Genomic DNA, 144,179 nt, shown 5'->3' with positions numbered 1-144,179 from the left:
AGGTGTAAAAACAGTGGTGAAAGATAAGCATGCATATTGCAATTGAAGGATGTTGTCATGGAAGTCTTGACAAAATATATGAAACATTACAACACATTGAAGCCAAAGAAAATGTAAAAATTGATCTTCTCATTTGCTGTGGAGATTTTGAAGCTATACGAAATGAAGTTGACTTGCAATGCATGGCGGTCCCAGATAAATACAAAACCATGAATGATTTTTGGAAATATTATGCCGGGACTAAAACTGCACCATATCTGACTATCTTCATTGGAGGAAACCATGAGGCCTCTAATCACCTACAGGTAGCAAACATGCGATTTTATTCAAAACTTTGAACTCGTAATATTCATGTTCTTTATTTCCAATTTTTCGAATTCGTCATTTCAAACTTTTTAACTTAGAGTTCTGTATATGCATCTTTGATTTAACTTTAGATTTTTTAACCAAATTTGAAGTTGAAGAAAGATGACAGATATAATATTAAAAAGCTTGCATAACCTCCAACTGCCTTATCTGTTTTCACCAACAATACATTATTGCCACCCACAATGTTTCTGCTGTTGTAGATTTTTGTTTTTTTGCATAATAAAATCTCAAACCAAGTTTTAACAATTTTTGTCTAGTTCATAATTTTTTTTGCAATGTCTCATATCATTTAATATGAAAAAATATTTACTATGTTAATAATTGTGTATGTAGGCTACTCTTCTAGACAACAAATCCTTGTAATTCATAGGCAATATGCATATTCATGACTATCATAACTAATGGCATGTTTTGTGCAGGAATTGCCCTACGGCGGCTGGGTGGCCCCTAAAATTTACTATCTCGGATATGCTGGAGTTGTCAATTATAAAGGCTTACGTATTGGAGGTCTTTCCGGAATTTTTAAGCAACATGATTACTCAAAGGGTCATTATGAGATACCTCCTTACACCCAGCAAACAATGCGCAGTGTTTATCATGTTCGACACATGGAAGTATTTAGGTACAAAGTTGTCAGTAGTTTACTGCTTTAATCCTTTTGTCTGCATGTTATTCTAGTTTTCACATATTTTGTTAATGCAAAGTTTGCATTGGGAATGAAGATGATTATATTTACAAGTATCTTTTGCTTCCGCAATATTGACCTAGCTTGTATCTATCATGTTTTTTTTTTTGTATCTGTCACATCATGTATGGCTTGTGCAGCGGTATTGGTAACAATTTTACTTTGGTCATGTTTCAGAATAAATTTTGTTAATAAGTTTATCATTTTATGCTGATATTGCATAGATGTTAATATTTAAGCAGGATTTTGTTTAGGTAAAAAACTAAAACCTTTTATTGAAATCCTATTAGATGATGATCAGGCCTTATCAGCAGTTGTGATATTTTATTTGAAATTTTTAACTTTTTCATTGACTACCGTAACTCTCTTTATTAATGTTGAAAGTATTTTTATGATCAGGTTAAAGCAGTTGAAAAAACCCATTGATATCATGTTGTCGCATGACTGGCCGAATGGAATCGTAAATCACGGTGATAAGGACGACTTGTTGCAGAAAAAGAAACATTTTGCAAGTAAGAGTTTTACACTATATCACAATTCTAACGCCTACTCTGTTTACATGGTTTAAAATTGAAGAAATTTTACAAAAAAATCATTATATTGCCACATTCTATTAGGCTTGACGTCTTCTCATTTATTGTTTGTGTCAAAATAATTAAATCTAAATGATTTATGTTTTCAGATGATGTGAGAAATAACCAGCTTGGAAGCTTACCGGCATGGGATTTGCTCAATACTCTTCGACCCATTTATTGGTTCTCTGGTCATATGCATATTAAGTTTGTGGCCAAAGTTCAACATCAAATTCACGAAATTGATCTGGCATCCCTGGTCAATAAGGTATGATGAGGCTTTAGTTAAAACGCTTTTGGTTGGGCTACTTGATCAAAATTTCTACAAAGATTAATAGAAGGGAAAGTAAATGGTAAAAGAAACAAATGCAGACCAAGAATGATGCGGACAACAGCATCTCTAAATCGACGAAACTAACTTATGAAACTACGGTACCACACTACCACAAGCTCATGATCGTAAACAATGGCACATTGCCCGTAACCCTCAATACGAGGAACGATAATGATGAATCAAGGTTTTAAGTTTATATACAATATGATTTTTTTTTCAGAACACTGTCACTCGTTTTCTTGCTTTAGACAAGTGCCTGCCAAGAAGAGATTTCTTACAAGTGTTAGACGTAGATTGTGATGAGAATGATTCAGGTTAGTAGCAAACATGCCACTGGTCACAATATTTATGCTTCAATGAGACATTTTAAACTTTAAAGATCACTAGTTGCATTTCTAACGGAGCTGCACACATAACAACGTTTTCATCAACGTTTGATAATATGAACACGCAGCAATAAGCTTTCAAAGTTTTTCTCAAACATGCTTTCAGAACTCTGGCAGCCACAGCCAAATATGCAGTAGTTGTCTGATCAAAAATGAGACATGTCTTTGTTTGTTACCGAATTTTATATGTTGCTTCAGCTGAATTGTCGTACGATGCGGAATGGCTTGCAGTGCTCAAGACTACGAATGAACTGATGTCAACTTCTCCACGACCTTTCAACTTACTCATGGGAAAATCAAGCGACAGTTACGGCGTCGATGATGACAAAATGGAAGAGGTAAGGCTTTTCACAAAATTTTCCTTTCTATAATCTTAGTGTAATAAATTAAGTGGGCATAATTGCTGAAGGAAAAGCGGCCGGGAGAAAGGAATCGGCCACCCTTTTCTCGTTAGTGCCGACGGCTTAGTGTGACTGTGATAAGAACCTTATCTTTCCATTCCTTGAAGCTCAGTACCTAAGAATGAGACCACCTTAATAACTTGTTTTTTCTTATACGATAGAAACTAGTGCTATTTCGACAGCGCTGATCAATGTTAGACAATAGTTTTTTGTTTCCTTATATGCTGCAGATAATGAAAATAATGGACAACGACCTGACCATCCCATGCAATTTCCGTAAAGTCGACTCATGTGTACACGATCCCGAAAAACCAATGAGGCATGTCCCTGTGCAATGTCAAATCAACCAACAAACGACGGAACTGTGCGGAAGACTTGAAATTAACGACCCAGTGATGATGTTGATCCAAGTAAGTCACTCAATTTTTTTCCGCATTATATAATTTCTAAGAGGCTGGTTGTACTTGTAGATTAGAATTTAACATTTTTTTTTAGTTTTGAGCCTAAAAATATCTCGCTTGAAACCCCGAGAACTTGTAAACGAAAAAGAGGCAATGTAACCTTCTAAAACAAAATTGTAGACCGAACAAAATAGAAGGAGTTTATTAGGGAGATCACGGCTAATCAATCTGTTCAACCGGCTTGGTGGTTAGTGCGTCTGCCTTTGAATCGGTAGGCATGGGTTCGATACCCTGTCGGGTCATACCAAAGACTTTTTAAAAATGGTACTAAATCTAATTCCTGCTTGGCACTGGGAAATGGAATGGGTTCGGGTAATAATGTACTTGGTTGCGCCTTTATACAGCTACATTGACACTGTCTGCCTTGTAAAGTATTGAGAAGCAACGCATTCTGCAATGGATACAGCGCTGTATAAAAATAAGCATTATTGTTATAAAAGAAGTCTGAAAATGGTCAACTCTAGCATCAGTTGAGGACGAACGTGTTTTCTTGGCCCTTGGCTGTTTTGGAAATAACACCAGAAGCTGTCAAGCTGTCTTATCGATAACATTGAGATGCAATTGTGCTTTCGAGTCGGTAAGCGCATTGGGATCAGTAATTCGGTATAGCTGTTCGGAGCGACTTTTTGCTCAAACGAAATTTACTTTATTCTGCTTCCCAATCAAACGGAGTTCTTCACGATGAATGCTATGCGAATCAAAAACCAAATCAACGTGAAGAAATTTTAGGTCGAAACTGTGTCAAATTCTTATTCCCTTGCAGGCAGATGGTGGAGGAGATGTGAGTTTTAACGCGTCATCAAGGTTCAGTGACGATGGAGAGGAGATGCCTAGTACGATAATCAGCAATGCATCCATCAATCCTGATGAAATAGATCTTGATGATGAGGATGATGATGGTGAGACATATGACGTGATGTTTCTTAAGTGACCATTTTTTTAGTTTGAATCGTCGATAGATATTGAACGTCAAACTTGTGAAGTTACTTACGGACTCATGCGGCAGATTCCTTTCAAATGAGAACTTGAGGAAGTTTTCGTATTGCTCAAGTATATGAAGTTGAAGCGTTGGGCTTAATCTCAAGCCAAACATCAGCAAACTTGGCACCTTGTTGGATATCTTTTAACAAATCAGTCCAGTTTACACCGATTCAACGTCGGCAGACATCAAAGTTGATTTGATCGTAAATCGGTTAATTGATCCCTAATTTTTTTTACTTTGATTTTGAATTAGAAAATCTCTAAATTACAGACGATGCTGTTCCACTGCAAGATAGACAAGCAGCTCGCGAAGAAATTGAATGCGAAGCCATGGAATTAGATGATTCAACTTCTGCTGCCGCTCAGAATGAGAGGTTTGTTTGGCATGGCGTGTATCTCACGGCATTGTGTTGCTATTTAAATTTAGTATAAGTAATCATATTTGCATCGATCCCCACAGAATTCCTATAGTTTTAACCTGTTTGCATAATTTGTCACTTTCTTTTAATCCCTTTGAGATGACGAATTCCACAATAGTATTTTGATTATACCCAGACCGTGACGTCAATTTGCAAACATCAACAGAAAAGTAGTAAAATCCCAGCTATTTTAAAATATAAAGCTTTGGTAGAGAGTTCGTTTTGTTGAATCATAGACAAACAAAACAAAGTAACTGCAACGGGTTTAACATATTCTATTACACGAAGAAGTATAAACCCGCTGAAGTTACTTTCTTTTGTCTGTTTAAAATATAACATGGGGAACTTTACTCCCTACTTTTTGCTCTTTATTGTGCCACTGTTCATGGAATAATATTTGGAAAGCATTTCATTTTTACTGCTTTTATATATTGACAAACTTTATTCCGTGCTTGCAGAGGACCGGATACGCTTTCCTCTAAAACTCCGGTACGACTTGCTGCAAACTTCATGAATCTTCCTAAACCTATGGCTAGTACGCCGAAAATGACTGCACTTGCTCCTGATGGAGATCCTAAAGCACCTCTTGTGATGTCTTCACTGGACTTGGAAAGCTCTGAAAGTGACTTATCGGAGTTGTCTAAAAAGAGAAAAAGCAACGGCAGCCCCATGACTGAACTCCCTAAAGATGGCATTACAACGAGCACTCCACAAGTGAGGAAGTTTAAACGAAGAAACGCTTCCATGTATAATTGTCCTGATGATGAGACCAACTCGTAGCAAATGATATCCATTCGTGGATGAGAGCACACGGGGGATGCCATTCCCGCTTGAGGGAGAGATGGTCAATTCTTAATTAAGGAATAAATTCTTGAGGCCATCAAGAGAAATAGTATTTTTGGGTTAAGAAGAGCGAGCAGAAGTTACCATTTTTACTCGCTAAAAATTGCTGCATTTGCTTGCCAGATATTGGATCAAACCTGCTTTGGTAGCGATTGCCACCTTTCATGCTAACAGATGCGACATGCACTTCAAGCATAATTATTTTTTACTTTGAGTAATCTCAAGTTTTCAATGCGAGAACAAAGACATGTGTGAGCGAAAGCTTTTTGTTTTTCTGTCTAAAACAGATTCTTAATTTTTTACTCGTTTGAAAATGTTTTGTAATTTTTCATTTTTAATCGGGACAGTTTATACCTTTGTCAATACAACCCTCACTTTTATTTATGGAGAACTTGTCGTTCACATTATATATTCAGGAGCCGCAAGCAAAATGTTGATGTTTGTCTAAAAACTGTTTCCAGTTTTGTACTCTGCTAGATTGCTAGCTACGCCTGCCTTCGGTAGCGGGGGCCATGTCATGCGTGTACTTCACTAAGGTCATCCCGTTAAAGTTTCGCCACCGTTGTTGGTGGCATCTTCCAAACTGTAACAATTTTTTCGTTTTGTGATCAGACCAACTGACGGACGCCACTTCGACACTCGTCCAAGGCATGTTGTCTCTGGTAAAAAAACTATTCTTTCAATGCGTGCAGATGTTGAATTACGCTACTGCTAAATAGACTAATTTTTTTAGCTGAAAACCGGGGCTGAAAAGTTATTCCATTTGCATGACGTTAGCTGTAGAAACTAGAGACCCTCTTTTCCTTCAGTTTGTCACATTTTTGTCAGTCACGGCTGAATTTTTATCTTTTGTAAACATCCCAGTTCGCTCAATCCGTCATCTCGCTCTAACATGTAAAAACGGTTATTCGGCTAATTTGTCATTAAAACAGGTTACACTTAATTCTCGCTGCAGCACTACAAAGGACGATATGGGAGATATGCTTTCATCCTGTTCTCAGAGACGACATAAACCGTTCACTGTGTGTCAGTGTTTATAAACTGCTGCCTTTAAAACAATTTTTAGGCTTTTTTAGTGTAAAAAGCTTAACTAATCAAACAGAAGTTATACTTTGTGCGTTTAAATTCACGATTTTAGTAAAACCAAAGGCACATATAAATGTGAAGAGAGGGGCGTTGAGACGAGCCCAGCCTCATGGGCGAAACACGGTGTCTATCGCTGTCAATTCTTGCTACAAATCGGCTGCCGAGAAACGCACATATAAATTGTTGAAAACACCGCTCACCCCTATCTAAGGTGTAATAAATTGGATTGGCATAATTGCTGCAAGAAAGGCGGCCGAGAGAAAGGAACTGACCACCCTAATCTCGTTAGTACCGAAGGCTTGGTACAATGAGAACCTTATATTCTTATACCCGACGCTGGAATCAAGCATGGGAGGACTACCTTTGCTTTGTTACCAAGGCCAAACACAAAATTTCGCGAAAAAAAAACAGGAAATTATAAAATTTGATTAAGACTACTTTAAAAACATTTTAGGGCACGTCTCCTAATGAGGACACGAGTTGATTGCAGGGTATGCTGTATTTCGTATCAGGATGAACTACAAGCAACAGACACAAATATTTCTCATCAAAATAAACTGAAAAGTCCTGAGCACCTCGGAATTGGCAAAGAAGGCCATAGTAGAACGGTTGTAGGCGGTAAAGTAGGTGTCAGTGTGCAACAGCAAATTTCGTTTTATAAAATTTAGAAACGCTGACATTGTCTCAAAATTTCACTCAATTTTTAATGACCCTTTCTGTGACAACAACAACATAAAAAATAAACAACGCTTTCATCTGGTTCAGACACTGGTGTGATAAGCTTATGATTGAATTGGTCAGAAGTGATTCTAGTTCATAAAAGTCTAGGGAAGTATGATTTTTCAGGCTGACAAAAAATAGGTCTACCAGTACCACTCCTTTTTATCCGGACGGCGTTACTGCATGATAATCTAAAAGAGTGTCGCCGTATATCTCTAATCTCTTTGCTAACATGCATATCACTTTGTCACAGTTCTATGTGTGATGTCATTTTCGGTCCCGTTCTTTTTTCCTTTTTCTTTTTTAACTTCTGTTTGCTTTTGGCCACGTTATACAGTTTTTTTCTTTCCTCGCTGGTCAGTTCATCCTGTTTAGAAAATAAAAAAGAATTATTGAAGATAAAAAATAATTGTAAGTGTTTCTAAATAGACAGAACACGAAATAATACAAACAACTTTGGTGGATAAACTTACCGACGGATTAGTCGTTTTCAAAAATGGATTTTTGTAATTTTCATCTTTCGGTCCAATTCCTAGCTCTTGCTTCAGCTGCAATTGCAAAATTGTCCACTTAAAGAAGTTGAAAAACAAAACGTTTTGCTTGTATCACATTTAATTTATTGTTGCTGATTTTAAAAAGAAACGCTTTCACACTTTCCTTAAGGAAGTCTATTGTAATCAGAGAGGACAATTTGCTGAAAAAGTTGAAGGCTGTGTTGATGCTGCACTGAAATATTTTATTTATTATCATCACAGGTGACTGCTATACAATTATACATAATTTGAAATGGGAAAGCCAAGCCACAATGATTGGACTCCCAGAACGGTCTACGTCATTTCGGCGCGACATACTCGAGAGACAACCTTTCGGAGACCCCGTTTCGGTGCGGACAACTGAGCTTTTTTTTGAGTCTTTCATGGTAATTTGTTTTTGCAACGTCTTTTCGTCATACCAAAATCTATACGACCAAAATCTATAAGAAAATCATCTTGCGACAGTCGTTAAAGCCTGAACAGTGATTCAAGCGCTGAAATGCCAGAATCAAGCTTTCAAATGGGCTTTCTTAGTCCAAGGGCAAAGATATCTTCAGTTTATCACATCATCCCAAATAAACTGTATGTATAATATAAAAAAAGAATAAACTTACACTGTGAAGAAGCACATCATAATCACCACTAAACACCCCAGAATGACTAGAAATGTCTATGGCTTCGTGCATCACTTTTTTCCATGCCTTCTTTTGCTTTTCATAGAAAATGTGACCAGCTTGGGGAAACCTTACAATAAGGTCAGTAAATAGCGCAGTATTTTCCAAAACCTTGGATAAATCTACAAAAAAAGTATAATATATTGTCAAATAAATACCTACAATATCTGATTAAACCATAGGCATACGAAGCCGAGCAACGTGATCAAGTTTAACATCTTCAAGTTTATTACATTTACATAAACATAAAACTACGCAACAAATTAAGTATCGAACGTTTTCGACATCACAAAATGTCCTCTTCAGGGATAATATACATACAACTTAACTACATCTGAAAAATACAATGGTTAACTAAATCTATAAACAGAAAAAGACAAAAACTGCACAGTACTTCTGACTAGCTCAAACTCAACGATATAGGCTCCACGAGAATCAAAGGTAACCGCGTCTTTCTTGCTCTCTGTATTTTAAAATTAGTTTTTTCGCACCTTGCCTTTCTACCATATCATGTGCAGTTTTTGTCTTTTTCTGTTTATAGATTTAGTTAACCATTGTATTTTTTGAGAGGGTCTGCTACTATTCGGTGAGTCCGATTCGGTGAGTTCCTAACCTCTAACCCTAACCCCAAACCCTAAAACGGCAATGATAATTAGGCTACGGTACACGATAATTTAAAAAAAAAATTGATAAAATCCCCCGTTAAGGGATCGGACTCACCGAAACGGGCCATTCCGTTTTTCAGATGTAGTTAATTTGTATGTATATTATTCCTGAAGAGAACATCTTGTGATGTCGAAAACGTTCAATACTCAATTTGTTGCGTAGTTTTATGTTCATGTAATAAACTTGAAGATGTTAAACTTGATCACGTTGCTCGGCTTCGTATGCCTATGGTTCAACAAGACAAACTCTCTACCGAAGCTATATCTGATTAACTTAGGTAGATTACAATTTATGTACCGTACACCGCACAAACTTCCTATCTCATAGGAAACCAATGCAACTTTACATGCAGTGTTTTCAACAGTAAAAAATTAAGGAAGCTGTGACAACAGTAGACAGAAGAAAGTCCTGTATAATACTTTTTGCTTATTGTACCAATCATTAAATTAAGAGTAAACAAAATAACAGCATAGCTTCTAAAACACAAAATATTAAAGACCAGTTTAAGGATAAATATGCGATTAGGAAATGCATTCTGTTCTTGAAAATGCAATTGCACTGATTGAAAGTTCTAAAAAACTGCAGTTTTAAACTTTTCATATATATAACTGATTCATGTATAATTGTATATCTACAAGCATAGTTCAAACAAGATGAATGACATAGCTTCAATAATAATTTGCAACTTGTATAAGAAATTAAAAATCAGTGGTAGAAACTGTAAGAAATGTGCATTTGGTATAATTCTGATTTATATATTGCAGACCCAGTACACAATAATATTGTGCTGCACAAAAGCTTCATTTCTCACCATCTTTAATATTTGCATCTTCAGGGAAGCCTTGATCAACAGCATAGTCATTAACTTGCAAGTTCAACATCGCCTTTGACAAAGTCTGAAATGATAGTAAGAGCACAGGTTATTAGAAAAGCATGTAAAACAGCATTTTCAGTTAAAATTATGCTTTTTATTCGACTACAAATTTTGCAAAGTATGTATACACACTACACAGCATACATGGAAATCCAAATATTGACTTTGTGTTTCACTGAAATAAAAAAAAATAAATATAAATGAGATAAGAAACATTTTGACACAACTATTATAAGACTAACTATTATATATATCTTTCAAATAAGCACTGAACAAAAATTATACCATATAGGTCTAATATTATTAACTATTATCTGACACAACTATTATAAGACTAAACCAATTATACCTTTCAAATAAGCACTGAACAAAAATTATACCATATAGGTCTAATATTATAAAAATTGTGCTGGTATGATTTAAATGTAGAAAACTATCCAAAAAATGGATTTGAAACCAGAGAAAACAGCTGCTTAAATTAAGTCAAGCAGGTGGTTCAATTAACTGTAGGGTGATCAAACAAGATCCACTGTAGTACAAGCAGTGTTGGGCGCGATAACTCATTTTTCAGTAAAGCGATAACGATAATCGATAAACGAAAAATGCCTAAAGCGATAACAATAAATCAAAAAAAAGTTAAGCGATAACGATAAACGATAAAAGTATCGCCGATAATGTCCGATAACGATATTTTTTTTCTTGATTAGCACTGCCCCATCCCATGCAGCACGAACTGTTTTCATCAACATGACAAAAAATCGATCATACTATATTGTAAAGAGACAAAACTCTTTGTAAGTTATGCATGAATAGAATCGCAACAGCGGCAGTGGGTATCGAATCTTAAACCTCTTGATCCAGAATCAAACCACTGAGGTAACCGCCGTGCTTATAATTATACCTTCAGATACCAGTTGGATGCTTTTATCAATTGAGTTATAGCCTACTGCCGCTTACGTGCAGTAGGCAAAATAATTAATTCAAATGAAAATACCATAAAAAATTCCAAATTTTGTATTTTGCTTTCTGCTTAAAGGGCTGTTTACAGCAAAGTCAGCAATAATTGAAAAAATTCCAAAAAAACGCAAAATGCTTGAAAATTTATCAGTAATCTTAAGCGTTATTGGTAGTAAAAATGTGCATACTGTGAATAGGCTACTGTATTTAGCATAATTTTACCATGCAACTTGATGCGCCTATTGTCATGCAAAAACTACTAACTTACAAGATGCAAAAAATGTGATGTCGGTCTGCATGTCAAATGCTTCAAGCAATATCATATTCTGCAATGACTTGTTTCAGTGATGTTGTGTTACTTTGAATTGTTGCATGCATTTCATTGCATTGCAATTTGCAACTCTAAAAATTATTGTGTTGTCAGGGCCGTCGCTGCAGGGGGGCATGCCCCCTCTCCTGACAACAACCTGACACACACACTTCAGGCACTGAAGAAAAACTGGTTTCCATTTTAGTTTCATTAACTAGGTGGCTAGTAAAAATATTACTTTTCATGGTCTTTCCACTTGTGTGTTGATCCGAAATAAAATTTATGAGCGATAATCAGATAGGCCTATTGCCTTTGGCGATAACGATAAACGATAACTGAAAAAAATAATTGAGCGATAACGATAAGCAATAAAAATTTATTGCCGATAATTATCGCCGGTAAATTATCACCGATAATGCCCATCACTGAGTACAAGTATGCATTGTATACCAAAAAATGACTGATATAAATGCTAGCAGTTTCAGCAAAGACAAAGCAAAGCAGTTTTTTCTAGAAAAAAGTTTAAGGTCTCAATAATTTCAAGCAAAAATGTATTTCCAACAAAGCCTTTTTCCAATACTGGAAAGCTTAAAATCTACTTCTACGAGACCTAAAGTTTACAGCCAATTAGTTTACAGCCAGTGCAAACATAGCCTAATAAAAACAATGAATTATAGGATATACGTAAATTAGCAATATGTTATATCAAATTTGGGAGCTGGTTTACAAGGTTCCCCTTTGGTTAAAAAGGCGATGACGTCACGGAGGAGGTATCCACCAAAAAAATAGTAGAAAAGTGGGGTGAAATCAGTCAACCATGATGATAAACAGCATTTATCTGCTGGAAACCGACTTTAACCATTTATCCCACAAATATTTTTAAAGATACCAGCATTTAATAAACGCTCATCTAAAGAACATATCTCTGTCTATTTACAAGCAAAAGTTGAGGTTGAATCGAAGCAAGTATACAAGTCTCCCCTGGTCTGCGATCATTATAATTATGTCTTTATTAAATTATTTGTAAGTTGCTTGTTTCTGCTTCGATTTTAACAATTGAACCATTGCTGGAAAGCAGAAGCTATTGTCTATCCAAATAAAGGTGAGCCAGACTCTAAAAGTTAAAAATATTTCTTAGGTAAAGAATTGAACTTGACCGACTTTAACCATTTATCCCACAAATATTTCTAAAGATACCAGCATTTAATAAACGCTCATCTAAAGAACATATCTCTGTCTATTTACAAGCAATAGTTGAGGTTGATAGCTTTTTCACAAAGCGAGCAACCGGGCTTCAAACACAAGCAAATAGCGGCCGATGACTCGTTGCATTTACGAATCGAAGCAAGTATACAAGTCTCCCCGGGTCTGCGATCATTATAATTATGTCTTTATTAAATTATTTGTAAGTTGCTTGTTTCTGCTTCGATTTTAACAATTGAACCATTGCTGGAAAGCAGAAGCTATTGTCTATCCAAATAAAGGTGAGCCAGACTCTAAACTTTAAAAATATTTCTTAGGTAAAGAATTGAACTTGACCGACTTTAACCATTTATCCCACAAATATTTTTAAAGATACCAGCATTTAATAAACGCTCATCTAAAGAACATATCTCTGTCTATTTACAAGCAATAGTTGAGGTTGATAGCTTTTTCACAAAGCGAGCAACCGGGCTTCAAACACAAGCAAATAGCGCACGATGACTCGTTGCATTTACGAATCGAAGCAAGTATAGGCCTACAAGTCTCCCCGGGTCTGCGATCATTATATGTCATTATTACATTAGTTGTAAGTTGCTTGTTTCTGCTTCAATTTTTACAATTGAACCAGCCCTACCAAGCAGAAGATCTCACCTATGCAAAGTAATGTAACACAGGCCCGAAAAACACCACATAACTCCTTAGAAATGAGTTAAACTTGACCAAGTTTCATTATTTATCCGAAGAATACTTCTAAAGATACCAGCATTTATCTGTCGTTTCTGATTCGATTTTTACAATTGAACCATAGCTGGAAAGCACAAGCTATCGTCTACCCAAATAAAGGTGGGCCAGACTTTAAAAGTTAAAAATATTTCTTAGGTAAAGAATTGAACTTGACCGACTTTAACCATTTATCCCACAAATATTTTTAAAGATACCAGCATTTAATAAACGCTCATCTAAAGAACATATCTCTGTCTATTTACAAGCAAAAGTTGAGGTTGATAGCTTTTTCACAAAGCGAGCAACCGGGCTTCAAACACAAGCAAATAGCGCCCGATGACTCGTTGCATTTCCGAATTGAAGCAAGTATACAAGTTTCCCCCGGTCTGCGATCATTATATGTCTTTATTAAATTAGTTGTAAGTTGCTTGTTTCTGCTTCGATTTTAACAATCGAACCATTGCTGGAAAGCAGAAGCTATTGTCTATTCAAATCAAGGTGAGCCAGACTCTAAAAAGTAAAAATATTTCCTAGGTAAGGAGTTGAACTTGACCGAGTTTAACCATTTATACGAAAAATACCTTCAAAAATACCAGCATTTAATCAACGCTAATTTAAAGAACATATCTCTGTCTATTAACAAGCAAAAGTTGAGGTTGATAGCTTTTTTACAAAGCGAGCAACCAGGCTTTAAACACAAGCAAATAGCGCCCGATGACTCGTTGCATTTCCGAATTGAAGCAAGTATACAAGTCTCCCCGGGTCTGCAATCATTATATGTCTTTATTAAATTAGTTGTAAGTTGCTTGTTTCTGCTTCGATTTTAACAATTGAACCATTGCTGGAAAGCACAAGCTAACGTCTACCCAACTAAAGCAAAGCCAGACTCTAAACTTTAAAAATATTTCTTAGGTAAAAAGTTGAACTTGACCGACTTCAACCATCTATCCCACAAATATTTTTTAAGATACCAGCATTTAATAAACGTTAATCTAAAGAACATATCTCTGTCTATTTACAAGCAATAGTTGAGGTTGATAGCTTTTTCACAAAGCGAGCAACCGGGCTTCAAACACAAGCAAATAGCGCCCGATGACTCGTTGCATTTCCGAATTGAAGCAAGTATAATATACAAGTTTCCCCCGGTCTGCGATCATTATATGTCTTCATTAAATTAGTTGTAAGTTGCTTGTTTCTGCTTCGATTAGCTTTATTTAGGTAGACAATAGCTTGTGCTTTCCAGCAATGGTTCAATTGTTAAAATCGAAGCAGAAACAAGCAAATTACAACTAATTTAATAAAGACATATAATGATCGCAGACCGGGGGAAACTTGTATACTTGCTTCAATTCGGAAATGCAACGAGTCATCGGCCGCTATTTGCTTGTGTTTGAAGCCCGGTTGCTCGCTTTGTGAAAAAGCTATCAACCTCAACTTTTGCTTGTAAATAGACAGAGATATGTTCTTTAGATTAACGTTTGATTAAATGCTAGTATTTAAAAAAATATTTGTGGGATAGATGGTTGAAGTCGGTCAAGTTCAACTCTTTACCTAAGAAATACTTTTAAATTTTAGAGTCTGGATCACCTTTATTTGGATAGACGATAGCTTCTGCTTTCCAGCAATGGTTCGATCGTTAAAATCGAAGCAGAAACAAGCAACTTACAACTAATTTTATAAAGGCATAAAATCATCGCAGACCAGGGGAGACTTGTATACTTGCTTCGATTCAGAATTGCAACGAGTCATCGGGCGCTATTTGCTTGTGTTTAAAGCCCGGTTGCTCGCTTTGTAAAAAAGCTATCAACCTCAACTTTTGCTTGTAAATAGACAGAGATATGTTCTTTAGATTAGCGTTTATTAAATGCTGGTATCTTTAAAAATATTTGTGGGATTATTGGTTACAGTCGGTCAAGTTCAACTCCTTACCTAAGAAATATTTTTAACTTTTAGAATCTGGCTCACATTTATTTCGAAAGACGATAGCTTCTGCTTTCCAGCAATGGTTCAATTGTTAAAATCGAAGCAGAAACAAGCAACTTACAACTAATTTAATAAAGACATATAATGATCGCAGACCAGGGGAGACTTGTAGCCTATACTTGCTTCGATTCGTAATGCAACGAGTCATCGGCCGCTATTTGCTTGTGTTTGAAGTCCGGTTGCTCGCTTTGTGAAAAAGCTATCAACCTCAACTATTGCTTGTAAATAGACAGAGATATGTTGTTTAGATGAGCGTTTATTAAATGCTGGTATCTTTAAAAATATTTGTGGGATAAATGGTTAAAGTCGGTCAAGTTCAACTCTTTACCTAAGAAATATTTTTAACTTTTAGAGTCTGGCTCACCTTTATTTGGATAGACAATAGCTTGTGCTTTCCAGCAATGGTTCAATTGTTAAAATCGAAGCAGAAACAAGCAACTTACAAATAATTTAATAAAGACATAATTATAATGATCGCAGACCAGGGGAGACTTGTATACTTGCTTCGATTCGTAAATGCAACGAGTCATCGGCCGCTATTTGCTTGTGTTTGAAGCCCGGTTGCTCGCTTTGTGAAAAAGCTATCAACCTCAACTATTGCTTGTAAATAGACAGAGATATGTTGTTTAGATGAGCGTTTATTAAATGCTGGTATCTTTAAAAATATTTGTGGGATAAATGGTTAAAGTCGGTCAAGTTCAATTCTTTACCTAAGAAATATTTTTAACTTTTAGAGTCTGGCTCACCTTTATTTGGATAGACAATAGCTTCTGCTTTCCAGCAATGGTTCAATTGTTAAAATCGAAGCAGAAACAAGCAACTTACAAATAATTTAATAAAGACATAATTATAATGATCGCAGACCCGGGGAGACTTGTATACTTGCTTCGATTCAACCTCAACTTTTGCTTGTAAATAGACAGATTATGTTCTTTAGATGAGCGTTTATTAAATGCTGGTATCTTTAAAAATATTTGTGGGATAAATGGTTAAAGTCGGTTTCCAGCAGATAAATGCTGTTTATCGTCATGGTTGACTGATTTCACCCCACTTTTCTACTATTTTTTTGGTGGATACCTCCTCCGTGACGTCATCGCTTTTTTAACCAAAGGGGAACCTTGTAAACCAGCTCCCAAATTTGAGATAAAATGAATTAAAATAATACCGTACTTACTTTTATAATAGTTTCCATCATGACTTTAATGAATGCAGCCTGTTTTGAAACATTGTCAACCAGGATTATTTTCTGAATGGCAGCTAAATGTTCTTTTCTTTTCACTTTGAACAAGTTTAGATACAAATCTATAGGCTTCAAGCTATCCTTTGTTTTTTCAGTGCTTACTGTTACATTACTTTCCGATGCACTCAAAACAAATCCAATAGAAATAACAAACAGCAAAAAACTTGCAGTTGTTTTAGCAATGGAACACTTTAACCACAAAGAAATCATTTAGCCTAAAATAAAACAGTGTTGTAACACATGGCATCCAATGCAATAAGCATAAACTTGATGGTTATTCGATCGAATGTAAGGTTTTTGCCATTTGCCAATCTTTATTTCAAAACTTTAGGTTATCGTACATAGATATTAAAGTGCATTCACTCAGTTCAAAGCATTTATACAAAAACCATTCATTTCATAAATAATGTACCATACATTGCTGTCATATCAAATCCTCACTGTCAAAACACCTCTTTGTGATGATTATCTTTTTGGTTCATTTTTGATTGAGTAGGTTTAATGGATTGAGTTTCACCTTTAGTGGCATATTTGTAACTCATCAATGTTGCTAATGACTGGGAAATTGAGTTCCAAAAGCGTGTGAAAAACTACTGCTACTGTACCGCATAACCACAGTAAACATGCATTTTATCGAAACTTGTGAGTTGTGATCTAGGAATAAGAAAAGATGGTGGTTTTCTGCAGTTAGAAGTAATCTCTAAAAAAAGTCCCTAACCCAACTGCTTGTCTTTTTGTGTATCAACTGTTGCTGCAAGGCAATTTCTATAAATGAAAAAAAATGCAGAACCTCACCATCAGAGTGGGTTTCTGTTGAGTTCAGTTTATTTGTTTCAAAAACACAATGTCAACAAACATAATTCACAGAAAGATGGCAGCAAAAGACAAAAAGGTCACCAAAATCTGCTGCCACCTTTCTTTCTCTACACTTTATCTGCCGTTTTATTCCCAGTACCAGTACACCGCAAATTTACCTAAACATTGAGAAATATGCTCCTCTGCACTGCAGCAACATTTCTTAAGACTTAAGAGGTAGTTTCTATGCAATAATTATCTTGAAGTAAAAAGGAAAATATTGACTACTCTTACAGCAAAGCACTCTCAATCTAGCCTCATAAACAAAATCATAATCTAAAAAAGCTGCAATTAAAAAAAAAAAACAAGCAACCTGCAATCCAAAACAAATGCCTTACTCAAAGTCAAAAAACACAAGACTAAATTTTCGGAAAAACATCACTGTTGGCAACACTAAGCAATGACGTAAAGGTGTTGCCAGACTCGAACAAATAGGTTTCACCAATTACAATTGAAATAAAAGACGAAAAACTGCTTGTGGCGTCTGACAGTGATGTCTAAACGTTTGTTTAGAAGACCCAGATTTGATGACTTGGAAGTTCTTGAGCCACGGCCACATTTTTTTGGACAGTTGTCGCTTGAGGCTACGCCGTAAAGTTTTTGCGGTTTTTTAGCGTAGGGTTTGTTTGTTTGTTTGTTTATCTTTATCCTGCATTGCGGAAAGCGGACTTGAGCGCTATGCATCGGTGTACGCCTTCCGACATACACCTGACCCACGCTGCAGCCGACGGCAATATCTGTTTCCGGTTGTCTACTCTACTAAATTTGTCTACTAAAGTTGTCTACTAAATTTGGTACTACCCATTACTCGAAATCGATCACTAGGTAGAGGCAATTATCGTTAAGTTTCTTGCCCAGAGAAACAACAGCAAGTGCGGGTGGCTGGAGTCGAACATGCAGGCTCTCGACTGCGAGCCCAACGCGCTAACCACTGGGCCACGGCTCGTATACTTTTGAATGTCTTTTTTTCGCTACAAGACGCCAATACTTTCCAACGCTGCAGTTGAAAGAATGTTTTCAATGGGCAAAGACATATTGAAACCAAAACGCAGCAAAAGATCAAATGAACACTTTCAGATGCTTGTGTTTCTTCGTGGAAATTCAAAATAAAACTTGTTTGTTTCGAATGGTTTATAGCCTACGCAAGCCCGCAACCAGGGGGGGGCATTGGGGGCATTTGCCCCCCCCGGAATTTTTTGAAAAAAATTTAAAGCGTTCTATGCAGTATGAAATGTAGCCTACTATGAATAGACGTACGTCGTACAGCCATACTGTAGCCTACTACTGTAGAGTGTAGACTATCGCCTTCTAGGCCTTCTACAAAAATTGCAAGGAAGATTTCATGAGCATTTTAAAACAGCTGCTCAAATTCAACTCATTGTGCCTAGAAATGTCGCTTCAACGAGGTATAGTGACATTGACAATACAGTACAATTTTACAAAGGAGAAATTGACTGCGAAGCCATGATAGATGAACTTGCCAGGTGGAAAATTAAGTGGGAACGAATTCTTGAAAGCGAAAGGCCAGCAAGTGCGATTGATGCGGTGTCAGCAATAGAATTCCAAAAATAGTTTTATCCAAACATTTACAAACTCTTGATAATTTGGCTACACTTCCAGTCACAACTGCTTCTGCAGAAAGAACATTTAGCTGCCTACGACGCTTGAAAAGTTACCTTAGAAGCACTATGGGGCAGGACAGGCTTTCTGGACTAGCTCTCATGCAAATCCATTGTACTCAAATTCCAAGCGCGGAATTGGCGTTAAACGAACTTGCCAAATCAAGTAGAAAGTTAGACATTATGCTCTAAATTAAAATGTCATTTTGCATTTGCAAAGTCAACTTCTTTTGGCCTACAAATATAAAAACTTGTTGAGCCAACAAAATGTTTCAGGATTGTAATTTGTAATTACCGTGTTGAGTTTATTCATATGTATCTGTTTGTTTATGTTGATGCAAATATATGTTATTGATTAATTTATGACTCCAGTCGTGCCAATGCAGTTCGTAGCCTACAGATGTTGTAGGCTATTTTATTTGTAATCGATTGAACACATTACTGTATTATTTATCGTAATTTTCTTCCTTGGGTAGTCATAGCTAAATAAGAAAAGGTTACAAAGGCTAGTTTCCTTTAATGCTGTTCTAAACAAAAACGTGATTGACATAAGTTATGACCACTGAACCGTAACATGGTAGTGCCATACACTCCAATGGACGTGGACATTAACATAAAAATGTCACAATGCATCATTTTAATGTTTGTTCTTTGATAAAAAATTAAATGCCCCCCCCCCCGAAAATACTTGCTGGTTGCGGGCCTGCCCTACCGTGTGAATACGGTAGCCTATAAATACCGGTTTATACCGCTTACTAGGTGTTTGACACCTAGCAAACAAAATAAGTTTACGCTAGGGTGTGCGCTGACGTCGTCAAATTTTTTTACAAGTTACGTTGACGCATAGCCTACGGCGTATGGTTTTTCGAACGTTTGCGTTTACGCTGACGGCGTCAATATTTTTTGTATACGCGTACCATCACTGGTCACTTGGTCAGCAAGTCGCCATCTACCGGCTTAAACTTGGGCACACCAGGTTTAGTACATACCAGGAGTGGACCTAGCAAGTATTCTGGGGGAAGGGGGGGCAATTTCAACAAAGCACAATGATGTCTAGGTCTACATTAATCCAACCTTGCAAATACACCGTGAATAATGTTACTCTTCTCTTTCTGTGTTTCAGTGGAGTAGCGATCACCGCAATCTCACTCTTCCCGGATCCGCTACTGGTTCCGGTAGGCTACGTTTCTAACCCGACTGCTTGTTTCTCAAATAATCCTGTTATAAAAAAAAAACAAGGTAGCAGTGGCCGAGTGGTTAGCGCGTTGGGCTCGCAGTCGAGAGCCTGCATGTTCGACTCCAGCCACCCGCACTTGCTGTTGTTTCTCTGGGCAAGAAACTTTACGATAATTGCCTCTACCCAGTGGTCGATTTCGAGTAATGGGTAGTACCAAATTTAAGTCATAAGTAGAGTAGACAACCGGAAACAGGCATTGCTGTCGGCTGCAGCGTGGGTCAGGTGTACGTCGGAAGGCGTACACCAATGCATAGCCCTCAAGTCCGCTTTCCGCAATGCAGGATAAATATATGAAAAACAAACAAACAACATTTGTTAGATGGAAATATGAAACGAATTGCTTCATTACGCAACTTAATTTAATAGAAAACGCAATAAGTCAAAATAATGTTGTGACAAGATTTTATTTTGCTGAACGTTTGGTTCAGAAACTTTCGCTCTTCTATGTTCTAATATAAGCCACATCTTCGAATGAGGATTTGGTGATTAAGTAGGTCTAATGTACGATAAGGAATTACTTTTATTTTATCTAAGTCTAAATCATTTTTAACATTGATTTAACATTCACAGATGTTGGCTCAACACAGCAATGCTGCAATCTGTGTTGTTTTCTTTTGTTTCAGGAATATCAAAATGGTAATTTGTTGAATAAGCAGTAAGCACATCTAAGTTTAACCATGGTTCAACTCACCAAGTAGGCCTACTCGCCTTCGAAGAACATAGCCTACCGCAATACCACGCCAGTTAGGCTAATGATAGGTTTTGTATTTTGAAAATTCTCATGAGCTTATTGTCACTTCAAAATTCAAGCACATGAAAAAATTGCTTAGATTTCAAAAAAAAAATTAGCGATGTAACGGATTTTTGTTAAACTAACATTAGGTTATATTTAAAAATAAAACCAAACATCGATATCTTCAGAACAGCAACAAAGTTCTTTAAATTTTGAAAAGAAACTAAAATGGTCACTGTATAAGTGTATATTTTTATAATTTTATTTCCAAACTATTTTACCTAGTTTGTGACGGCAGAAACAGGATACGTGACTACACAGACACAGTGACGTTTGCAACGTAAACCGACCTTCAAAGATTGTAGTCTACGTACAGTGCACGTACAAAAGCAGGCGATTTGTTGAAGACGCTAAATAAACTTTTGAAGGAAAGAATTAACAGGGTTAAAGTTTGATTCGACTAGCATCAGTTTGACACTGAAAGACATCACAACAATGTTAAAATACTTGACTGTGAGAATAATACAACAAAATGATTTGTAGTCTTTGAAGGTAGGATCATTAATTCAGTGGAGTGTGTCAGAAGACGATTTGCTTCAAATATCTCTCATAAACAACGACTCTAGCGAGTAGTAAAGGAGGACTTCAGGCATAAAGAAGGACTTTTCAGAGATTGTAGAAAACCACTCAGACGTTTGCAGATGTTGAATCAATGCAAAAATGACGGATTTTGCTATATTGACAGTTACTGTACTATTTTCTGTACCAGTTTCGTAACACCGCTCAGTATTTCTAAAGTAGAAATAGTCTTGAGGTGAACTTACCTAGCTAAGTATAGCTTTGGTAGAGAGGTACTTTTTAAAAACCATAGACAGACAATCGATAACAACTTAATAACATTGAATTGCATAATTCAAAATTAATACAGAAATGAAACAGATACATAATTTCAAACGTTTTCGGCAAAACTTTCTGCCCTCTTCAGGAAAATATCTTAATTCATCTAAACAAAACAAAATTATTCGTGAAATGTTAATAATAAATGACTGAAATTCAATAAAACTGCACTGACCTGCGTACAAGCAACAACTGACGAACAAACACAAAAGGTGGTAGCAATCTGTCATAATTATGCGGGAGTGTGGTCATGAGACAAGATAGTGAGCGGACAACATAACATAAAATAAACGTAAGCTAATACAAATTCAACAAAAAAAAAAAAAAGATGCCCCTTTAGCGAATAATTGTTTGTTGAGCCTGGGGTTGTGCTGCTTTATTTGGAGTGCCTCATGAATTTTAGTTTCAAACTCTGATTGACAGTTGCGAATTATCTTGAATGAATCTAATGTAAATTTGATGTTGGAACAAATACTGCAGTCATAAATGTGGTCTTTGATTGCACTGAGTTTATTGATGTCTGTTAAATTTAGGTGTTCCGTTGCTCTTGTTACCAAGTGTCTTGTGGACATACCTATGTATGTCATGTTCGTGTCACACGAACAAGTGAATTTGTAGACAATGTTGGAACGAAGAGACTGCGGAACGGGAGATTTCAGCGAAAAATATCTACTGATTTTAAAGGTTTTGTACAGAGGAACAATGTCGATATCAAATTTACACTTAAAGAGTTTAGATAGTTTTTTAGCGTATACGAGAGATTCCTTTCCTAGGAAAGGTATGGATATAGAGTTCTGGAAATTTATGACGTCAGTATTCGGTGAAGATACTGAATTGAAACGTTGTAAAACCTTATCAAAAAACTGCCCGGGATATCCATTCGCACATAACATAGATTTAATTTTGGCGATTTCATTCATGTAGTGATAATTGTCTGAGCAGATAGAACGAGCACGATTAAGCAAACCTAACACCAACCCAAATTACCATTTCATAGGACACACTGCGTTGAAATTTAATAATAATCCAGTGTTACTAGGTTTTCGCCAGACCCATGTGTCAAAAGTACTTTCGTTAATCTTTAGTTCAACATCCAAGAATGGTATAGTTTCTCTAGCTTTTTCACTGTGAATTTTATGTTTTTATGTTGGGAATTTAGCACATTTAGAAAAGTTGAGCACGAATCTTCATCATCAAAAACAGCAAAAATATCATCTACAATTCTACATACCTAAGATAAAGTTTCGGATGGAAATCTTTAGACTCTTCAAGAATTTTTGTTTCAATATGTGCTAGGAAAAAATTAGCAATGGTAGGGCCTAATGGAGACCCCATTGCTACGCCATCGATTTGTTTGTATAAATTATTTTTGTACAAAAACATGCCTTGTGTGGCTAACGTGAGGAGTTTAATGAAAATTTCTTTCTTGATAGGAGGGTGATTAGGTTGGGAATCCGAAAAAATGTAATCAGCAATGATATTTATGGTTTCAACCAACGGTACATTTGTAAACAAAGAAGACACATCAAAACTCACCATCAATTGATTTTTGTGGCACGGAAAGTTATTTACATTTTCTAAGAATTTGTTGGTAGAGTCGAGCATATATTTATTAGGAATATAAGGTTTAATTATCGAGTCCAAAAATTTTGCCAATCGGTATTCAGGTGTACCAATCATTGACACTACTGGCCTAACTGGGTTTCCATCTTTATGGACTTTTATAAGACCATACAGTTTTCCTGGGTTGCTACCGGATGGGATAAGTTTTTTACATAAGTCTTTATCAAATTGTTTCAAATACGTGCGGATATAATACGCGATAGACTTTTCTTTTTTGATGATAGGATGCGTCCTAACGTCACTGAAATCATATTGAATTGATATTAATAACAATACCGTCTATTAATTTTCAGTGCTTATCTAAGTACTGTAAATTAGTATACTTCGGTAGATGTTCATTGTGATGGCTTTTTTGCTTTGAACATTCTTTTGCATTGCAAATTTATTCTTTTGCATTGATTCCAGATCTGCAGACGTTGATTTAATGCAACAAACGCCAATTTTTTTAGCTGAGCATGGTGGGCATATAGTAAAATGCTGCAGTCTTTTCAAAAACTATTTCTAGTTGGAATGATGGCAACCGCCAAACATTTATTCCCAATCAGTTATAATTGTCAAAGAATCAAAATAATAATGGACGAATTTTGAATGGGGATGTTGGGCAACAAAACTAACAAAAATCCTCATAAATAACATTTACCAGATACAAAAAAAACAGCGGTAGCCTAAATCATTTTTGAACTTGGTGCTAACTCGGATTGATAAAAGTGTGTCAACTTCATTTTGTTAAAAGACAATGTGTGAAGTCGCCAGTTCATCCACTTTGTAACATGTTGCACTTACAGTATTTCAGTGGTTGCCATCGTAAGATCTATGGACTTCAAAATATTTTGAAAACGGTTGGGTTGCAGTTGCATTCATTTTAAGGAAAGAAAAAGTACTTAAACCAGCAAAAAAAATTAAGCTGTAATTTTAAGGAAAGAAAAAGGAAAAGTAGCCTACTTAAACCAGCAAAAAAAGTTAAGCTGTAAAAGAACTTCCGGTATAATTTACAGTTTATCAAATTTTCTTTTCAATGTCACACTTCGTGATCTAGGGATTTGCATGCTTGGTAAGTCTTCAGTGGATTCCGTGACTTACAAAGTTATAAAAAAAAAAAACACAAAAAAAATGCTTTGCCGGCATAACTCCTTCAAGGCAACACAGGCGTACCACAGTGTAACAAAACTGGGGGAAATATTGTAGCTTGTAGCAGATAGGAAGATTAAACGATCTGTGTTTATCTATATTCCACAATGTGAAATACACTAGAATCTAGAAATAATGATTTCCCAACAAATTGTGGACAATCAAAAATGTGACGCGTTTCGCGCACTAAAGCCTATTCTTCATGGAGCACACTGCACAGTATCAGCATCTGCAGCAGATGTAAAGGCTTGCAATAACATATGTAGCAGAGGTTTTTTGACCCCTGCACAAAAATGGAACACTCAGAAAAGAATATTTGATTTCAATAGCACTGGAGATATTTTTACATTCACTGCTTTAAGTCATTGATTCCTGGGCAAAAGCAAAGAGGGTAGCTATTGTAGGTTGATTTTTTTTTTGAACCTCATTGACATGCCCTTCAAAATCACGTCATTTGAAAAGGAAGTAGCTACGCAAGTTGTTTGCAATTTCTACCTCACGTCGGTACATAGGTCTGATGCTATTTAAACTCGCGCTGACGTCATATTACGAGCAGTTGCTCTTTGTTTACATCCTAAACCGAAAATCCTTGTCTATAAAAGATTGCAGTAAAAATGGTGACTATGTTTGAAGCAGATTGTTTACTTGGGGGTTATATGATAGATTTTCAGTACAGCATGTAACGAAATAAGTTTCCGATTCGAAGATTATTCAGATGGATATTCTCAGCTTATCTACAATAGTTGTGTTACCTAACGATGCATATCAACCTAGCTTACAGGTTCGAGTTTAGAGAGCTTTTTCACCTGAAGATGATAAACATGCCTAATGTTTATAACACTTTAAATCTAACAAACACCATCAGCAGCACAAAAGGTTTTAGCTTTTTTACCATAGCTTACTGTATATATTTTAGATACTTAATAGCTGACAGTATGAATAAGGGCAAGCAGTTTAACGATGTGTTGTATTTGAAACGGGTAGGCTGGATTACAGGACCTCGCTCAAGATCCATTAAATCATCTAAGAAGCAGCCAGGACGTTTTCACGCTGTCATTCCAAGAAAATATGCAGCGGAATCGTCAAGTAAAGAAGGTTTCTTTGCTGGATCCTCAGTGCCAAAGGGATCAATCGCAGGTTGGTTGTTTTTTTTTTTCAAATAGTAGCCTACGCCTACAGCACGGACAGTAGGCTACAGGCCTAAACCAGTAGTGTTCTACTATGTGGCATAACTGGAATTAGTTTGAGAGAGTCCCTGTTTTACTGGCCACTGACCATAGCTAAATGTTAATGTGGGTTACAATGTGAAAGGACGTGGGTTGCATCAGGGATGAGCTATACCTAAATACTGTTCGAAACAAAATATATTGTGTTCTTTTCTTGTGTGACGAAATTCCTTGTGTGATTTTCATTTTCTTTTGAAGTAGGCTAATTGTTTTAATGAAGAATTTCGTTTCGAAGTTTAATCATATGAAACCAAGCAAAGACATTTAACGTAATATAGAGAAACAAACTAAAGATTGCTAATATTTTCGGCTATACAACATGATACACATTGATATAACATTGATAGACATAAAATGAAATCAGAAATGCAAAAGAACAAACTAAATATGGCGAAAGAAATAAGGAAAATTGCATGACAGTTTGATTACATGAAGAAGGTAAAGGTGAGAGTCCCATATTTGACTCCAATAGCATCGGGGATCAGAAGATAGGTTCTCATTATACTAAGCCATCGGCTCTAACGAGAGTAGGGTGGCCAGTTTCTTTCTCTCGGCCGCCTTTACTTCAGCAACTACGCCCACCCAATTTATTACACCTTGGGTAAAGGTAAGCGGTGTTTGTCAACAGTCAGCATAAGCCGGGAGTTGAACCAGGATTGCATGATTGGAAAGCGAGTGTCTTACCCGCTGCGCCATCCCACATGAGGAAGATGTTCTCTATTCTTACTAACTTTTGTGCATCACTAGATGTCGTTGATGTGCTTTTCTGAATATTTTTTTCTTTTCAAACTGACACAATTTGCATAAAGCTTAATGTCTGATTGCGACAGTTCAATCAAATGTCGTTAAGAAGAATTTCGAACTTTGAATTTTTTCACCTCTTCTGCTTTTCTTGAATTCGACTTTTCTGGACAGGCCTACCTTCCAAAAACAAAGGCGCCGGTCATGGTAAAAAAAATATTGAACGTTTACACGGATCATGCAATCAGTGAGTGCATCCTGTAAAAAATAACTTCAATATTTTCAACTTTCTTTTTCTCTTTTCTCCTATTCCTGACCCGAATCGATAGTAGGCTACCTCACTGAGCTTGGAACCACAAGCGAGACGCATGCGGTTCATAACTTTACACAGCGGTCGATGGTGAAAAATGCTTTGCTTATGGCGTTCTCCAAAAGAGAAAACTTGTTCTATAAATGCCTCATCAATATTTATTTAAGAAAGCAAGCCAAAAGAGCAGTTAGCGGTGAGTGCATTTGCCTATGCATTATAAATAAACTTTTTTTTTATAAAACAGAAATATTTCTGTAAAAGAAATCTATTTTCCGTTGGTGAACGTCCTTAAACGTTTAGTATATGTACAATAACAAACGAAAAACTTCATTTAAAAAGCCACTTTATTTGATAATAGCTAAAGGCAAGATTTCTGTGGATAGGCCACCTTTCATTGAATGAAGCTGAGGATTAAAAAACTGAAGTTACAAGTTGCATTCAGCAAGTTCCAGTGACTTGTTATTGTTACCGCACTCACTGAAGAGTGATGGCTGGATTGATGAGTGATGGCAATGATGAAGTGTATAATTAGATTAGCCTAAAAAAAATTTTTTTTTACAAGGTATTTAATCTTCATTCTAAATCACAGCAATAGGACTCACTAGAAAGTGCAAAAAGGTAAAGTTTTCTGCCGTAGTGAACAGAAAAGGTGAAAACAGACAATCAAATTATTGTTTTATCACATGAGTTTAACGTGTAGGTCTGACTTGCTTTTCGTTCTCAACTCGAAAGCTTCAGGTCAAGTTAAAAACGACTGTAAAACAGTAAAGAGCAAACGGTGAGATCCAAATTGATCAACATTGCAAGGAAGTTGTGTTGAAATATTTGCTGACTCAGCTATAATTGTCGTGGAAAGGTGGTATGAATTGAACCACGCAGGCATGTGGCTTTTCAACGCAGTGGGCTTTGTTAGTCTTATAGATTGGCGTTTTCAATACTGTAATAAAAAGGAAGTGGTATTTTTCACAAAAGTAAAATTAGTCTCAGCCATCAGCACAAGACTGACGCAAGCGAGGCCCAAAACAGCTTTTTACCAGTGTAGTTTCTTTCACGGTCGACCGCAAGTATGTATTGCTTGCTTAATGGTGTTCTCATGTATGCTGACTTCAAAATCAATGAAAAAATGTTGATGTCGCTTTCACCTGGTTAGCGAAATGAGGAAGAAAACAAAACAAATTACCTGGATAGAAAACAATGATATGGCTAAACTTTTGAGTTGGTTAGAGTTTTATTATAACAACTTGTAATTACTTAATAAGCACTCAGCAGGCATTTTAATCCGGTCGTGTTCACAAATTATCAGTTTCAAATTTATTCTTTAGTATTTTGATAAGTTTATTGTTCACCTTTATGCCAGTTCAGCGACAAGTACAGAACTGCAGCATTCTCTTAGACTTAGAACAACTTGGTAATATTTTTCACGTGATTTACATCCATAAACTTCAAAAAGTTATAAGACAGATTATGCATGAACAGAAAATAATGCTGTTAGGCAGAGAAAAGCACCAAGTGAGTTCCACAGCCTGCTACACTCAGGAAGTTCTTAAATAACTTCGAAACTTCCTGAAGCTGTTAATTCCCGTACAGATAGTGCAGTTGGTTATATGTAAATTACCTATGCTCTAATCCTAAGCTAAAAATTTAAAGTAATCTATATTTGATCTACTGTAGAATCTAAATCTTTGCAGACGTCATGCCAAAGCTAAAAAACGAAACATCTGAATAAATTTTATCACTGGTTACGTAATGTCAAAAACACCAACAGCTACATCTTGTTTTGATTTAGTCCATAGCTCTAGATAAATAGTCGTATAAATAGCCGTCTCTTTTCATGTCTAGGTTAAATTTTATTTGAAACTAAAAGAAGGTACAACAAAACAAACTGTTAGCCACGATACAGATAGGCTACACATGAAGGTTTGCGATCCCCGGAAGGAAAAGTATTTCATTTCATTATTTTTGTTGAAAATTAATAATGGGTTATTAAAAAGTACGGAAAATCATAGTTGATTTGCAGAACCCCAAACGGTTAATGCTAATTAAAAACAATAAACAATGCAAGTTATAAAGATGTTACATTTTTCTATATTAACTTTATCATGTTTCTTTGTTAATCACAATGTTAATTTTTCCCCTTCGACTCCACTGTCCAGGCTTCAACTATTGTTTTAAAGAACACAGTTAGTTCGCCATTTTATGGCGCTATTGGTACCGCTATTAACACCAAAACGATGTACATCAGGCTGGGTTAAGAAGCGATAGACCTAATACAATGGGTGCGGGTCAATAGGATCCTGGTTCGACTCCTTGTCTTTTCAGTTGTCATAAAAAAAATATTTTATGCTGCCGAAGAAACATAAAAGCCAGAAGAAAGTTACATCGTGATTACCAAGATGGAACTATAAATTTTTGCTCCATTAGCACCACTACAACCGCATTCAGCAGGGCATTTTTATTTCTCGTTCTCCTTTCTCATTGGCTGTTAGAAGTTGCAAAGATGAAGGAAACAAACTGATTATTATAACCAAACAAAAAAAATTCTTTGACAGAATTGAAAAAGTATTTGTACGATAAAATTGAAAAAATCTCTTTGTAATCCTATTACGTCATACACTGGAGTAAAAGCCACTTTCTTTCTTAACGACCTTTCTTTGAAGGCATGAGACATTGTGTTCGATTCTACGACTTACAATTTTTTTCATATTTTTTGCTTCCAATACCTACACTAGGCTACATAGCTCACAGTTATAGTTCCATCCTGGTGATGAATTAAACTTTTTTTTTCATAAAACTATGAAATCTGCGTTTAATTTCAAGCCAAAAGTAATTTTTAAAAAAGTATTAAAGAATAAAAACAGAACATGCTAACGTGCAATGCAAATGTAGTGGTGACGAAACAATGTATTTTTGTTTGTTACGAAATGACGTTATCGATGAACATCCCGGACAACAAAATCCGTTATTTTTATGTCCTTTTTCGTTATTTTTACGTCTGCAGTCGTTGAATCAATATAAAAATGATGGATTTTGCTGTCTGGGATTGTCACAAATTACGGAGGTATGATTTGTCAGAAAAACATACTGAGTGATAGGCAGGCCACACACCCATTTGTAATGCGAATTACAGCTGAATGGATAAATTCAATGGTTGTCACACAAATAGGAAATCCAATGTACGTCCATTACATAAGCTACAGTAATTGCCTATGTTCAGTTTTGCTTCAAATTGATTTCGCAAAAGCACATAAAAGATGATATTAGTAGCAGGTGAGATAAGTGGTTTCAGTTATTGCAATTGAATGGCCTGAATATCCAGATGTACGCACATGAAAATGTTAAAATGTAAAACATTGATTTGACTCAACAGAAGCTAACACTACACACAAACGTAACTTCTCAAGCAAGTTGCACTGTTCGATTAAACTTTTATGGAAAGTCGACTAAAATTTGTGTTTGCCAGATATGGTCTCTAGTTGTAGTTCCATGTAACACAGTAAAAACAATTTATTGATATACAGTATTTAATAAACCATGTCAAGTTAGTTAGATTGTGACAGGCCCGCCATGCTTAGAGTAGTAGGCTACAAAAGCTAAGTAGTAGTTTAAAAGTTTAATTCATTTCGTTATTAAAGCAAGCATTGCAGTCCATCATTGAATCATTTATGAAATCCCAAAGAAAGTAGACCAATACGAAGAAAAAATAAAAAAAAAGTAATTTCCAGCATGGTATTTCGTGCTTAGAAAACAAACTAAGAGAATTTAGTGGCAAACAGTTTACACGATAAACGGAATTTAGCCATCTTAGGAAGCCTCCGGGGTATTTAGGGTAGAGAGAGATGTTTGAGTTGTCAGCAACGTTTCTACATAGAAAAGTTGTAGATGATACGTTTGTTGTCTGGCGACTTTCAGATTACATTAGCGGAATTAGTAACTTTACAATAAACGCGTATTTTTCTCACAGCAATGCATAAACGATTGTTGATTTTATAAGCTCCACATCGAGAGTAAAAAATTATGCATGCAAATGTTACGGTCAATCTATACAATGCACAGATGACAAGCAAAGATGAGCTTAAATTAAGCATTAAAAGGTGTAAAGTACAAGAATTTAAAGTGGTTTTTAGTTTGCAGTTCAGTCAGGGGCGCCGGAAGCGGGGGGGCAGGGGGGGCGGATGCCCCCTCTGCCTTCAATTTTTCTGCAGATGGAGGGGCAGGGGGGGCAATGGTGCCCTTTTAAAGTCATGTAAGCTACTGCACATTTTACAATATAACAATTTCTGCTATTCCCTTTTAGCCTCATTATAATCTTTCATTTTTGCCTCAAAATAATATTTACGGCACAAAATTTTGCAACACAGTACAGGCCTTAAAACTCGTTTTTTTTTCGGCAGCCGTCGTGGCCTACCGGGAGCTCCTTCTCGGCGGCCAAATCTGCGTGCTTGGAGGCCAAAATAAAAATAACGATAGCACAAGTAAATAGAATTAAACTTGCAACAATGCTAAAATGATCACTTTAGCGTTGTTGAAGTCTGGGCCTGGGCGACGTCCTACAATAGAATCGTTGCACCACGTAATAACTGCTTTATCGGGATTGTAATCCAGTACTGCGGGACCATCTAACGACACTCGCACGAGTGTCTCCAATGTGGCTGATTTTAAAGAAGTTCGCCACTCCCCTAGAATTCTTTTTAGCAACGAAATACAACGTTCAAAATGTGTTGACGATGAAGGCAAGGTAATAAAATAAGTATTTCAATGATGTGAAGGACATTACTAAAAGAAGCATGATTTTTGCAAAATATGATAAAAAAAATGTTTTCCCCTTGGATGTCAACTAACCTAGTTCTCCTTTTTAACAACGATTCAATGTCCGACAACATCGAATCGACATAAAAATGACAATATTGCCAGCCGATGTAAATTAGCACTTCGGATTAAGACTTTGTTGAAATATACGTCGGGAATTACAAACAAGACTTACAGCGCGGGTGATCGCAGATGGATATATTTCATCAATAACAAATATTCCCGCACAATGCAACAGCGGCGATTATGACGCGCTGACCTAATTTTGCGTCACTCTTTGATACTACTGTACATATTTTCGACAGTTAATCCACGATCATTCTATTGCGAAATTAAAGCTAGAAGAGACCGGCGGCCAAACTTGGCCAATCGAAGAGGTAGCACCGGCGATCATTCAAGCACTACTTAGCGGCCATGGCCGCAGGCTGCTTTAAGGCTTGACAGTAGGTTACATCATTATAACATAACATGATGCTCTTCTTTGTATACCGGACATTTGTATGCTATCATTACGCAATACATAGTGAGCTGATATATTAGCATTATCGCTATATTTTATCTTAAAACTTGAAAAAAAAATTGGCCTTTTAGTAAACAAAAGTGCCCTTTTTTCGTAATCTTGCCCCCCCCAGTCAAAAATCGTTCCGGCGCCCCTGAGTTCAGTTAATTTTTTTCTTTGATGACATGAGACAGAAAACGGTCTTTGCCATGATCAACTCATGGCGTATGGGCGACAGGAAGGCAAAAAGAAACATATGCTTTTGTACTATCTCTTTTCTAACGTAGCCTACGTGTTTGCTGCTTTCATGTAAACTTCTCCGAGCTATCTGAAGAGTAAATGCATTTTGAAATATCACCAGCAGTAGTTTGCAAGTAATTGTGTGAGCTTTAATCTTGGATCTACAAAATGTTGCGGATGAATAAAAAAGGCCGCCCTGGCTCAACCACAAAGCAGGCAGTCAAACCAATTACAAATCAAAACAATCATAGACGTACCAAAGTGCCTTCGTCTTCTCCAAGCAGCAGTGGTAAGTTTAGTTTGTTAACAAAAAAGTATTTTGTTCACAGTGATTTATTCGTCCTTTTCTACCAATAAATGAATAATTATTCTCCTTACACAGCGTTTTGTTTAATGGTACTGAGTCTCGTTCCTGATAAGCACTCAGCAGTAAGAAATGAATAAATCAAAGGTGCCCTATTAAGACTAATGTATCTTTTGTACCTACTCTCGGGGCCGTTGAGAGGTTAATTTGGAGCCGGTACCAATGACAATTCCGGGCTCTAAAATAAGACCATCGCTAAAAATGCATTATAGTAAACGATAATGCAACTTTGTCAACTTTCTTGGCCCTATGAAAAGTTTTGGGCCACTAAAATCATCCCGAGCCAAGATCCAAAGGTCCCTTTTGGACCCTTTCCCCCTGTCAACAATATTGCTTACTCTTAACTTTCATATTGCCGCTCTGAAGCTGTTTGTCTTGTAATGTGCCTACTGAGAGTGGTGCACAACTGCACATCGGCGAGGCGCTCTCTAATAACGTGCTTCTCGGCTGTGCGAGACCCAGCTAAGGCGATTCCCATACTTAAATCCAAGTATCGAGGAATAAGATGATAAGATTCGCATTAGTCTTCGGCACCAACGAGAATAGTTATTGACCAGTTCCTTTCTCTCGGCCGCTTTTTCCTCAGAAACTACCCCCACCTGATCTGTTACACCCTGGGAAAAGGTGAACGGTGTTTCTCAACAACCAGCTTAAACCAAGTGTAGAATCTGAAGCTTTTGTTCGACTGAACACGTTAAAGCGCAATAATTTTAATACAAAATATCTGCTCAGCAGAAGCAGTGCATTACTTTGCTGCATAATTTAACCCGCTACCCTTTTATGTAACATTCTCTGCATGTTCTTGTTCTATTCTGTTCAGTTTTGTTTCAGTCTATTTTGTTGTAAGAACTGATGTTTCTTGGCAGTCGAGTGCAGCAAGATTTGGCAGCGATAGTGAGTCGTGAGTCGTGCAAGGCCTGGTGCGTTGCGCTTGAAATGGCTTTGCCCGTGATAGGATTTCTTTGTGGGGTTTTCTTTGCCTGCCTTGCTCTTCTTTACTATGAGCTAAACGCATCAAGACGTGTTCCCCTCACGACCATCAGCACTCTTGATAACGCACCATGGCCGATCTTCATAGCAACTGTCCATACAAATCTTAAATATATCAGCTAAAGCTATTTGGGCTAATAAAACTATAGCCTAAATATATGTTGTTTTTTTATTTTTTTGTAACAGTTTCTTTTTTTTATTTTCTCTTTATATCTTAAATTTTTCTGAAGGTGTTGCGACCGTGCCAAATTTCTCAACTCAATAACTTACTTCGGTCACAAGCACGTTTTAACGTTCGCGTTTTGTCGCTTTTCCCTTTTTCTCAACCTTTGCTATGTTGACGTGTATTGTTTTTGATATGATGGTCAGAAATAAAAAACAACTGAACTGAACTGTTTCTCCCACTCGCATAGGCTCATCAGTTTCGCACCACTAATTCATGCAACAGAGTTTTCAACCAAAATCTTCGTTTGTTTAACGCTTGTTTTAGAAAAAAAACATTTTGGGTTTATGTTTTGAGTAACCGACTGAATGAGACTTACGGAAACTATGCAACAACAAGCCTATTGATCTTTTTAATTTTATGGGTTTTTTTGCTTTGCAAAGTAACACTTTTTCAATTGAAATTTGAAATGCTTTTTGACTTGTACAGAATTTTTTACCTTGCCGCTAGAGGCAGTAGGGGTATTGGCAATTTTCAACTTGTACTGTCAGCACAGTATCTTGTTTGTGGCATGTCGTTAGAGGCAGTAGTAACATTGCCAAATCTGTTGTCGCAGTTGCTTTAGGAAAACGAACAAATCAAGCCAACCACATCGAAATAGATTTTGCTGTCTGGAACCTGACAGGGTGGCAAGTAGCAAACAAATCCTAAAATCTTAAATGTAAATTCCCAATTTTTATATAGATAGCCTACGTTAAGAGGGCATTTAAGACTTTCTAAGTTATAAACTATACCTCTCCTTGGTGGCCTATAGGTGTTTAGGTCATTGGTAGCAATCACAATATAAACCACATTCAAATTAGGATATTTAGCCATAAATAGGTAATTTACTGACAATAGCATTCTAAGTAACAAAGTAATATTTTACCAACAACAAGCAAGTATTATTAATATACAGTACCGCAAATCACGTCATGTTCGGCTACAGCCATTAACTTTTATGTTTGTTGGGATGCAAATAATAACTGATAGCAGTCAAACATACAAATAGTAGGCTACCCTAAATAGTAAGAGCCAATCTGATCTATAAAACAGTCGAAACGGTGATTCAGTTTTTCCAGCGGTAGCATAGAGAAAACTATACTTTAGGAGATTTTGTGTTTTAACTTTGTATATTTTCTATTGCTTTCTATCATGCGCGTATTGAGAAAGCCAATATAGAGTGGGCTAACACATTTTTAATAACAAAAGGCTGTAGTTTGCAAAAATGCCGTTCACCTGTGACGTATCCTATCAGGAGCAGATAGTTCAGTTTTGAAAAAACTGAGCTGGTGTCTCTCCAGCATCAAAGATTCATGCAAAGCATATCACTTTGTCAAACCGCTACCGACTGTAGTAGTTTGTCACTGTGGTATGATGTTGGATTTATTGGAGCAAACATAAGCTTACCTGAGGCTGATATAGCCTAAGCGCTGATTTTTAGTAAAAAAGATTGAGTTATTAATGTGTTCAGGCAGTGACGTTTAGCTCATTAGCCTTATGTAGTCTATCATCAGGGCCGTTGAAGGGGTAATTTTGGCTCGGTACTAATAGGATACCACACCCCAAATGAAAACACTTTTATGAAAAACTAACTGCTTCCAATGCATAAGCGGTGGTTTCGTCAAGTTCCCAGACCTCTTAAAAGTTCCAGGCCCCTATGATAAACCCGAGTCAAAAATTTACCCCTTGCACCTCCCCTGTCAACGCCCTTACGTGCCATCCTCACGTGTTTTCTTTCGTATACGTCTAACAGATGTGCTTTTCAATTGGTGTTTGCATTCAAGGAGAACACGCCCAAATATTGTTATTTATAGAACAGTATTGTTGATGTTAGAATCTTTTGGATAAAGACAAACAGTTTGATAACGTTTTGTAACGTAATAACAAGGATATGGATGAAATTAATTATTTGTGTACTGTGGACCCTGTTCAATAAAACTACTTTAAGACCAAAGCAAAGGGGTTAATTGAGCGTATGGTTTGAGGGTATTGTCCTTATTAATGTCCACACCTTTTTGTTACTTTTTTGAATTATGATAAAAATACATAAAAACACATGAAAATAGTAGTAGGCCTTGTTGAATGAACGTCAAAGAGTCGTCGTAACTTACATCTTGTTCAGGTTAATGATTGTGTTAAGCAAAAGAACATTTTATATTTTCACAAAAAGAGATTCAATTTGCCGATTTTGTTTCAAATTTTTTTGATATTGTTTTCTTTCTTATTTCGAACGATTTTCAAAAAAATACAAAATCTTGTTTCCTTTCATTGCGATAAAAAAAAAAAATCGTTTTTAACATCCCTAGTAATTATAATCTACATCCTCACGTTCATTTCAAATGCCATTTACATAACATATTTGTTCTGAGAATAAAATCTTGCAAAGACACGGCATTTTAATATAATACAGTAAAATGAAAATGAGCTATGAATCACTGACGTTTTCGGCCATACACACACAGCCCTTATCCTAATTTCACTGCTTGGTAAGGGTTAACATGCGTAGACCTCTATCCGAAAATAACTAAATATATAGTTTATTCTATGTGAATAAATACCTTCTGATGATCCTCCTTTTAGGGTGAAACAGGTTGTCAAGGGTTTAGACTTAAAGAGTAATAACTATTTTAGATTTAGTTTATTGTAAGTATAGTTTGGTACATTTAATGTAGTTGATATTGTAAACAAACAAAACAAAGAAACAACACGGCATTTAGCATAATATAATGTTGTTCTGAACCTATTGTACATGCCTAATGTATCTACTTGTTTATGCTGGTTACATGCAAGTGAATTTGTTGAATTGTTCTATTCGCTTCATATAGATCGCAAGGTCTAAAATAAACGCTTAATACAAATAAAACAAAAACAAGCTAATTTACTAGTTTCACAATTTTTTATAGTTTACAAGGCTATAGCTAAATACCGTGTCGTTGCAATGTGTTTACTGCTTATGGTTCAAGAGAGCTACCCTTTAACCAAATTTGTTCTGTTGATGCGCATTGCCATGGTGCGCATAATAAGCTGCGAGATGGAGGAACTGTAATGAAGTTGCTTTGTGACGTTGTTATTTGTGATCTCGCATTGAATAAACTGAGAATTTAAAAAAGCTGTCTCTTTCAAGTGATGGAAGGTTGTGTGCTTTAATTTGACTTTCCCGATCACTGGAAAATGTCGATACAATTTTTTTATTTTAATTATTGATTCTTTGCTAAAGAAAGAAATGCGCCAACTACAAATTATTGTAACCATTGTACTCTGTTGGTTTTAGGATAAATTTTTGTAGTAAAATGACAGCTAATCAATAAGACCTTTAGCAAATGATTTTTTTTTCTCCAAATGATATATTCTGAGCCAATAAGCCCATATGGGATACTGCATTTTACGTTTTAAAAGTTTTTTTTTTCTGAACTTCAATCCCTCAACGACAACACAGAGCTTTAAAGAGTCTTGAAATTGTATTCCAACCACCACATATAACGAGTTTAAAATTGATTTTGAGTTTTTCTGAAATTATGAGAGGACTGACGTTTGTAACACAGCCATGATTAAAGTACACGTATTATAATGAAGGAACCTTCACTTAATTTCGTCTTTCGCCAAACCTCGCAAACGTGAAGTGCAGCAGTTGTGTTCTTCTACAGAGGCTGATTCCTTTCAAAGTAATGTAGTTTCTATCGATTCGAGTTAGCTTCGTTCAGGTAAATCTTTGTTTGTTTAGATAACCGCTTAAGCAAAGAAATAAATTTTTGCCGTGTATCGAAGCAACTGCCACTGTTTGTTCAAGTAGCCAATGTATGTAGGCCTGTAGTTAAAGCTTTAATATGTTGAGCTATTACCAGATGTTGGTTCTCCAACGAGGTGAGTTTCTCACACCGACTTTCGAAGGCTATGGTTTTCAATAGAAACCGGAAAGAACTGATTCAATGCCTTGTGACGAGAGAAACGAAATAATTAGTTTAGTTTAGCGAAGTTTTAAGGATGCAACATGCGATGAATTTTTGTTCTGTTTTTTCCAGTTTATAAAGCTTTGGTAGAGAGTTTGCTTTGTTAAACCATAGAGAAATAAAACAAAGTAACTTCAGCGGGTTTAACATGATGTATTACATACACAAATATAACATAATTAAAACATAATTATACATAATTCCAGTTTTTTAGAAAAGAAATTTAGAAATTTCGCACTGTTTTTTTTTTTCGAAGCAGAACAATGAGTTTCACAAGTAGTTAGGTGAAACAGCCTGGGCTAGGTATGGAGTAGGTTAATTTTTTTTATAAGTTATACAAATAGCACATTCTTGAATTCTTGTATTTGTTGAAACGTAATGCTGTGGAATAAAAAATTCTCATGCTACTTTTTGTAATCCATATACCATTGTATTGTATGAATTATGAAATGAGCGTAACAGTTGCAATCACAGTTTGGACGAATTTTCTTCTGCTTTAATTACATCTTTTCCTGCCGCGAGTTGGTAAAAATAGACACTGTAGGCTGTAGCTGTACAGTTCAGTTTGTTTTCATTTTAGGCCATCACAACGGAGACAATGTATGACAAACAAAGCAGAAGTTTAGAATTAGATAGAAGCGATAGAACGCGAACGTTTTAACGTGCTTGAGAACGAAACAGGGTAATCCGCTTAAAATTCGGCACGGCCGCAACACCTTTTAATCATCGAATAACAAGTTACATTTTGTGTCTGGAAAGACAGTTGTGCATTTTAGTGGTGATTGGTTCGAGATTTCAACCATGACGAGAATGTGTTCGCTAAAAACATAACGAATGCCAATTTACTTCTCACGTAACGTCAAAGCAAAGACAGCATATTCTTGTTTTTTGCACTTGGCTGATCAAGAAGGTGGTTGCTTCCTTTTTCGTCACAGTCAGTTTTGCCTCTAGTTGCACAAGTGGTGAGAGAGAGAGAGAGAAATAACTTTATTTGCCAATCAGATTCTATAATAGTATAGGCTACGATACACAATAAACTTACATCACAATAACAAACAGTTCATGAACATAGAGGAACGCGTAAGTACGTTCAGTGTTAACAAATTCAATCTGATTAACCAGGAGCAGCGAAAGACCATTTGGTCGTCTAGTCAGCTGCTCCCAACTGGTCATTAATGAAGACACAAATGGATTGTTGAAACAGACTTAATGTTCAAAGCAAAATCAGCCATCACAATGAACATCTACCGAAGTATACTAATTTACAGTACCCATATGAGCAATGAAAATTAATAGACGGTATTGTTATTAATATCAGTTCAATATGATTTCAGTGATTATAATACAATGTAATATAGTAGCGTATCCAATTAATTAGCGACGACCTTTTAAAGTACACGTTAATTCGAAAAGAAATAAGAATTTATCAAAAGTCTCAGTCATTTTAGATTAGAAGGTCATTTCATCATCAATTATTGGCATTCGAATATCATTTGAATGGGAAAAAAATGTAATCAGAGGGAATATATAAATATACAGTACAGCATACTGGAAAGGAAAGAGCTTAAAATTAAACTAAGATTTAAATGATAGGTTTAAATGTTTGTTTGCTATAAACTGTTTACTTATATTTCTGTATTTTATATTGTAGCCTATAATTTCTAGCCTATATGCTACGCTGCGGTAAAAAAGCAACACCATTGGCATCGACGTTGCTTATTGTGACGTATCCCACCGTCATTCGTTTCTGAAAGCATTTCCACCTGACGTGAAGCATGTTTTTGATTTTCATGTCCACACAACCATTCGAAATCGTTTTTGCCCGCTCAACGCATTTGCACTTCGTTTAAGTAAACTTGGACAGTCAGATGTCTTCGGTTTTCATTATGAAACTAGGCCATCATACTCATTACGTCTGCATGCTGTTAAGAGAGAGGTTTTATTAGCTTTTTAAGTAGCCTATGGATTGAGAAAGAATGGAACACAAATACACACAAAAAGCAATAGAAAAGACTAGCAGCACTGAACAGCAACTATGCGGTTTTCTAGTGAAGATGCTGCATGTGATCAGGCTTTTATCAGTAGTCAAAAGCGTCAAAAAATTTAACTTTTTATCTCAAAACTGGCGCATTAAACGAGATGATTCCATACAGTTGGATCAGTCTTTGATCACAGTTTTTTCAACAACTAGGCTCACTCATCTTTTTTTTGCTTTATACTTTTGTAGCCTATTTCTAATACCAGATGTGTGTATTTAACCTTTATTTTGTTACCTGTGACGTCATTCATAACCCGATTTTATTTTCAGATGGTCTTATGCGGTCCATTATGTTTCCCAAAGCCAGTCAAATATTTCTAGCGTTTTCAACGTTGCTGTTCATCTTGTCTTTTGAATGCTTTTTACTTGCCCTCATTCATATCCAGCTCGGAAGAATAGGACAAAGTTTTACTTCAACAAAGTGCAACGGTAAGTGTCATAAGTTCATTTTATAGGATTATCTGTAACATTCGCCCTCAGCTTACAAACCAGTGCAGGTAACTGAGACTTTTCAGTAGGCAACTCCGTAGCAAAAGAAAGTGTCAATCGTATCAATTAAATATAGAAGGCTCAGTGGAAGAAGAAAAGCATATCTGAAAACCAAATCAGAAGCAGCCAAAAAAAATATTACAAACTGCACATTGTAGTAAATTTGTAGCTTATCTTATTCGCGTTATAGGGCGCACACATTAAACAGCCTAAAAAAATGGGATAATTTGATCTAAAAAGCATGAAGCATTGTATTTATTGAGTTCCATTAACGATAGGGGATATTCTGACTAAGGATACTAAACATAAAGCACTTGGTTTGTTGATTGTGTGATGGCATATAACTCCAGGTTAGCCTAATCTTCCCACAGTTCCTACACTTTTCTCAGTAATGAAGTAAAACAAATGACTTCTTTGAGTTCAACCATTCACGTACCCGATTGTTTGAACTTTATTAATTTTTTAATTCAGCATTATCACGAGTGGTCTACACCAGTTACCGTACCAATTAAACAAGGCAGCAATTTTTTGCAGTGGTCAGCACTTTCTACAATGCCAACACAACTTGCCACGTCGACTCAATGAGCCATCATGGCGAGATCAGGACAATTCCTTGCTTGCAGATATATGTCAAGCCTGATTTAACTGAACGGAAAAAAAACAATTCCCTTCACAAAATCAACAAACAAATAAACTCGAGTGACACCTCGCGGACGTTGCAAAAAGCCTCTGAAGCAAAAACATCTGAAGTGACATCGTCAACAAAAGAAGATGAATCGCAGCAAAGTCAGAAAGAAAATTCTGAAAAAAATGCTAGCAACGAAAACGTTCTTTTAATGTTTGAAGATGAAAGAAACTATGCAGGATCTGATTATTTGTACCGGCGCTGTTCTTATCTGCCCGACTTTTGCGACCAAGACTTAACAGTAATGCTGTCAGAAATCTATGTATTTGCTTGCCAAAATGGCAAGATAAACTCAACTAATGACTGCTACTACGATTCAAAAGACGAACGCGTCATTTTAAATAAGTACATCAGCTACCAAACTGTGCTTTCGTTTGTATTAATATCATGTTTAGGGATTCTCGTCAGTACATTGTGCTGCATAGGATTCTGGAAGCGAAACCATAACCGTATTAGCAGACTGTTTGTTTACAACAGTTGGTCAGGATCTTGAAATATTAATTTGTTTTCATTTGTTTTGCGATTACGACAGGAGAATTTTGGTCATTGCTTTATAATCTACGTAAAACGTAAGCCTGGAAAGGATTTTGGTTGTTTAACAACAGTAGCGAGTTTGTGCAAAAACTACTAATTTAAGAGCACCCATAGCTTCATAACAAACATTGCAAAAAAAAGGTAATAAAAATGAAAACGTTTACTACAATAGTGGGCTAGAAAAAGTATGCGAAGTAATTTTGCTGCAATGTAATTTTGTCTGCTAGAATATATTTAAATGCATTGGCGTACGCAAAGGGAGAAGCTGGAGTCCCCCACCCTTCTTTAAGGGGTACGGTAAGAATTCTACCGCTTCCTTAGCTTGATATCTTAAAAGTTTGTTATCGTATTGTTATTGTTTACTGTTGCCTTTGCGTATATGCTATCTATTTTTCAGTCTTCTTCACCTTTTAATTTAAGCTTTAGTCAAAATCTAAGCTAAGGATGTCAATATTGTCGTGGCCTGGCCCAGTATCCTACCCTCTGTGCCGCAACAGAAAAACAAAACAAAGGAATTGTTAATCGGTGCTGAGCTTCTTGAAAATGTTGCTGTTGCACGCTTTTCTCATTCAGCGATTTGATCATTCTCAATATAGTTGATCAAACCAACTTTATGAGAATGATCATTTAAATAATGAAGCCTAAAGTCATGTGGTCACAGACCATTGGACCATTTTAGGTCGGTTTAAGCCTTAGTTTGGTCACCAGTGATAATATGGATAGCATTAAAACGTTTGCCTCTCCCAATTGAATAAAAACTCTATTTGTTTCAGGAAAATACTTACCTTTATTTTCACCTAACAACATTGCTATTTTCTCAATTTGGAAAAGCACGTTACTGATTGACCATCCTTACATCAGCTACCGTAAAACAACACACTGTGATGTAAATTGTTGAGGTCCCTTGTTTGACGTGATAGAAAATAACGTACTGCTGGACATGTTTTGCAATCAATTCTTTGAAAAACACAAGTTTATCGCTTTGATTGATGGCGCAGTTATTTTTTAAAACTGACAGTAGGCTATAATAATCTCTATTCCATCACATCTATACCAGTTCAAAAACAAAGGTGAACACAAAAACATTTTTGAGAATGCAAAAAATAGATAAAAAATATTAAATCAAACTTACTTTGCAGTTAATCAAAAAATGCAACAGTGCCTTCAAAATTTTGTGTAGCCTGCTTTTTGTTGTTGGAGAATACGGTAGGCTATTCTAATATTTACATTTAAAGCAAATATACGTATCAGCGCAAACAATAATGATGATGCTGAATAAGATGGTGGCGTCAATTTTACATAATACTTTATCTTCATGTTACAATCTTGTAACAAATTAACACTATGTGTGGTTTTTTCATCAGTTTATGCTTAACTACTTAGGCCTAGTGTATTTAGTTCTGTTGCTTGTATTCAACTCATAAGGATGCTATGGTTTGTTTGAATGTTTAGTGTTTGTTTTATCAATTTGCACTTGAACTGTTTGTGCTTACATACTGCTGGTATTTTATTATATTTTAATTTGTAGTGCATTGATATTTTTTTTTTATCATCACTGAGATTTGTCTGGCACTTTGAATTAGTACAAACTAATTTTCCACATTTTCTTTTTTATCTGGCAAAGTAAGTTACTAGCCGAGTTCGAATATTTTATCATTTTTGTTAAAATATTAGGCTTTTTACAACCCCATCTTTAAATTTTATTTGAGTCCACAATACATTTGCAGACTCCACTATCTTGCCACCCTTAGATATGTCTGCAATATGCAATGTGAATTTAGGTACACCACCGCTACTGAAAGGGCAAGTGTTTATCTGAACCGGACACAGTGGTGGATGCAGGGATGATCGCCTCCTCCCCTGAGACTATTCGTCTCTGCCCAGGCAGATACTTTGTTTGATTAAGATCTTCACTAGATGAAGTGACAGTCTGGAAATAGGTCTACTGATCATAGATGGGTAGCCAAAGCTTGACCTTGGAATCAAACATTTAATTAATAGAATAATTTCACGGAATAATTTCAATGCACAGACAACAACACTTCAACAACAACTTCACTCTGTCCATTTCTGTAACCAGCCCTGCGTCAGTGGTTCAAAGCCTTTACAAGTATGTGAAACTGCCAAGAATAACCTGTCAAAGGCTTTTTTGGTTCGAGAGTAAAGAGTCAAAACAACCAACCATTTTCTATGAAGCTGGAGCAGCAAATTGATCACAGGTTCAATCAATTGAACTGTGCTCGTTATAAAATTGCTGCTGGCGACATAGGCCTTGACTACAGATATAATAACTTAGTTGTAATGATACTGCCACAAAAAATTTCCTCTGGTTTCTTGCCGAAATAGTCATTAACTTATTCAAATAGATCAGCTAATTCTTCTAATTAATTATTTAAATCGTATTAATAAATTATCTAAACTCCAACAAATCATTTTTTCTTTAACACTGTAACCAAGATCTGTGTTTGAAAATACGGAAAAATGAAGATATATCGTTAGGTCATAATGAACTTACAATTAAATAAAAAAAAGTTAAGAATTGATTATGAAGATAAAAATTGCTTTAATCTTAATAGTTAAGAACCAGAGAAGTTATTTGACATAGGAAATATACATCAGGCTGCAGTCTGCATTCTTGCTGCAAAAGTAGGCTATAAACCGCATTATTTTATTATTGAAGCCTGAGAATGTCAAAGTATTTATAGTAAAAGTATTTGTATTAATCTTTTATTCAATTGTTTCATTAAATGAATAAGTAATGAATATGTAGATGAATGAGTAAGTCAACTTATTCACAATCTAAAATATATGTCATATTAAAAAAAAAAAGAGCGTGAAAGTCTCTCAAAATGAACACTACTGTTGGTGGTGTTCACCATGTTTACTAAATTACTTATATTCACGGTGGTTTAGTTTTGAAATGATACGATGGCTAGAATTAAATATAGTTGTGCCAGTAAGGTAGGCCTACACAGTAAACAGTAACAATAGTGGGCACTATGCATACTATCAACACATCTAATGCGAGAGATAGGCTACTTTGATGAAAAACATAAAATAGAAGCAGTTTCTGCATGTACAATATGCCTTAAAACTTTTGCTTCACACTTCTACTGTCAGTTACTCCGCTGCGTACTCGACCAAATTTAACAGTAGCTTTTGCAAAAAATAGTCACGTTGAGAATATATTAATTTCCTGTTGTTGGGTTTGCATATTTAGCAGGGCTGTGGAGTCGGGCGAAAATTATACGACTCCGACTCCTCAGTTTATAACTGGCCGACTCCGGACACGCCAAAATCCCTCCAACTTCACATCCCTGATATTTAGAGCTGCTTCTAATTTGAAAATATGCCAATATTGAAAAAGATCAAAAATTGTTTCATTTTTCTAACAATGTTCACAAACTTATTACGTGATAAAATTGAAAGCGAAAAAGCTGTTATAAATCTTTGCATGATCGTACCTTCGTTCAAATCGCGATCGACTAAAAGCAGCTATGGCAAACTTCTGGTGAAAATCGACTACCGCAAAATGCATGTTGCAAACTTATATTGTAACCATTTACAGACGTATTTATCACACAAAAACTAGGCTACTCTTTTTTTGCTACATTTTTATTCCTTATGAAAACGCGCAGATCAACGCCTGCGCTTCCTTTGTTGGATTACGTAGGAGTGCAGGAGTTTTTGCTGCTTACGAAATTGAGATAACTTCAAGTGTCAAGCCAGACCTCCACTTGGTTTGGGTAACACTTAAAAAAAGCAGGCAATGTGATCTCAACCATTGGTTACAGGCTTACAGCTTTCTCATTATTTCTGCTTATTTTAAGATCTAAGCTATTTTATTATTTAAGATCTCAACCAGATTTAACAGTAACATCTATTATGAGACACATTCATCTGGAATTATCTAATATAGGTGACTTTTTTAAGCAAACTACCAACATTGAGATCATAGGAAGTAGGGATAAAAAGCTTAGAAAAGAATCAAGTGTTAGACGAAGTAGGGGCCTACAGTAATATTAAAGTGGCGATTTTGTAAAAGATCTCTGGTGGTGGTGTAGTTTTACACAAGATCTCTACTGGTGGTGTAGTTTTATTCAGTAGCGTTGACAAGGGGTACTTTTGGCCTGGGACGATTATAAAGGTCGTAAACTTTCCAATGAACCTGGGACCTTAAAGAAGCTATTAGGTAGCCTATTCTTTGAATATAGTACATTTTTCTTGGACGTGTCTTGATTTGGTGTTTAAGGATTTCATTAGTAACGGACCCAAATTATCCTCTCACCGGCCCCCGTTTTATTTACTTTACTATATCAATGTTTGGCGGAGTGTAAGTGTTTTTGAATCGACAGTATGGTACATCCATTTATTCATACATGGCACTTTGAAAACTCATTACGAGTAGCTTCCACAAATTTCAACCAAAAACTGCTTCAACCATAAATTTAGTTCAGTTAAGTTTGCTTTAACTCTTAGTATATTTAAGGAAATTTAACAATGGTTACTTTTTTCGACAGTTCCCAGGCTAAAAAACAAACCTCTGTTTTACCAAAAACGTTTTAGAATCTTATGGTTTTATGAAAAGAAAATACAAACCTTTTTCCCAAGGAAAGTGTCTTTCAGCATTACTCTGTTTTGCTGCAAGCTAAGAGTGGGTTAAATACTTTCAAGTTCTTATTTTAAGTGAGAATGCAAGCAAGATATCAATTGTTCTGTATCCCTTCGTAGTGCAACGTAGGCACAATCCTATACGAACACATACGAACACTGTACGACGTAGCCTATGTGTAGACTAGGTTTAGGTTATTAGCGCAAAAGCAGACAGAAACCCAAAACAAGAAAGAGCAGTCGACTGAAGATATACTGCCATGTGTCATCATATCACCTGCAAGTTTGATGGAGAGGTTTCAAGCACTATTCGGTTGCATAGCCGAATGGTGAGAGCCCTGGCTTGACGTTCATGCCTTTAAATGTCTTGGGCAGAACATTTAACGACATGCCTAAATGTGGACGGGAATATTGGCTCCATTCCCGTCCACTCAATCTAAATCTTAACCACATGGAGTAAACCTGATATGACACAAGTTTAAGCTGGAAAATACGCACTTCTCGTCATGTGATTAAGTGTCTTGTTAAGATACAGTGACATGGTCATGATGAGTTCGAACTTCGAACTCATGGCCATTAGAGAGTCGGTTCTAGTCTCAATACTTTGCCAAGTAGCCGAAGAGGAATGTTGTAGGCTAAATGAAAACAAGCTGCTTTCAATAAGCCATATCCATTCTAAACAACCAGAAAAGGATTGGACCAACGAGATTTGGAAACTTTCCTGCTAGGGCAATTGACTGTGAGCCAGTCAGGCAATCACTGTGTCGTAAAAGCTGAGACATGATCAAAGAGGAGTAGACCTATGGCCTAATACTGATTCTCCGGTTAAACCATTAAAGTAAACCACTCCTCCATGCAATTCATTTTATGTGCTGTTAAAGGCAGGAAAGTAACAAAATTTTCAAACAAACACCACTGTTTTCAAATAAACTACTAGGCTACTGTAGATTCGACTTCACATCAATTTCTGACTAATCAAATAACACATAGGCTAGCCTACATAACACGTTGAACAATCGGTCGGGCATCTATTCCATTGTTCCAGACTGACAAAGAAGATATGTTGGTCCTCAGGAAAAACGTGTTCAACATTTATTAGTAAAAGTGTTATTGATTTGCTTACCTGTTGACTCTAAACAATGTTAAAACTGTCAGGAAATGAGCATCAGCACGAGTTCTTCTCAGAAGGGAGCGATTCTTATCAAAGTGACTACAATGCGATACTACGTGATATGTTTCGAAAAGTTCGCTGCAATAATTTTTGTTTTTATTTGCGATTTGTAAGCAAGCTCAACAAATTATTCTTGCACAACGGAAAATTAAACCGGTAAAAATATTTTAGCTTTGAAACTACGAGTCTGTGTAGGTTGATTGAGCTTGCAAGAACCAGAAGTGAAGATTTGAAAAACAGCTTTTGATCGATGTGTCCACAGAACTACGAATTTGAGTACTTGTTAAGCTACAATTTAGAAATATTTAGTTGTTACAGAAAGAAAACATGAAGGTGTTTGTAATAATTTCTTGTGTGTTGGTGGTAAGTTTTACGTCAATTGAAGTTCAGTCCATCAAAGTGTTGCCAGATGGTTGCAAAATCACGAAATCAGACTCCTCTTCAACAACAAAGTAAGCTAGCTTAATCTTGTATTTTAGTTGAATAAAAATGCTTTGGACATTCTTTTATTATTGCTCAATGGCTATAGTAGCACCCATACTAAACTATCACAACTGTTTGCAAAGCATTGGTACAAACTGTTCTGGATTTTATTTGTCTAATAAAGCTTTGGCTTGAATGATCAAATTTCATAAACCCAATGTCAATCAAATAATTATCAGTTGTAGGCTAGTATTCAACAGTACGCTAACAAAACTGTAACTTTCAATAAAAGAGCTTGTTTTGTATATCAGAAAGGTCCAATTTGTTGTTTTGGCGTTCTTGTTTTAAGATCATAATACCTCATTGTGTTTGTTAATCTAGAAATTTTGTGGTAAAATGCAGTAATCGCAGTTATCACAATTTTTGCAATTGCTACGCTAATTTTAAGCCTCAAAGTCTATTTAATCTTATTTCGAGTACCGTAGAAAAAATTATCACTCAAAAAAAAAAGTTAATATGCGACAGCGTTGACAGCCTAACGGTTCGGAGACCGGGAGAACGTCTAGTAGGCTGTGTAGTACTGTATTACCTCCCTGTGTGTTCATTCGTAGAACACGTGACCTACAGTTCGCGTATATATACGGCTGTCGCCATCAGCAGTCATTTTAGTTACTAGTAGCCTATCTGAGTTATTGAATAGAGCTAAACACTACATGGTGTCAGAAGTGGGATTCGAACCTACGCCTCCCTCCGGAGACCAGAATGTAATAGTAAGTAAGCCAATGAAGAGACATAGAGCAACGGTGCTGCCTCCCCTATCAATCCATCAATTTTATTTTTTGCTGCTGGCGCAAATATATACAGAACGACAAAGTAAACATACGAATTTGACACCAACAAAAGGGAAAGATGGCAAAACCCAAAAGTTTAAAATATACATCGATAAAACAGTACTAGCTAAACTACCACTATCTTAAAATTGTACAGCCACCAAATCTAGAAGAGAGACAGAAAACATATCTCCAAACTCAATATCTCCTATCTCCAAACTCAAGTGTTTGGATGGAGCCAGATTTGGATAAAGAACATATAATTGAACAGGCTCCATTCCTTCGCTCTTATATGGTCGAAACTGCTCGTGGCATTATCAGACGAAACCGCCACAGTTTAATATCAAGGCCGGCAAACCAAAAGACCGAAATCCTGGTTACAGAGTCAGAAACTGATCAGGTTGACCATGATCAGCCCAATTCTGATTTGTATAGAACCCGCAGTGGTCGTACTATAAAGCCACAAAATCGTTATACTGATAATTGGCAATAGTATCGTGTAATTGTTTCGGTGTCGTTGATGTTTTGTTGTTTTATGAGGTTTCTTTCTATCGAGAGGAGATGTAACCCTTCCTCCCTCAGTCTTCTTCTTGACTATATGTGGAGTTGTTGTTTTTCTCGAAGGGAGATGTGGCCCTTCCTCTCTCTACGTTGGTGTTGTTTCTTTTAAACGTTGTTTTAGTTTCTTGAAGGGGAGATGTAGGCTAGTATTACCTCCCTGTGTGTTCATCCGTAGAACACGTGACCTACAGTTCACGTATATATACGGCTGTCGCCATCAGCAGCTACTGTACTGTATTTTAGTTACTAGTATCTGAGTTATTGAATAGAGCTAAACACTACAGGCTGGGGACACCGATTGTAGCCTATAGTTCGTTGTGATGTGGATGCACATTTGCTGAAAAAACTGTTACAGAAAAGTTTTTTTGCAGAAAGGATAGCCAGTTTCCCATGCTCACATGCTCGGGTAGTCACAAGGAAAGGCTGCAATTGAACTTTACTGGTGGGAAAAATGTGAAAAGTGTTGTTTTGACTTACAAGACGCTTTTTGAACTGCACGTTGACGATTTTAAAAGCTTTCCTAATCTTGTGAGAATAGTAGCAGCATCAACCAATCTTAAGCATTTTCATCCTTCCACTGCCAATCTTTCTCTGTCTTCAGTGCGACACGTTTTACTCGGGTATGTATATCACTTTACTTTGTTTTTGCTTAGTTTGGATAGAATGCTGAAAAAGAGCTTTCGACAATGTCGTTGACTGAAGTCTTTTAGAATTGTACGTAAATGCTTCACCGGATTTGATACTAAAATTCATGAGGCTTTGCTCATAAAATCTTTTAATTCTCGCCTTAATAGGCAGTTATTTGCCGCAGGCTCCTCCTATCTGCTAAATGTCTTCACGTAATTTGGCGTCATTGAAATTAAGCGTCATGTGATTTTGCCTCTCTTCTGCCTTGCCGTTTGATTCTCTTTTTTTTTTGATTTTTGTGGATGTAGATCAGTTTTGTAATTTAATTTATGAAGAAAATCAGTCAGTTGGTTACTTGAAAAGAGCTAACATGAGTTTGGCCGAAAAACGTTTGCAATTTTTAGTTTATTTTTATGTTATTATGTTAAATGCCGTGTGGTTGTTACAGATTTTATTTGTCCATGGTTTAAAAAAATTCCCTCTTTACCAAAATTGTATTTATAGGCTAAAATTACTGAAGCTTAATTTTGTGTAAAAATACACATGATTTCCAGTTGCTTTTGCCTGGATATGTTTTATTTTTATATGTTATTGTAATTCTTAATAGGTCTACGTATAATAAAAGTGCATCGACACTGCACACCGGTCTTGCTTGTAAGTTCCAACGTTATGCACTTATAGCTTTTTGCTTGTACGTTTACTCATAAAGACTTGCATGAAATATAAACTTTCACTTTAGAACGAAGTCATACTAATGTTACCCCGTGTATCAATTTGCACTAAACATAACCTGAAGAGTTGATTAGTTAGTAGTACAAAACTTGAAAATTGCTAGGAAAATGTTTTTCATCTCAAAGCGGCAGTTTTTGTTTGACTCTCTTCAGGACCTTGTCGTCAGAGACTCAGAGAGTGAAGAGCACCTGAAGAGAGTCGGACGAAAAACTGCAGCTTCAAACTATAAAAAACCTTCTTCTTGCAACTCATAGCGCTAAAATTTGATGCAACATCCATCATAAACAACTTTTTACATTGATTTAATGGCTGACACAAAATCACGAGGCAAAGAATGATGTTGTCAACTGGAAAATTTTTGAAACAAAAAACTTTATATTGTTCATAAGTCTAATCAAGTTTGTACCATTTAGAAACAACAAACTAAAGAGCATCCCTAAAGCTACATTGAAAAGCTTTCCTAATCTATCAACTCTTCATTTGCATGGAAACGGAATACAAGAAATTACAAAAAATAATTTTCGATTCAATAAAAAGTTGCAAGTAAGTATGACGATGGACATAAATGACTAATGAGTGCAATGCAAAAATAAAAGTGCCAATTCAACTCAAATATTTCCAATATGCAATACTTTCAAAAAACTGTACTAAAATCGTTCAGCTACAAAAACTTAAAAATAAAATTTACTGGACTGATAGAATGTTTTTCATTTTGTCTACTCACACATACACGTTTTTTTTCAAATGGCTTGCGACATCCGTACAAAACCGCCAGGATCAAGCTTTTCAAGACTTTTTCTCAGTTCTAAGATAAAGATTTCCACAATTAATCAAAGCCATGTCTATTTTTTTTTTTAGAAGCTGCGACTAGATTCAAATCCCATAACCTTCAAAAATGATTGGACGAGACACATTCAACTAACCGAACTTAATTTAAGGGGATGTGGTTTGACAGACGTTCCTCCTCAAATGAAAATGCAAAAATGTATGTTTTAGAAAAAGACATAGGCCTACTCTTTTTATTTATTCTGACTTTAGGCATTTTAAATATTAGTTTCCTCAAAACTTTGTCTCATTGCGATAACAGAAGTAGGCTATGCGTAATCAAATTCCACACAAGCACAAGTTAATTTGCCTTTTGTCAGTCTTATTCTTATACATTCCCATTTCCATTCTCTTTGTATTAATCCGAGCTTAGATCAACCCAGGCAGGGGATAATTTTAGAGACCTGAAACTTTTCCAAGGAGTCCAGAAAGTTATAGAAAATGGCCTACCGCACATTTTGATTTCTATAGTGCATTTGCATCGAGTCCAATTTATCTTGGAAATAACCCCTGGGTTTTGAGGGAAACTATCTGTTCTTCCGATGATTTTATATTTTTTTTCCTCAGTTTTTTTTAAGAAGTATTTTAAGAATTTAAAGGCGAAAGAATGCTATTGGTACCGGGTTTAAATTAGCCTCTCAACGGTCGGGCCTATATCTTCAGTAATTTGTTCTCGAAATGTCATCTGATAATAATCATAAAGACACAACTAATCGCCTGTGGAGGGCCCAACTAGAAATCAAATTGTGCAACCCAATTCGCTGTCTTAGAATGTGCCTATTTTTTGATATGTTTCAAAATATTTCTAGCTTTGAAATACCTCGACTTATCGAAAAATCACATCACGAAAGTACTCAGTAATTCGTTTTCTGGATGCGATAAACTGCGCAAGCTTCAACTTCAGTCCAACAGCATCCGAAGAATTCAGAAAAACTCATTTAAAGGTAGTTGATGCACAGAATCTAAGAATCTTATTGAAGTCCTGGCTCCTGTGTTCACTTTAAACCGTTCCTGAGTAATTTCAACTTTTGTTGATTTGGTAAACAGAGCATATTTTTATAGGAGCTCTCATGTACTGTATATATTGTGTTATGATATACAATACACAGTACACAATATAACGTAAGAATACTTCTACATGGTATACCTATAGTATGTTTAGTATACATATATATATATGTACAGTATATGTATATGTAGTAGGGCAAAGTGGGGCGTGTTGTCACAGGGGCGTGTTGTCACAGCACGATTTCCATGTGATAACCCAAGCGTATAACCACGAGTTTTCAATGGAACGCATAGTTTTCAGTTCTCTTTCGTACAAGCAGTGAAGGTTAATAAATTTGTCACCACAGCAAATTATGAGGAGTGCCATTGAATTTTGGGCAAAATCAGGTTTTATAACTAAACTAAAAAATGGTCTGGCAAACTAAGGTATGATCATAACTGATCAGGAAAGGTACCATTCGTTAGCTTTAAGCCTGTTCTTTTCATCATACCAAACAGATAAGACATGCAAGTAGAGATGTACACATGGTTGTTGAAACCACGTGATTTCATATCATGGGGCGTGTTGTCACAGCTGTGACTACACGCCCCGTGGTGTGCATTTTTAATATTAAGAAACATAAAAAATTATTTATGCTTATACAACGAGGTAATATGCGTATTTGTTAAAATACAACGCTTTTTTAGGTAATAAAAATTAATATTAGATAATGATACACACATATATTCGATATTGACACATAATTCTCAAGATGACATTTCTATTGTTTTTGACAATGGGCATAAAATTTTTACCAATATGTTGAAATTAAATTTTTTTGCATTTCGCATATTTTTTTATTCGTTCAGCCTGTATTAAAACCATTTTTTGTTGGTTTCTGTCATATTTTAGTCATAAAGCATGTGCAGAAATTTTGTGACAACACGCCCCATGCTCTGTGACAACACGCCCCGGGGTGGGGCGTGTTGTCACAGCCCATTCACTTGCATTAAACATGCATTTATGTAAAGACGAAATAATCCAGAAAAAATTTAGTTGTAGCAAAAAGAAGTCGAATGATACCTCTTTCAATTGCACTATCTAGCATCTCGATACCATTGGTACAGAACGAGATATATGCTGATTTGCAAAAATTGTGACAACACGCCCCACTTTGCCCTATATGTACAGTACATACACTAGTAGGCCTATACACACATATCATATGTATACCGGTAGGCTGTGTGTGTGTATAGTGAAGTTTATATAGTAGTGTACTGTGTATAACTGTATATACAGCAGCCTATACTGAAATAAAATAAAGTAAAAATTAAATTTTCATCATCTTAATTGTTCTCAGGAGCGGAGAACTTGGCAGAGATAGACTTGTCTGAAAACCGAATCAAGATATTAAAGGAGGAGAGTTTTGAGGGATTAAAGAAAGAAAACTTGCAAATAAATCTTTTCGAGAATCCTATCCTTTGCAATTGCACGACCGTTGGATTCAAGCATTGGCTTGATAAAGTAAGCCGGTAAAACTGGAGCAAAATTTAAAGCTAACTTTGTAGATTCGAAAAATGGCAAGACGTGGAATTATATTCAATGCAATGCAAAGTTAGGTTTCTATGATTAAGCATAACCTAATCTTTTGACATGTTTCGACTCACCAGCAATGCTCGAAGAAAGCGAGTCGGAGTCTCGAGATAAGCGATGTAAAATAGAATATAATTCTGAGGGCTCGTGATCATGTTTGTGAAACCTGGCATCGATTTTTCGATGAAATTGAACTGATTTGTGTCAGTAATATATACTAGTACTCTTTTCTATTTTGTATTATCTTTTTAAAAAACCTTTAGTAAGTTGTGTTTGAACTCTTGATTGTAGCCTAACAATCGTTTTTTAAAACTTTTGCTAATGGCCTATTTAAAATTTGAAAGAATAGAAAAGTTATGGATGATAATATATCTCACAGTCCTAGACATTTTAGAGGTACCGGTATTAGTTCCGATGAGACTATTTGATACAATTTTACAGCTAAAGTCACGTAATCACGATAATGAGATTCGATATAAATGCGAGCAGCCAGCAAGAAACCATGGGAAATTTTATCATGAAGTTACAGCAAAGGATTTTTCTTGTCAGAGGGATGACACGTTGTGGACAGGTAAAAAATGGATCATCCATGAAGTGCAAAGCATAGGCGTAGGGGAAAGTTAGTTTCTGGAAGTGCAAAAATATCCTTCCCAAATATAATTAAATGCGCCCAAATATTTTTTGTGACAAAGCATAGGTCACCTGATTAAAAATTCTACACTGCTCTCAATAGTCTGGTATAATTTTGATTATACTGTATGAGCACAATATCAAAAATAAGTTTAATCTTAATAAAAATTTTGAAACATGCAGAAAGTTCTAGCCCATTTTTTTTTTTAATTCTACCAAATTTTCAATTAGTTGAACAACTTGGGGGTGCGGTTCCATTTTATTTGACTTTTGCATAACTATTATTTGAACAAAAAATGATAAATAAGTTTAATCTTAATGAAATTTTTGAAAAATGCTGAAAGTTCTTCCCCAAAATTTTATCAAATTCTGCCAAATTTTCGAATAATTAAATAGTTTAGGGGTGCGGTCGCATCCCCTACATCCCTGGCTCCTACGCCTATAGTGCAATGTAATAAATTTATGTTTTTTCATACGATCGGCCGTTCACAATGCTGTCATCTTCTTGTAATCGCCATAACGCGCTTTCAGTGGCAGATCTAGGGGTATATGGTGACTAACTTTCAAAAAATTCCTATTGCCACGACGCCACACACAAGCTAAAGCAGAGGTGGATCCATCAAATAGCTTAGCTGGTGCAATTTAAACAAAACACAATGATGTGTAGGACTGTAGGTCCACATTAATCCGACCTTGCAAATTCACCATGAACAAAATTTGTTTTAAGAAAGGAGGGAGATCGCTGCAATTGTTCTTCCTCCTGGATCCGCCAAAATGTAACTTTTTTGTGGGTGGCTTTTTGCATTTTATATTCTCACATTGCTTGTTGCATAATATGTAACAGTTCCTAAACTTGGGTTTTACGTTTTACTTCATCATCATAAGGTTCCTTTCTCTCATCGAGGGTTGGAGGCAATAAAACGCCAATTAGCTCTGTTGTGAGTTTTTTCGGTTGCACTTTTATTCGGTTTTCATTTAAAAACAAATTCAAGCGTTACCAGTGATATTGTCATTCTCAGGATGCTCTCATCATTCAAAGTCATCAAATTTAAAACGTCTCTCTGCTACAAAACCTCATCAGAAGTGCAATGAAAAGTGCTATTGCTACGATGAAAACGGGATAATGTATCACCCATCTGTCAACGGGAGCACGTCTTTTAGACCTAGCATGGGGTGGTAAGATAGTTGTGTTTGCAATAAGCTAATCTCAACACTGCGTAACTACCTACCAAGTGGACAACTTAGCACGTCATATGCTTTATGAATTTAAAATACTTTTGTATGGATTTTTATCGTTTAAAAGATCTTCAAAAATGCTTTTAATAACTTCGCATAGTGATAATTTTGGTTAGCTGGAGGTTTTAACTAGCCTACCTTAGCATGTTCTTAAGTTTTGATTTATTGATGAAATGGTTATCCCAGAACTGCTTTATGAAAGCTTAATCTTGATAGTTTCGTATACCTTTAAAGGGCTTTGAGCCATTGACGCAGGATTGATCACCGAGATTGACAGAATAAAGTTTTTGATTAATTATTAAAGTATTTTTTGTTTGTAAGTTATTCTCCCCACTCGGTGCCACTAAGTGAAAAGTTGTCTTTCAAGTGCGTTGCTCAAGCCCTGAAGGGCACACGTGAAAAAAAATTTCAAAAAATTGCTGCTAAGTGCGCGAGCCTATGCTATTTTTAATTTCCAAACCTAAAGCGGCCGAAAGTACAATAAATTGTTCTATTTCAAACAGCCTAGTTGATTAAGACTTTGTAAAATGAAAGCCACACGAAAGGGCTAACTGTTGACGTACTGTAGCTAATATAATTATTGGCTTTTAAATAATTATTAAAAAATAAGAATTGAACATCAATACATAGTTTACGACGAAACAATATTAAATATATGAAATTGTTAGTTAGTACGAGCCCACACAAAATATTAACATTTACCAATGTGTTGCATTTATTGTGCAGGTTGCACGAGCAAATCCTAGCCAATCCTAGAATCGAGTGTGAGAAGATGGTAATGACAGAAATGCCACCAGACATACCAATAAATGTGAAGATGATTGATCTTCAAGGAAATAAAATACAAAAGTTTGATTTCCAAAAACTAAAAAACTACACGAAGTTACAATCTCTTTGTCTTACAAGTCAGTTATCCTAAATTTTGTAAAAGAGAAAAAAATGTAATATTCTATTAACGATTGTCAGCAGTGCCACAACTAGAGGTTTATATGCTCTTGGAGCAAGCACATAGTAAAAAGACATCATTGCCAAAATTCTTGATATATATCCTATATTTGTATCGCTCTACGTGAGCAATAAGCATTGCAGAGATGGATTTCGTTTTATTTTTTAATAGCCTATTTGGAGCAACAAAAAGAATTTCTTCACTCTCTGCTTTCCACCTACGCACAAAATTATTCTCGCGTTTAACTTTTGATAGGCTACATCAGGGCTACTCAACTGGCGGACCGCGGTCCGAATCAGGACCTTCTGAGTGTTGATAGTGGACCTCGGGCTTTCAGAAGAATAACTTAATTACCACGTTTCTGGGCCTTTTTAAACAGATTTCTACTGGGAAAAAGCATTTTCTTCTGTGATTAACCCAGTAGCTGGGGGCTGGGCCCCAAGGCCTCCCAATACTTTGTCAAAAACCCTAGAAGAGTTAAATTTTACCTCAAAAATGGTTTGTTATTATCATTGATACTTTAACTTTCGTGTTTGCGTATGAAATAATTTATTTACCGGACCGCTAAAAGCATTCAATTTGTCACACTGGACCTTTATTAACATTAGTTGAGTAACCCTGGGCTACATGTAGTAGCAGGTGGAATTCTTGGGCCAATGCCGATAGAGCACCCCGCGATTTGGCTTGTAAAATATAAACTCTCGCTGCAGTCTGACCCAGTCTAATTGAGTGAAATATTAAAAAGTTGCTTCTGCTTGAGCATTTAAACTAAATTCATAATAATTGTTTCACGTAAGCAGAAAAATAAATTGAAAAGAACTCATCATGAACAGAAAAATAATGTAATCTTTGCAATATATTGCTAAGTAGGCTACTGCATCCACAACCATATCGTGACTAAAATTTCGTGCCAAGGAGAAAACATAGCTAAACTTGGCTAGTCTATAACGTAAATATTTTATTTTTTAGGAAAAATTTAAATCAAAGTGATTTCCATATGAGAAATTTTATGGAAACTTGAATCTTTGCTGCATTTTATTTGTAGAAAACAAGATCAGCGAATTTTCTGACGTCACCAATATTCAGCTGTCATCAATAAAAGCTTTATTACTTCAGCACAATCATCTCTCTGAGGTTACGAGCAAGCATCTCAAACCTTTTTCCAATCTTGAGACTTTAGCTTTGTATCACAATAGAATTAGAGCTTTTCCGACCAATACTTTTCAATATAACAGGTAGGGTTAGTTGTTTTGTACTTTCAAAATTTTTCATTGGGTCACTAACTATATGATAGTGAAAATTATGTAAACTACTGTATTGCAATCAGTGTGTTCTCGTATTTGGTTGCTTATTTATTTTTTAGATATACATATTACGTAGGCCTATACATACGATGGAAAACGTCATGATATGCTTTCAACACGCTATCCAGTGATGCAATACTTCCAGCTGTTTATGTGACACTCATGCTAAGAAAAACGATATATCTGTAAAATGGGAAAACGTTGCTTGACTAGAAGTTAAACTTGCTAGTCACAATTCATTGATTGAACCGTTACACCCTCGTACTGATAAAGCTTCTTTGAGAGCTAAATCCTGGCAGTTTTGTTGGTACTTGTGGAGGCTTTGAAGCACTGACGCAGGCTCGGTTACCGAATTTGACAGAGTAAAGTTTCCGATTGTTGAAGTGTTGTCCAGTAATTGCATCAGTTGCAGATCAAGTCAGCTTCACCTTTGGTCGCGTGTCCATTTTGGACTAACTCTTTGCCATCTTATCTGCTTTTGCGATGTTTATTGTGTGGCAATGCCTTCGAGTCGCACTATAACAATTAAACGTTTGCTTAGAAAACTATCAAATCTGCATATTGGTGGAAATCCGATTCAAACTTTCAAAGAGGGTATTTTGAATGGACTTTCTTTGGAAAGTTTATCGCTGCGCAAGTTGTCGATCACTTCTGTACCGAACGTGATCAGCCAAATGGTGAGTTACAAGGTCATTGAGAGCCAGACCTTTTTAATTTCTAACCAGCAGTTTTTTTTAATTTTTGTTGGAACCGACACTTACTGTATTTCAAGTGTTGCGATTATTATGTAACCTATAACGATTAGGGCTATGAATTAATTGGATGCTTTGAATGGTATACATGTTGTAAATCAGGCAGCTACAAATTTGGCTAAAACACGGCTTCTATCGACTAGGTGCCGCTAAACGGAGAGCTGTCGTTAAAATGTGTTGCTCAAGTGCATAGGCTAACTCGAGAGTCGAACCACCAACGTTTGATCTTGTCGTTTCTGTGTTTACAAAGTCGAAATCTTAAGTAACTGAGCTATCTTAACAGACATTTATTGCATACCACTTTGTTCAGATGTCGTTAATTTTCGTTGATTTGAGTGACAATCAAATCACAACTTTAAAAGCGGAAACTTTTTCGAAATGTAAAAAGCTAAAAATCTTGTATTTGGAGAACAACAAATTATCGCACATTGATGCGAACGCCTTTAGGTAAGTAGCTTATATGTTCGCTTGCTAACTTTGTAAATTAAAATGCTCCAGTAAGATTGTAGGCTATTGTTTGGGTAGCCGATCTCTGCAGCATGTTCTTAAAACACTTTAATTCTGTTTATATTAGATAGCGTGAAAGCTATGTTTATGTAGGCCTACTCTGGCTCATTCTTGGCCGCTCGTATCAAGATAAATTTGGCGCTATCCGCTTTTTTCATATCCAATTTTAGACATGTGTCATTAGGCTACAGTCTGTTAATAAATTTTCTTTTTAGTTGGTAGGCCTAGAAGAAATTTAAAAGCCGACAACCCTGGGTATGGACTCCAGTAGGCTATGCATGCGTTAAAGGCCATTTATTTTTAATGAAGATTTTGTTTCAATTAGTTTAGTCTGTTGTTTGCTACTATTGTTATTTAAGTTTTATTTGTCTGAAAAGTTTGATGCCAATTTTTGTCGTTCCAACTGTGGATGCTTTGTTGCAGTGGCGCAAATTCCCTCAAAGTCATCAAGTTATCTGCCAACAGACTAACTACACTACCATCCAATGTGTTTTCAAAGATCAGTCAAGGACGATTAAAGATAGAATTATGGTTAAATCCTTTAACATGCGATTGCCATTTAAAACTTTTCAAAAAATGGGTTGAAAAAGTAAGTAGCCTACTGACCATACAGCTTTGTTTAAATAATTTAGTAGCCTAAGCCTATTAGGATTGATAGCTTGTGGAAATCTTTATTTTCAGGTTGAAAAATTTATTTTGAAAGCTTTATCCTGGCAGCTTCTCATACTTGCAGAGGTCTTGAACCACTGACGCAGGCCGGTCATTGTGATACACAAACTGAAGCTTCGGCGTTTTAAAGTGTTGTTGTCTGTGAGTTATTCAATCCACTAGATGCAGCTGATGGGAGAGCTCTTCTTGAAGTGCTTTGCTCAAGAGCACAACCTGCGTTTATTGACTTTTCTTTTTCTTTGTTCACGCGTAACCGCTATTTGGTAAGCAGCTTATGTCGGGCACCTAACCGCTGCCAAGTAGCCTAATGTGACTTCAAACTTTCGAAGTTGTTAGCAACATTAGTTCATTTTTCTGCATGGAAATAGCCTATTTTGTTGGCTATGGTGTTGGAAAGGTTTTAGCGTTTAAGATAGGTCTATGCCTCGGCTCCGCATGATTGCAGCTACAAAAAGAGCCAAAGACTCGGTAACAATGAGTTTGAATTATAGTGCGTCAATGTAGACACGCCGAAGATAGTGGCGTTCGCAGGGGGCCATTGGACTTTGCCTGCCGTTTTAAAAAGTTTCAGTAATTTAACGATGTAGAGTAGCCTACGGCATTTGATATGTTTCGGATAGCACTGTCAAAACAAATAACTATGTTGTTATAAACTAAGCAAATACCAAATCCATGGATCAATGACCCCTCTGTGTAGTCTACGGCACTGGCTGCAGCTGCATCGTCATATCTGCAACATTAAGTGCTGGTTTATTTTTACCACAAGCTGTATATCACTTATCACATGTTATCAATCAAAACTAAACGATTCATTATGTTTGTTTCTGCACACCAGTGGGAAATTATGGATTCAACCAGCGATATTAAATTTCGCTGTCACCAACCACTAAGGCTGCATGGAAAGATGTCACATGAAATTACAGCAAAGAATGACTTCAAATGCGATGGGGAAAACGAGAAACTTTTTATACATGGCTAGTTGCTGAATATTTTGTTTTATCTTATTACTCTAAGCCAGTGGTCCGTAACCTTTTTAGACTCAAAGGTCCTAAAATTATTAGCTTAGACTTAGAGGTTCTTTTTCTTTGCAACATGGGATACACAGAAGGTCCATGGTAAAAGTGCATTTGACACTCCCTTTGAACAGTCCTACATTTTCACTGGAAACTCGTTAAGAACTTCTCTTCTACGCAATTGAAATTATTCAGCCAATTACAATAGTCTCAAAACATAATACCTGCTCTTTATAGCTATTGTTAGTCTAAACTTGGTTGAAATACCGGTACTTCTGTTTTGTGAGACACTGGCTAAAATAGCGCTGACGCTGTCAATTTCTGTAAGAGCTGACGCAGTGGCTACTTTACGCCGTGAAGTTTTTAGGCAATTCGCGTTGACAATTTATTTCATTGATACGTACAACACTGGTAATAGACTACTTTAATAACCCCCGTTTTTCAACCATAAAACGCTCAAGTATTACCATTACCTCAATAGCTTTTATCGTGCTTAAGCTGAAAATAACTGATACAAATTTATGTTTGTTTTGATAGATTCGTGCAGTTCTGCTGGCCAGGTTGCTGCCGCCGTTTTGCTGTCCATGTTATTCACAGGGATCGCGTGTGTCAGTGCATGGCGATGCATGAGAAAAAAGCCTGCCGATGAAATGCAGTATTTCGCTCAAATGTAAAATATACAGCTTGTTTCAGGCCTTGGAAACCGACACTGCTTATTATTTATGTGCCGAATGAAATGAAAAAATGGAGATGTTTTCTTACGTTTTGGCGCTTGCAAACTGTTGTGAAGTTAAATGGGCCTAAAAGTTTGTGCTCGGCGATTACTTTGTACTGTGGTATTGGAATACTTATGGATATGCATGATGAGACTGGTATGTTTGAACTAGTTTAAACTGGCTTATGGCGGTGTAAGCCCAATCATTGATTAGGTGAGAATGAGTACAGCACATATGTTATACTCTCCGTGTACTTCAAATGCGGCTCGCTTATTTTAATTCATCAATACCGTTTAATATCAAGCGAAACTTCACGTGATATCTGTTGATTACGTTACCATGTTTAACACTTTTGTATGAAGCCATTTTTCTTTACTGTGTGAATATGTTTCTTGTCATCATCTTGTGTTTGCAATTTCACGTGTCTCATGATACGGTTCATGACAGTACGACAAAAGTATAAACAGAAAAAAAACTCATGTCCCGAGAAGTGTGAACGTGTTGCACTTGTGGTAATTGCAGTTGGATATATATCAACGTTGTAGTACGGAAAAAGAACATCAAGTTTGCGTGACCACGATTTCGTCGGTGCGGCGAAGGAATTTTTACCACATCAGTATATGGTAAAAATTTTAGGAGGAAAGCCTCTACAATACCGTATTAGTAACAGGCTTTCTCAGCCCAAGAAAAGTTTCTCACAGTAAATTCATTTACCCAAGAACGAATCTGCTGACAAGCCCTTTCACTGGCTCCTAAAACACACTAAGGCAATAGAATGATCATCATGCAATTCTAGCGCATTACAACGATACGAGGACACTCGAGGACAGTCTACAAAAACTTGCGCTGTTCATGATAAAATAACACCCAGTGTAAAAAATCAATACAGCAGGTTTAAAATGTGATAGCCAGCGAGTGTAAACTTAATAATACAGTAACTAAAAGCGATTCTTACTAGCTCAATAAGCCACACTATGAAAAAAATAAATTTTCTCACAAGACTAAAAATCAAAATATGCCTGTATTATTTTTTGAAAGAATCAAAACGAACAATCACCCATTGATGTTTATCACGCCTTATGAAAAGGTCTTTTTCGTTCTATGCAAAAAGCTATTCTCATGTTGGACCCACTTAGGACAGAAAAGCAATGAGAAATACGAGTGCCGGATAAAAGCCCACCTCGCCCTAACACGCCTTGCAAGGTCTGCAGACATTTAGACGTAACAGATAAATGTGCAAAACTTTGCAATAAAACATCCATAGCGCAAAAGGTAACAAAATCCCCTAAGTAAAGAAGCTTGGGCGAGGGGCAGCCCGATCGACACATAAACACCAGCCTAATACGGAGGCTGCCAGTTCCAGTCAGGCAGCAAGCGAAAGAATGTCAAATCAAGAGATGTTTTCTTTTTACTATTTAAAAAAAAAATTGAAATAACATTTACAATTGAAAAGGTGCACTTTCAGCAGGTTTCTTTTTGAAGTAACTTGCCTTTTTTTTAGAATTCCTTGCTATAAGATATGTCTTTGTTTAATGGTTATTCAGCATTGCACACAATGGGTGAACACTAAACAGAGTCAGCAACAGCCGTAACAATTGGTTTGAATACCATTGAAATTGGTATGGAATGCGTCGAAGTACGATACGCATAAACACAGTAGAAACAAGTAAATAACAAAACTCGTCGTTTCCAATCAGATATAATTCAAATAAAGTGATTCGGTAGGCAAATTGCTTTAGTTGTTTATTCTCGAACAGCACACACTAAATACGGGAGTGACTTAATTTCTCCTACGTATTGCATGTGCATTGAGTTTATGGTAAAATCATGTAAGTAAAAACTTAACTCGTGTTGTGACAATCAAGTAAGACTTCGAGAAAGAGATACAATGTTGGTTACAAATGTGTAAAGTCCCAAATCAATTTAAGCAAACATTTGACAGTAGGGTATGACATAGTAACAGTAACTTTCGACCTTCGGCTATCGAGATTTATTCATATTTTTCATCAGCAGACTGACAATTGCACGTTGCAAGTCTCCGTCTACCTTGCGGAGTTCTTCTTCAGCAGCTGCCCGAGCAAATCCCATTCCAATAAGCTGCTTAATTTTTTCTTCTGCTGAGCGTTGACTGGATGAGGAGGAAGACGGGTTTGCAACTTCAGGTGACTTGAACATCTTAGGAGGTGGAGCGGAGTCCGGAGAGCCTTCTTCCCTCTTCGTAGCTTCAGTTACTGATTGCTGGATAAAAACAAAGAACAAGAACTATTACTGCAAGAACGTCCTTTTATTTAGAGCTGTTTATCATTGCAAAAATAAGTAGATCTCATCCTGGTGGGAAAAATGAGACCATATATTAATATGATAACTTGTATGACGGAGCATCAAGCTCCTTACACAGCTCACTCAAAACTAAACCATTGCACAGGCTGTGATGACACGCACTACGACGCCAAGGATGAAGTAGCCACCAACAAAAAACATTAACGTTCTGTACCTTTCTATGTAAATTTTCTTCTAAAATCCATTTTCAATAAAAAATGATGTTTTTGCTAGCTCAAAAGTAGACCATACTACGCTGCTAGAAGTAGCTTCACTTCAAATTCACAAACCTCAACAGATTTATCCAAAACTACTTAATTCAAATCAACTCATCAAATAAAATGGTGTTTGTAAACTTAGGCTGTTACAAATATTTCTACAGGTAAAAATTGATCAAGCTTTCCAGGAGAGAGGGCTTGAGTGCTCGAGAGTCGAGACCCTTGCTTACAGCTATCACTAGCTAACAAACCAACACTAACTACTCTCAGTGACAAACCATTAAAGCGTCATTGATTTCTTCCTCTTCGGTCTTTGCGCCTCCGCTCGATGAAGCAGCATTGGGATCGTGAAGACGTCCGTGGGATGGGAGCTCACTCTCAGGAAGGAACTGAGTTTTGGTGCTGGTCGTACCGATGGTTAGGCAATTCTCTTTTAAGTCAATGACGCATAGATGCCTGTGAAAGCGAGCTAGATAAGTACAACGTACAAGATACACACATGACCGGTAAGTTTTGATTGATTGATTGATTGAATCTTTATCCTCGGACTGGGAAAGCTTCTTACAGAGCTTAATCCTGGCAGTTTCGCATACTTGTAGAGGCTTTGAATCACTGACGCAGGCCCAGTCACCGAGATTGACATAGTGAAGTTTCCGATTGTTGAAGGCTTGTTGTCGGGGAATTATTCCATCCATTAGATGCCGCTAAATGGAGAGCAGCCTTAACGTGCGTTGCTCAAGCGCACACCCCGAGAGTCGAACCAGCGCCGCTATTGATCTTGAAGTTTCTTCGTTCCAGAAGTGACGCGCTAACCAATTGAGCTATCGGGGCGGACAATTGAGCTATCGGAGTTTCCACACCATGAAAAGCAAACAAATGAAAACAAAAAGACAGCAGAGTACATTGTTCGCAAGAGGACATTTAAACTTTACAAAACTTTAAACCTAGAAGGATTAACGAAGTGTAAATAACACTTACGTTAAAAGCAATTGGCTCAAAGTTAGAAGGTAAGGGAGATTAAACAAGAAAAGTGTACCGAAAAAGCCTGTCAAGGCAAAAGAACATCAAAATTCAAAACTGTAACAAATGTTACAAGGTACCTTCTTAACATATCCAGGCCCAAGAGGACATCCATTGGTTGTTCTTCCAACACGGAAAAGGAACATTGAAGAAAAACATTTTCAATTTGAATTTGAGCTAAATGTATTCGACCAAGAATTCTTTGGGTTCCAACTCCCTTAGCCACACCTTCCCATCGTCTATCAACGAGTCGCATGATGTTGCATCTCTGAGCGCAGTTGGAACTCATGATTGTCATCTGTGCACCAGAGTCAACAAAAGCTAAAACAAAGCAACAGGAACCGTTATAGAATCTCAGAGATTCTAGAATGACATTGCGAGCCAGTTACTCTGACTTTCTTCTCCAATCCAAAATTCGGTCTGCTTTAAAGCGTTCTGAGACAGTTTTCTGCTTGTGGATGACGACCGCAAGAGGTTGTGAAAGTAATCTCCCCGGCAAGTCGCGTATAAAGACTAACCCCAATTATTGCTTGTACAGTATTTGGCATTAAACAAATTGAGCATTTGTGACAAATATTTGGCCAATGGGTCACTTTTAAGCATAGCGTGTTTCCCGATAGCAAAAACTATATTACACCACTGGAAAGTGCCCATGATTAGATGAAAGGGTATTCAACACGTAATCATTGCAATATCGTGTCATCTCATTGCTTAGGAGGAATTTTCGCAAGGCAAACTGGACCAAGTTCACACTCCTGGTTGAAAAGAAAACCCGGCAACTCCCAGAACCAACTTCTGACGGACTGGAGAAGTCTTATAAAGCCTTCTGCAAAACTTTACTCGTGGCAGCAAAGAAGTCCATCCCCCGTGGATTCCGTCGTCAATTTATACCATCATGGGACGAAGAATGCAACAAACGCTATGATGCGTTCCTGGCCTCAAAAACCAGCGAAGAGACATCCATGACTGCCACTGATCTGTTGGAACACCTCAACGTAAAACGTAAGCAGCGTTGGGAAGATACAGTGCAAGGCATTGACTTCACACACTCAAGCAGAGCTGTATGGAAAACCTTCAATCGCCTTACAGGCCGCACCTCCAATCCTAAACGATGCCCTGTAACCGCTAACGCCATAACACAACAGCTCCTAGCCAATGGCAAATGTAAAGTGGCAAACAAGAAGCACGTCCTTGCAGTGAAGCAAGAATGCAGCAGGCTCTGGAACGCCCCAAGCGCAGATGGCCATGTGTCAGCACCAGAGAACTTGCGTCTGCCATCAAACAAGTTAAAAGCGGGAAAGCACAAGGGCCCGATAACATCCCTCCAGAATTCTTGAGGCACTGTGGCTCCAAATGTCTGGCATGGTTGAAAAGGTTCTATTCTGCTTGCCTGACTCTCCACTCTCCAGGCCATACCTAAAATCTGGCGAAAAGCAACTGTAGTGGCAGTACCTAAACCAAACAAGCCAGCTGATGATCCCAAAAGCGATAGCCCAATATCACAACTCTGCGTCCCATACAAGATCCTGGAACAGCTCCTGCTAACTAGACTCGAGCCAGTTGTTGATCCCCAGCTACCAAAAGAACAAGCTGGATTTCGGCACGGACGCTGTACGACTCATCAAGCAGTCAAGCTGACCGAGGATATTGAGGAAAGTTTCGAGAAGGGCAGGTAGGAGTAATCTTGGTGGACCTCACTGCTGCCTATGACACTGTGTGGCACCAAGGGCTAACATGGGTCTGCTACTATTCGGTGAGTCCGATTCGGTGAGTCTGATTCGGTGAGTTCCTAACCTCTAACCCCTAACCCTAAAACGGCAATGATAATTAGGCTACAGTACCCAATAATTTAAAAAAAAATTGAAAAAATCCCCCCGTTAAGGGATCGGACTCACCGAATCGAACTCACCGAAACGGGCCATTCCGAACCCTAAAGCTCCTCCGCATGATCCCAGACAAAAAGGTAGTGCGATTTCTCGCAAATATTCTTGCAAATCGGACCTTTTTGTTTAAGACGAGTGACGGGCAGTGCAGCCGGCCCCGCCGCTTAAAAAACGGTGTTCCGCAAGGATTATGCTTATCACCCCTACTATTTAACATCTACATTAGTGACATGCCAGAGACTACGTCACGCCAGTACGGCTATGCTGATGATCTGGCACTACTCAATTCTGACAAGTCCTGGCATGTGGTAGAGGAAGCACTTACAGATGACATGGCCCAAATCGCAGACTACCTGAAGCTGTGGATGCTGAAACTGAGCCTGGCAAAGACCACCGTCACACCTTTTCACCTTTGCAACATGGAATCTACATGCCAATTGTCAGTCTCTCTCAACGAAAACCCACTCCCACACAACCCGTGTCCCACCTACCTAGGAGTGAAGCTCGACCGACAATTAACCTACAAACACCATGCTGAAGCCCTCCAAGGGCCTCCATGCTAAGCTATCAGCACGCAACAACTTGCTGAATGCTGAGATGCCTAGCTGGAACATCCTGGGGTGCTAGTACATCCACACTCCGTACAAGTGCTCTTGCACTTGTTTACAACACCTCCGAATATGCTTCCCCCACTTGGTGCCGCAGCGTACACACTTTCAAAATTGACACTGCCCTCAACACCACCATGAGAATAATCACCGGTTGCCTGCTTCCAACTCCCACTGACTTTCTGCCGGTACTATCAGGCATCGCCCCAGGTAGACTTCGTAGGGATAACCACGTACGTAGTCTGGTCCTACAAGCTATGTCAAGGGATGACCATCTCCTCAACCAGATTGTCCTAAACTCGCACTCCCAAAAGCCCCAGCGCTTGAAATCTTGACGCCCGTTCTCCCGACATGCTGCAGCTATCTGCAAATCGAACTTCCACATTTCCGAAGTTTGGAACCGTGAATGGAGAGAAGTTGCGAGACCAACCCAATCACAGTCCTTCCCAATACCAACACCCCACCTGGAGCAGAACTACCCCGGAAGGAATGGGTGAAGCTCAATCGCCTGCGGACTGGAGTGGGCCGTTTCAGAAGCAACATGTTCCAGTGGGGCCTCGCCGATTCATCATCTTGTGCGTGTGGCTCAGATTTTCAAACTGCACACCACATTATCTATCAATGTCCTGTATACCGACCACAAGATAGACATGTGGACCTAACAACGCTCGATGAATACACAATCCATTGGCTGCTGCGCCTGGACGTAACAACGTGATCTGTGGCAGCCTCAAACGCAAGAAGAAGAAGATTGCTTAGCCTAGTGTGGCCCTCCATAATGGGCCAAAGACGTAGTAACAAAGCAAGTTAATCGTGATTTAAATTCGTAAAGCAGGAAAAGTTGCAAAATTTTCATCAAACTGATTTACAGAACTAGATAAATATTTTCCGACCAAACGAAAAAATCCCCCTACAGAATGAAGTGACAAATATTTTAAGTCAACTGCAGAATGTAATTCTCACCTTTAACATGATGGCCATTCACCTTTAAATTAATCCAGAGCATAACAACTTGGCCAAAACTTTCAGGCGCTTCTTCAATTGCCATGTTCATGTTTTCTTCTATATTTTTTCGTTTAATTTCTTCTGCAATTTTCTTTTGAACATCCAGATTCATTGGATCTGCATTCAGCATCTGAATTTTTTCAAGCTGGGCTTTAGCATTTGCATCTCTAAAAAAAAGGCAGATGATGGTCAATTTGTAATTCAAATTACCATATATATAATTATAATAAATTACCTTTCTTTATCTTATGTTATCAAATCAGCAAAAAAGATTTTCTTGCCAAAAATACAATTCTGTCCTTGTTATAATACAGTATATGGCCCTGATGCTTATTATTTAAATCTCAAAACTTCACTGCAAATAAGTGTGAGAGAAGAGTATCTCACACCTTTACACTTCAAAACTTTTTCCAATGCATTAAAGACAAGACGTACTACATAGAGGCCGAGACAAAGCAGAATGGGATTGTTAAAACTGGGGGCGGATAGTGACGTCACAGTACCATGGTCTTCAATGAAATTGCTCTGCAGAGTGCAGATGCTTCTATTTTGCAGTGCGCTTAGTTTAGGCCAGGGCAGTCAGGGAATGCTTTACTTCAACGAATACCGGTACCCAAGTTGGAAGTTGAAACATGTCCACGTCTTTTAGGCGCAGACAGTTAGGCGCCGGTCAAATAGACGCGCACACTGTGGCATCAAGATGTTTAGGTGCGGAGCACTGTGGCGCCAGTTCATTTAGGTGCTTTCCTAGTAAAGTGTCTGCAGATTGTATCAACTCAGCTTTGGCAAAACTTGGTAAGAGTTTTGACGGAAAACTAAGTCACTCTTCACTCAAATCTACCACCCGCTTGAATATAGGTTACTACGGTATATTTTTTACTGATGTTTAGTGTGGTTATTATTTGACTTAACTAAAAGTGAACTCAGTCATGTTCGAAAACTTGAATAATTTATTAATAAAGCTTTTACCGAGGCAAACCTGGACTAACAACAAATAATTGCCGAACACGCGCGCATTAAAAAAACAATATGTGTTTCTTGTTAATATAACATTTTGTGTGAAAAGCATTGCCGGTTTAAGCAGCTTCACTGACAGAAGCCATGAGTGACATATTTTTCTTTTCAATATAACATTTTGTGTGAAAAGCATTGTCGGATAAAGCAGCTTTACTCACTGAAGCCATGACTAACAACAAATACATGCACGCGCATAAGCAAAACAACATATTTTTCTGTTTAATACATATAACATTTTGTGTGAAAAGCATTGCCCTACCTGCCAAGCTGATACAATCTGCAGACTTTACTAGGAATAGCACCTAAACAAACGGGCGCCACAGTGCTCCGCACCTAAATATCCTGACGCCTATTTGACCGGCGTCAAACTGTCTGCGCCTAAAAGACTTGCTCCTGTTGAAACTTGGTAGGAAGGTGATTTATCGATGTCCTATTTATTTATTTATTTGGATTTTGTTTCAGACACAAGTAGAATTGGTCCATAGGATACAAACACAACTATGTCAGCATAAGGATGAGATAGACCAACATTTGAAACAGAAATAGCCTACTTTGGTTTGCTTTAACATTTCAAAATCTGATATACACAATCTGTATCCATGAATTGTAGATAAACACTTTACACACACTTTAATTTGAAACTAAAAAAAATATCCTTTTTACCTTATCTTTTGAAATTCAGCAGTGAAACGATCTAGGTTACCACTCAACAAAGCCTCAGCTAGTGGTGGATTTCGTTCTTTCAGAACAGCAACGTCATATGGACTATTCAATAGTCTGTCTCTTAAAACGGCTGGATCGTCCATGTTTCCATGGGAAGTGGATTGTTGGGAATATCCTCTGCTGCTGGAAGCTTGACCTGTTTGCTGCTGCGATGCCGACGCCTTCCCAGGAACCTAAGCAACATTTTCAACAATATATATAAACTTCCATTACAAGTATTATGTAATAGATAAAGCAAGTTATGGTAAGTTGATCATATATGTATTATTGTATACAGTGGTTAGCAAAGGCTCAGAAAGTTTTCAACACATGAAACATCACATGCTTGCAATAAAACTGACTTTGAATAAATCTTTTCATCTCTGTTTTTTTTGGTACTACGACAGATTACACTGGTCTACAAAAAAAGAATTTTTTTCTGCTGTTTGAACTTGGAAAACTGATTTAAAGTAATTTTGAGGTTGGCGTTGTGTTTACCACCAGCATATGCAGTGCTATAGCGAAAGGTAGTCTTAGACAGGCCAAAGCAACCTAAATAAGGTTACTGGACAAGCATTGTCATAGGCCTGCTTAAATCTTTGTGGTTTCATGCAAAACATTGACGGGGGAGGGAGTCAGTTATACTTTTAGCCTCCCTTTTAGCTTGTTATTACTGTCTTGTTAATAACGTTGCTTAGAAAACAACTTGGTATCAAAATTATAGTTTGTGGGTGTATTTCAGCTATTTATGCACCACATGGCCTAGATTTCTGGATATAGCACAATGTGTATGTGTGATAAACGCAACGTCAAATTTTCCACTTTTGACAAAAGTAACAATTTGTTGTTATCATATCTCACAACCCTGACGTGATAGGATAAATCTAAGGTCAGATTCAGATTCAGCACCCCAAAATTACCCTAAATCAGTTCTCAAAGTTCATACAGCAAAAATCGTGTAGACCAGTGTTATCGAATGACAGTTTATTGAACGACTATTGATCGTATTGATCGAACGACAGTTAATTGAAACGACAGTTTATCGATCGACTGTTTATTGAAACAACTGAAAACCTAACCCTAACCCCTAATCCTTAACCCCTGAATTCCATTGCATATTTGCTTCGTCTTCGATAAACTGTCATTTCGATAAACAGTCGGTCGATGAACTGTCTTTTGATAAACAGTCGGTTTGATGAACTGTCATTTCGATGAATTGTCATTAGATAAACTGTCTTTTGATAAACTGCCGTTCAATGAACTGTTGTTCGATAAATTGTCTTTCGATAAATTGTCGCGTCCTGGTTTTTTAGGTATAAAATTTATCTCCAAATATTTAGTGAAATTAAGGCAAGGTTTGATATGAAGGCTGAAGTAGGACATTAGAGAAATATAATACAAATTTGGCTGGAGCTTCAAGCTGGAGCTACATATACATGACCAATGTTCCACAGCCTACTGCTAATCGACATTTTCTTGACACATCACTTTAACCAAGCTCAGTGAAATGGTAACAAAGCATCGTCAAGGATGCTTTCTGGTAACATGGCTTTCTTTAAAAAGGTCCATTTAGAGATTAATTTTCTATTACAAATTTGGGAAAGTTTGACTACATCACATTCACATGTCATTACAAGACAAATAGCTGTGATTGGTCTAAAGCAGTGGTTTTCAACCTTATCGGTGGAACGGAACCTAATGAAACATTCCAAAAGCTTGAGAAACCCCATCTCGAACACGTTTACAGCGATTTGACCCACCGGTGTACAAACGATTAAACTGTATGAAAGAACACCTTGAAGCAAAGAAAACATGTCGACGAAATTTGGCGGGAAAGCAGAAAGTTAAAGGTAATTGCACCATAAGAAAACAACAAAAATTCGGGATCGCAGCGAACGTGTTAAAGTGTAGCAAATTTATTAATAGTGGCAAACCTAATCAATATTTGATTATATTTAAACAATATGCATATAATAATAAAATAGACTCTCGGATTTGAACGTAAACTTGCAGAGCCCCTAGACTTACTGGCGGAACCCTGGTTGAAAACCACTGGTCTAAATAACATAATAATTGAGATGAAAGGTTAGACTCAATCTCCAATTTCTGGGGGAAAGGTGTTTGGGTAGGGTTTTAACCTGCATGCACCCACAGCTACAATACATGGACAAAGCTGCTTTCATCTCTGGTGTAGAGCTGGAGTTCACTAAAACAATGTGAACCAAAATTAGTTCCAATTACAATAAAATAATTGAACTTGGTAGTATTAAATTGATCAGCAATTTTACCTGGACACTACTGAAATCTATTTTTGGCAAAGAAGGTGTAATTTGTGATGCAGCTGGTATCACAGCTACTTGAAGTACAAATAGATCATTTTCAGCAACGTTGTATGATTTCAAAGTTCTTTTGCTTTCAGTTAGTGGTTGATTATTTAAAAACAGTCTCATTCCTTGCGGTGGAATTTGACACTCAGTTGAACACAGGACTAACAAGCCATCCAAAGTTAAATCCACACCAACATTCAAACTGAAATGCTTATCCTTTGATGGACAGTATACACTAACAATCATGTTGAATTCAGATGTAGCCCACTGGTATAATTTCAAAACTACACTAACTTTTAGCTGATTTCAAAAGCCTAGAAATATATCGTATTTTGCAAACAAATACCTGTTCAAGAATAAATTACTGATTAGACACCCTATTAAAATATCAAAAACATGTTAAAGCAAGGTTTAACACATATCAATATATTTTTGAATTTAAAGAATGAGGTTTAGAGCTCTACAGAGTACACAATCCACCAAAGAATGCTTTTTATCATTAATATTTGCTCTTCCTGTAAGCTTAATAAATACTTTTTCAGGTAGGTCTATTTGTATGCAGCATTTCATAATGCAATATTAGTTTTAAAATTGATTAGGCCAAGACTAGATGCATACAACATATGGCCTGCGAGCATGACCAGTGCCCACGATGCATACTTAAGTGGCCTGCCTCATATCAAAAAACTGTTTCTCCAATTATTACAGGAATGTTGTTGTTTTCAGCTAACGTTAGACTGGCGTGCAAGGTTATAGCGACTCACATCAGGAGAAAGTTATTATGATGAAATCCATATTCGGTAAGACCAGAATGCCGCTAGATCTGAATTCTGCATTCAAACATAAGTAACACGTTTTCTTGACAATGATCAACACTCAACAGGCTTCCCAAACAAAGTGGAAATTTCAAGATTTTGAAATGGAACCTTAATAATAATAATGGTGTTTCAACCACAGTAGTGCTTTTTCACCTTCATGATAACTTACGTAGCAATATTAAATAAAAAAAATAAATAAAACGAAATAGAATACCAACAAGCAAGTTATAAACAAGAGAAAAAACTCCATGGATTAAATATCATGAGATTGTATGTGCTTCTGTTTCTTTTTTTGGTTTGTGTTCAATTGATTGATCAAATTTTTATCCTCGGACTGGGAAAGCTTCTTGTAGAGCTTAATCCTGGCAGTTTTGCATACTTGTAGAGGATTTGAATCACTGACGCAGGCCCGGTCGACGGTCACCCTCACCGAGATTGACAGAGCGAAGTTTCCGATTGTTGAAGTCATGTTGCCGGAGAATTATTCCATTCACTAGATGCCGCTGAATGGAGAGCAGTCTTGAACGTGCGTTGCTCAAGCGCATACCCCGTGAGTTGAACCAGTGCCGCTTGATCTGAAAGCTTCTTCGTTCCAGAAGTGACACGCTAACTAACTGAGCTATCGGGGCGGACGTTAACAGGCCAAACGTTAACTTTCAATGAAACCAATTTAACACCAGGCATTATTTCAGTTTATTTTTGACAACCAAAGCAAAAACTAGGATAATACTTGCTATAACATAGCAGGAGTCTAGAAAAATGTATAAGCGACAAAATGTAAACTTTGATAATATCATCACCTTCACTTGCAAATAGTAAATCGTGTCATTTCTAAGAAATGACATCAGCAATATCTCTAAATATCACAACAACACAGCACATCAGACACAAGAAACAACTACAGTAAGTCTCGCATCATTTGGGTCTTGCGCCTCAAAGCACATGGATTGAGCCATTTGAGTTGATTGATTAAATCTTTATCCTCAAACTGGGAAAGCTTCTTGCAGAGCTTACTTCTGGCAGTTTCGCATAGTTGTAGAGGCTTTGAATCACTGACGCAGGCCCAGTCACCGAGATTGACAGAGTGAAGTTTTCTGATAAATAGGCTGATTGTTGAAGTCTTGTTGCCGGGAAATTGTTCCACCCATTAGATGCCGCTTAAACAATAAGTTTTAACAACTTAAAGCCTAACTTAATACGGTAGCCTACAGCTAGTTCTTACTATAAAATATATAACTTCTTTACTCAGAAAATTGGGAAATCTTCATGTCTGGATGGTTTAACACGATAAAATCTAAAACAAACACATTTTGCATTCAACTTACAACACAAATATAACTTAAGGAGCTATAAATTTATTGCACTTTCCTACATTACGCTTTCTAGGCTTTTGACGCATGGCCGGTTACCGAACCGAATACCCAGATTGAAGGGTAACGCCTAGAACATCACACAACTAAGGCGAAAGAGAAAATTGAATTGACTCCTGTCTTTGTCATGAGTTACCAAGGGGGGTGGGGGGGACTTGTATACCTGGGACTGGTATATAAGTTCCCCCCCATCCCCCCCCCCCTTGGTAACTCATGACAAAGACAGGACTCAATTCAATTTCCTCTTTCGCCTTAGTTATGTGATGTTCTTGGTTTTTCCTGATTGACAAAGCAAGTTTCCGAAATCCGATTGTTGCCGGAGAGTAATTTCATCCATCAGGCGCCGCTGAAATGCTGAATGGAGAGCAGTCCTTAGAAAGAGTTGCTGAATGCTCAATAGCGCACACCATGAGAGTCGAACCAGTGCATAGGCGTAGCCAGGAGGGCGCAAAAAGGGCCATGCCCCTCCCAAATTTTCCAAGTTTGGATTCCGACGTTGAGCTCTTTGTTGAAACTGTAATAAAATTTGTAGAAATTTATAACGTTTTCCAAGACATCTAGCTATTAACACCTCCAAGGACTCATTTTAGACACACAGAAAGACACCAATAAATTTTGAAAATTGTAAAATCGCGCAAAATTTACGCGATTTACGTTTCTTTTAACTAATTTGTGGAAGCAATTTCAGAATGGCTTACTCTGTTGGGTTTTTGTGTAGTTATTTATTGAGTTTTTGTGTAGCTGAGTTTTTGGTGTTCTCTAATTTTAGCCGCAGTTTTTTCCCGTTCGTGTGTAAAAGCTACCTTTAATAAGTTAATAGCTGATTATCTGCTAATAAATTTCATACAAATATTACCCTAAAAGTGTTTCCAGAAAGCGCTATAATCCATTATTTGAGTGTAACTTTTCAAACATTTTCTGGGGAAGCATGCCCCCAGACCCCCTACAATACTTATGCTTTCGGCACGCTCTAACCTCCCAGCAGTTTTATTGCTTCCCTTGCTCAACCCACCAGGATACGCCACTGCACATCAAGTAGCGATAGCTTAAATCAAACACTTTGTTGTTTTCTTCAATTCATCAAATATTTGCCCCCCCCCAAATTTTTATTCTGGCCCGCCACTGAACCAGCGCCGCTTGATCTTGCAGCTTCTTTGTTCGCGAAGCCACGCGCTAACCAACTGGGCTATCGGGGCGCTTTTCCACGTTCTAAACCTAAAAAATTAGGTCTGGTAACATATAATTTTCACTTCCAGTCTGAAATTCCAAAGCTCTAAAATGGGAAAACTTATTTGTAGAATTTGATACAGCGCAAGAACTTGAGTGAAAATAATTCAGAGGTCCTCGATCACTTAAAGCTAGCTGCGCAGCCGCTATAAAATAGGTCTGGCTCCGGCTGCGCAGCGGTACTGTCAAGTTGTACACCAGTAGCTCCTGCGCTGTCAGATTTTACATCAGTGGCTCCAGCGCTAATGGATCCGACTCCAGCTCTGAAGCAAAATTTTAGGCTACGTGTTTTCAAAATAAATAGGCTATATTTTTCAGAATTAAATACAATGGAGTTTTTTTTAAATCTGCCCTTCAAAACAATGACAAATATTAGAAGCAAGGATGGTATGGTAACATGGCTTAGCCCAGAGGTTCTCAAACTTTCTGTTCATCGGTACCCTTTGGTCAATTTATAGATTCGCTCGTGTAGGCTACCCCCAAAATTTTGTCATAATTTTGGCTTTAGAAAGTTTAGATATTGCAACAAATTAACAGTAGAGCTGCATTAGAAGACTGCATGCATACATGATATTTTGTACCAATCAAAGCACACAAAGTTATTCATAACAATGTAATCCAAGGTTAAACAAACACTAAAATCAAACAAACAATATATCCGCTGAATAAGCCCAGCAATCCTAGCTAATGTGATGGATGAGCCTGCTTTTTAGCAACAAGCTCAATAGGCTAATACGAGGTGAAACATTAGCAATAGCACAACGAAGATCATGTTCAGGTGTTTTCAGCTGTGATCTGTTTTATATTTGATTCCAAGCAGCACTGAAAATGTTGACTCACACAACCATGTTGATGGAAACAACAACAATGCATGAATAGCAGGTTCCGCAATCTTTTTGTACGACTTGCACATCGTAAACCAAAAATCACTTAAATTTCTCTCAGAGTAGGCTACCGCCTACCGGTAGGCTACACATCGCGTGCAAAGCCATCATGTTGGAGTTTGTAGCGGACGCTGCTTTCAGCATATCCACCCATACACAGCCATCAGTGGGATGGCAACATTCCTGGGCGAAGTCGGCAAGGAATCATAGGACACGAGGTCGATTACGCTGCTATATTGTTTGCTAACTCCAACTCAGAAGATCAATGCTTGCTCACAACGTAATTGTTTATAGTTTTTAATCTTCGATCCAGCAACACAGAAAGTAAAGGAAAACACCAGAATCATTAAAGCTCCACCACCAACAACTGGATACGAAATGTTGTCGCTGCTATGATTATTAACAATAAACTGATCCAAACGTCATCCTGGCAGTGCCAAAAAATATAGAAAGAGTAGCAACAACGAAACTGATATATTGCTTTAGAATTACCAAGACTGATTTCTTGATACTGGTTTTAAGTTCTGATTTTAGATATTGCATTCAACTGATTTTCATATTGAAAGAAACGACTTTTCATATTGAACAAAAACTCAACAAACTGATTCCATATTAAACCAACTCTGATTTTTCATATCGCAAAACTGAACAAACTCTGATTTTTCATAGCGCAAAACTTAACACACTCTGATTTAGAATCATGAGCTAAACTTCTTTAAGAAGGTTCTAGTGTGGGATTGCGAGTTTTACATATGATCACACAACGCAACACGACTGCAAATCTACATAACGATGAACCAAGGTAGGAATTCGGCATAGTGAAGTTGATTACTGAAGTTGCATTCCCGATTACTGGATTGAATTCCCGAGACGTGCAGTTATGCGCTCAAGGCGGAGCCTTCTGGACAAATCTAGTGACGTGTGACGTCAGAGCTCTCTAGCGCTACAGAGTTCAACCAGTTCCTCTTGCATCCCTGTCCCAGCCTGCAGTGCAGGCTAGCCTTTGTAATTACCGTACGGTTCTCATAGCTCAATCAATCAGCTGTTTTGTCTTGTGTGCTGTGATTGGACAAAATAAGTCATGTGAACTTGGTAATTACTGTAGTTGTAATTAAAGCTTCTACTGCCCGAATGAAAGTGTGACATATTAAGGAGTTCTTAATCTCAGGTCTTCAAATTATTAACATAATCAGGTGATAAAAATTATTTTAAGGCAGATTAGAAGGTATGGAAAGAATGTTCTTATACTTAATCTAATGTACCCCTTGAAAAGTCGAAATGCACCCCTGGGGGTACATGTAGGCCTACTCCAGTTTGGGAATCCCTGGCTTAGCCTATTGGTAATTCTTGGGAGTAGGCCTACATAGCAAATCAGCTTCCACGCTACATTGATTGATCTTTGGACTGCAAAAACTTTTTTGAAAGCTTAATTCTGGCAGTTTTGCATAACTTAGGCTACTTGTAGAGGCTTTGAACCACTGACGCAGGCCCGGTCACTGAGATTGAAGCTTTCAATAGCTGTTGTCGTAGAATCGTTTCATTTCATTGGTGCCGCTGAATAGAGAGCAGTCCTGAAATGCGATGCTCAAGCGCACACCCCAAGAGTGAACCAGCGCCGCTTGATCTTGATGCGCGCACGTAACCACCGAGCTAACATAGTTTCAATAAATTTCCTACATGTGGTAACTTATACACTACTGTATCTTTTAAAGTGCAAAAAAAAAACTTCTCAGACGTTGTGTGACCTCATTATCCTTTCACACGTTAAGCCTATATTTCACACACTAAGCCTAGCTAGGCTACTAGGTTTTCCGGGGTTTTCCTGTAGCCTAACTAACCACGCATTAGCCTACTTCACACTCACCACACGAAATACCCAGCTGTTCATTACTTTGCTACTCACGCGCAAAATTCAACAGCATTCTATATTGGTTCAATGTTTACAGACAACCCAGGGATATCTTTATAGGTTAGATATCTGTATTTATAGATATCCCTGGTTAATCCACAGCAAGCGGAGTTATAGGCTCCGATTTTACAACAAGCCGTGGCAACGGCTCAGGCTCTATCAAAAATGCTTAGCTCCGCGGCTTAAACAGTCCTGGATGTCATGATACTGCAAACTAGGCCTAGGCCCTATAGGCTAAGGTATTTGAAAAAAAAATTGGAAAGTTTCAATGTTTTCTCAAAGCAATGTTGGTTCATTTTTACCGAAAAAAGATCACAAAATAAAGTTAGGCCTAATGAAGGCGAGACTTCAGAGTACGGTAAACAAAAAAAAACTTTATCGCTTGTCACTTAGGTGGATATTATTGAATTTCATCAACAACTTCTTTTTGCTGAATGTTTAAACTGCCAACAGCTTATCAATTTTTTTTTTATAATATGTTTTTTTCAGACACCAATTCTTGATTTTTTCTCTCGAGCACGTTAATACAGGTGATTAAAGTTCGCATTTTGTTTCATCCGGTGGCCTACTTTGGGACATGGCCATAGGCTACAGAAAAAAAGATTAATGGCAGTGGCCGTCGAAATGACTAGCTATTCCTTAGCCCCCCTAGGCCACGCTGGCGACGGCGAAACATTTAATTAGGGAACGTTCAAATATTACGTAACGCCTTCGAGGGGGGGGGGGTTATGCAAAGCGTTACGTTAGCGTCAAATCGGGGGGGAGGGGGTTCAAGCAAAACGTTACGTAACGCTTTGGAGTACGGAATGGTAGTTTTTTGTGCTGAATTCGTAGTGAAAAAGCGTTACATGAGGGAGGGGGGGATTGAAAAAAGCGTTACGTTGGCGTTACATGGGGGAGGGGGGTCAAAAATTCGGAAAAAAAAGCGTTACGTAATATTTGAACGTTTCCTTAACGTATTTTCTAAAGTGCATAAATAGGATGACTGCAATCAGGTAATTTAAGTCTTGCCTTCTGATTGGTCAATAAACCTCATCTGCTGCAGCGACTGCAAATAAGTTACGATACGCCCACCGGACTGCAATAGAGTGACAGAAGATTTGTGCAATGTGCAGGCCACATGGCAGCGAAGAATAAGGACATATATTGAGTGTAGCTTAACGCAACGCAAGCTACTGTGCCAGCAATCGTCCGCGTGGGGCTCAACACTCGATTTGAACGATTATAGCCTAGGCTACCTCTTATATTTTGTGGCTTCTGTAGTTTTTGTAACCTTTTGCTAAGTAAAAGGTATTGTAGTCTCGTCTCGAATAGACGAGACCAATATGTTCGTAGGCCAGGAAACTGACCTCGTCCTGAGGTTTTTTTAAAATAACACCAAAGAGTAGCCTAGAGTTTTATTACAACGAGTTAACATCTTTACCGTGCACAATCCACATCGAAAGTTGTAAAAACAACACCAGTTGGTAACATGAGTTTGCTGTGAGTCCATTTGTTACGAACATTCAATAGGCGAAACCAAGGAGATATCCCTGGGCGAAACCAAACGTTACACCATTAAGCAGTGGCTTAATGTTTTTTTGCTAAATGTTAATTGTAGTTTAAATGTTAATCACAATAATACAAAGCTTATTAATGCACCTAAAACACATAACGCATGATTTTTAGCCTTTTTATGATCACTTCGTATGGTATTCTTGTTTGAAATTTTATAATTAAGAATTCTATTTATTGAAATTGTAGCTGCAACGGTTCATTGTAGCTACTTCCACAAAGCCATTGGTTCACAATTAGCGTAGGTTAAGCCTACATAAGTACAATTGTGATGATTTTTCTGCACCACAATTTATGCTACCGGTACCTACTTCATCACCACAAGTTTCACACCACCACACATCTTATTTACTCCGAAGGAACCCTTCAATGATAGTCATACAGCGGAGCTTGTGTGCAAAAAGAACATGAAGATTCTTAAGGAATTATCTTAATCTCAAAAGAAACAGGGGGGGCGACAATTACAGCAGCTTAACAAAGCAGTACACGATTGACTAAGGATATGGCTGAAGCAAGCAACAATAAATAGTGGTGAAAAGCACAACAAAAGCACCAGCAAACACAAAAAAAATCAACTAAATAGGACGACAAAGTGAATTGGGCTACACTCAAGCCTGTGGAGTTGATGGACAGAGTTTTGTGAATCCTTGTGAAGAGGTCGAATAAACCCCAAATGGTGTTTTTCTAAAAAAGTTCATGGCCTTTGGCAAGCAAGTGGAGCCGACAAGATTTTAGCGTGTATAAAGTCGATGCTGAAAAATACCGAAATTTAGTAGACCAGACTTATGCTTAGTTCGACTCCACAGCTCTGGTTAAATCACAGACATTTAACCAAGTGTGAAAGTGGATCTTCCGCCGGGAGGTTGTGCGCAGCGAATGCTGGTGACATTCTCTGTCTGATCGTCGCTTTGAGTAGTAGGCGTCTCCATTGAACTTGGTGTTGGTTTTTCGTCTGCTTCCTTTTCTGTCGCATCATCTTTTGTAATTTCCCCAATGACGTTTCCAGTAATAGGATCGTATCTCACTACTAAAACAACATATCATTCTAATTTTTACCTGCAGTTGTTTTTAGAAAGATTATTGGCTTTGCTCATATGAAAACAGCAGGCCACCTAGGTAGGGGGCAGATGGCAACGTACGCTGCCGGAAAAGGAATATAATATTTTGTCTAAAGGACAAAGCAAATTTGATAATCTTGCGAGAGCATGTATCCAAAAATTAAAGTTTATCTAATGCCATGCTTTTTTTACCTCGTTTATGCTTTCTTGTGACGCTCGGAAGTCAGATTTTGGTGGCTACCGTCTCCTCAATTTTTTAGAGATCCGTTACCGGTACTGGTGAACAGTCAGTGAGTGTTGAATGGGGGCAAACAATGTAACGATTGAAATTTCAGCACAAAAACTGTTGTAATAGTTATTAATTGTAGCCTATTTCATTCTACCAGTAGGATTGGTGAATGAAAAACACACTCTTGCCTATAGCAATTATTTGCCCCCGAAGTTTCCTATTCAAATAGATATTGATTCGCTCTTCTTGGCATTGAGCACTTTTTGTAGTATTGATTGTTATAGTTGCTTATTCAGTATTTGACTTGTGATATTGAAAGGCAAATAAAACAATTTTCCTTTCTCGCATACGCGGTGATAAGCTAACTTTTGTTGATTGGAAATGATTGAGAATTGAATATGATTGAAAACTGTTCATTACCTTCATGCTAAGTTTGGTAATACAGTAACGCATGTCAGACACCCACCAACAACTCACCAATTATTGAGTTAGAGGCTGGTCAAATCAGTAGCGTAGCCAGAAATTTTGAAAGGGGGGGGGTTTTCGCCTAAGACGACAGCCAGCGGCGGGGGGTCTGGGGGGCCTCCCCCAGAAAATTTTAAAAAATTACATTGAATTTGGTGCACTCTGAGAGCATTTTCAACAAAAATGTGGGTATAAATATTCCTGAAAAATGGTACTGTCCGGTGGCATAGCAAAAGGATAAAATCATGTTTTCTTCGGCATTTTTCGGAAATAAAGATAAGTCTTTATGTTTTCTTGTTTCTAAATCCTGGCTGAGATGTTTGGTATTGGCAAAACTCGTTCTTTTAATGCAGATTTGTTTAAAATTAAGCAAATCTTTTGTAAACTGAAAGCATCATTCTCAATATCGTGACGTCACACACGTGCCAAAGGGGGGGTTGTAACCCCCAAAACCCCCTCCCTTGGCTACGCCACTGGGTCAAATAATACTTGACGCTACTTTAAGAATTTCCTTCAGCCTACCCCTAGTCCCCTCCCTCACATGAAGCCACGTACGTTTGCCACCGGCATCATGTAAATGTAACGCAATGCCATATGGTCCTGACACTTCTCAGAAGGATGTTATAGCTAGGGTCCTTAATTTGTGCGACCATAGATCACGATGTGATCCTAGTTCGTTGCAGAGTGCCCTACAGATTGCCAACAAAAGAATATTCATAATTTGACAGCGATCTCATAAGTTTTTGCTGTGTGAAAGCGTTAACAAGCGACTAATGGTAATGAAAATCAGACTTTGAAGAAAAATTTACGAAACACCGCAAGTCAGTCTATGTTTATGCAACCTACCCACAAGGCTCCAACCAGAATATGACCGATCACGCAACGCCATTAATTTGGACAGTTTTAACAACTTTAACAGATGAAGTTTGCACCGATTACGAAATGAATAGCGTTGTTAGGCTGTGCTTACCTTGAAAGATCATGCGGGGAAAATGCAAAAACAAACAATATGTCTATTGATGATCGCGTTACTAAATTCAAAATATAAATTACTCATACCAACAAATTATTTTTGGACAGAATAGATAAAAAAATGTTTATTGGTCTACAATTATTAAATCACGCACAAACGCATATTTCACTACACGCAGATGATGTATTTGTATAGTATAATTATGTAATAACTATGTATAACAAGCAGGATTTATGAAAAAGAATTAATGTAAAACGAGCATTTGATTTCATCGATTTTCATGGCTAAGTGCTACTGTCTACAGTGCATATTTAACTGCATAAATAGGCTGAACTTAAAAAAATGACTTTAGCCACTAAAATGACTCAAGGCGTAAAAATTGTAGAACTAAAGCTTCGGCTAACAGCCCGTGTAGGCGGTCTCACAGGTTCTTCACAAGGAGAGAAAATACTTGAGCTTAAACTTTTGTTGATGATCGTGTGTTTTTTGTCCGAGCGCATTGGCGAACGACAGAAATCAGATGACCACAATGGGGCCCGTGCTGGTTCATCAGAGGCGAAGACTTGTGACTGAAAGTTTTTACTAGTCCTTGTGCTTCCCGGGTTGCTGAGAGATGGACTCGAGTCGGAAGACCATAACCCGGAGGGTGGCCGGCTCTCTGGAGTTGCGCTCACCCCACTGCCTCTCTGAAAGCCTTCTGACTTGAAGTTATCATTGACTTTTTTGTTGTTCTGACGCTTCAAATGCACAGCTCTTTGACCACTTGCAATGATGACATTACCTGGAGAATTATCGGGAATGGATTCATGTCCTCTTTCGGATGCACTATTGCGGGTCCCATCGTTTAGCTTCAGTTGGGAGACGCAATAATCAGAGGACATGATCACCGGAGGAGAACTGTCAGATGCTACGTCGCAAGAACTTCCACTCATAATAGAACCATTGTAGATTTCTAATGATCGTTTCTGGCGAAGAAATTTGAGAGGCTCAACAATCTGGTTTATTGTGGATTGATAAGTTTTGCTGACTGGTGCTGTAGGAATAGTTTGTTTAGGAGCTCTGTCAAACACAGTTGATTTTTTGGACAAAGGCTTTCGATAGGGCTCTTTGACTTCATTAATTGGAGCATTTTTGTCTTGACAAAAGAGACTTGACTTAGTGTTGGCATTGGCTGGTTTGTACGCTGAAAATGCATCAAAAGTCCAATTAATATTGACTATTATGCTGATGTTGTCAAATGGGTTTACAAGATGACCACAAACCGGTACCTGTATGCGGTCTTCGGCGGACGCCCGGGCGACAGTTGGGATTTTCTGGGTAATTAGAATGCATGAATACTGACGATCGATTTGATCTCCCAGTGCATCTAGAGGTATGACATGGTGCTGTCGTTGGCCTTTCACCAGTACCAAACATTAGACTGCTACTGAACTTCTTCAAATCTACACCTGGTTTGACATAGAAAAAATAACAGCTTTTTCAACTGCCAACGAAGTTATGTGCTAATAAAATCTTCTGATAAGATTCGGCTAGCTAACTTACTACGTACTCATTTTCCATTGCGCTGCCAATCATTTCTGGCACCCACCAAAGCAGTCAAACAAAGTTTTAAATATTAAAGTTGTTGCATTAAGCGTAAGTGACAGCTTAAAGCACTTTTAAATCACTTGCTCAATAACAAAAGCTCAGCTGCTTGTAAACAAAACCATTCAATAACCTAATCTCATGCCACAAAAGGTGCTAATTTTAAACCAAAGAAAATGTGTTTTTGCAAAGTGGTGTACAAACCTTCGCAATTCGTTCTGTCCTTATTGTTTTCACAACGGTTCTGAACTTCTTTGTTATGTAAATAAGATGACTGGCACTCCTGCTGTTGAGAGATCTCAGAATTCGAATCACGTTTCTGAACTGAACTATTCTCAGTGTTGGTACTTTTTAATGAATCTAAACTTAGTTTCTTAGATCTCCCTTCCCCTTCTCCAGCTGAATTAACTTCCACATGAGGCTCTTCTTGTGATAACAGTTCCTTAACTGTGTAAAAAGCAGTATAAAATTCAATTTCAGTAAGAAGTAAATTGAAGCGATCAAGCATTTTCTCAATCAATGTAGACCTTTTCAACACTATCAGGATAAATATAGCTAACAAGCTATAGTTCTTACTTCACACACTTAATTTTGGAAGAAAAAATGTATATGCTAGGCCTATAGTACGTCCACTACAGGAATGATCAAAATATTTTTCAATGAATGAAAGCTTATGCTACTACTGGGGTACTGGTATATTGAAGAGTACTTTGGTGATCATCGTCTGAGATGGTTTGGACATATTGAACGGAATGGATGAGAATAATTTGACGAAACGAGTTTGTGACAGGAAAAATGAGAAAAGGAAGCAAAGAAAACATAAGTGGACACTGTGAATGAAGACTGGACAAAAAGAAATTATTTGAAAATTGAAAATGCCAATGACAGAGAGAAGTGGAAGAGTCACAGCAGACAACTGGTCGACCCTGACGTTTTAGAATCAAGATCAGGCTTCTTTGAAGAAAAATGGAGAAAAAGAAAGTACTGGTAAATAAATTATATGTCCAGCTGCTTGTAGAATCGTAAATTAATTAAAAGTCCAGTGGTTTTATATGACTGGATGTTGTCGTGCAACTAGTCCAGGTAGGCCCTGGACTACCTCGATGTTGACTAGAGACAATTATGGCTATTAATTATATAAAAAAAAAAAACACAAGCAGATGGTCCACATAACTCACACCATAAAAGCCTGTACAAAACACTGTTGCTGTGCAGGCATTTATTACATGAGATAAATATTTTCTTTATATTTTAAAAATGTACATAACTTTTTGGGACACCAAGCTATAGAAACCTACGATAAAACTTGTTGGTATGTAAATCTGGTACCATACTACCCATAGAGTGACATTGTTCACTTGGCATTATGCAGTGTCAATATGCACGTTAGCTGATTGCAACAGTGGGTCTCACTAGCTTATTACAGTCTTAGAACATCTTTAAAAAGTTTAGACAAGAGTGTAACAACCAATCTTTAGCCTGTTTCTCTCACTCATCTGAGACAGCTGGATGCCAGAAGAGCGATAGCAGTGGCAAATTTGTAACCATCCCTTTTCCTCAAAAAGACTTTGGATTCAGCAAAAGCTACCCTCCTTCTGGCCATCCCTCTCTGGCATCTCCGCCAAATGAGATGTCAGACTGCAATGGCCCTTTTTCCACACGCCTGTGCCCTTCTTTAAACGAGCACTAAGAAACCCACACACACAAATTATCAAAAAATAAAAACTTTATCAAAACGTGCTTGTTGCTCCAACATCAGCAAGAGGAAAGGTAAGACAGGTAGATAAGTTTGAGGCAGCCAATAACCTTTTTAATGTCTTTATATACCGGTACCTACAGACTATGATCTATCGCAATGGATCCCTTCAGTAAGTCCCTTGCCTCCTTGGAAGTTTTTTAAAGTATGGTGTGTCTGCTGAGTGTTTTGGTGTGTGGACCGCTCTGGGAGGCGGGAGCAGACGCATTAATGATGAGTCAGGTAACAATTCCATTTTATATGGAAAAATGTAAACTTGCAAGGTGTGGTGGTATCCACCTTGAACTCTGAGCATTGGGCGAAAAAAAGAAAACAAAGTGCACATTAAAAGTGTGCGCTGCCAGGGAAGATCGTTTTAATTTATCTAAAGCTCAGGCCACTAAAACCCTTCCATCAGTTGATTTCTTCAGTATAGAAACATATCGACTTAAAGTAATTTTCTTTAAGTATGTAGGTAGGCCTATTACAACAAAACTAATGAACAAATGGCTGTAATTTGGCAGCGTCCTGGAGTATAGTTTGCACTGTGGATGTGGTGCTCTAGAAATGTTGTTATTATTATTATTATACGTATACCAAAAAGTTAACAATATTCATCAAAGCAAAAAATGAATAAGAGATACAGAGAAAAAATGTATGAAAATGTCTTTCAAAAAAGTCATTTACCGTATTTATTCAACTATATATATAAGATGAGGACTTTTGAATCAAATGTTTAGTTGTTTAGCCTACTCACAAAGTTGGAGTGCAACTTTTACATGAATAATTTCAAATTTCAAAGAAATTTTGTATCACTTTACCAGGCCTGAGTTAGACTTGAATAAATACAGTAGCCTATCATATTAATGATATTAGAAAATACAACTCACTTCAAAATTAACATTACAAACGTTTTAAATATTTAAAAAATATCTTCACAGTTAAAAAATGTACATGTGTCTTAAGTGAAATAAAAAAAATGTTTGTAAATAAAATGCCAAAACGGGTGCCATGAATTACCCATAAGTATCCATAACCTACGTCAAATTACCCATAAGCCCAACCAAATTACTCATGTCATGGCAAATTACCCATAAGTCTGTTGAATATTACCAATATTCAATCAACAAATTATGAGTGACTTGACGTGACTTACGGGTAATTTGACAGACTGATGGGTATTGGGTAATTCAACCGGACGTATGGGTAATTCGACTTAACTTATGGGTAATTTAATAAGACTTAAATTGGTAATTCGACAACCTCAGGAGTCATGATGCTTATGGGTAATTCGTGAGACCATGTTAAAACACCAAAACAAAAAACCATCAATTTTTAACAAGTAATCTAGGAAGATTATGTATATAATAATAAAAAGATATTTGGAAAGATAAAAAATTGACCTGGCTTTTTCTTGCCTTGACTTCTTTCTGCTTCTCCACCATTAGAAGATGCATTTCTTGGTTCATGAAAATCTTTTGTTTTATTCACAGATATTTCTGTTGTATCTGGCCCACCAAATATGTTGCTAGAACCACCACCAGGTGGTTGAATGACCCTATTGGAAACATTGAATATCGATTTAAAAGTGATATCACTTTGCATTAAAAAGATTTCAGAAAAGTTCAATTTCTAAAAGGGCCTAAATTCTAACAAGTATGAAAACCTACCAAGCAATATTCACAAAAATTAATTTCAATACATACAGTAGAACTCGGTTAATCCAGATTCGGTTAATCCGGATCTTCGCCTAATCCGGATAAAACTGGAAGTACAAATGATTTGTATGTAATCTTCTTCTTGAGAAACAGCTTTGGATTATCCGGATTATTTAATCCGGATCTTCGCCTATTCTGGACAAAAGTTGCGTTTTCTCTATCGCTTTATCCGGATTTGGCACATTTTGCTTTGGATTTTGGCTTATTTTGTCTTTGGTAACTGTTTTCAAAAGTTTTGAGTGACTACAGATTATTCCGATACGCATGTCTGAAAATGTAACTTTTGCCAGTGTGTTCTTGCATTAGACGCAGAGTCTACAAATACATTCATTTTACATGCATACTGCATTTCAAAAGAACTCTATCACTGGGTCGCTAATGTGGTGATCGCGCGTCTCGGAATTGGCAGATGACCACACTAATGCGTTCAATTTCGGTGATTTTTACTGATACCCTTCTATCTAGGTAACGTCAGGCTTGATAGAACCGTCATCGGCTAATCCGGATCTTCGCCTAATCCGGATGGAATTGCCGGTCAAATCGAATCCGGATTAATCGAGTTCTACTGTATTTGCAACACTTTTTTGGCCTCACTCAATTGCCATTGTTATTTCAATGTTCATCATTTCAAAAGTGTATAGAAAATAAATCATTTCTAAGCTTTACCTGTCCCAATTGCCTGGGACAATAGCCAACAGCCATCTTCAATTAGAGGCCTCGTACACAACACATGCGTCACTTTTTTGTGACTGGAGGCACTTACTGTACTTTCTTCGAGGCATGGTTGAACTTCTGGTTATTATGACATAATAGTCAGAGTTTAAATATTGATTATAATTTTTGTTAGCAATTATGCTGTGGGACATTGCACTCTTGCTGGCTTAGGCTGCTTAAAAAATTAGCTGATTTGTTGTTAAAATGCCTTTAAGCCTTTAAAGTTATGTTGTTTACTAAATACAGCTATACCTTCAGAAAAATTAAGCAATGGTTTTGTTGATTCTTTTTAAGCATGAAATAGAAGTCTGAGCTAGTTTGCAGTTGAAATTTAACTGACTATTTAGTAATTCAAGTTCTATGAAGCCCATCAGTCGCTCAAATTTATAAACAACTTAAAAAGCTTAGGCTACACAAATCTGAATGTAAGGTCCATATCTAACTTGCAGAATTTGATTCCTGGATATACCTACCAGACATGATAAGTACCGTAATAAAAGAGTTTATAAATTGTAGCCAGAATTAGGTAAATGTGCTAAATGACATCCAATCATACATACATGATGTTGTAATGCTAGGCTATGCTAGTTTTTCTTTCAAGATGCATCATTATCACTATGTTTTAAATACAGTTTTAAAAAATATACCTTTATATCAATAAGTAATTTAACATGGTTCGAAAATGTTGTGTGGCTGGATGCAATGGAAACTATGACAAAGAAACTCTCTTTAGACTTCCAAAAAATGAAGAAAGTCAGTGGACCAAGAGCATTCCACATGAAAACATACCTCATTCACAACACACTTCAGTTCAGTATGTGAAAGGCATTGGCCGAAAGACTATGAAACTGTTTTTGTTAATGAGCGAAAGAGACCAAAACAACCTCGAAAACTTTTTCATTATGTTCCTCAAAGCGAAGTTCTGACACCCCAAGCAAACCTCGAACAACGGCATAAGTCAATGTCAAGCAGCAGAAATACTATTGGTGATGAAATGGAGACGTTTTTGCAAAAAGACCGTATTTTATCATTTGAAGATCTTGTTAATAAACTTGGAAAAAATGAGGTTGATTTTGGTTTGAGTTCATCCATTGTAAATTATACAATCCCTGACCAGTTATACGTGCAAAGTTTAGTGCTTAAAGTCTTAAAATATTTGTCCTTTGAAGAGTACTATTATGGTATCAGGCACACCATAAAAAGTTTGTCTTTCAATCATGTTTGTGTCCTGGATAAAGTGTCAAATCTTATTGAAGCAATAATTTTTTAAACAACATCACCACAAGCAACAAGCAAGAAATTTTACTGCAGCAAATGTCCAACATGTCTTTCACTTCCATTGTGGAAAAAATATACACCTCAAATGATAGAGAGAGCTTTTGAATATGTTTCAATGTCTCGTTCACTGTACCTTACGGGACGATCAAGACAATCACCCCGACAATGTCCCATTCCTGCTAATAAGATCGCATCGCAGGTAATAAAAAATGGGATATATAAGCCGTGTGATCGTACCTCCGATCGGTTTGTTACCAAAGAAGTGAAAAAGCTATGGAAGATCAACACACCCGACCAGGAGAGCATTTCTAGCTCCTTCTCACGGAGCGAATTTAATGCTGCCCTCAAGCACCTAAAACCTGGTAAGGCCCCTGGTCCAGATAGGATATGTCCAGAGCTTATCATGCACGCTGGTTATGTTCTAAAGTCCTGGTTATGCGATTTCCTGTCGTCCTGCCTGCGCCGCCTCAAGATTCCTAAAGTATGGACAAGATCTCTGGTCGTCGCGATCCCTAAGCCAAACAAACCACTAGACGATGCAAAGAGCTATCGCCCCAGCTCCTTGCTCTGCATCCCTTTCAAGATCCTTGAGAGACTGATCTACGCTCGTGTCGAACCAATAATTGACCCACTGCTTCCCAAAGAACAAGCTGGATTCCGACACGGGAGGTCAACTGTAGACCAAGTCACACTACTAACTCAGGATATTGAGGAGAGTTTCTCGGCAAAAAAGAAAGCGGGGGCTGTCTTTATCGACCTAACAGCAGCCTATGACACTGTTTGGCACCGTGGCCTAGTCTACAAACTACTCCGCCTACTCCCTGACAGGCACATGGTCAAAATGATCATGGAACTCATCCACAACAGGAGTTTTACCCTTACCACCGGAAGCGGAAAGCCAAGTAGACTGCGGCGACTCAAAAACGGTGTCCCACAGGGATCAGTCTTGGCTCCCCTCCTTTTCAATGTCTATATGCATGACCTACCATCAACAACATCTGACAAATATGCATATGCTGATGACTTGGCCATCTTGCACTCTGCAAAAGACTGGCAATCATTAGAAATGACGTTGAGCCAAGACATGACGACCATATCTGGATACCTTCACCAATGGAAACTGAAGCTCAGCGAAAGTAAAACTGTGACGGCAGCCTTCCATCTCAACAACAGGGAGGCAAATTGTGACCTGAAAGTGACCGTTAATGGCAAAATTTTGCCGCCCTGCCCAGAACCTACATACCTTGGGGTTACACTTGACAGGTCACTCACATACCGTCACCATTTACAGTCACTACGCAAAAAGCTGACATCTCGCGTCGCCCTGCTGAGACGTTTGGCAGGCACAACTTGGGGTGCAGGACTGCAGGTGCTGACACCTTGCGCACTACAACCCTGGTGTTGGTCCACTCCACTGCTGAATACTGCGCCCCTGCCTGGTGCCGCAGTGCCCACACCCGTCTCATCGACAGCCCAATCAACGACGCATTGCGAACTGTAACTGGATGCCTGCGCCCAACTCCAACAGAGTATTTACCAATCCTCGCAGGCATCCAACCTGCTGAGCTTCGCCGAAAGGGAGCCCTTATACACCTGGCTCGCCGGGCGGGGGATCCTAACCACTTGCTTCATGCAAAACTCAACATCCCACCTCAGGAATCTCCCTGGCAATTAAAGTCAAGACACCCCATTGTGCCAGCTGCTGTTGAATTACTACATCCATTCAGCGATCATGCCATCAGCGCAGCACATTTCATGGAAGACAATTGGAATGCAGCGTGGTGTGCCACCGACACGAAACTACATCGTTTTATACCTCACCCGGTGGCGCGCCCCCCTGGTATGGACCTGCCTCGGCCGACTTGGATCAAGCTCAACGGAAGCCGAACCGGAGTCGGTCGCTTCCATTCCAACATGCACAAGTGGGGTTTGGCTCCCTCACCGGCCTGCAAATGCGGCGCGGAGGAATAAACTGCTGACCATGTCGTTCTCGAATGTCCGATCTATAAGGCACCAAATGGAACGCATGGTATAGCAACGCTGGACGAAGCTACACTCACCTGGCTCTCCATCACCTGCCCTGAAATTTGATTTGATCTGGTCTCAAACGAAAGAAGAAGAAGAAGTTCACTGTATATACTATAGTTGTCTTCGAAAAGATTTCCAACTCCCATGTATTTCATTGCTCACAAGATTGTCAAGCAGAGTAAATCAATTAGAAGAACTACTGTACCGTAACTTTTTAAAGTGGTATTTTGACAACTGCATCGATGTTCGACTGTTCGTCACAGCAATGTGGTTTGATTGATTGATGAAATTCCTGTGAAGCCTGCCTTGACATATCAATACTACTGTATAAGCCTTGAACACTCACTGCAACAAACAATGTACCAGCCTCATTTTGTAATCATAAATCAATTTCGCTATCATAGCATCCTCAGTATGATCATGTCAAGAGCAAATATAATAATAAAATTCTTCAAAGGTTTCAACTTTAGGTATTGTGGCGTAACAGTTGCATGTTCCGCCACCATGGAAACAACTAAACAAATTATATAATCAAGTAAATCGACTACTATGTACTGTACGGTAATTTACTAATGATGAAACGTAACATGTAAATTTAAATAAAAACAATAGAGTCTATAACTTTCATCAATTGAAGTAAAAGATAACTAATGTAATATATAGCCTAGGGTTGCCATACCGTCCGGAAAATTTCGGACATGTCCGGAATTTAGGGTTAAATTTTGCGTCCGGAAGGAATTTTAAAAAATATTCAAATGTCCGAAATTTTATGATGGGCGTTTTGGGGGAATTAAAATTGCAGGAATAATCCTGTAAGTTAGGGGTGTCCTAGAAAATTCGCTCAGCCAGCTCATTTTATTGCATCTGCAATCGTACTGTGCACACTGCCAATCCAGAACATTGTTATTTCGTACCGTGTGCATTTTTTTTACTACGAGATTGTACGGAATTATGATGTAACAGAGCGTTTTCCTTATCAATAATGTTTACCACTTAGAAGTCAGTGTTACTATTTTAGTCTTTTTAAAACCAAATCTGTTTTTTTTTTGCAACTGTTTGGTTTATTTTTTTTTCTTGTATTCAAACAAGAAACTTCTCTCTCATAGCAAGACTCGCTGGCTCTCCTTGTTTCCTGGAATTTCAAGATTGTTAGAAATGTTTTCACCCTTGAAGTCCTACTCTTTGTCACAAGAACATCCACCAATAGTTATTAAACGGGTCTTTGAGAATGAAATGAGCGAGTTATACCTTTGGCATATGCACTCACTAATGTCCGTGTTTCATGGACGTATTCAAGTAGTTGAGAGAGAAAACAATTCCGTTGCAGAAGTGCTAGAAAATTTGGAGCTGGTTCATAAGGTGCTTGTCAAAAGGAAGAATGAAAACTTTATGTCCTTGAAAGTTAAAAGGCTTTTAATTGAAAAAAGAGAAGAGGGATATGAAAATGAATGTAACAATTTTTTTTCCGAAGTTGCAAACCTCTATGAGAGATGCTTGGAGTACCTGTGCAAAGAGTTTGCTTGTTTCAAATGGATGACCTTGACCGAGACACCAAGTTGGAAGGATGCAGAGCCTTGCCTGGAATATATTATTGGTAAAGGGGTTAATGTGGACGATGCAAAGTGCTTTGACCAAATCTGTAACTTGAAGCAGTTTGTGAAAAGTTACCTACAGGACGAAGAATTTATTAAATTGCCAACGCATAAGAAATGGTGCAAATATTTCGATCAGTCTACGAACATCACATGCCACTCAGAAATTTTAAGGATTGTACAGTTTTTCTTTGCTGTTACATCCCACAATGCCAATGTAGAGAGACTCTTTTCACTGATGCAAAGTCAGTGGACTAAAGAAAGAAACAAGTTGAGCGTTGCGACTATGAAAGGCATATTGACTCTTCAATATAATTTCAAAAATATGTGCTGTAGTGAATTTTTCTCATATTTGAAATCACACAAGGCCCTATTGAAGAGAATTAGATCTTCAGGAAAATATGCATGGTCAGAAGAGTAAATTTGTAGTGACTTGACTTACAAGCGTGTCTTTAATTTGTTTTAAGCATGTAATTGCTGTTCTTCCTTTTTCGGCACAACCTAATTTTCATTATGATTTTTTACTCTAAAGTTGAGATTTTTTTCAATGACGGTCCGTAGCTATATTTAGGGAGTGCTTACCTTGCCTGGTGTGAGATTCTGCTCGTGACAGAAGACAATACCGTACTTTTCATTTTGATAGCTGGCGCTTTAGCATGAGTATCGTACAATGTTTGCAGCTTTAGCATTTCGGTAGCGCATATATATGGTCTTATGAAAATAGTCATGCACTGTCCGGAATTTTGCTTTTTCAGATATGGTAACCCTAATATAGCCTAAGTTTCATGACTCCAAGCTCGCATTATGCGACTACACAGACATTGCAGGTCACTTATGACATCACAGTTTCTGCTAACTGTCAGATTTAATCAATCGCCTTCAGTCATTGCCTCCAATCGCGCATGTACAAGACCTCTATATAAAGAAGGTCATGCCTAGGATCAACACAGTTCGGTTTATTTGTTTTTTTGGTGAAATAAAAGTATTCAAAACACAAATAATTTGCACAACAAGAATGGCTGCCCTGAACAGAAAATCAGTCGCTTTTAAGATTGATTTAACATTTGTACGGTAGACGTTGAATCAATGTATAAAATGATTGATTTGCAGTTTAAGAGGAAGCATCAAATGGTCACCAAAGTCAGCTGCCACCCAAAATATTTTTCAAAAGACAAAGCGCTCTGCGCGTGAATATGACTTACCTTGATGTTGGTCTTTGGCAATCGTAGTTCATTTCTTTAATTTTTCTAAATCTATAAAAGCGTTGAGTCTTGATATTGCGTTAAGATATTGAATTGAAATTAGACAAGTTAGCTTCAAATTGCTAAAAATGAATCAAGTACACCCCAATTGGACAAAGTTTTCTATGACGTCATAATAACCAGCTGATCAGCAAAAAAATGCGGCACCTTTTAATTTTTTTAAAAGTTTGTTAAGGATATCAGGAGGAAGCAGATTAATTTTCGTTGGTATAAATTCGTATTCATTAGCTAGTGCCGTTGCGAAAGCAAGTAAATCCAGGTTTGAATCAAATAGTCAAATTTTATCGATTAAAAAACAAAGAAAATTTGGTGCAGGTGCTCAGTTTGTGTTGACACCAAGTGGAATACTAGATCAATCAATCAAAGCCCTTTACACACAAACTGCACGAGTTGGTTGGCACTTCAACATGCTGATATCCAATTCAACCACGAACCATCAGATGTTACGTTGTCCGTCTAATTGTGACCATTCCAGCTTTCAGTCAGAGAGTTGATATAATTACTTTGAACTTTTGTTTGGTACTACAATAAGTTGCCTCAATAAAGTTTCTGGGAATAATTGTAAACGAGCATTTGTCATGGAAATCTCATATGGATATCTTGCTTCAAAAAATAAGATCAACACTCTGCGTGACAAAAAAAATTAAGCCTTTCCTAAACAAACAAGCACTTCTCTCCATTTACCATTCTCTAGTTGAGAGTCAGATATTATATTGTATCTCAACATGGTGTCATAAAAACAAAACTACATTGCAAAAGCTGCAACGTACATGCAATAACTTTCTTCGTATTGTATTTGACATTGACCGCAGAGAAAGCATAAAAGGTGTAGGCTAATGGAATTCAATAATTTAAACCACATGAAAAATACAGAGATTGCAACTTTCATGTTTAAATATTCAAAAAAGCTACTTCCCACAACGTTCAATGATATAATTATGTGTAAACAATCAAGTAGCCAAACAACAAGAAGTAATTCTCCTTATATTCCGATATATTGCAGAATTAACACTTGCAAACAATCAATACGGTACATGGGGCCAATAGTTTGGAACAAGCTTCCCCCTACTATAAGAAATGAATGCAAAACTGTAAAAGGCTTTAAATCAAAAATGAACAAGCTAAATCTTCCTTGAAATAATCCTACCTAAGTAAGTTATTACATGCACCAAACTTACTAATATTTTTTTTTTTGCCCAGAAATGATAGGCCAATGTGTGTAGATTTATTTGCAAAATAGTAAGGTTGTAAGTACTCCTATACTGGCCTTCTGGTTCTTGTGTTTTTTTGTCCACAGAAGTTCTACAGAGTCTGCAGAAGTTTTTCCATCCTCTTCGACCAATCGCCATCTTTCGGTGAAGCGGTGGCCATGTGCTCCAACCAGTTGTTTTATATCAATATCTTGGACTGTATCGTCATGCTATTGTCTGATTGTTTATCTATTTTTCTAACATGCCGAATTGGATTTTTTTTCTCACTTTTGTTATGGTTTAACGTGTAAAACCTACGGTAACCCAAATTTATCATATTACTGTGACATGCCACTACTACATCCCAGCTGGCGAAGCCTGTCGTTTTTGCATTAATTCAACGTTTACTAACGTTGGATCAGTGTGGAGGTGACGAGTTTTGCTGACTGGGGTCTAAAATTATCGCTTTATCAACACAACTTTTATCAAAGCACGCTTGATATCTTCCTTGACGTCCTTGATACCTTGACGTTATCAATCAATTGGCTTATGATGCGGTAGTTTAAAATAATCACAAAAGTTGAATTTCAATACTTTTATTAAAGCTAAACAACATACATCTCACTATGCTACAATACATACAAAATTAATTTCAAGTTATTTTACATGTTACTGGCCTACCAGTACAGCAAGCAAAGATTAGACTAATTGCTACATATTCGATACAAGGTACAATAAATTGTAACGCAGTTGCAAACAGTCGATCTTGTTCAAAAAGACAACGTGAAACTATACTTCGGTTTCAAAACTATATAACTATAGAAAAGACTTATCAATAATATCGAATAACTGCGATCCAAGAGAAGACTTGGTAACATAAACAATAAGTTGTTCATAGCGACTGCCATGTCAATTTGACATAAAATTTTAGCTCTTTCAAACGCTCATTTGTTAATCTCTTGGAAGGACGCATGTTCAAAAGTTTAAAACGCTTTCAATAATTTTAAAATCTTGTAGGTTCACTTCTTGTTTCTTGTAATTCACAGAAAAATTTATTATTAACATCATGAAGAGATGTCATTTATTTGCAAATTTTTACTCGTCTAATCCAATTTTCGTATCAATATACGATATCGTTTTTCACTTGACCTACAGCTACAATGTACAATATAAGCCACAGCTGACATCTGCGATCAAAAGATCGATAAAAAGATGAAGTCAGACAATACAATAATGAAGAGACACGCAGCTATGAATATTTCAAGAGGCATGAATAATTGACAATTGAAGTTTGCTTTTTCTCAAGTGGCATTGGCTAAACCAAATATAGAAAGGGTTACGACAAAAACAGAAAAGCAAATACAGTTTGCAAATAAAGCAACAAATATTTACACGGGCACTGTTAGTGTTTAATTCGCAAACGTATAATTTATGGTATATTTTAACTAAGTTTTATCTATCGAACTCCTCAATATCCTTTGGTCAAAAGTCCAAATAATGCAATCGCCGCCATGACATCTAATAATTATCACGACGCTAATGATAACTGCCATATCCAACAACCTTTTAAAGTAAGCAGTTCCGTTAATAAAATCAAAACTTTCGGGCACAAAACAATAGGTTTGGGGCCAACCTTCAGTTCCCTCTACTGAAACTAACTCTTGGACACAGTTAATAAGATATAATCTCTATACCTAAATTACTGTACGAATAAGTAGATGACAAAGCGTTAGAAAACACAAACAAAACCTAAAACGATCTTCACGTGTACTACGGTGTACAAATTGATAAAATTAAAAACACTCTTTAGCAAAACCAGTAATAGCCTATAATAAGTAGCAAGCAGTTAAGTAACTGAAACTTCGGTTAACAGCTAATTTAATTAGAATAAGAAAATCATGATCAAATTTATATTATATTTGCAACCGAAGTATTGAAGACAATGTCGTCACTAAAATCTGATTTAACACATGACTTTGTTTTACATTATTAAATACGACAAATTACACAATAGTGCTTTAACAACATAACTCCATGCACTGATATAAATTTCTAGTCAAATACATACGTTATAAAGTAAATGTCAATCACAGGATTAACATAGCAAGATCAACACTTAAATGAAAAGCAAACGAATATCGCAATCAAATAGGCCTACGAAGAAAAAAAGTTGAAGATCTAAAAAAGTACTTGGAAACCACACACCTGTCTTCAAACTGTCAGCAATAAACAACAATCTGTGAATACAAATTATACGATATATTATTAGATACGCTAATGATCAAAACAGCTTTTAACTCTCGATAAGACAATCAAATGATAAGCAGAAAAAAACGATTTTTGACACGTGTTCAAGTTCAACTTTTGGTCTATTTGAACACAAATGCAACTACAAAACATACAATTCGTTGAGGATAGAATTATAGATGTAAACAATGCAAAAAAGATTATACGGATGCAAAACCGATAACAAATTTTAATGTCAAATCAATGGGCTTCAATTGCTCTGTACATCAACACAACCTTTTATAAACAAATTAGCCTACTACATTAAAATTACAACCACCTAAGCATGCTGTTGGCATGCAATGATGCTCATAACTTGTTTATACATGAACACACCAAAAGTTTAGAAAAACTTCAAATGAACAGCAACAAACGTACAAAAAAAGCCCACTGCTATCTATTGATGAGAAGCATGTTTAATTTTGTTTATGTGTTTCAATTCCTATTACTGTTTAGTTGCACATAGCCTACAGATTGTACAACATGTTTCTTGAAAGCATACAACTGGCACATGATAATACTAATTTGTAATCTTTCAGTACAATTCAATCACAGTAGTTAAATTAAAAATACTAAAACACAATCAAATTGCGGCTTTTTCTCAACACAAGATCAATTGTGACATATTAGAAAGTGGGACTCAAATTCTCTGGATTATTTTTCAAGAAAAATTCCAGATGCCAAATTACAGACTAGCACAAGTGTTTTAGCTCATATTATAAGAAACTAGCGGGATAACACTCCAAATCAACTACTTTGATTTTTTCGAAGCTAAACCTTGTTTAAGTTTTTTCAAAGTTTTGCGCTTGATATTGTTGCCTTTAGCAATGTTGATTTTCTTGATCGAGTTGTTTTTCTCAGCAAATTCAACTAAATGAGCAGCACCATTGTCAGAGATGCCATTGCCAGTAAAATCTATTTTTTGTAACACAGACCTTTTTGTCACAAGGTCAGAGAAGTGCTCCATACTCTTGTCATTGAGTTTATTTTCGGATAAAGTGAGAGTGGAGAGATGACGGTTTTCACCAGAACATAAAACTTTCCACAATGGCTCCAAGCAGTCTCCAGTTAGAGAATTACTATTTAGGTGAAGGGTGGTAAGACTTGGATTCACAGATAAGAAATCAGAGATTGCCTTAATTCCTTGTGAGTCAATTCCCGTTCTGTTCAATGACAAACACTGCAGAGATGGGCTTACACTTTCATCTGAGGTTGCACTGGTGGGAGAAATCAATGTGAGTTGATTAAATTGCCGTGGGGTTTGTTTGGGTGTCGTTTTTTCAGTTGGTTTTTGCAGTAATTTCATGCCACTCATAAACTGCTTCATTTCCTGACCGCTGATGATGGTATCATCTAGCAATAAAGCATGTAAATGTTCTGCCTGAGCAAGCTGCAGCAAGGCATCTACACAAACAGCATCATTTCTTCCAACTTTCACAGACTTAAGGTTTGTGCAAAATGTGGCTGCAGTTTCCAAAATTTCTTTTAGATCCTTTTCAGCAAGCCTACAGTTGTACAGAACTATGGATTCAAAAGAGAGAGAATCTTCTTTGAGGAAAGAACATAATTCGTTTATTTGGTCTTCACTTAGCTTGTAATTAGAAGCATTAAAAGTACCATTTTTATTCATCAATGAGTGTATAGAAGCCTTCAAAGTGGTTGGACTTTCATGAACTGCTTGTTGTTCCTCATCTGAAGAACTGGAACTGTCAGAGCTTACCTTTGACGAGCTGGAGTCTGAAGAAGAATCACTTTTCTTGTGCTTGCGCGAACTTGCAGTGCTTGCCTTAGAGTGGTTACTTTTACCTGTATTGTCTGAATCATACAAACTTGATTTGGATGATTTAGAAAAGGTCGGTGAGGTGACTCGTGGCTTGGGAGATGGAGTTCGACTTTTATGTAGATTTTTGCTTGTTAAGCTCTTTGGTGACACAGCTCCTTGATCTTCATCGTCAGTAGGAGTTAAAGAGCTGACGCTACTCTCATCTGATGACTCATCTGAAGATGCAAAGCTGTCATCATATTTATCTTCTTCTTTGACTTTATTGACTTCAGGCTTTGTCACAGGAGGTGACTTTTTCTCTTCATCGTGGAAATCTTGCTTTGTAAAAGTATTTGGTCGTTGAGCTGACTGATCAGCTGAAGAACGAAGTCTGCCTGAAGCTACTAAGCATTTGAAACATGGGTGAGCTCCTTGTACTTTTACAAATCCAAAATGGCTTGTTTTTGCACCAAGCTTATGACCCATTTTGTGCTTGTATTCACAGCATACACTCAACCTTTCCACCATTATGCCATTCAAGTAAAATGTCAAAGAAAATGGAAAACCTCGGTGGCGCTGGGAAATAATAGTGAAGTTATTCCCCTTCAACAGCTTTCCACGGTAAACACAAAGGTTTCCTCCTCCACAATGTTGCTGATCCACTGTTACTTCATCCCGAGGATCTTCTTTCTCACAATCCAAGTTTACAATTTGACCCAAATATTTGAAGGTCATTAAGCATAGAGACCGAGACTGAGTTCTATAAATCATAGGAGGTTCAAAGCGATGGAGTGCTAACGAGCGTTTATTTGTCGCTCTTGGATAGCTACTTCTCTCTTCCCTTTTACTAAAAGTTTCAGCAGTACTTGCAGAGCGACGCTTTTTACGCCTAGAACTTTTTGGCTTCTTGCTCTTAGGAGGTGGCAATAATTCTCTTGAAGCTGGATCAAGCACAGGAACAGTATATGGACTTACTCCACTTCCCAGATCATAATTTGAAAGATTCAGTGTAAATGTTCGTAATGCTTCTTGGTCAAGCTGGCTTAAATACTGGTTGTCAATTTCTACATTTGGGTATGGGGTCTTTATTCGGGTAGAACGTGTGTTGTATGGAGAGTCTCCAGGAATAGCAGGATATCCAACACTTTGAGGAAGCTGACGTGCACTCATACTCGGAGGATTTGATGAAGACTGCTGAGATGATTGCTCAGCAGGAGCAGTGTGTGGCCTTTGCTTTTTTTTTGTACCAACTTTTTGTGAAGATGGTGACAGCAATGGTAAAATATCCTCATCCCCCCTTAAAGCTCTGTCAGCTCTTACTCTTCGAACTCGTTCAACTTTTCCAATCTCTTCTAACTGTCGTTTTATCTGCATTTGACGATGTCGTTCCATGTCTAATGCTTTATGAACAATAGCTTGTGCCAATAAATCACGCACATGTCTCTGGTGCTCTTTGCGTGCATTGTTCAGTCGGAAAACTTTTTCAGACACAATTTCACCTCTTCGGGTTACCAAGCCAGATTTTACTAAATGCTTTCTCATGCGACTATTGCTGAAGTAAGCCGTCAAGTTTGGATCAGACAAGCTTCCATAGCTTGCTAATGGACCAGGATCGACGTGACTCATTTCTGTTGAAAATGTCGTAAAATATACATAGCAAACATGTAAAATATATCCTAGAAAAACAAAATGTAAAGCACTATGAGAAGATATGCACTAAGTAGGGTTTGCTACTATTGGGAGAATCCGATTTGGAGAAATACCTATTTGGAGACAGCATTTTTCGGAGAAAGCTCCGGTACGGTACCTTTTTTATACTGCGGACTACTTTAAGAGAGGTGTTATATTTCCATATAAGTTAGTGGAAACTAAAGTTTGGAATATTAATAATGTAGCAACAAAATAAACCAACAAATATTAACCACATGTCATATTAATACATCTCTTTCTAATATGTCCATTGTCCATTGGTAGCAAATCTAGTTTAATCAATGCTTGTAAATTTAGAAAGTGAAAATTTTACTTGATTGATTGAATCTTTATCCTCAAACTAGGAAAGCTTCTTGCAGAGCTTAATCCTGGCGGTTTTGCATACTTGTAGAGGCTTTGAATCACTAATGCAGGCCCAGTCACTGAGATTGACAGAGTAAAGTTTCTGATTGTTGAAGTCTTGTTGCCGGGGAATTATTCCATCCATTAGATGCCGCTTAATGGAGAGCAATCCTTAACGTGCGTTGCTCATGCGCACACCCCAAGAGTCGAACCAGCGCCGCTTGAGCTTGAAGTTTTTTCGTTCCAGAAGTGACGCGCTAACCAACTGAGCTATCGGGGCAAACTCGCAGAACACTTGTAGCAGCCTACGGTACAACAATGCTGTTCAAGTAAATTCTTGAATTTATCTGGTCGGCCTAAGATATGGTAAAAGTGAAGAAATAAAGTCTAAAACACTAAACATTTTAAGGAACTGATTTTGAATTTTGTAGCCAACATACTTGAAAACTGGTATAATTAAAGCAAACTTTCCGATGCTATAGCTTAAATTTTTCATACAAACTAACCTTTTGAGCTAAAGCATGTTCAAAGTTACATGTTTCTCATTCAAACAATCGTTTATTTTGAATACAGGCAGCTTACTATGCGAAGCACCACAAAACAGTAGTAGCCTAACCAATAGAGCTGGGCAAGAGTTATTAAAAGCTAAAGTAATTTAATGCAATAAATCTGGTGTTTAAATTTTATTTTTCACTAGTCTTCACTACTACCTCATACATTAAATAATCTTACATTACAAACTCTTGCATTTTGTTGTTGCACTAGCGCAGAAGAGAGACATTGGTAACTTGACAAACAAGATAAGTGAAGCGCGCTTTACGTAATGGTTGCCATAGCATTGGATTTGTGTGCTTGAAGGGTTTCCAAGCCAGATAAAAAAAAAATCATTTTTGTCGAGGGTTATCAAGTAACTATGTAAACGGTTGATAACAGTTTGAATTCTACATCATTTAATTTTTATTTTTGTGAGGCTTTTTCATGCTTTGTTTTTATTTTTTTGTGATAGCCTACAGTTAGCAAATCTAAAAACTTAGGTTACTGTAGTCTAATTGCAGCCTATATAAAACCAAAGTATCTGGAATTCGGAGATTAAATCACAAAGGTAGGCTATACATGGGCTAATAATCAGGGTTGCATTCCTGGGGGGGGGGGCTTAACCCCCCAAAAAACGAAAAGGCTTGATGTAGGGGGGGCTCGTTCAAGCTTCCATTTTTCAGCTTTTCTGGTTGAACAACAACTTCTCGACTGATCAAGTAACACTTTAACAGCTTTCTCACAACAGAACTGCAAAAAAACACGAACATAAGTTGATAGCAATCGCCAATTATCACTTTTGTCAGAAACTCTCCAGACTGGGATATCAACTTCGTAGTAGCTAATCGTCATGTCAAATGGACTGTTAATTCTCTACTTCAAATAAAAAAAGCTATTCAAGAAGGAAAGTATTCGTTTGATGAAGTTGTTAACTGGAGTCCTGGAAGTACAAAAAACTACTACTTTAAAGGCACAACATTGGACCAGTTCAAAGCTCGACGTAGAGACTAGCCTACCCTTCTTTTGATCGTAATCAGTTTATTCAAGCTTTGGTTGAGAACATTGGAAGCAGGATGGTGGACACCAACAATGAAAATTCTGTGAAGAGCTTGGAAATTATTGTACCAGAATTATGGCCTGCTGCAGTCGAAGTTCCATGGCAAGAAGGGGAGCAGAGATTACGAAAAATAGAGGAGAGATTTCATGTCATCACTCCTATTTCCGATTTTCGATTGTATGTTGACAATCCTTGTCATAGGCTATACCAGATACGATAAAGTTGCTCAAGAACGCAGTACCGTAGCCTACTAAACATGATTGCTATAAGTTCTGCTGAAGCCGAACGTGGATTTTCACAAATGAACTTGGTCATCACACAGCTACGATCACGGCTGACCATATCACTTGTTTCAGCATTGTTGTTCATCAGCATCAATGGACCACCTCCTCATTTATGGAATGGCACTGCGGCAACTCAGAAGTGGTTGCAGACTCATCGGTCGGCTGTGGATGTTCAAGTTAAGCATTCTAAGCTGCCCACATTGAATGAACTCAGATCTCCGCAAAAACTGTTTGCTGGCTAAAATCAAGGACTGTCGTGGTGCTTTAAACTTAGCCCATAAAACCAAAGACCTGGCAGACAGGCTGTTTGTTTTGTGTAATCTCGTTTGCACCAACTTGGAATATGCTTTTGCTGTAATTGGAGTTTTTTAAACTGTTTTTTAATAACTAAATGAGATTTTAGTGTAACTGTCAGATTGGCAGCTTATTGGTTCTTATAGCCTATAGCAAATCTGCAACCACAAGCGCTCATTTCAAGAATTGCATTTCCTTACTTTCCTATTGCAGTCAATGTTTTTGCAAGTGTGCTTAGGATTGGATCATACAAATAAGTTTACAGTTGAGTTAAGAGATTGGAATTAGCTCATGCAAATCGAGTTTCAAGTGTAGGCCTACGCAGTAAAAAAAAAGCAAAGGAGATTGCAGTGAAGCAACCAAGCCAAATTTCAAACTTATAATTTTATATCGGATTCAACCACGCTTTCACGTTTTGTTGCTTCTACCTTTTTCTGTACTTCAAGCTATGTTTTAGCATGGGTTGTTTTTCGACATGATGTTCAGAAGTAAAAACATACTGAACAGTGTTTCCTTTTAAAAAAGGTAAACATTGTTGGGTAAGCTACACCGATTGCTTATACATACTTTGTCTATAACAACACAGCTAAGTGTTAGAGCCCCCCCCAAAAAAATTTTAGGAATGCACCCCTGCTAATAATGTATGGCCTACATAAGATATACATTGCCTTTACATGTTCTTCGGGTTCTTTTAATGTTCAATTAAAACAATTCTTCTTTATCTTTAGAAAGCTACCTTTTTCCTCGAGAGTAACTTACCCTTGGACGGGCCTAAAAACTGAAAAAAAAGTCTGTGTATTATTTGGCGCCCAATGATATCTGAATGGTGTATAGGCCATTATAATGCATTTTCATTCATTCCGTATTCAAAGAAGGTCCAATTGGACATCATTATGTTTTTGAAGAAAACTCCTCCATTGTTAGTTTAAATTATCTCCTTCCTTAATGAACATGCCAGAAATTAACCCTTTTTGACGAAAAACGCTTTTTTAGGCCTCAGTTCAGTTTTTTTTTTATTTCTGGGCCTGGTGCCTTTCATGTGTAGCTATAGGCTGCGTATTATAGGCTACTTCCAACGACCTTGTCTACAGCACAGCATCTAGGCTACAACTGCATTGAGCCTCAGATTCTACGACGTCATAAACTTGACAACATAGCCTATGATAAATTGACAAGATCTTGACAACGGTACAACGTAGCTGTGTAACCTATGAGATTTTGATAGAAGTAGCCTAAAGCTGGGGTGAGAAATCATTTTTCCACCAGGGTAAGTTAGGAAAATGTAATGCCAACCGGGAAGGCCCCAATAACAATAAAAGCTAATTCATATTTTTTAGGTTTTACTAAGTTAGAAAGCCACTGTAAGGAGGCTAGGCCTAGCCTCCATGCAGATATGAAATATTATTGCAAATATCGGAAACTCTTGCCGATCTTGGTGACCGTGCCTGCGTCACTGGTTCAAATCCTCTAAAAGTAGGTTATGTCAAACTGCTCGGATAACACGCTTTCAAAGAAGCTTTCTCAGTCCAAGGATATAAATCCTCTCAACCAGTGGCGGCTCGTCCATAGAAACTGCACAACTGCAGCACCCCCTGCACATTCCAGCATTTTATTGTTTTTATTAATTTCACGTTTTTTTCTCATTTTCTCTATAGATCCTACCGACTAGAAGTTTCATAATTTCTGGATTTTAAAAAATATTATGATTTTTTAAGTTTCATTTTTGGAAGCTCTGAACTGCAAGCTCTGCAGTTTCGATCTTATAAAAGAAGAACAAAGATAAATTGTGACGTCATTTTTGGCTGAGGTTGCTTTAAAATCCCACAATTCCAAACTGCAAATTTTGCAGTTGCTGGTCAGGCTAGCTACTGTTGCAAGTATACTTCATCGTTTTCAAGCACGATATTAGGTGGCTGCAACTTATGCTGTTACATGGTTAGACTAATGTGCTTTGCTTTCTGCACAAAAACATAAAGCTTAGACTAGGTTAGCCCTAGGCTATCATTATTGTTGTTACACCTAGGGTTCATTGCTAACTTACGATAATAAGCTAAGGCAAAAGGTCACATGCTAAAACAGCCTATTTAAACTTGTTGAACATCATGAATAACCCTTTAACTGCTACAGTGCTACGGGCTCTTTAAAGGGCCCGAGCCTTAAAAATACACACCGTTTGCAATCACCATAACTCTGGTTTTTGTTTGCCAAACTGCATGGATTTTACTTTTTTAGAAAGAGGAAGGCTTGTAGCCTATTGTCTAAAAGTTGAAAAAAATTACTAGGTTTGTATTTGAATTTTTTCTGCAATTTTTAATCATTTATAGAGAACTTGTATTTTTTGTGCAAAGTGAAGTTTATGCGGTTCTTGGCTTCGCATAACGCATGAATATTACCGTGACAACGTAGAAACCTAAACACTTGCCTGACATCTAGCGGTAACGTTTACCGCAGTTTGAAGTGTTTTTTAGATACAGTAGGCTATCTAAATTCTAAACGGAAACAAAGAAATAAAAACTAAACACAAAATTTTTGTAGCTTGTCAGAAATTTAGTCATTTAAGGCATTTTCAATAAAAATACACAACATTTGTAAACATATTGTAAAAGACTGTTGAAAATGCAACAAATTTCATGTTTTGATTTTTTTTCTGGCAGTTACCGTGATCAAAATAGCCTACAGCAGTTCAAAATCAAAGCCTTGATCAAGCTAAATTTTGAAAACTGCATCGAAAAAGCGTGGCAGTTTTAAGTGCTCAAATAGCCTCAGAATTTACGAAATACCACTAAAATAAGATAAAATTTTATGGGGAGCATGCCCTCATACCCTCCTAGCTTGGCATCGCGGCTTTGGCGCTCGCTCTTTCAAGTAGCCTATACCTCCGGTTGCAGCACCCCCTGTTATAAATACCACGAGCCGCCACTGCTCTCAACCAATCAATAGCCAATAGCCTATAGATGTAAAATAAAAAAACTTCTTCTTCTTATTAAATTAGCCTATATGCCGACTAACGTCAATGTTGAAATACAAGCTAATGAGAATGCGGCAGCCAATTGGAAGAAGATATTAAAGGAAAATAGCTAAGAGCTACCGGTACGGTACACAAAGTTTGGAATATTGCGGCATGCGCGTAGCACGCAGCCCCGTGAAAGAAATAATTTCTCCTGTCTTCACCATTTAGCAATATAACTAGGGGTGGGCAAATTCAGGTCGATTTTTCAGGACCCATTTTTTCTAATGCCATTTGGGCTGGTAAATATGAATCCGTTGATTTTTTTGCTCTATGACGTCATAATAGGTTGGTTCAGTGGCTATTTTCAAAATGGCGGCCAAAAATCGCTATTTTGCTCTCAGGACATACGAGTGAGACGAATATACCTGTGCAATATGTCTAAACATATGTTTTGAGGGTCAAAGATTACAATAAAAGCACTTTTAGCTACCTGGCATGACACCTTCTTGTATTTTTCTGCATAAAAGATCATTTTTAGGTTATTGTTTGTGTATTTATTACGCCAATGATCGTTTGAGCTTCTTGTTATATGCAACCATGTTACTAGGAAGATTAAGAAGGCACTTTCAAACTGCATGGAAGTTCACGGATATTCGTTTTTGTACTTTTAGTTCGTGGCTGTTGTCAACTTCCGCGAACTTCGTTCACTGAACTTCACACATGAAGCGAACATGGCGCGCGAACTTCTGTCAGCTCAAGAAAATTTACATGCCAATTTTTTGTTTCGCTGGGTCCAGGTTCTTAGGCTAGGCTATTGAGAGTTTTGAGGTTAGCGGCTTATCCCGTTGGTGTTGGCTTTTGGTGCTGCAAATCCTGCCGTTCAGATTTTTTTGACACTGTGGTGGTTTAGTCAGAACGATAATGTTTTCCATTTTTGTTTGCAAGCTATTTTGCTTTCTGTGTGAAACGAAATGAGCAACAGAGTCGAAGAGGTAGATCTCCACCTTTATAGGAAGTTACCGGTATCTTGAGCTGAAAAAAACTTCTGAATGTGATGTAACAAAACCTTATACAATCGCCATATTCTGCCATATCATAGTGGTCTACCACAAGAACCGTTTGAATTGGGGGAAAAACAGTTCCGTGAGCTTCCGTCAACTTATGTGTAGTGTGAAAGGTTTTTGATTTCAATTTCTGTGAACTTACGTGTAGGTGTAGTCTGAAAGCGCCTTAGATTTCTTCTTTGTGTAATTTCATCATATTTACTGACCTTAGGCTCCTTTGTCTACATGGTGGCCGGTCGATTGGTCAACAGACTCGCTGTGTCGACAGCTGTGTGTGTGTTCACGCTGTGTCGACGGTCGACAGTCATTTGGTCGAGAGACATTTGGTCGATAGGACGTCTGGTCGACAGACAATTGGTCGACAGACAATTGGTCGACAGACAATTGGTCGACAGGACATTTGGTCGACAAGACATGTGGTCGACAAGACATTTGGTCGACAGACATTTGGTCGACAAGACATTTGGTCGACAGACACTTGGTCGACAAGACATTTGGTCGACAGGACAATTGGGTTAGGTTAGGGTTGGGGTTAGGTTAGGGGAAGTTAGCCCTAACCCTAAAATGAATCGTTCTGTCGACCAAATGTCCTGTCGACCAAATGTCTTGTCGACCAAATGTCCTGTTGACCAAATGTCTGTCGACCAAATGTCCTGTCGACCAAATGTCTTGTCGACCAAATGTCTGTCGACCAAACATCTTGTCGATCAAATGTCTGTCAACCAAATGATTGTCGACCAAATGTCTTTCGACCAATTGACCGGGTACCGTCTACATCCAGGTTGACTAGTTGTTGCACTAAATAATGCAATATAGGTAATTAATAATGAAAACTGAACGACGAGTGAGAAGTGAAAGCAGAAAAGAACTTTTTGGATTTAATTACACTGAAATACAGGAATATAAACCCACAGGAAAACTAGCTAGTGGGACTGTTGTAATTGGACGAATGCTACAGCTATGCAACCGACAAAAGGAGAAGCAAGCCTTAAGCAGGACTGAAGCGAGTAAAGTTGTAGCTAGAGAACTGTATTGTATTGTAATTAAATCTGTTTTGGAAAAGAAAGCACGCTGGAAATGGGCAAGATGCTCAGAAGAAGTCAACAGCGTGAAAAAAATGGAATCGGACTTTCTGGCTACTGTCGAGGCAACAAAAAAACTTTCACTGATTAAAAAAGCAGATCTAAAGAACAAGAAGACACGAAGACCTTACGTCAGATCGACTTGTGCAAGTTGCATGGCGGTCCAGTTACAAGTACATCGCTTGATTTATTGGAATGTTTGAGTGGAAAACAACTTTTAGCCGAAGTTAGCCATCTTCGACTAACTATAGCACCCGAAATTCGACAAATGAGACGAGTTAAGGCGACTGACGGACGATACCGGGTTGAAAAATTTGGTGCAGAAGAACTGAAATCCTCCATTAAAAATGTACTAAAGCCAGTATCCAACATTACGACGACTGTGGACTCTCTCTCTCTTTTGAGCAGAATTATATGACCTGGCATGTGTAATTATGCCGGAACGATTGTCAATGAGATATTCGTATGATTATTTTCTGTTAGATGGTGAAACACACTAAAAATTTTTAATTTTTCATGTAAAAAGCGTTTTTTTTCGTACTTTCAGATGATATCGCCACAGCAATGCAGTGAATCGCAAAACTGAGTTAATTTTTAGAATCTACGCCCCAAACAACCTATATTTAGACATATTACATGACCCATATGATCAAATCTTCATCCGATTGATGGAAAATATCAATTTTTCAGCGGCCATTTTGAAAATGGCCGCTGAACCAACCTATAATGACCTCATAGACAAAAGAACTCATCGGATTCTTATTCAGAGAGAAAAATGGCCATGAAAAAATTGGGTCCTGGAAATACTATGATCAAAATGCCTTTATTTGCCCACCCCTAATATAACGGTATAACGATATAACTGATATAACGACCGCTGCTTGGAATACTAAAGATTGTAGATCAGGGGATGCAAAACTACATCCGCTTTTGGCTTATCCGCAACACTAGCCTAGAAGGGCTACGTTTTTTCTGATTTACAAAAGAATGTACTTTTTGTGAGTTATGTAGCCTAATAAGAGTGAAGTTGGTGGTCACAGCGGTAAACCCTGGGAAAATTGTAACATAAGATTCCCGGATCCGTTCGTTTGTATGTAATGACGGAAAGAAACACTCTTCTGGAAACGTCTATTTGAGAATTGTATTTCTGTAAAAATAGTCTCAAAGCTGTCGAAAATGGGGTGCAACGCGATACACCACTAAAAACTTGTCACTACAATACAAACTACTTAGATAAAGACGGAAATTTCGTTCAGATAGCAAGCACTAAGCAAAACAGTTAAATATGCGACCAACTTTCAAGCTACAATTTTACGAATGAGAGAATAATTTGCAATATTCCAAATCGCACGTAAGCATCTTATGTGACGTAATAATGATAGGCAATGATAATTAGTTATTCAAGCACCTGTTCAAGCCTGGCCCACACCTGCTCAAGTCTAGCTCACACCTGCTCAAGTTCGGCTTACACTTGTTCAAGTAATTAAAGATTTAACGATGATGTAATGTTATGCTGCAGCTGCAAATGTTTTACAGGTCTTGCAAACGATTCTGCAATCTGCTCATTTTTAGCAATAGTCCATTACATCAGACGCCAAGATTCAGTAGATCTGAACGGTTTTATATGACGTTTGATATGAAAATTGTCCGTAACAGTTGGTTTTAAGGTTTTTAGGTGAAAGCAAGCCAGTAAAGCGTAAAAAATATGTCAAATTGGCAATTCGACCGTTCTAATGTTGTCGGAGTTGCGCGTCCGTAAGGAGTGTTCCTAACTTATTAGAATACTAAACGCCGCTTGGGCTAATGCCTAATTTTAAGAGTCTCCTACAAGTTAGCAGTTGTAAACTGAGCAAGCGACAACTGAGTAAGTGACAACTGAGCTAACAACATTTCAGCAAGTGGCTGAAGTTGGTAAATGCTGAAACTGAGTACCGTAGCCTAAGTAACAACTGAGCAAGCCATAACTTGCCATGTCACAAATCAGCAAATTTAGTTTAGCAAGCAATGACCAAGCAAGTCCGACGTGAGCAAGTAAATCTCATTTGCTGACTTGGCAGTAGCTGACATTTAATTACTGAGTTTAAGCACTTGCTGAGTGGTCCGACGACCTAATTTTAACATATCAACACAAACGTCATCAAATTTGTATAATGATGAAACAACAAAATATTTCTGTTGGAAGTCTACAAAAATATCAACGATTCTAATGAGAGTACGGTATTTTTTTGTCAAAGCACCTTTATCACGCGATGAAGAGAATTCTCACATTAGTCAGTTACTCAGTTCAGGTCATAGCCAACAGGATCAGATGTGACGTTGGCTGTACTGGAGCTAATCTGTTTAGGTGGGGGTTGCATAATTCGCCGATATGTGTCTGCGGAGCGGTAGAACAAACAATGCAACACATACTCCACGAATGTCCCATCTTACGACCCCCAAGTGGAATCACTGGTATTCGACAACTGGACCCAACTATCGTATCTTGGCTGCACGAGGAGGCATTGCCAATCTAAGCTACTGCAAGTCAAACGAGAGAAGAAGAGATAGCCTACTGTACAACTCGTAAAAAAGGAAAACATAAACTATGCTTTCTGCATGAAAGGTTACTTGCGCCAGAAACTTGGCCCTTGTAGTAAATCTAGGCTATAGAAGAAGAGTCAGCAAAAAAGTGTGTAAATAGAAAAAAATTAAAACGTACTAAATTTTTTTGTATGAGATCGACAGCACTTTCGGCCACATTGTTGCGCAACACCACGTTTTGTCGTTGCACTTTTTTCTTCGCAGAAAGTAAGGAAACTAAACCTAAACATTTAATACACATCCACTAAAATGTGTTTTATAGCTGTTAGGCCTAGTAGGCCTACAAGTCTCAATATATAGCAGCCTGTGATATTAGTATGAAATGATTAATACGGTATGCTGCTATCAGTAACAGACCTAAAAAAAATTGATAGAGTTGTTCCGATGAACATCCAAACAACCATTTTTCCGATAAAGTGAAAATTGTAGACAAAAGTATGTGCAATTTAACAGTTTGGGGTCTGAAAACGCGAAAACATTTGTTGCAGACCTGAAGGGGTTGCTCTCTAAATGTTTGACAAGTTTCATCTTATTTACGTCATTTGTACGTGTTTTATGGTTCCAATAAAAAACGTCAGAAAATATTTTTAAAAAACTTGCACATTTTTCTCATTTTGAGAGGCCACATAATAGGCCTTAGTAGGGCCACAATTACTATACTGCTGGTGGCTGTTGTGTGATTCTGAGTAACACATAAAATAAATTTAAATCACAACGGCAGTCGTACATGATGTTCGTAACAATGATTTGTCCATGACACCGAATCCCATAAATCTAACTAACAATGCAGCTTGAGATTTGATCTTTCATAGCAGCTTTCTTGGTCTGTTCGTTTGCAGCTGCTTGGTTCTTGGGCAAATATCGTGTACCGACACGACGTTTTTCCAATTCAGCAAGGCGATGAGCTATGATCAAATGTTGTTCTTTGTAGTCAGATGACCTGAAGAAAAATGTAGTGTTTTAGGTCAGTTGAAACATAAATAGACGACTATGATATTACGTAGCCTACGGAGCAGTAGCCAAAAATTAAATGCTTTAACAATAGCTCAATCATTAGTTAATCAAGAAGAATCGACTTTTGAACGCTATAGCCCAGTAATCCTCAACCTTTTTATCCTGTAGACCCTTTTAATTGACATTCAAATCAAAATTCTCCCCCTAAAATTTTTGTTTGTTAAAAACTCGTTTACATTCATATGTTAATCTAAGTTTTAGAAGAAAAGCTAAACTCTCATTATAGTAACAAGCTCTTCAGCCTCTAATACTTCTCTTTATACTAAATTAATTGATACCGTAGCCTACTTTTTTATGTTAATTTTGCCTTTCGTGACAGCAAAAACACCCCAAATGCCCTCACTCGCTCGTTTACATAGCTACACAGCCTATCTAAAGCAGTAAAACAAAGAAGGTCCAACGATAACCTTTGCTTAGCCAAGCGACAGCAAATTTTGATAAAACTTTTACAATTAGCAAAAGTTGCCTTCAGTTCACCACTACGCAATCGACCGCGTGTCTTTTAATGTCTTGCCAAAAACACAATCACATGCTCTTGTGCAGTGTCGAACCGGCGGCCTTTCAAACGTCGAACCATGGCTCCAGGGCCTGATTAAGGCTCACGGGGGCCGGAGGCACAGCTAAGTTTAGGGGCCCCTATTGGCAATCGCTTTCGATGCAGAGCAGCAGTGCTCAACTGAAGCCTAGCATAGCAATTAGCAAGTAACTTTCCAAGTAGCAAATGTGCCCAGGCCAAGACCATGCAAACATTAATTAGGCTATAATATAATATATTATGCCTGTCTTTGGTAGGCTACTACAATCCTTCGCTTGATCGCCTTCAAGACTTCAAGCAAAACGAATACGTTCAAACGAAAATCGCTGAAGCGTGACGATTCGGAATCGTTATTCTATTTAGCAATCGTTACACAATTTGAAATTGTTCCTCAAAAATAACAACTGTGCACACACTGACACAACAACTTTCACTACCTACGCCAGTGGCGTAGCCAAAGGGGGGGGGGGTTGGGGGTTACAACCCCCCCTTTGGCACGCGTGTGACGTCACGATATTGAGAATGATGCTTTCAGTCTAAAAAAAAAAAATTGCCTAATTTTAAACAAAACTGCATTAAAAGAGCTAGTTTTGCCAATACCAAACATTCAAACATCTCAGCCAGGAATTAGCAACAAGAAAACATTGAGACTTCGCTTTATTTCCGAAAAATGCCGAAGAAAACATGATCTTATCCTTTTGCTATGCCACCGGACAGCACCATTTTACAGGTATAATCATACCTACATTTTTGTTGAAAATGCTCTCAGAATGCACCAAATTCAAAGTAATTTTTCAAAATTTTCTGGGGGAGGCCCCCCGCCGCTGGGTCGTCAAACCCCCTCCCCTTTCAAAATTCCTGGCTACGCTACTGACCTACGCCTACGGTACTAATGTAAAAAAATTAGGGGCCCCCAAAACCAGGGGGCTGAGGCCTGTGCCTAGTATGCGTCATGGTTAATAGGTCCCTGCATGGCTCTCTCTCACCGCCCTTCTATGCAACCGACGTGTAAACATAATTCATTAATATTACCTTAGATCTGTTATACTTCTACATCACTAGACGTTAAAATGATGAAAAATGGTAACTCTTTTTGGGTTGACGACGATTTATCTTTGGAATGTGTTAATTGTGAGATCAATGCGTTTGGGTAGGACAATTTTCCAACATCTACTTGTTCTAAAGTTGTGAATTGCATGCAATGGTCACGTGGTAGGCTATGTCAGAAATAATGGTGGTTATGCTGTAGATTTCTGACTAATAGGCTTATAAATTCAACTTACGTCGTTGGAATGTTCTTTTGGTTTCTTTTCTGCTCTCTGACAAATCTGTACTCCTCTATTGGCATGCTGTTCTTCCAAGCCACCAAAGTTCTTGAGCCAGCGTTTGTATGGTGCGAAGAGGTTCCTAGTCTCATTTTTATCAACCTGTTCAAAATACGATTTGTGTATTGCGTGTTATTAGTTTCATTTCACCCTTTCTGAGAATTATTTGACAGAAAAAACGATAAATAAAATACTGAAATAGCCTAAGATTTTGACAAAATAATACGTTTTGACGACTTTGCATTGTTTTTTGCTTCGAAAGCTTCGATCCAGTATTGAGCAAATTTGATCCATCACGTGATTTGGACACAATTCGTTTTATAATGAGTGAGTAAACTTACTCTTCATGAGGATCTTGGTCTTCTTGGATCGATGGTGCAGCTGATCCTGGAAGGCTCGGAGGAGGCAAAGAAGACTTTCCTTGGACTGAACCATGAGTTGACATTTTCAGAAAGTAGCTCGCTGCGTCCTTTGAAATGCTTTTAAAAATAATCGGACAAAAGAAAAACGATTTTTTCGACGATATTGAAAAGTGTTTTCTATTTGTTTTCTATTTTTCTTCTAGTTTGTATTTGTCTTCTTTTTGCTTCCTTTGTTTAGTTTTCTATTTGTCTGCAAGATTCTGTATGCTTCAATTTTAACCGAACAAATGCATGATATTCAATTCAAGAAAGTTGAAGAACAGCCCCAGGCACAACAACGCGCAACGAACGTTTTACAAACTGGATTAACAACTTCAACAAACTCAGTCAGATATACAGCTTCTCCAAACGATCAACAAGTAGCCTACAGACAATTTTAAAAAGAAAAAAATCTCCTCCGTTCTTCTCGAGAGAGAGCGGTAGAGAATCGACCTATATCTACTTTTGAGATAGTGATGTAGCCATTATATCATTATACAAAAACATTAATTCGAGTAATTACTATTAATAATAAAATAGAAACAGCAAAATTTAGTAGGTCATAGTAAAACGTCCTTTTATGTAACAAGAAAAAAATCTATGAAACGACTTATTTTTGTCGCCCTTTGTAGCCTAACTAGCCTACATTTTTGCTCTGAGGTTGACTGAGCCTCATGTGATACATCGATAATATTCGAAAATTTTTATTAGCCATCACAAAAACGTCACAATACAGAGAAAGAACTTCTGAAGAGGAAGGAAAATTATTACATTGAAAAGAGTGGTGTGTTGACCATAACGTCTTTGATGAAATTTGACTGTTTTTACAGATCGACTAGGTACTTTGAACATTATCAGCAGGCTCTTTTTCTGATCATTGGTTGATCATATTGTCTGGTTTGCTTGTTCTGTGGTTTTTGTGTGGAAAATATGGACAAAGTTTTATCTGCAATAAATTGTAATAATAGGCTACTGTAGGCTACCATTTAGGCTACTGGTTGTGCTGAAGACTGGTAAGCCACTTGCTGGTTCGTGCCACAGTTCAATCCTCATAATTTATCTTTTTTCCTATTGCGTGCTTCCTTATCCCATTCCCAATACAGAAACGTAGGGTAAGTGGCGAAGGCCCCATGACTGGCAAGAAAAATATATCAAGACCCCTATCGAAACCACACAATAGTGTACTGTCATAGCCATACGAGCCAGGGGGGCAGCTTCCCCCCTGTTGTTGCAAAACATCGCAAATTCGGGCAAAATCGTGCAATTATTAGGGAAAAAATTACTATATGAAAAGCTACAAAATTGCATGAATTAAGAAAAACTATAAATTAATATTTTTTACCTATCAAACTAAGTACAGCCTCTTATTTGCACAAGAAATGTGCCGCAAAATTTTCATTTGGCACACCCGTATTGATGTATTGTATTGCATGGTGATCACACTGTAGTACGAAATACATTTAACCAACAGCATCATGCCAATTTGGGCAGCCACCAAAATATGTCTCTAATACTTTTGTGAAACTGCCCAAATCAAAACGCAAAATTTGCTATAACTTATAGCTAATTTTATTGTAGCCTATCGTTTAGATTGTTTTTATCGTTCTCAATACTTTCAGTTCTTCTAACTTGTAACGCTACCGTACCATTGTCTGTAAACTTGTAACAGTAGATAGGCCTAGCCTATTTATTGAGATTTTGTGCATTTGCAGTTTATGTATTATTTTGTTATTTTTTTATGTTATTTCGTTGTTGTTGTTCGCTTTTTGTGCATTTGCAGTTTGTGTATTATTTTGTTGTTTTGTTTTGGATATGGACAGCTTTGTCTGATGCAAATAAATTATTATTATTAATTTTCACAAATGCATCGTGTTGATTTGGGCAGCTGAAAACATGAAATAATCTGATGAAACTAATTAGTCTGTTTATGCAACTGCCCAAATTAGCGTGAGGCAGTTTCCACAAAATGAACAAATTCATTAATTTTTCCCATTTACATAACTGTAGCCTATCGTTTAGGTTTGAGCAACAAAAAAATATGAAATTATCTGATCATAGTTTATTGATAAAACTGCCCAAATTGGCATGATGCAGTTGCCTCGCATCAAAATTTACAAAGTCTTTAATTTTTTTCATAATATCCATAAATGCATCATCTTGATTTGGGCAACTACAAAATATGAATTTATATACATCTGGTGAATACTTTTATAAAACAATTCGGGTGAAGAGGTTGCAGTACTTTTTCAACCATAAACGGACGTAGCTATAAGCAATACACCACAACATCTAACAAAATTTTTTTATACCTGTTAAATGTAATGTTGTGGTGTTGCTTAGCTTTGTTTGGTTACTTTTATAAAACTACCCAAATTAAAATGATGCAGTTGCGCCCCAAAATAAAAAAAAATATTTAGTTTGTTTATGCAACTGTGTCATGTTAATTTCACCAACACTTAAAATGCTACTGCTGAAATATAAGTTATAATCTCAAACCAATTATAATACATTCATTTATTTCAAAGCTTTCCAAACTCAAAACCTGCCATGTAAGCTGGCAAAAATATTTGCTTTGCATGATCTTGTGTGAAACATGGCAGCTCCACTTATTTTCATTAATATCTTGACTTCTGTTCTGTGGAGACAGATCCAGTTGTTTGCATTTAACTTGACCTGCTTTTTCTGGTTGCAAAAAAAAATGTTGGCAAGCTGCATGTGTATCTTTAAAGATGAATTCAGTTGTTCTATCTTGATTACTTTGGTAAGAAATTCTAGCTAGCTGGTGATCTTGTTATGTTAATTTTTCACTGTTATCATGCAACGCATACATTATATTTGGGCAATTTCTATAAAAGCGTGCAGATTTGGGCAAATTGACGTTCTGCCCCCCAAAAATGGTTTGGTCTCGTACGGCTATGTGTACCGTACTTAGTTAAACAATTTACTATGTAGCCTATAGGCTACTTTCATAGCACAACTCTCTAACCCTCGCTAGTTGAATCACTGTGGTGGCCGGTGGACTGCCAACACGACTCCATGTAACTTCGCAAATAGGCTACATTTTTTCTCTTCTCGCGAAGCTTTAAAAGGATCACCACCACTTCCTTCCTTCGTGACAATGGTGTCATATTTTTGATGCAAATAGGCTAGCCTACTGTATTTTTGAAATAGAACATAAATTTTTTTTAAGTTAGTTTGTATGCTATAGCCTATGTATCTAGCCTATGTTGTGTTTTTCCTACAGTAGGCTAGCGTTAAATAGCCTAAGCAGGATTAGTTCGGCCAAGCAGCCGATATTATTACTTTAAACAACCCAATTCGTCAATGCCGAGTAGAAACGTTTATATTCTCGATTTTTATAGACATGACCCATCAACCCACATTGAATGATGATTCCTGGCAGTTTCGCATAGCCTACTTGTAGAGGCTTTGAACCACTGACTCACGTTCGGTCACCGAATTCGACAAAGTGACGTTTCTGAATGTGCGTCAAGCGTCAAAATTATGCGTTATGCGTCAAAAGTATTGTTGTATTAAAATTATTCCATCCACTTGGTGTCGCTGAATGGAAAGCAGTCCTGAAATGCGTTGCTCAAGCGCATACCCCGGGACACAAACCAGCACCGCTTGATTTTAAAGTTTTTTCTTGAAGTCAGGCGCTTAACCAACTGAGATATCAGGGGAAATTCAACACATTTACAGACTCAACTGCGAAAACTCTGTGCACTGAAGGTCGCAAGTAAAAAAGAAATCGGCATTATCAATAAAAGTGTCTTGTCATGATTACGGTAGGCCATCGCACTTGATTCCAAGCATTGACTGCCTCTTGCATGAAATGTTTCGAAGATTCTATAATATGTTGTTTGCTTTGTGTATTAGGTGTGTGTTGGTCCTGTTGGTGTTCGTTTTGTCGGTTTAGGTAGGTTAATCTTTGTCTGCCTTGGGCACGCTTCCCTTCAATTTTGCCTGTGAGAGAGAGAGATGTTTTAACTTTCCTTTTCGCAGCACGTGTCCTAAAAATTGAAGTTGATTTTCTTTGATATTTTTTAGTAGATTGTTTGTTTGACTTGATTTAAAACAGTTTGGTTGCTTTTTCTGTCAGTCCAGGAAATTCTCTGCATTTTTCGGAATGCCCACATTTCAAACCCATTTATTCTTTTATTAATTGATTTGGTAATTGTCCAGGTTTCTGAATTATATTTAAAAATTGGATAAATACTCTTTTTTAAGGTAGGAGGCCATACTCTTTTTTAATAAAAGTTAATGGCAAAGGTTTTATATTTTGATCTACGTTGAAAACAACGGCGATGAAAAGTCATCTAACATGCGGTTTTGACACATATTCCTTTTCAACGCGAAAACAAACTCTAGTCTCAGTAGAAGCAAATTTGCTAATACTCGATCACTAATAATATACGACGATCACGATCAGCAATAAGATTTTACTACATAATTACCATTTCGTTTTACGAAGTTTTTCCACGGTGGTAAGCGAACACTACAAGCATAAAGGCTTTTCAAATGTTAAATGACGTCAATTTCTTTTTGTAACTTACGATTTTGTGGAAAACTTCACCTATGAAGATAATTTAATATTGCATTTTTCGAGATATTATTTTTGTCAGGTTTCACTGGAGACTTTTGAATGGGCTACAAATATTTTTCCACATCAAGAGCCATAGCAGACCTATAGTCTCTGTGTGGGCTGTTAAACCTAAACCGAAGCATTGAAATTACATTTTTTCATTCCCCGTGAAGCCGCTATGATGGCAAATATTTTTTCCCTACCTTATGTCGAACATTTTGAAATCTTTATTCTGGGACTGAAAGAGCCTTTGATAGAGACTGAAAAAGCTTTTCAATTCCTGGAAGGTTCGCATACTTGCAGAGGTCTTGAAAACCTGACGCAGGCACAGTCAGTGGTGTAGGCTACGCAGAATTTCTTTCAAGTGGGGGGGCATTCAATTTGCTTGCACACGCTATAGGGCACAATTGCCGAGATTAACAGAGCAAAGTTTCCGCTTGATGAGGTTTCATTGTCTGTAAATTATTCTATCCAGTAGGTGCCGCTGAATGGAGAGCTATCTTTAAGCGTTATATTCAAAGGCACACCCGAGAGCTGAACCAAATCTGCTCTTTCTTTAGTTCACAAAATCGGGTGCTTGACTAACTCTCATTAGCTCAGTGTTTACTGCCTTACTGGTTAACTCAAGATCACGCGGCGCTGGTTCGGCTCTCGATCGGGATGTGCCCTTGAGGAACGCATTTCAGGACTTCATTCTGCGGCACCTAGTAGATGAAATAATTTCCCGGCAACAACATTTTAACAATCGGAAACTTCACTCTGCCAATCTCGATGACCGGCCCTGCGTCAAAAGCTTCTACATGTATGCCAAACAACTAGGAATAACCAATCAAGACTTTGTCAGTCCGAGGATGAAGATTCAAAACCAACTAACTTATAGGGGTGGACAAACAGCTCTTACAATACCCAACGATGTCAAGTATTTGAGACGGACTGATAGCAGTGGTTTTCATCCGGTGCTGACTGGAAATCCGTCGGTGTTCTACAAGATTTTCACGTGATATACTATTGTTATCGTAATGAGACGATTTAACACAGCACTGAATAATAATACTGATTTCTGCATGTTTGTTGGTTCATGTGTAACCACCATTTAGTGTAAGCTTGTTGAAAATGAATTTCTCTTGTTGTTATTGAAAAATAAACGAACGTTAACAAAAATACGTAATCTCAGGTCTACGTGTTGCTGGAGATTTTGTTTCCATCTGTTATTGTAAAAATCACAAAGGTTTGACAAACGTTTGGAAGATTGGATTTGAGCAAGTTTGCAAAGGTTAAGAATCGGCTTTAACTAAAGCATTCTGATAAAGAAATTACTAATGCTAACGATTTCAAAGATTAGAATTTTTCCCTATTCATAAAATAGTTGGATTTTAAATAAAGCCCCAATAGAAACTGTTTGAGCAGACTCAAATACAGCAGATGATAAGGCTAATTATTATCAGGGTGGCAGCTGACTTTGGTGATCTTTTGGTCTTTCGCTGCCATCCTTATTGTGTGAATTATGTGTGTTCATTGTGTTTTGTATAATTTTGTTTTTGGCCAACAAAACAAATAGACTGAACTATCAGATAAACAAAATACTGTAAAATGAAAAGGTAATTAATAGTTTATTGAGTTCGAAATCACATAGAACTTTGATGAATAACCTCCACCAGGCCAAATGGTATGTATGAGAAAAGTTTCCATCTTTCAATCACACCCGGTAATATCTTTTGTTTGTACATTTATGACAAAATGAAGATAAACATTAAATACATTTACAGCAATAATCAGTTTTTTTATACAGTATTTTTTGAAATAAATGTTGCCATAAAACGTTAACCGTTTGCGGTATCTTACAATTTTAATGTTATCAACATTAAATTGCTGAATATTGTAAAAAATGTGATCAAAAATTTCCATAATACAGTATTTGCAACCTTTAAAAAATTTGCACTGTATTAGTTATATATATCATTAAAGTAGAGCCCATTTTATTTCAGAAATACACAAGCGATAGTGCAACCCCTTATCTTCCATATGCTCTTAAAAAGCTCAAAGTTTTGACAAATAGAAAGTCTTTACAATCAGCATGGCCCTGTCATTACAGTAAGACTCTAAGCTACGTGTTGGTGTTTGAAGTCAAAAACACACCAAAGGTTAATTGTAAAGTGTGCAGTAGTTAAGGCGTTAGAACAAAATAAGTGTGGTGCAAATGGACATAAACTCCATTTCATTGACCATCACCAATAATTGTAACAACACAACAACTATAAAAGTTAATCAATGCAAAGAGTTTAAGCTTCAGCTTCCTGCTTCACCTTATAGTCCTTAATTGCTGCTTTTATAGCATCTTCTGCTAACATCGAGCAATGCAACTTTACAGGGGGGAGAGAGAGCTCTTTTGCTATTTGTGTGTTTTTAATGTCGCCAGCTTCATCCAATTTCATTCCTTTTATCCATTCTGTAGCGAGGGAACTTGAAGCTATGGCAGAACCACAACCAAACGTCTTGAACTTTGCATCAGCAATTTTTCCTTCATCATCAACTTCAATCTGCAGTCGCATAACATCACCACATGCTGGAGCACCAACTAAGCCAGTGCCAACAGTGTTAGACTTTTTGTTGAGGCTGCCAACATTTCGTGGATTTTCGTAATGATCAATCACCTTTTCATGATATGCCCGAACAGCAGTAATACAAGGTCTTACTTTAGGCAGATTTTGCAAAATAAGTCGCTGAACACTTGACATTTTTGTATTTTCTTTAATCTGCAAAAAGTAAACAGCTCAGTTATTATAATAGTAAACATAAAATATGATTAGTTACTTAAATACAAAAAATAAATACAGCTGCAGCTCCTGAAAGCTTTATGTACATCGTTTTTATGCTGTCTGATATAACTTGTTATTGGTTCTGGAATCTGTGTAACCCTGCATGGTCTTCATAGTTCATTCCTGGGTTGCTCATGGAGCTTTTGGTTTTCTTACAGCCCTTAGGATTAAAATTCCAGAGTGCTTGGCTGCATTTTTGCAATTGCGTTACATAATATACATACTTTAGTGTCCATTTACGTAGCCAGCTTGTTATGTGCTATATAAAATCAATGTGTCATGGCCACATATCTTCAATCAATATGATTTTCTTAAGTTGGAGCGACTAGCGTTTAGTTTCACAACAATAATTCAATTCAATGTGTATTCAGCATATTTAGATGGTAGTATGACCGTTTAACAGTATACTAGTAGGGGGGGGGGGGGGGGGGGGGGCTTAAAATTTACTTTGGTATGAGTACACCTTAATTTTATGCTATGAGACGTACTTAGGGCACTAAGTAAAAAAAAATTAAAATTGGTTTGAAAAACCCCCCGGATAATGGGATTTTAAAATATCCGGGGGAGTAGCGCTGGCAAAAATGTGGTTTTCAGACATTATTCAACAACCACTTGTCAGAAACTGTTCAAATTGGTCTCAAAAGATGCAGAAAAATTAGGTGAGTGGTGAAGGACCACTTTTGGAGCTCCAACCAAAGAACATATTCTAAAATCATAAAACATATGAAATTTTTTACTAATTTCCTCCAGAAAACAAGGATTTTAAATATTTTTATGAGAAAATGCATTTTAATATTACATTAACTTGTTAATGATTAAGTATTGAAATGCTTTAATAAAAACAATAGGTTAACTATACTCCATGGGCTATACAGACGAAATCGGTTAATAGTATACTGCTTAAACGTATCAATCGTTTATTTGAATCAAAACCTGAAATCCCAAACCAAATCCAATGTGATGTTAAGTAAAAACATCGGTTAAGCGCATACCGCTTAAAAGAATAAGTCGGATAAAAGCATCAGGATTTGCTTCTAGTTTGCATACTTCATTCATTTAATCGTATAATTATACCCGTTAGCGAATAGAGAATGTCTATTTTTTGCTTCGCATTATTGTCTGCAATGTTCAAAGGCGAAATGAAGCAAAGGTGAGACAGACGCATGCGCTCAAAACAAAGACAAGTGTCTGTAATCCCAGGCCATAATCTTATGCGCTAGACATCGCACTACAAAGAACCAACTTTCGCACAGCTGGGCTTCATTAAAACAGAAGAGCACACAAAAGGAATAATCACACTAAAGAAGTTTAAATGCTTTTGATGTCATCCGTCGGCGACTGTCCTTCCAAGGAATGGACATGGACAAATTATTTCGGCTTAAGAGGGAAGTGTTGGAAAGCATGTCCAAAAGTTTTTACCAGAAAACTTTGGAGAATTTTTTTTAATTGCTGAAAAAAAGCAGCCTACTGTTGTGAAATGCAGTGCATAATTTCATTTGTGCAGTTTCGTTCAGTTGAAGAACATTGCAAATTAATTATTTGACCAGACAGCGCAAAAGACTTTAAAAAAAAAACTTTGCGATTTCAAAACAATGTGTGTGAGCCGTGTTTTTCTACCATACCACTATTTTTGTAGGCCACGTTCCATACTCAAAACTACACAGCTGGTACGAGCTAAAATAAAAATAGAACGCTTGAATCAAAAACGTCGTCAAAGTTCGTGTTGTGACGTCACATAGATCGGTGAGATTAAAAGAAGTCCGATTGCCGCAGTTTGCAGAAAGTTTTTACCAGAAAACTTGTCACATAGATCGGTGAGATTAAAAGAAGTCCGATTGCCGCAGTTTGCAGAAAAATGCTTTGATCATATACCTGCTCAGCCAAGTCACCAAAGCTGGTCTTTTTTACATTGTTTTAACGTCTGCAGATGATAAATCAATGTAAAAAAGACCAGTTTTGCTGGCTGGAACATACAGCATAGTGTTATGTAACACAGAACTAGTAAACTCTTTAAAGTTTAACCAGAATTGTAAACAGTTGTAGGAAGCATCAGTTGTTATGTGCGTTGCAGCCTAGTCAGCACAGACATCTTCCCAACAATTACGCCCATTCACAATAAACCTTTTTTTTAGTAAATTGGTTAAACGAATCAATCGTATAATCGTATCAAAACGTCTGGCAAATAGGTGATTCGATTAACCGATTTCGTCTGTATTAGCAAGAGAAAACTAATATTAAACCCAAAAATGTAAAAGCTTTTTCAATGAATGCGAGTATGAAGTACCTTTTAATGTGCTATTTTGTAAGCAAAACTTTTAAAACATATTATATGTGTTGTAATCAACCAAATTAGATGGCATCTGTTAGTGGGGTATACACCACAAGATCAAAAAGCCAAAGGGTAGTTGAAGATGAAACGTACACTGAAGCAGAAGAGTTGAGAAAAGGAATTTTGCCTTCCAAAAAAGATATTGCTCAGTGTATGATATATTTGCTGCGTGATCACCGTGCTGGCAAAGCACTAAGAACTGTAGATGAGGCTTGTCATATGGCATGTAATCTAATGGATCACTGGATGTATTGCAACTGTACACTGTCAGTTTGAAGACAGTCAAGAAACGTGTTATTAGTCTTTATAGTTTGTTCAAAGATACCATGTAAAAGTCAAAGCAAAAATTTTATATGCAACCAGCAAAGAAGTCCATCTTCACTGACTTCGATGCATCCATGACCAAGTTAATTGATATATTTTGTGAAGATAAGAAACAGAATGGCTTTGGAACATATGTATGGAGTAAAGATGGCAGAAATGGAGTGGAAGTTTCTGGATAATATGAGAACAGTTCGCAAGCACTACTGTGAAGAACATTTGAGAAGATGCAGCAAAAGGAGAAAGAAAGGTGAGAAGAATTGGCTTTGAACGGCAAGTGCTGTTGAAGCTATTGATGCACAAGATGTTGAAGTTATAATGGAAACTGATGACCAATGACCATGATGATTATTCTCCAGAAATGGAACAATATAAAAGCAAGAAAAGGCCTTTTATTCACATTATTACTGATGAATCTTCAAGTGATTGCATTCCCAAGGAATACAGACATATTAGAGAGAGCTCGAACATTGTAAGGCCAACGTTTTACAAAACAGTTGATGTGTTGATTAGTAAGTAACCATTGCTCTAAATAGTATCACCATTAATGGTACTTATAGAAGGCTCCCAGCTTTACCTGTGAACAATCAATACAGAGAAAACAAGGCTTTATTAATACAAACCATCCTTGCTATTTTATCCACTGTGAGTGGTGTTGCAGTTGAGGAAATTTTCAAGAAAATTACATTTCAGATGACAGATTCAGCTACACATAATCTTCATGTGGATGAAATGGTTGCTATTGATCTTGGTGTTGACCATATTCCTCAACATCTCCTTTGTCACACACATCCTTGCCTTATGTTCAACAGGTAACTTATGCAAGTCATCAGGGACATTTGAGGCGGCTGGGCGGGTTCCGGCTGGGGAGCTGATGCGAAAACCCTTCGCACAGCTACGGTACCTTGGCCCTCGTCCATTCTACCGCTGAGTACTGTGCACCAGTGTGGTGCCGCAGCTCTCACACCCGCCACATTGACACCGCCATCAATGACGCACTACGCACTGTGACTGGATGCCTGCGTCCCACTCCAACGGAATGCCTTCCCATCCTTGCAGGCATCCAACCTGCTGAGCTTCGCCGTAAAGGAGCCATGATTTCCCTTGCTCGTCGCGCACTGGACCCCGACCACCTCATCCACAGTACACTCCAGCGCCTACCTGTAGGACAGCAGCGACTGAAATCAAGACGCCCATTTGTGCACGCCGCACGACAGCTTCTGAACAACGTTGAAGATCTTGGAATAAGTGCGGCACACTGGACGAACTACACATGGAACATGGAGTGGCAAAACAACACCTCCCGACTCCGTGATTTCCTACCCGACGTCGATCTCCACCCTCCGGGAATGTCCCTCGCAAGACTTGCGTGGGTCTGGCTTAACCGCCTACGACCGGCGTCGGTCGCTTTCGTTCAGACATGTGCAGATGGGGCCTGGCTCCCTCACCGGGATGCGAGTGTGGCGCCACAGACCAGACAGTAGATCATGTCGTCCATGACTGCCCAATCCATCAACCACCACATGGAGCGCTTGGACTGAAGGCCCTGGATGACGAGACTGTCGAGTGGCTGATGACATAATGCCCAAACATATAGTCCGGAAGAACAGCTCATACGACGAAGAAGTGACATTGAGAGTACGTTTGCCGATGCAAATAGTTGCCCAGAACCTGAAAGTTTACCTGAATAAACTTCTGTGTTCCTCAACTGTAACATGGGAAGACTTTGACTCTGCCATTGAAACGTTAACCACATCTAATGTTGAATGAACTTTCTGGGAGAACGTGTTCGAAGTATTGCAACTTCGTGGACTCTTTCCATACTGGAACACTTTCCTGTGTTTAATGCGTGTATTTAAAGGTCATTTTGCGTACGGTACTTATTTGTATGTATTTTTGCGTACTTCACCCAGTTTACTTGATTATGTTCCTTCAGTTTAAGACCATAGAAAACTTTAACTGTTTCTTCCAACCTACAGAAGAAGACTGGCAACTGTTATTATAACTACTCCATCCCTAACGCAAATTATAAGCATGTTTTTTCAGTCAAAACGCTGAGAAAATGCAAAATTAACGTTTTTTAGGGTGAGAAAAAAGGAAAAATCTCACTTTTAAAAAAAATATGTCATGTTGATGCTCTGTTAGATTAAAAAATTAGGTCTCAAACCGCTCAGACTGTTATTTTGCATCTTCTAAAACCAACTGCAAGCATTTCTGACAAGTGGTTCTGGAATTACCTCTGAAAAACCATCTGCGCCCCCCCTCATTTTTGATATCTGATTATCCGGGGGTTTTTGCGACCAAAGATTTTTTTAGTGCTTTGACATTGACCCATAGCATAAAGTTCAGGTGTAGCCTACTCACTATTGAAATGTTGATTTTGCAATTTTGTGCCCCTTCCTAATATTACTAGCATGCTTTGGTATGGGTATCAGTTTTCAAGTTTGATTTCTATTAGCACTCTGCAGTTCTGTTTTACATCCTATTAATGGTTTAAATTTGGGTGTCAGACCGGTTATCTTACTGCAACAAACTGCTACGGTACGTAAGAGTAGGCTATAGACATTGTTCTCAGGTCATTCCCACCACTATTGTGCTCCCGATTTCGCTGTACTAACTACAACTCTGTATGAGCAAGTGCTGCTACACAACCTAACAGATAGTTTTTCCATGCATTGTTATAGGTAAATCTCAGCTTTTTAGTATATATATCAGTTTAATTTACTCTGTTTAGTATAGGCTATCAGTTTTCAAACCAATTCTGCCATCTTGGAAAATTAGCTATTTCCAAATGAACAGCAAGTAAATGCAAAGCTCATAAACTTACACTTAGCATTCACCTTACATGACATTTTCAACAGCATTAGGTTATAAAAACACAGAAAGCAAGCTGCACCCTTCGGCTTATCAGCACTCAGCAGCATTCTGATTTCTGTTGTTTTGCAATATGCTTGTCACTGAAAAAGTTGCCAGACAAAACTTTTTTAAATGAAAAACACAATCTAGAAAAAACTTCATAAACAAAAATGAGAAAATAATAACAAAGTTAAAATTGAAAGAAAGAAAAAAAAACAATTTTTTTAACTCCTTTTTTGACAGTTAAGCGTGTTTTATAAACAATGCTTGCTAATTACGTTAAAACAAACTGGAAATCACTTTTCAAGGCGCGAAATTTAGCATCAAGTTTAACTAAACTGTTAAATGGTTAAATCTACCAATCTCACAAAGTCAAACAAAAAGGCAAGACAAAAGCGTAACACTTAACATGATCATTTGATTCAAATGTAAAAAAACATTATGTAAAAAAAATGATCGTTCAGTTTTCAACAAACCATTTGAAACAGAAATAAAGAAATTTAAACTGATGCATGTGAAAAAAATATTCAAAAGTCTAAACCAAATTTAAAAGATTTTAGGTTTAAAAAATAGTAATATAAATTTTCAGTTATATATTAAATTAATTTAAAAAAAATATTTGCATTTTGAAACAGTAAATTGAAATACTGTGAGTTCAATGGATACAACCTGTTCAAAAAAGCTAACTGGCAACTTTGGTTTAAATTAATCTCAAAGCAGCAACGTCGAAAAAGTTATATAACTACTGATCAACAGCTCAAAAGTGAGAGTCGAAACCGCCAAACCATTCGGTTTTCAGATAGACCTACCGTTAATTCCGCTGCAAACTTTGATTTTATCTATTTTTTAATCACTATAGGTTCACAGGTAGTGTCTGATAATTTTGATGAAATGTACCTACTCCAATGCAACTTCAACTTCGCTTCATGGAACTTCACTCAGAAATATAAAAACTAAACAATCAAGTGATAAATTGATAGTGGTTTGAATTCTAAGAAAATAAAATGTGAAAACATTAAATGATGAAGTCATTTTGTTTAACAAGTGAATAAAGAAATAACAGTTAACCTCTCTCAGTGGCGTAGCCAAGGGGGGGTTTTGGGGGTTACAACCCCCCCCCTTTGGCACGCGTGTGACGTCACGATATTGAGAATGATGCTTTCAGTCTAAAAAAAAAATTGCCTAATTTTAAATAAAACTGCATTAAAAGAGCGAGTTTTGCCAATATCAAACATCTCAGCCAGGAATTAGCAACAAGAAAACATAGAGACTTAGCTTTATTTCCCAAAAATTCCGAAGAAAACATGATCTTACCTTTTTGCTATGCCACCGGACAGCACCATTTTACAGGAATATTCATACCCACATTTTTTGTTGAAAATGCTCTCAGAATCCACCAAATTCAAAGTAATTTTTCAAAATTTTCTGGGGGAGGCCCCTGGGTCGACAAAACCCCCCCTTTCAGAATTCCTGGCTACGCTACCGACCTCTCTGCTGGTACACCCCTTCATTTTTTGAATCATTTGACTTCGGTTGTAGGCTATTTCGGAAACAAAATCTTAACATAACTTCATTGTTGGTTGGTTTTGAATATTAATCCTCGGACTGACAAAGCATTGATTTGTTGTTCCTGGTAGTTTTGCATACTTGTAGAGGTTCTTGACACAGGGCCGGTTACCGAGATTGACAGAGTGAAGTTTTCCGATTGTTAAAGTGTTGTTACCGGGGAATTATTCCATTCACTAGGTGCCGCTGAAACTTGCACTTCTCCTAAACCGCAACTATCACCAAGAATGAGCAGCCTAAGCTAAAAACTTGATGTCAAGATACCGTACCTCAGATCAGACGAAGAAGAAAACTGAAGTACCAAGTCATAACACAACGATCACTCATCTACAATCGATTGGTTGCTTTTTGATGATTTATTTAACAACAAAACACGTGACGTCAAAGTGACTTGGCCCGGTGAATTGTAGAAAGCAAACACAGTCTTAAATGTCCCAAGCAATTATGCAATTGAAAATGGTATCAGAGCTCTAAAAATTGCGAAAGCTTAGCAAACCTAACTTAATATTTTTTGTTTTCTATAAAAGATCGGCTTGAAAGGTGACAATTTGGAAACTCTAAAAAACAGCGAGGCGTTTGACCCATTACTTACCACGAAGGAACATCACTAGTTGCACTTTAACAAATAGGCTACGTTTGTTCAAGCTTCTTCAGAAACTTTCTGGGTGACTCTGCCACAATTATGATATCAAAACTAAACACACACCCTGCTCGTGAGAATAGCGGCTAATAAATGTAGCCACCATCACCGAAAACGTTTCACTTCGTTTTAAAAAGTTGTTTCTCAGCCAGCAGAATTTTTATGTTTTCAACATCATCTGGCGACGCTTCAACATACTTAGTGGTATTTTTTGAAACTGGGTTAGAGCATTGAAGTCATTCTCTTTATTGGCCTCTGAATTGCATTGAATACTTTAGAAAATTTGTTTAGACCGCAAACACGTTATCAAGCTTTGCCTTGAGCGCACGCTAGCGTAGACTAACGACAATTGGCAGTACATTAAGTGTATTTCGGGTAACGGCCCTAGATTGAACAAAATACGAGCTTAATTAACTAGTAAGCAATTGTGACATGGCGTGTCAAACAGTCAAAGCGATGTCAGTTACACAGGCAAGCTGGCGTAAGCTCTTCTACCAACATTAGAACTGGCCAGGCTTGCGGCATGCTTTCACTGATAAATTCCATTGGTTCACATCGGTTCTTTTTTGATCTGATCTTCGGTCAGCATCGGTTCTTCATCTCCACCCGAACCGTCTTTACCCTTATGCTTGTGCTTTTTAGCTTTCTTATGCTTGGTACTGCTGCTGTTGTATCTCTCGTCTTCCTCGTGCTTCCTGCGTTGAAAAGAAAATGACCCAACTTTAAGCAAAAAACGACGTGATAATGCGCATTCAAAACAAGTGCTTGATCAATCTGAACACAAAGTTTAATCGACGTGTTTGAGTGTTGTGACAAACATTACGGTCTCCAATTAAGTTTTTTTTAGGTTGAAAGCCTGTCGCGAAGCGTAAAGATTTGTGAAATTGAGAATTGACACTTCTAGTGTGGCCAGGAAAACATAGCACTTCGCGTAAGATCCCTGACGGAAGTGTAGGCAGAACCGTGCACGTACCTGCGTGTGCTCTTGTGTCGAGACGGGCTGTCGTCTCGTCGGCGACGACCATCACGATCTCTATCTCGCTCCCTCTCGCGATCTCTATCCCGGTCCCTGTCTCGGTCTCTTTCCCGGGGTCGATCTCTGTCGCGATCACGCTCCCTGCTTCTGTGATAAGAACGTTACAAAGTCTCCAATCAATCAAATTTGACTTGAAAAGTTTATAACGTGTTGTTCAGGGAGGTTTACTCACAGGTTACAAGTCACACTTTTAATGCAATGTTGCAAGGTACTATACTTTTTCAGTTGCCTTGCCGAAACCAGGCATCGACGACCCCAGATGAAATTATAATTAGTCCAAATATGCTTGTTACATGTTCTATAAATAACTGTTTCTGCCTTGACGTTAAATTGCTTCAGATGAGATTGTCTTTCCTCACTTTTCAACAATTTAAGAGTTAAAGAGGAACGTTCCAGTTTATGCTTTGTTATTACGAGGCCGAGAAATTCACATTGTCTGGTTTTAATTTTTTTTTTTCAAACCTTTTCTTACAAACCTTTCTGGGTAGTCGTCCCGGCCGTCTCTATAGTCGGACCTCCTGGAGTATCGATCCCTTTCTCTCTCGTAGTCTCGTCGGGAGCTAGAAGTTCGAGGCTCGCGAGAGTAGCGCGATTCGTCGTCGCTGTGACAACAAATGTTGAATTTTTCAGACATAAAAAAAAAGAAGGAAAGTAGGAATCAATATGCCAAACACAGTAATATGATGTTCATATCAGAAGCACAGGTCTGGTTTGCAGTGACATTGGCAATATGGAACATAGAATAAACGTTACGTCAACTACAACAACAAACAATGTCTTTCGTGATAGAAAGCGTCTTGACCGAAAAGCGTTTGTGATCGGTAAGCTGTGTTTCAACAACCGCGTCTAGGTCTGTCTGTCCCTGGTGGTTAAAGATTTTGGACAGAAAGACAGAGAAGTCAAGCATCTCATCGAGTGTCTGGCCAAGACACAACGATTGCTTTGGTGGGTGTCGAACCGACACCCTTCAGAGAGTCAGTTAGATGCTTAAGCCACTCATCAAATCAACCGAAAATATGTTCCGGTCAATTGCGCTGATGACGGATATCATAAAAAAAAACTTGATAAAAAGACAAAAAAAACTTGACACAGAAATTGCAAGCAAACCTTCTTGGATTTTCTGGTTGACTTCGACGTTCTTCGCCTTCCTCAGAAACAAAGAAGGGTTGTTGCTGCTGTTGTTGCGGCTGGCTCACCGGTGGGACAAGGTATCCTCCAGGAGGAGGAGGAAATGGGGCTCCACTGACTGGAGGAAGCTGGACAAACTCTGTTCCCGGGGGCCTCAACGTTGGGGGCATCATAGTGGCTCCACCTAATGAGCAGGAATGAAATTGGAGTGAAGGTAGATAATAGGACAAAAGTGAAAACAATATCAATATTTGCTATCCCCTTAATTAGCCATCTAAGCCAATGGACACAAAAACAAATTTGAATGATGATGACGGCAGCGTCGCCAGCATAGCAGAAAAGTTCAGGGATTTATCAAAACAAAGTTTGATCAACGCCACAACAAAATGAACTACAACTCCAGTTACTTAACTAGCACGTTCAGTAATCGCATCTTCATGAAACCTGATAGTATCAAACTACTCGAGAACTTAGAAGCATGGCACTGGTCACTTTTATTCTGGTACCGACAGAGAACACTGTAAACTATGACGCAAAACATGCTGATGATTTCATTGCACTGGATATTTGTCAAATCTTAAATGCAACAAGGTGTTAGAGATACCATTGACACTACACACAGTTCATCTCACTTACCAGGAAAGGCATGAGGAGGAAGGCCTAAATAATACAAAAGTTACTTAAACATTGAACAACTAATACAATAAAATTGTAACACAACATCCGCAATATGAGCAGGACCCTAGATGCATGCAAAACCAATATATTTAAACGAAAGAAGCTCATTTTCAATAGACACAGTATTATCACCTCATATAAAATCTATTGAAACCAAAAATAGATTTACCTATGGGAAGAGTTGGAGGTGGCTTTGTTGGGTCGAATTGAATTGGAATAGCTGGTCCGTTTACAGCAGGGATGGTGTACATTGGTGACCTATTGTTGTTGATTGCAAGGCAAAATACTAAGGTTACATGTGAATGGAGGTAAAATCAATGAATCAGACTTTAATCTTTGAAGAAGGTGGTCGCTCAAGGCTGACGAAACGTTTCAAGCACAGCACATGGCACTGGTGATCTTTATCAAAGAAAGATGTTAACTTTTTTATGGAGCAGCTTTTATATTCATTGAAAAAATTACGAGAAATAAACAAAATTCAAGATTTGAACTTGATTGTTGGAGAACAGATTGTCAAATTGCTGGCCATGCCATTTTCCAGTATGGCAGTGTCTTGTACGTATATCAGAAACTAAATGGGAGGCATGGCACTATAAAGTAGCGTGTTTCAACCTTTTTTGAGCCATGAAACACTTTATGAATTAAAATAGTCTTGTGAAACACCAAACAAAATTTTGTAATGTGGAACAAAACAAACAACACAAGAAGAAGATAACCAATTTCTTGCGGAACACCTGATGATCTTTCTCGGAACACTGGTCGAAAATCACTGCTATACAGGTAGTGATCAGTGCGTTATTACATTGATTCAATGTAAAAAAAACGATTTTCCGCCTGGGTTTACTGCAGTCCACAGTTTATCAAAACACAAAATGAAAAGATATTAGCTCAAAAAAATAGTAAAAACAATCAGAAAACATACGTTGTTTGCGTTAGAGGCGAGGCAGAGGGGGTAGACCCAACTGTCGATGTAACCGTTATCGATGTGTCGGGGGTTCTCGGGGGGAGCCCATCGTCCTTTCTCCTGGTAAACTGCAACGTTGATATGGAACGGACCGAGTTCTCAAATCGGTTCGCCACAGGGGTCAAAGGAAGTCTCTGCTTGTTTTCATACTTGGAAAGAATTGACGACAATACACTTGAGTTGCGTTCCTGAAAGCGTAAGTTACATCAGAACACCGTTACGTAATAAAAAAAAGTACTGGGTACTTAAGAAATGCCTATTGGGATAAACAAACGTAATAAAGCCTTTAAAGACTTGCTATAAATTCAAAGCTTTCAATATAATTAAGTTTTGCTTGCTCTTTTTCAAAAATTTTGGAAGTTTTTAGCCATCTGATGTAGCCTACCTTATTTACAAAGCTGCCTCTTTTTGTGAGGTAACTATTAAAAAATCTTGGTCTTCCGCATGACCCGTGTTATTGGCGTTGTCAGCTGCATAGCCGAGTGGTGAGAACCATGGTTAGGCGTTCGAAAAGACACTAGTTCGACACTGTTTAAGAGCATGCGGATGTGTCTTCGGTAAGACACCTGAACGTATGTATGAAGGTGGACACGAAGATTGGCTTCCTTGCCTTTCCGTCCACTTAATCTAAGTCTTCTACTAACGTGCGTAAGCCTAGATACGACAAATAACCCGTGGTATAGTATGAACCTACCGCAGATCCGGGCGTGCTTTGAGGCAGGACAGGTGCGTCCATTCCGCTGCGCAAACGCTTCTGCTTCTCACAATATATTTTCCAAGTCACTTCGTTGAAGCCGTAATTGAAATAATCAGATATATCAGCACCTGACGTGAACCAAATTCATTTTTAATTGAAGCTATTTGAGCCATCATACTGTAGTTAAAATGTACAACGGTCTATATTTTTAAAACTTTTTTCGTGGTAAATTAAAAAAAATATCGACAGGAAGGCACCCGCATCTTAAAGAGCGGGGAAACCCAAATTAACTTTGCGAGTTTTTTGTTTCAGCGTGATGTCATTGTGTACAACATGCGTTTTAGCAATAAAAAAATCCAAATTTTGTTGCCCTCGTCTCGCTAAGGCCGCTTTTGTTTGATACCCGTTTGCGAGGTCTCGTTGCGCATCAAGCTGTGATGCTGTTCGCTGTGACGTCACAAGGTACATATAGTTGTGGCCAAAAGTTTAAGACCAGACTTGATTTATGACGATTTTTGCATTACTTCAAAATACTGCATCAGATATAAGATGATGCATAAAGATGATGCAACTGAAACAATATCTGATGCAGTATTTTGAAATAATGCAAAAATGGTCATAAATCAAGTCTGGTCTTAAACTTTTGGCCACAACTATATGTACCTTGTGACGTCACAGCGAACAGCGTCTCAGCTTGATGTGCGCGAGACCTCGCAAACGGGTATCAAACAAAAGCGGCCTTAGCGAGACGAGGGCAACAAAATTTGGATTTTTTTTTGCTAAAACGCATGTTGTACACAATGACATCACGCTGAAACAAAAAACTCGCAAAAAGTTAATTTGGGTTTCCCCGCCCTTTAAGAAGCATTCGCAGTTCTATTCATCCAAGAAGTTCAGCAATAGTATATCGTTGGCCTGTGTTTTGTCACAGTGAAAATCGATATATTGTTCTTGCTCACAACTTTGTGATACTATATTGCTCTGAAACTAAAGGGTTTGGCTTTTCACAAGGTCATGCCATGCCGATTCACTGAGTCACCAGCCGATTTGCATTCACTCCCATTAGTTTGTTTGCTTTTTGTTCCTAATAGCCTTTTTGATAGCTAGAAGTAGAAATTGTACAGATTACAGTTCTCTGTACTCCAACTACTACAGTTTACTAAAACAAAACTATTCTGCATTGACACTTCAGATTGAATCTACAAAAGAAAAACAAAAGGTTGATTGTAATGATAAATTGCAATAGTGAGTTCCCAGACAGCAAATCCACCGTTTTTTTACGTATACTCAACGTCTGCAGACGCTGAATTAATGTAAAAAAACGGTTGATCTGCTGTCTGGGCTGTTTTTCATCATACCTGGCTTTCTCCAAGGTTTATCCTCCAACGAATCCAAGTTGAAGTCGATTGCAGCTTGTCCGTTAATATTTCCAGGTGCTGCCAGGTCGAGACCCTTGCCAACAGTAGCCTTTGGTGTTCCGATCACCTGAACTGGGTTACGGTACAAGTGACGACTTCCAGACCCGGTGAGAGGAAAAATACCCCCATTATCATTTCCTCCTGGGCCTGTTGAGATCGCTCCAATAGTCACCTGAAATAACATTGCTTTGTTGAAAAAGGTTAAAAACTCAAGCAGCAAATATCTTCACAATGATCAATTTGTTCTAACACAATAATAAAGTCCTTCATCTAATTTAAAATGGCAAATTAAGCCAAATTGTTATAATTTTAAAATACAGTGACACCAATTGAAAATACATTACAATTTTTTTCTTAGTTTAGATAATACACTAAAATGGAGGATACTTGTATTTGCTCTACATGCAACAGAAACAAACCTGATAACAATGAGATAAATCTAAAAGTCGCATAACTTACTTGTACATCATCATCTGACTCATCAGAGTCGTCTCCGTTAACATTTCGTTTGTCAGTACCTGCCTGTATGTCAGCTGGTGTACTAACAGGCACCTCAAGGCTATTGTTGACATTCTCAGTTCCATTTGTAGTTTGGGATGAATCTTTCAAAACACGACATTGCAGTTAATACAATTTATTTACAATCTAATGACATTGAGACAATGTAACACGGATAGACGCTATTGATTGAGATGGTATTTCTACTAACCAAAGTGGAATAAATCAGGTAAAAGCTTTCAAAAAACGGCTTCCATATGTTTAAGTCAAATTACAAAAGTGAAACATCTCAGTTATGAATGTCTGTGAATGTGTACCGATTACATTCCAGCATTAGCAATGGGCAAAAATTGGCTAGCAGTAGTGCAACTGGGTTCTAATACTACATGCATTACTTTTAGTGGGAGTTTCTTCGAGTTTTGGTTCTTCATCTGGTACCTCTGTTTGTTTCAATGCTGGATCAGCTGCAGGCCTGTAATGGCATGTCACAATTGTCACATATGTAAGCCAATGTTCAAAAATTGTGAACGCTTTTACACCACTTATTAAAAAAGTTAATTTAAACTAAAAATACTGATGCAGTACTATTGTCCAAAACTTTTAGCTACAAAGACATAGGCAGTAGGCACCCACCCACAGTGATGTCGAGATATTTAAGAGCTACCTCAATGTGGTGCCAGGTGCTTTAGATGCTATTCTGAGGAAAATGATTTTTCCTCGATGCTTGGTTGGTGCGACAACAACACAACATATTTATTCCTGCATACTCCAATGGACCTAATATTCGGTGAGCTGTTGTTTAACAAAGAATTTCTAATATCACTTTCATAAATTTTCATTTGCAGGTTGGTAGGCTATATAGTGCTTGTTCAATAAGGAAACATATTAGTCCCTGACTATTCAAATACAGCAAGTTTTAGATAAATTATATTATATGTCCGTCTCATCACTGAGTAAGCCACGTCTTCCACATGGACATTGGACATTGTTAACTAACATTTCCCTTTTTAAATTAGAATTTATTGAATGTTTAAAGTCTGTTCAACGCATCACAACTTGTCATTAAATAAGCAACCACAAAAAATAGTAGAATACACCCGACTCAAAATAGTACCAAAATCATTCAGCATCACAGGGCGGCAGAGCCTGAATGTAGTGCTTACGTGGCAAATGCCTAAGTGTCTGACCCTAAAAACCATGCTCAATATATTTGAACTCACTGGCTTGAATCGGCTTCAACAGATTCTGTTTTGACTTTGTCACCTGCAAAAAAAGAAATGGAAGCAATAAGAGTATGGCAGGTCAGTATGATTTACCTGAAGAAAGTTACATGCTTAAAGAGACAAAATCAATTATTTTTACAAAATTTTTACTTACTAAAACCTATAAACCATAACTTATATATATTCCATTATACTGTAGTAGGAAAAAGTGAATAAATTTCATAATAGGTTTCAGTTACCGTACAACCACGAGTCCTCCTCGTCAGCATCTGCCATGAGTCTTTAGAATATATAGTCTTTTTCCACAAAAGAAACAAAAACACTGAAAACAGCACTTATCACATGCAGAGACGATTTCTTTAGCTTCTTTGGCTGACTAAAGAAACATTTTTATTTATTTAAAATATCTGCAATACAAACATTTTGAAAACCATATTGTGACAATATATATATTGCAAACAATCTTTGCGAAAAAGATGAAGAAAAATACCAAACTAAAACAAATTTATTGGAATTTTTACAACTCAAAGAATTGTATTGCTGTTAGCAAAACACTACAGCAGTAAAATATTTGCAAAGTGAGGATGACAAAATTCTGAATAACAAAAAATGACATGTTCAGCTCTATTTTGGGTAGGAAAAAAGTTTAGGCATATATGGAGATGGTTGATATAATTTACCAAAAAAAGAAATTTTGTTTTGGTTGATATTGTATGGATGGCAAGTTTCAAATCTTCTGAGCATTTGTTTTTATTTAAAAAAAAAAGGCAACGCTAATAGAAATTCGTAAAAATAATTCTCCACTGATTTAGAGTTGACAGCAGTATGACAGCATGTTTGGTACCAGTGGAAATGCTTATACAACAGGACATTATAAAAACGTAACAAATTTCCTAAAGGTACGACATTTCAATATAGACATCAGTACATTACTACATTTGTTAAATTTTATGCTTCCACGGCTCCACGCAGACCACTTTTACAAACCGTATTCATCAAATTTTCTATTGCAATACTATATATAGCCCTTGTCTTTGTTAAAGGTGAATACAAGAATCAATTAAACAGTTGCTAACACAAACGTTTACTCAATTACAAAAACATTTCAAAAAAATTCAAAAAGCAGCACAAATATAATTAGTTTATGATTATAACTGCAGTAGTAGCTGGTACTGTCAAATTCGGAATGGCCCGTTTCGGTAAGTCCGATTCGGTGAGAGCCCTATTCGGTAATTTTTTTAAAAATTATTGGGTACTGTAGCCTAATTATCATTGCCGTTATAGGGTTAGGGGGATAGGGGTTAAGGGTTAGGGTCTTATTTCAACGTTTAGCGACGTTAAAACAAGCGGCAATGATAATTAGGCTACGGTACCCAATAATTTTCAAAAAATTCACCAAATAAGGCTCTCACCGAATCGGACTCACCGAATAGTAGCAGACCCGTCAAATTTGCCAGCAATGCAATACAAGAAATACATTTTTTTCACAAAAATCAATCAAACTGGCATTACTGGCATTCAAACTAGTTTGAAATTTCAGCTTTTGATCCTGTTGAACCATTCCTTGTTTACACATACATCTTGTATTAAAGAGATGAGTTTCCCTAAAATTACAACAAATACAACATGGTACAACACGAAATTAAGTAAAATGAACAATGACCTCGCCATTATATATTATATAGGTCACTTATCTTCACTTAACTAATTTTTTTATGACAAAAAAGCAAAACATTAAACAATGTAAGATGCACTGTAAATACAAAACGTAAAAATTGTTTGGTAGTCCGAAACACTTCATGTTGCTTTGAAAATTAAACTAGATGCTCTGATTAATAAGTGTTTGGATAAGTTATACATACAAAAATATATATAATCTATTCAAACATGTAGTTGTGTTAATTCTGAAGTTCAAAATAACTACAGTTTTGGATTCAAATTTAAAATTCTCCATTATGCATCTTGAACACTGTGAGTATGCTTTTACTTTTTATGTTTTACTGTACCTAAGATTGCACTTACTATGCACACACTGGGCATCAGTCACTTAAAAAGCATACGCAATGTACGTTAAGAATTATTCCCAGGTAAATGCAACTGCTCCAGCATCTGGTTAATACCGACCAAAGCCTGAGACATTTCATCGTTTTGTGAGACGTTCAGCGTAGATCTATTGGTATCTTTTCCACATGCTTCGTTGCGCTTTTGTGAAATCATCTTGCCTGCCCAAGTTGCATACTGTCTGTTATTACCATCTTTGCCGGATGACTTAGACAATTTAGTAGAAGTTAAGAACAACCCGTAAATGGCCCGAATATTAGAATTACTGCTTAATTTTACAGCTTGGGCAAAGTACTGTCTTGCAATTTTGAAGTTCTCATCCCCACCTTGTGTATATTTTATTTCTGCATAACGTTGATGATAAAGGTGATTAAATGAATTGGCTAAAATTAATTCTTCCATACAAAAACCAGCTTTGCTATAATCCATTTGTTCAATATACAAATCAGCCAATTCCATCCAAGCATCTTGATCAGCCATGAAAGTATGCAAATATCCGGTTAGAAGCTTGATTGCAGCATCTCGATCCTTAATCTTTGCAATTGCAATCTTTCTCTTCTTGACAGCAGCATCTGTTTCATCGAGCTTTTCCAATTTATCATAAATTGTCATTGCTTTGTCATATTCTCCCATTGCTTCAAATTTCATTGCCTCTAACTTTTTAACTCTGGAGCTTTTGGGAAAATTTGCAAACAACTTATCTAAGCACATATCAGCAATATCATAACGACTGGTGTCAAGTGCAGCAATGAGCAGTTGTTCACATACCAACCAAAGTTCATCACCTAACTTTGAAGAATACTTTTTAACGAGTCGTTCTCCTAATTCCACAACCTTTTCACTTTCCCTGTGGTTTCCATCTCTCCATTCACGAAGTGTGTCACGAGCTTCATCCCAACCAACATTCATATTTATACTATGGTTAAGGCTAAAAACAGATTATTATTCGATTGGTTATAAATAAATCTGATGAGCAAAAACAAAATTAATTTACAAAAACAATTAGACCGTTTTCGCAGCATCAACGAAGCGTGACATGGAAAACAAAGCACTTTACAAGCTGAGTTCATAGTGGTGAAGCACCGTTTTTAAACATTTTGGTTATTTTGATCAAATCATTGCTTACTTTAGCCGTACATTTTGTACTAAAAGTACTTTATTGACTGAGTAATTACAAAAAGTTATCTATTTTGAGAAAAAAATTTACTGCAGGGCCGTAGCCCATGGGCCTAGTTAACTAGGCTATCACCAGCACAGGGCCACTGAACAACCCATTGATAAATATTATTTTAAAATATTTTAGTTAAGAACTAAAGTACATAGCCTAAACTTATTATTTTATTGGCAGTGGCCAGGGCTGCGATTTTTGCCTTTTTCGGTGACGAGGTCACTCGACACGCGCCATCACTATTCGACAAACGCCGTGCCTTCCAAAAAAAAAAGGAAAATAAAAAGGTAAAAAAAACAGAGAGGACTAAACGTCGTCAGGTCGAGGAACAATCGGGGGGGGGGGGAGCATCACATGATGCAATCATAAGAGTGCTGACTTACGTAAACTTTCTTGCGCCAGGTACTTTAAAGCAAGGTCTAAATGTGACGCTTCACACGAGAAACTCCCAAGGCGTCAGCGCCGCCATTTTTGAACACTGCGGGAGAATGCTTTGATCGAAGTTCAAACGCTTGGCAACAAACATTTCGCCACACACGTTTTGTGTTATTCGACACAACGGGTTTCCTATATAGATAAAATAACCGAAGTAGGCTACTTTAATTGTCAACGTGTTTGCAGGTTTGTATTTATGTCTGACTTATGCACTTGTTGTTCCAAGCTTGCAGAAATGTTTTGCACTGGGAATAAGGAATAGTAGACAGATAAACACGGTTGCAACTTGACTTCCATCCACTAAAAGGGTTTCTGTGATTACGTAATGGGCGATTTTGCATTTGCATTTACAAAAGCACACAACCCAGCTGGCAAAACCCGTCGTTTTTACATTGATTCAACGTCTGCAGACGTTGAATCGAAAAAACGAGAAGCGAAAAATATACTAGAGTAGTCTATCACGAGTCACGACCGCACTGTTTGATTTGTAGTGATGTACCAAAAGTAGCGATACGCACGCTGTTGCGTTAAATAACTCAGGGGGAAACGTAAGTTAATTTTGGGTTGATTCAACGTTCGATTCAGCACAAATCTATTTAATTTTCCTGGCGGGTTACATTGCGTACCCAAACAGCAAAAATCATCATTTTTGCATTGGTTCAACGTCTACAGACGTGAAGTCAATGCAAAAATAACAAATTTTGCTGCCTGCGTAACAATGCCCAAGAAGAAATGTACGTTTGTTTTACATTAATTCGACATCTAGCGACTTTGAATTATCATAAAATAATGCTAATTGTTCAACCAGGTACCGGTAACAAATTAATATCTCACTGCGAGATGATTGCCTCGATTTACGTTTACACTAACATAATTTCGGCACAATTGAGATACCGCGAGCAAACACGAGTCTGTTTGATAAAGAACTAGCCGTCAGAATCGGAATCATAAGACGCTGTATGGGAGGATGAGGTTGTCGCGTCATCACTGAAATACTTGAAGACGCAAAACTGCCTGTTCATGAACGCGCAATGCCATATGATCAGAATCAGAATCCTTATTTTTCTTTTCTGCCGAAAAACCGTTTATCTAATTTCGTATTACTTCTTTAACTTGACCCCCTAACTTTCTAATTCCGATTTGTTTCCGTCATAAAATTCTTTACAAATTTTGCAAAATACCACACTAACTTTTCCTTCTGTTTGATAATCTATAGCAGGTAAATTCCACTTTTTAACTGTATCTTCTTTCACTATAATTTATATTCGCAACGACACCGGTAAACAATAAGCATTCGATGAAAGTATAACATTTGCGTAACAATTAAGCCAGTATTCATAAGGTGGCAAACTTTTTACAGTTCACAAGAGCATTGTCAGCGCATAAAATAGTTTGCGTGATGCTCTGGGCTACCGCCGTGTGACACGCAATGAAGAAGCGCATAAAATTTCGTTTGAATAAACATTAAAGCATACGGCAATTGTCGCAGCAATCTAAGGTGTGTTGATTTGGCGACGGCAATGTTTTTTGCCGTCGTAGATGGAATCACTCAACCAGCGTGCGATTAAAAACAGCAAGTGACTCTGATACCACACAACTTGTGCGGTAACTCGCGGCCAAACGCTTATAATCTGACTCTTGTGACGTCATATTACTATTCGACAAACAAGCGTAGAATTTTTGGTCGTTCGACAAGAAAGAAAAAATCGCAGCCCTGGCAGTGGCTATTTGACCGGCTCTGGTCTTTTTATCTGAAACACTATTTGACCAGTCATGACGTATTTTTTGTTTTACCTCTTCTTTCAAAGCAAAAGACGAGAGAAGAAAAAAGTGCATATGTAACTTCTAAATCTAATAGTTTTATTCAACTGAATCAGCGGCAAGTACGATGTTTCTCGGGCTGGTATCCCCAAGGGTATGAATTCGATACTACCCGAGAGCGCTTTTTTTAAACTAAATTGCTTGCTAAAAAACACTGCCTAAAAGTAAACTGAACATTGATGAAACCATATTTTTCTTAAAGAAGTATTGTAACTTTTTACAGCTATCAAACTAACTTGGTGAGAGCAAAAATGTAATGCATCGTTCAGCAAACATGGTCACATCCTGTTATGCTGATCGGAAACTTACCCA

General features: G+C 37.4%; 10 protein-coding genes across 10 annotated transcripts in view; 3 read left to right on the top strand and 7 right to left on the bottom strand.

Moving 5' to 3' along the window:
* Positions 1–5,831, top strand: part of LOC145783168 (lariat debranching enzyme-like) — a 5,869-nt gene extending 38 nt beyond the window's left edge. Inside the window, exons 1-10 of the mRNA XM_082594961.1 lie at positions 1–305; positions 789–991; positions 1,454–1,566; positions 1,737–1,894; positions 2,181–2,274; positions 2,545–2,684; positions 2,978–3,157; positions 3,972–4,107; positions 4,461–4,563; positions 5,067–5,831. The exon at positions 1–305 is cut by the window's left edge and continues 38 nt beyond it. Of these exons, the coding sequence (XP_082451087.1) occupies positions 30–305; positions 789–991; positions 1,454–1,566; positions 1,737–1,894; positions 2,181–2,274; positions 2,545–2,684; positions 2,978–3,157; positions 3,972–4,107; positions 4,461–4,563; positions 5,067–5,388 (1,725 nt within the window). The 5' untranslated portion in view covers positions 1–29 and the 3' untranslated portion in view covers positions 5,389–5,831. The remainder of the gene's footprint in view (positions 306–788; positions 992–1,453; positions 1,567–1,736; positions 1,895–2,180; positions 2,275–2,544; positions 2,685–2,977; positions 3,158–3,971; positions 4,108–4,460; positions 4,564–5,066) is intronic.
* Positions 5,832–6,975: 1,144 nt separating this feature from the next.
* LOC145783418 (coiled-coil domain-containing protein 134-like) lies at positions 6,976–16,630 on the bottom strand. The gene is made up of 5 exons (XM_082595292.1): positions 16,355–16,630; positions 9,942–10,026; positions 8,405–8,586; positions 7,731–7,805; positions 6,976–7,624 (listed from the first exon to the last, which is right to left on the bottom strand). Exons 1-5 carry the CDS (start codon positions 16,628–16,630, stop codon positions 7,505–7,507), a joined length of 738 nt encoding a protein of 245 aa, XP_082451418.1. The 3' UTR covers positions 6,976–7,504.
* A 23,077-nt stretch (positions 16,631–39,707) lies between these two features.
* LOC145783338 (uncharacterized) lies at positions 39,708–43,306 on the top strand. Its single transcript, XM_082595188.1, has 2 exons — positions 39,708–40,307; positions 40,902–43,306. The coding sequence occupies exons 1-2, from the start codon at positions 40,085–40,087 to the stop codon at positions 41,543–41,545; spliced, it is 867 nt and encodes a 288-aa protein (XP_082451314.1). The 5' UTR covers positions 39,708–40,084; the 3' UTR covers positions 41,546–43,306.
* Positions 43,307–47,691: 4,385 nt separating this feature from the next.
* Positions 47,692–60,970, top strand: LOC145782870 (uncharacterized). The gene is made up of 14 exons (XM_082594636.1): positions 47,692–47,820; positions 49,554–49,802; positions 50,955–51,084; positions 51,400–51,526; positions 52,176–52,310; positions 53,715–53,878; positions 54,389–54,518; positions 55,597–55,753; positions 56,540–56,718; positions 57,805–57,994; positions 58,605–58,740; positions 59,126–59,262; positions 59,746–59,911; positions 60,827–60,970. Exons 1-14 carry the CDS (start codon positions 47,696–47,698, stop codon positions 60,968–60,970), a joined length of 2,169 nt encoding a protein of 722 aa, XP_082450762.1. The 5' UTR covers positions 47,692–47,695.
* Positions 60,971–62,497: 1,527 nt separating this feature from the next.
* LOC145783180 (protein DDI1 homolog 2-like) lies at positions 62,498–73,155 on the bottom strand. Its single transcript, XM_082594979.1, has 6 exons — positions 72,781–73,155; positions 70,454–70,686; positions 68,732–68,940; positions 65,358–65,598; positions 64,536–64,713; positions 62,498–63,958 (listed from the first exon to the last, which is right to left on the bottom strand). The coding sequence occupies exons 1-6, from the start codon at positions 73,063–73,065 to the stop codon at positions 63,701–63,703; spliced, it is 1,404 nt and encodes a 467-aa protein (XP_082451105.1). The 5' UTR covers positions 73,066–73,155; the 3' UTR covers positions 62,498–63,700.
* Positions 73,156–83,415: 10,260 nt separating this feature from the next.
* Positions 83,416–95,297, bottom strand: LOC145783340 (uncharacterized). The gene is made up of 5 exons (XM_082595191.1): positions 95,158–95,297; positions 88,029–88,183; positions 85,095–85,337; positions 84,575–84,754; positions 83,416–84,489 (listed from the first exon to the last, which is right to left on the bottom strand). The coding sequence occupies exons 1-5, from the start codon at positions 95,187–95,189 to the stop codon at positions 83,672–83,674; spliced, it is 1,428 nt and encodes a 475-aa protein (XP_082451317.1). The 5' UTR covers positions 95,190–95,297; the 3' UTR covers positions 83,416–83,671.
* A 1,690-nt stretch (positions 95,298–96,987) lies between these two features.
* On the bottom strand, positions 96,988–102,118 carry LOC145783391 (uncharacterized). Its single transcript, XM_082595248.1, has one exon. It carries the CDS (start codon positions 102,079–102,081, stop codon positions 99,445–99,447), a length of 2,637 nt encoding a protein of 878 aa, XP_082451374.1. The 5' UTR covers positions 102,082–102,118; the 3' UTR covers positions 96,988–99,444.
* Positions 102,119–110,947: 8,829 nt separating this feature from the next.
* Positions 110,948–115,935, bottom strand: LOC145783313 (uncharacterized). Its single transcript, XM_082595159.1, has 3 exons — positions 115,568–115,935; positions 115,185–115,328; positions 110,948–113,292 (listed from the first exon to the last, which is right to left on the bottom strand). The coding sequence occupies exons 1-3, from the start codon at positions 115,669–115,671 to the stop codon at positions 113,127–113,129; spliced, it is 414 nt and encodes a 137-aa protein (XP_082451285.1). The 5' UTR covers positions 115,672–115,935; the 3' UTR covers positions 110,948–113,126.
* Positions 115,936–130,447: 14,512 nt separating this feature from the next.
* LOC145783226 (uncharacterized) lies at positions 130,448–138,785 on the bottom strand. Its single transcript, XM_082595034.1, has 13 exons — positions 138,622–138,785; positions 138,380–138,422; positions 137,555–137,631; positions 137,121–137,263; positions 136,602–136,833; positions 135,241–135,371; positions 134,505–134,734; positions 133,752–133,840; positions 133,541–133,564; positions 132,884–133,088; positions 132,253–132,378; positions 131,714–131,863; positions 130,448–131,435 (listed from the first exon to the last, which is right to left on the bottom strand). Exons 1-13 carry the CDS (start codon positions 138,656–138,658, stop codon positions 131,291–131,293), a joined length of 1,632 nt encoding a protein of 543 aa, XP_082451160.1. The 5' UTR covers positions 138,659–138,785; the 3' UTR covers positions 130,448–131,290.
* Positions 138,786–138,794: 9 nt separating this feature from the next.
* On the bottom strand, positions 138,795–141,379 carry LOC145783228 (ER membrane protein complex subunit 2-like). Its single transcript, XM_082595035.1, has one exon. It carries the CDS (start codon positions 141,350–141,352, stop codon positions 140,453–140,455), a length of 900 nt encoding a protein of 299 aa, XP_082451161.1. The 5' UTR covers positions 141,353–141,379; the 3' UTR covers positions 138,795–140,452.
* Positions 141,380–144,179: the final 2,800 nt, after the last annotated feature.

The sequence above is a fragment of the Aplidium turbinatum genome, chromosome 14, assembly GCF_918807975.1.
Source record: "Aplidium turbinatum chromosome 14, kaAplTurb1.1, whole genome shotgun sequence".
Classification (NCBI taxonomy): Eukaryota; Metazoa; Chordata; class Ascidiacea; order Aplousobranchia; family Polyclinidae; genus Aplidium; species Aplidium turbinatum.
This window is presented reverse-complemented; position numbering and strand designations above follow the sequence as displayed.

Coding starts and splice junctions, on each gene's coding strand:
- LOC145783340 (XM_082595191.1), bottom strand. CDS start 95,189: ATGAACTACGATTGCCAAAGACCAACATCAAG. Junction 88,184..95,157: donor TGCCAAAGACCAACATCAAG/GTAAGTCATATT, acceptor TGTTTCCAATAG/GGTCATTCAACCACCTGGTG. Junction 84,490..84,574: donor CCGCCGAAGACCGCATACAG/GTACCGGTTTGT, acceptor ATGCATTTTCAG/CGTACAAACCAGCCAATGCC.
- LOC145783313 (XM_082595159.1), bottom strand. CDS start 115,671: ATGTCAACTCATGGTTCAGTCCAAGGAAAGTCTTCTTTGCCTCCTCCG. Junction 115,329..115,567: donor GACCAAGATCCTCATGAAGA/GTAAGTTTACTC, acceptor TATTTTGAACAG/GTTGATAAAAATGAGACTAG. Junction 113,293..115,184: donor CAAAAGAACATTCCAACGAC/GTAAGTTGAATT, acceptor ATTTTTCTTCAG/GTCATCTGACTACAAAGAAC.
- LOC145783391 (XM_082595248.1), bottom strand. CDS start 102,081: ATGAGTCACGTCGATCCTGGTCCATTAGCAAGCTATGGAAGCTTGTCT.
- LOC145783228 (XM_082595035.1), bottom strand. CDS start 141,352: ATGAATGTTGGTTGGGATGAAGCTCGTGACACACTTCGTGAATGGAGA.
- LOC145783180 (XM_082594979.1), bottom strand. CDS start 73,065: ATGATTGTTAGTGTATACTGTCCATCAAAGGATAAGCATTTCAGTTTG. Junction 70,687..72,780: donor TAGATTTCAGTAGTGTCCAG/GTAAAATTGCTG, acceptor AATGTTGCTTAG/GTTCCTGGGAAGGCGTCGGC. Junction 65,599..68,731: donor GAATGGCCATCATGTTAAAG/GTGAGAATTACA, acceptor GCTTTGTTTTAG/CTTTTGTTGACTCTGGTGCA.
- LOC145782870 (XM_082594636.1), top strand. CDS start 47,696: ATGAAGGTGTTTGTAATAATTTCTTGTGTGTTGGTGGTAAGTTTTACG. Junction 53,879..54,388: donor TCAAGCATTGGCTTGATAAA/GTAAGCCGGTAA, acceptor ACAATTTTACAG/CTAAAGTCACGTAATCACGA. Junction 56,719..57,804: donor ACAATCTCTTTGTCTTACAA/GTCAGTTATCCT, acceptor TTTTATTTGTAG/AAAACAAGATCAGCGAATTT.
- LOC145783226 (XM_082595034.1), bottom strand. CDS start 138,658: ATGGCAGATGCTGACGAGGAGGACTCGTGGTTGTACG. Junction 133,565..133,751: donor ACCTCCAACTCTTCCCATAG/GTAAATCTATTT, acceptor TGTATTATTTAG/GCCTTCCTCCTCATGCCTTT. Junction 131,864..132,252: donor CGGGACGACTACCCAGAAAG/GTTTGTAAGAAA, acceptor TTCTTATCACAG/AAGCAGGGAGCGTGATCGCG.
- LOC145783418 (XM_082595292.1), bottom strand. CDS start 16,630: ATGATTTCTTTGTGGTTAAAGTGTTCCATTGCTAAAACAACTGCAAGT. Junction 10,027..16,354: donor TGATGGAAACTATTATAAAA/GTAAGTACGGTA, acceptor CTATCATTTCAG/ACTTTGTCAAAGGCGATGTT. Junction 7,625..7,730: donor TGAAAACGACTAATCCGTCG/GTAAGTTTATCC, acceptor TTTTCTAAACAG/GATGAACTGACCAGCGAGGA.
- LOC145783338 (XM_082595188.1), top strand. CDS start 40,085: ATGTGTGTATTTAACCTTTATTTTGTTACCTGTGACGTCATTCATAAC. Junction 40,308..40,901: donor TACTTCAACAAAGTGCAACG/GTAAGTGTCATA, acceptor AATTTTTTGCAG/TGGTCAGCACTTTCTACAAT.